Genomic DNA, 144179 nt, shown 5'->3' with positions numbered 1-144179 from the left:
GTATGTATTTTCCTTAAAACCTCACTCCCAGTCTCAAACAGATGGTCAAGTGGTCTGATGAGTTCACATTTACCCTATTCCAGAGGAAAAGGTACATCAAGTTAAGGAAAAAGGCACATGAAGTGATGGATCCATCATGCCTAGTGCCTGCCCTACAAGCCTGTGAGAGCAGTGCTTTGATCAAGGGTTGCTGGAGTTGGCCAGGATTAGGTTCAGTAACATAATTTTCAGTAACATAAGTATGAGGTCAGTTGATTACCTGAATAAACAGAATGAGCAAGTTATTTAACAGTGAGTTTCTTCTTCCCTGGTGGTATGGACATATTCTAAGATTAAACTTGTACAAGAGTGGCTCAAGGAGCATGCCACCTAACTTTTAAAAAAGAATTGGCCACCACAAATACCTTAACGCCACTGAGAATCCTTGGGATGTGCTGAACCAGAATCTTTGATTCAAAGTATCTCAAAGACCACTGTTGCTGTGGTGTATAGCAGTTTATTGCTCTCTGTTATGTATTGTATGGGAAGAGACTGCAGTTCTTAGGTTAGGTCCAGGCGCTACCGGCATTGACATTAGGAAGAAGTTAGGGACATCCGAAACTGAAGTAATAAGGTCCGCATCAGATGTAGGACACTGTGATGATAAGTGAGCTTCAGGAACAATATATATATACAGTGCCTTGCGAAAGTACTCGGCCCCCTTGAACTGGTCAACCTCTTGCCACATTTCAAGCTTCAAACATAAAGATATAAAATAAATTTATTTTGTGAAGAATCAACAAGTGGGACACAATCGTGAAGTGGAATGAAATTTATTGGATGTGTCAAACGTTTTTAACAAATAAAAACTGAAAAGTGGGGCGTGCAATATTATTCGGCCCCTTTACTTTCAGTGCAGCAAACTCACTCCAGAAGTTCAGTGAGGATCTCTGAATGATCCAATGTTGTCCCAAATGACTGATGATGATAAATAGAATCCACCTGTGTGTAATCAAGTCTCCGTATAAATGCACCTGCTCAGTGATAGTCTCAGGGTTCTGTTCAGAGAGCATCATGAAGACCAAGGAACACACCAGGCAGGTCCGAGATACTGTTGTGGAGAAGTTTAAAGCCGGATTTGGATACTAAAAGATTTCCCAAGCTTTAAACATCCCAAGGAGCACCGTGCAAGCAATCATATTGAAATGGAAGGAGTATCAGACCACTGCAAATCTACCAAGACCCGTCCCTCCCTCTAAACTTTCATCTCGATCAAGGAGAAGACTGATCAGAGATGCAGCCAAGAGGCCCATGATCACTCTGGATGAACTGCAGAGACCTACAGCTGAGGTGGGAGAGTCTGTCCATAGGACAACAATCAGTCGTACACTGCACAAATCTGGCCTTTATGGAAGTGTGGCAAGAAGAAAGCCATTTCTCAAAGATATCCATAAAAAGTCTCATTTAAAGTTTCCCACAAGCCACCTGGGAGACACACCAAACATGTGGAAGAAGATGCTCTGGTCAGATGAAACCAAAATCGAACTGTTTGGCCACAATGCAAAACGATATGTTGGGCGAAAAAGCAACACAGCTCATCACCCTGAACACGCCATCCACACTGTCAAACATGGTGGTGGCAGCATCATGGTTTGGGCCTGCTTTTCGTCAGCAGGGACAGGGAAGATTATCAAAATTGATGGGAAGATGGATGCTGCCAAATACAGGACCATTCTGGAAGAAAACCTGTTGGAGTCTGCAAGAGACCTGAGACTGGGACGGAGATTTATTTTCCAACAAGACAATGATCCAAAACATAAAGCCAAATCTACAATGGAATGGTTCACAAATAAATGTATCCAGGTGTTGGAATGGCCAAGTCAAAGTCCAGACCTGAATCCAATCGAGAATCTGTGGAAAGAGCTAAAGACTGCTGTTCACAAACGCTCTCCATCCAACCTCACTGAGCTCCAGCTGTTTTGCAAGGAAGAATGGGCAAGAATTTCAGTCTCTCGATGTGCAAAACTGATAGAGACATACTCCAAGCGACTTGCAGCTGTAATTGCAGCAAAGGGTGGCGCTACAAAGTTATACACAAGGGGGCCAAATATTATTGGACCCCCCACTTTTCAGTTTTTTATTTGTTAAAAACGTTTGACACATCCAATAAATTTCATTCCACTTCATGATTGTGTCCTTATTGTTGATTCTTCACAAAAAATTTGAATTTTATATCTTTATGTTTGAAGCCTGAAATGTGGCAAGAGGTTGACCAGTTCAAGGGGGCCCGAGTACTTTCGCAAGGCACTGTATATATATATATATATATATATATATATATATATATATATATATATATATATATATATATAATTAAAAGTAGGTACATAAAAAGGTAGGTACAAAAGTAGAAGTGTTGCTGTCTTAACAGATGGTGGAACACCTACACTGCAACATTGAACTGTTTTGTTTTTCTTTTTTGTTCTCTCCAGTATTTATAGCTTGCTCTCCCAACATTGCCAGCATTATTCCCCCTCTTTGTGCAGAGAAAACAGTTTAATTACTTGAAGTTGTGAACCAGTCCAAAACCAACAATATTTTCCTTATTACAAGTTAAGTTGTTCAGTCAATTTCTGACAAAAACTTTAACTTTTCCTTAATAAAATATGCTCTGGTTGGTAAATAAAAAAACTGAATTATGGATGATGATGTAGCTTTGATGTAATTAACATGTTAAAAGACAAATATATTTTCTGCTAAATATGGCAAATAAGTAAGTTCTGTATTATTTAATAACAATGTTCAAAAGACTAAAACTGCTTTTCAGTAAAAAACAAAATTTGCAAGTGAGATGTTTTCACTTGACTGCAATTTCTGATTTTATTGAACAGATGTTTTTACACACTGCAATTTTAGGCAACATGATACCCAATTGTAAGTGCTAAACTGACAGTGAGTGGGGTTTAAACATGCACATGTAAAGTTTTATTTTAAAACACAATGAACCCACAGTGCTTGGGCCAATTCCTTTTACTATATATATGCTTCTAATAGGTGAAATAATCAGGCAGCATGGAAACAATTTCCACTGTAATGCAGATGATACTTATTGTATAACTCCTGATTAATCCAACTAGTTAGATAGACTATAGGCATGTCTTGATGTTATGATTCTGGCACATCTGCTCTACCCTGTCTCCCTGGCTGCTATCAGCAGATTAGATGCACCTGGTGGCTGCTGCTGTGCAGTGCAATCTGTGGCATGCCATACACCTGTGTCTTCCCTGATATATACCGACTCTGACAAGCAGACGGTGCCAGATTTTTGAAAGCCAGCGTTCCTTCTTGTCTGATCATTGTTCTTGACCTTGCCTTGCTTTGCCTTGCCTTTTGAATTTATGCCTCTGCCTACTACCTGTCGGACTATTTGGATTTTGGTTGATGACCTTGTTTCCTGCATCTGGTTTATGCCTCTGCCTGCCCCTTGCCTGATGCCTCTTGTTCCGATTGTTGGATTATTGAGCCAGCCTAGTCCTTGGATTATTCAGCCTGCAGTCACTTCTTACCAGTGATGTGGAGATCACCGCCTGCCGCCCACTGAGGTTTCCCCTCTGGGTTTCAAGTTCCACTCAAGACAAAAGCAGGTTAGTGGCTTTCCTGATTCCTGCAAAATCTGGAGAGACTACAAGTCACTAATCCCTCTTTCTGCCTCAGTGATTCCTGGAAGCTCTGAGGAGTGTTACCTGTGTGACGTTTTCCTGTGGCTGAATAAACCTTTTAAACTTTCAGTACTGTGTCTGGCTGAATCTTGGGTATGCCTTTTTCTGATTCATAGCACTTGAAGATATAAAATCCTAGATGAATTGATTGAGAACATATTAATAACACAGCAGACACACACATAAGGAAAGCACTTTATTCAGTGTAATCATATAGTGTGGTTTCAAACTTGCTCAAATAATGGCTAAACCATGTCTCTTGTAAAATTTGCACATCTTAGTTAATTCTAACCGTAAGAAACTGTCCTCATCTATGTGAAGTAAAAGTGGTATTTGAAAAAAATAATTGGAATATATATTTTTTTACAAACTGTAGATCATCTGAGTTATAACTGAAGCGATGCATGGATTAATGAGATTAGTGTGTTTTACTCCAGAGGAAAAGGAGTGTTTTTTTAAATCACAGACCAAAATTAAGCAGCCAATTTTCACTTTGCCTCATGTTTATGTTGTCACAACATTTGACAGGCCATTGTCAAAAACAAGTTTTCAATATTTCCTTCAAAAATGACTGGTGCTTTTATCAAATAGCAAATTTAAGGTCAGGTGCTTAAACCAAATGAAACTAAATAAAAATGTTTGGATAAAAAAATTAAGATATTGACATATTTCTAGAAAACAACAATGGCACCACCTTCACATTAGTACAGGTCCTTCTCAAAATATTAGCATATTGTGATAAAGTTCATTATTTTCCATAATGTCATGATGAAAATTTAACATTCATATATTTTAGATTCATTGCACACTAACTGAAATATTTCAGGTCTTTTATTGTCTTAATACGGATGATTTTGGCATACAGCTCATGAAAATCCAAAATTCCTATCTCACAAAATTAGCATATCATTAAAAGGGTCTCTAAACGAGCTATGAACCTAATCATCTGAATCAACGAGTTAACTCTAAACACCTGCAAAAGATTCCTGAGGCCTTTAAAACTCCCAGCCTGGTTCATTACTCAAAACCCCAATCATGGGTAAGACTGCCGACCTGACTGCTGTCCAGGAGGCCACTATTGACACCCTCAAGCAAGAGGGTAAGACACAGAAATACATTTCTGAACGAATAGGCTGTTCCCAGAGTGCTGTATCAAGGCACCTCAGTGGGAAGTCTGTGGGAAGGAAAAAGTGTGGCAGAAAACGCTGCACAACGAGAAGAGGTGACCGGACCCTGAGGAAGATTGTGGAGAAGGGCCAATTCCAGACCTTGGGGGACCTGCGGAAGCAGTGGACTGAGTCTGGAGTAGAAACATCCAGAGCCACCGTGCACAGGCGTGTGCAGGAAATGGGCTACAGGTGCCGCATTCCCCAGGTCAAGCCACTTTTGAACCAGAAACAGCGGCAGAAGCGCCTGACCTGGGCTACAGAGAAGCAGCACTGGACTGTTGCTCAGTGGTCCAAAGTACTTTTTTCGGATGAAAGCAAATTCTGCATGTCATTCGGAAATCAAGGTGCCAGAGTCTGGAGGAAGACTGGGGAGAAGGAAATGCCAAAATGCCAGAAGTCCAGTGTCAAGTACCCACAGTCAGTGATGGTCTGGGGTGCCGTGTCAGCTGCTGGTGTTGGTCCACTGTGTTTTATCAAGGGCAGGGTCAATGCAGCTAGCTATCAGAAGATTTTGGAGCACTTCATGCTTCCATCTGCTGAAAAGCTTTATGGAGATGAAGATTTCATTTTTCAGCACGACCTGGCACCTGCTCACAGTGCCAAAACCACTGGTAAATGGTTTACTGACCATGGTATCACTGTGCTCAATTGGCCTGCCAACTCTCCTGACCTGAACCCCATAGAGAATCTGTGGGATATTGTGAAGAGAACGTTGAGAGACTCAAGACCCAACACTCTGGATGAGCTAAAGGCCGCTATCGAAGCATCCTGGGCCTCCATAAGACCTCAGCAGTGTCACAGGCTGATTGCCTCCATGCCACGCCGCATTGAAGCAGTCATTTCTGCCAAAGGACTCCCGACCAAGTATTGAGTGCATAACTGTACATGATTATTTGAAGGTTGACGTTTTTGTATTAAAAACACTTTTCTTTTATTGGTCGGATGAAATATGCTAATTTTGTGAGATAGGAATTTTGTGTTTGCATGAGCTGTATGCCAAAATCATCCGTATTAAGACAATAAAAGACCTGAAATATTTCAGTTAGTGTGCAATGAATCTAAAATATATGAATGTTAAATTTTCATCATGACATTATGGAAAATAATGACCTTTATCACAATATGCTAATATTTTGAGAAGGACCTGTATCTCATGCTTCCATTTAATTTTGTTGCTTCTGTACCATTTCTACCCATTTTAATGAATCCATACACACAAACACTTAAACCGCTACATCATATGAACTGTGTCAAAGTGCCACATGAGCCAATACATTTAAACCTACATGATATGTCGGATAATTTGAATATTGATCACTCTGCTTTATGTGTTTTCACCTTGTAGAGCACTTTGAATATCTTGTTGCTAAACTGTGCTGTACAAATAAACTTACCTTGCCTTCTCCTACTCTAATGAATGAGCATAACAGAAGAAATGTTACATTACAATCCAATAAATCAAATTTTTTCAGCATTTAGCTTTAAAGACGTTTTCAATTAAAGCCTAATGTCATGATGAGATGCCTTTGTAGCAATCCAAATCAATACCCATCCTTTATACAATATATCAGGTCCCCACGTTCACAGCACAATATCCATTATATGGTATATTATATTATATGGTATACTTAGAGTCTGACTTTTATATTTGCAGACTTTTTTTATTACATAGTAAATATTGGCAAATCAAGTCCTACATGACCTTAGATAATTACAAAGGAAAAGGTATCGACTGAAAAACATTTACCTCATTGATTTGAAATTCTGTGGAGATTTTTGTTAATTAAACACTAACAGCAGAAATCCATCACTCATAGGACATTCCTATTTTCAATGTAATAAGACATTGTAATTAGAAAATATATACCGTGCCATCCACATTTATCAGCACCCCTGATGACAAAGTGTCAAAAAACATGAAATTATTTTATTATTTATCGCAGTTGAATAATTCTACTTTTAATTTAAGTATATTTATTTAGTGTGGCGAAAACAATCTAATTTTAAGAAGACACCGCTAGGACATTTTGAATACTTGGTTATGCCTTTCGGACTATGCAATGCTCCAGCGGTGTTCCAAGCACTAGTGAAAGATGTGCTGAGAGACTATTTGAACATCTTCGTATTTGTGTATCTCGATGACATCTTAATCTATTCCAGAAGTCTCCCGGAGCACCGCCGCCACGTTCATCTAGTTCTTCAGCGCCTGCTCGAGAATAGACTGTTTGTGACTTTCATCAGTCATCCATCACCTTCCTTGGTTTCGTCCTGAAGGGTGGACAGGTTTGTGCGGATCCGGAGAAGGTTAAGGCTGTGGAGGACCTGCCATTCCCTAATTCTCGCAGGAAACTGCAGCAGTTCCTTGGATTTGCCAATTTCTACCAGATGTTAACGGCGGCACCCCTGACCGCGCTGACTTCCACCAGGGTGACATATACTTGGAGCACGGAGGCCGATTTTGAGGTTCGGTTCTCTTACCTGTTCTCTCTCTGTGCAGTATGTGGGGGTCCCAGTTCCAGAGTTGTTCTAGGCCAGTTTGCTCGCTTGCAATAAAACCAAATAAAACTGTTCTCTGTCGTCGAATGTCTCTGCATGTGGGTCAGATCGGCCCTTAAAACTATGACAGCCAGAAAGAATGAAAGGAAACTGGAGTCCAAGAAAGCTCAAGATTAAATAAAATAAATAGGAGTAATAGCTTAAACAGTGTTTAGTCCTGAGAAAAAAAGCAAAAGGAAAGAAAAACATAACCCAAATACATTATTTTTCACTCATGATAATAATATAAATGAGCCATATAATGTAGAAAATAATGAGTATTAATTATTATGGAAACCAATCTAGTCTTGAAAAGTAAAGCAGCCTCATTGCACTTAATAGCCCAAATACTTTAAACCTACCAAAAGGCACTTTCCACAATAACAGGAAGAATTACTTATTTTAAGAGTAAAAATATTTGGCATGCATGTTGTTTTTGTCTGTGTGTTTGTCTGTTTACATATACAGGTCCTTCTCAAAATATTAGCATATTGTGATAAAGTTAATTATTTTCCATAATGTCATGATGAAAATTTAACATTCATATATTTTAGATTCATTGCACACTAACTGAAATATTTCAGGTCTTTTATTGTCTTAATACGGATGATTTTGGCATACAGCTCATGAAAACCCAAAATTCCTATCTCACAAAATTAGCATATTTCATCCGACCAATAAAAGAAAAGTGTTTTTAATACAAAAATGTCAACCTTCAAATAATCATGTACAGTTATGCGCTCAATACTTGGTCGGGAATCCTTTTGCGGAAATGACTGCTTCAATGCGGCATGGCATGGAGGCAATCAGCCTGTGGCACTGCTGAGGTCTTATGGAGGCCCAGGATGCTACGATAGCGGCCCTTAGCTCATCCAGAGTATTGGGTCTTGAGTCTCTCAACGTTCTCTTCACAATATCCCACAGATTCTCTATGGGGTTCAGGTCAGGAGAGTTGGCAGGCCAATTGAGCACAGTGATACCATGGTCAGTAAACCATTTACCAGTGGTTTTGGCACTGTGAGCAGGTGCCAGGTCGTGCTGAAAAATGAAATCTTCATCTCCATAAAGCTTTTCAGCAGATGGAAGCATGAAGTGCTCCAAAATCTCCTGATAGCTAGCTGCATTGACCCTGCCCTTGATAAAACACAGTGGACCAACACCAGCAGCTGACACGGCACCCCAGACCATCACTGACTGTGGGTACTTGACACTGGACTTCTGGCATTTTGGCATTTCCTTCTCCCCAGTCTTCCTTCAGACTCTGGCACCTTGATTTCCGAATGACATGCAGAATTTGCTTTCATTCGAAAAAAGTACTTTGGACCACTGAGAAACAGTCCAGTGCTGCTTCTCTGTAGCCTAGGTCAGGCACTTCTGCTGCTGTTTCTGGTTCAAAAGTGGCTTGACCTGGGGAATGCAGCACCTGTAGCCCATTTCCTGCACATGCCTGTGCACGGTGGCTCTGGATGTTTCTACTCCAGACTCAGTCCACTGCTTCCGCAGGTCCCCCAAGGTCTGGAATCTTCCCTTCTCCACAATCTTCCTCAGGGTCCGGGTCACCTCTTCTCGTTGTGCAGCGTTTTCGGCCACACTTTTTCCTTCCCACAGATTTCCCACTGAGGTGCCTTGATACAGCACTTTGGGAACAGCCTATTCGTTCAGAAATTTCTTTCTGTGTCTTACCCTCTTGCTTGACGGTGTCAATAGTGGCCTTCTGGACAGCAGTCAGGTCGGCAGTCTTACCCATGATTGGGGTTTTGAGTAATGAACCAGGCTGGGAGTTTTAAAGGCCTCAGGAATCTTTTGCAGGTGTTTAGAGTTAACTCGTTGATTCAGATGATTAGGTTCATAGCTCGTTTAGAGACCCTTTTAATGATATGCTAATTTTGTGAGATAGGAATTTTGGGTTTTCATGAGCTGTATGCCACAATCATCCGTATTAAGACAATAAAAGACCTGAAATATTTCAGTTAGTGTGCAATGAATCTAAAATATATGAATGTTAAATTTTCATCATGACATTATGGAAAATAATGAACTTTATCACAATATGCTAATATTTTGAGAAGGACCTGTATATGGTAAGGGGTGACTAATGGAGGGTTAAATCACAAAGAGAACCCACACACAAAAGTGTTCAAAGGCCCTTTCATATGTTCGCTTTTGAAATTTGGTGAATATTCTGCCACCATGCTTTTGAAGTGATTGCTGAGCATACAGTTCAGGGAACTACTCAGTCGGAACAACGCCACCACAGTCTTTGTTGTCATCTTCATTGTGCTTTGCTGACCCCAGGCTTTTTCTAAAGAGCAGCATCCCACACCTCCGATTAATGCCTCATTAGGCCTGATACTGACTGTGAGCAGGGGCGGCAAACATGCCTCACGTCTATTTAGGCTCGACGCCCACACCCGAACTTTAACCACGCAGAGAGATATTATTAAGAAGCCCAAAGCTGGGAACTATTAAAATCCCTTTTTTTCTCACACCCATCATTTTGTAGCAGGGGCAGAGTGCACCTACAAGTCTTTTTATCAAGTGTGGCTTATTTGTGACCTGTTCATGCTGTTGTCTAACGCTTCTTTACAGCTTTCAATCACACCAGCCTACAAGAAAACAATAATTTCCCTCTCTTGTGGCAAGTTAATCGGAGGGTTAACTTTGCTTATTGTCCCATGTTCCATGAATTATAGTGTCAGACCTACTGAAAGGAAAAGCCTGTCATTGTGTTAAGTAACAATTTGTCAGCGCAAGATATCTAAGGCTTTGTGTTGGAATACATTATTATCTTTTTTTTTTTATCCATTACTATTACTATTGCAAAGATGAGCCATGTTAAAAAGTATGTTGCATAATCAGTCTCATAATCTATTAAAATATTAGTCTTTGGGATTAATTTGTTCAAATTAAATAATTTCTGTTACAAATTATGGAAGGAAATACAAGTTTGGTTTATTAATCATGATTGTGATTTATTTAGCATCAATAAAAACTAATTATACTTCAACTAAGGGTTATAAGAAAACCCTCTGGGAAATAATCAAGAATTAATTTTACTGTAAATCACACTAATGTCCACTGTTGATTTAATAAGGGAAAAGAGATAGACAACAAAGACAAAACAGAATAAACTCACTCTATCTCCTACAATCTACTTTTTACAGATGAAAAAGTAATGCTAATTATCAGACTCACTTACTTTTTTACTTTATTGGTCTCTAAAGAGTTTTAAGAATGGATTTTTATGGTGCAGAATTTGTGAGTTCTAATGCTTAACGTTAATCTGTAGGAGGGAAGAAAAAAGGGGGGAAGATTTCAAAGTTCCTAACCGTCTCTGGGACTTGATTCTGTTCATTCAGGCATGACATTTTTGGATGTATCGGTTGTTCCCCACTGTGGATGCAGCATTGAGTGACATGAATAAAGAATAGCAATAACAAAAGCCAATAAATGGGATTAAGGACTCACCTTTGGTGGGTGGGGAGGAAGAATGGGAATCTTGCAACCATTCAAAGTAAACAAAAATATGTATAGCAACTAAATCTTGTCAGGGTCATTAGTTTTGGCTAAGACAATGCATCTTTCCGGGTTCTCCGTTTCTTTTGCTCTAAGCAGCTGATCAAATGCCGAAGCTTGTGCATAAGTTGTTTTCACATTCAAGTTTTTAAACATGTACTTTATCTGTTTAATAAAAAAGAAATTTCATATTTCAGAGCTTAATGCAATCAACGTTTAACATTTTGAATATTTAGGGATTACTTTGGAGCTTTTCTGAAGGAGGTCCATTCAAATAAGAAAACTTTGACATACATATTGACAGGCTTTAAGACAAAAACTAATTTTGCAGAGCAGCATGTAGTGTGGTAGTAAAATGTGCGTCTCACATATGGAGGTTATTAGTCCTCAATGCAACTGTTCAAGGTGAAATTACATACCTTGAGTCCCTTGCTGCATGTCTTCTCCCTTTCTCTCTCTGCTCATTTCCTGTCTGATTACTTTAAATAAAGGTCACTAGTTCCACAAAAAACTAAAAATCTTTAGCAGAAAACCTCATGGTAATAAAAACATGAACACCCTGTAGATTAAGGGACACAAGTTGCATTGGATAATTGGTGCATTTGGTAAAAAAGAAAATCTGTATAGACATTTTGAAGTGACCTGGAAAGCAGTTCTTATCTGTAAACAATCATATCACAACATTACTTTTACTGAAAACCTTAGGCTGGGTAAATCTTTACTACAGACACTTTAAAATCTACAAAAGACATTTATGTCCTTCAAAGATGGTTAAATCATCTGTCTAGTTGACAACTGTACAAATAAAGTGCTGGCTCATACTTTCATCCTGTTTGTCATTTTTATGACAACCAGGCAATAATAACCTACTTACTCAGAATGTGCATAATGATGTCTTTCTTTGTGAGATGGTTATGTCACCTGAGAGCATAAATATAAACATAAGAGGCTTTTAAGAGCCGACTGACCTGCTGTCTGACGGCTGGATGTGAATAAGCCTCATGGGTCCAAGATGATGTGCTGAACCTGTCAGTCAGTATGGCTTTATGTTTGCAGTCTGTTTTTTAGAACATGAACCAAACCATGAATGCGTGGTGAAATTGTGAAATTCCACACATGGTCAACAAAATCAAACAAATCAAACATTGCTAATTAGCTAAGGCAAGTTGTTTTAAGTGTTAACACTTGGGTTGATTTGAACAAATGCAAATAGGTTTAATAAATCATAAACATCTGACTCCTGTATATAGGATGAGTGTACTTTACCCTTTTACTAGTATACATTTAAAATGTACAGTAGGGAAGCAAGTATAGATAACAGAAAACATCCAGTTAGTTGTAGAAAAAATGAAAATCACATAAACAAAATACAGTACTATTTTTTTTTGACTGAATATTGAGAGCCAGCAAAGCAAGATTATTTTAGGCAATAAAGTTTTTTCTCCAGAGTATTTTTGTCCAACTAATCATAGTCCATGGCTCAATCAACCTTTGTGTTTTGGCTTTTAGTTTTCTAAGAAGACATTATAACTCAAATGAAACTTAGTCTTACACATAGAAAAGAGGGGTGCCATATGTGGATGATTATTGAGTGTGGCAAGGTGAGACAGTAATTTACTCTGTAAATTGCTGTAGAATCATAATGGTCCAACCAGATGGCTATTTTTAAGTATTGTGCCTTTGTCCAGACTGAGATATGTTTAAAATGAGATATATAAAACCATTTTTGTTTCGGTTAACACTTCATTTTAACATCTGTTTTGTGTAAGTCATACTTTCACAAAAATCCAACAATAAATGACTAATTTATGACTAATTAATTGTTTTCCCACTTTACATATTTAACATTGGTAATAAAGAAGAAAGTATGGCAGAGCTTTAAATGATGAAGTAAACCTTGTGTTCTCTCAGCTGCAGGGGTTGAGCCTTTTGCAGAAATGAACTGGGAAAAGGTGGGTTACACCTAAGGCAAGGCAAGGGAAGGTCATTTGTATAGAACATTTTAGCAACAAGACAATTCAAGGTGCTTTAGATGATGAAAACACAAAACATTCCACAGCACTGACATAATAAAGGAAAGTATAGAAAATGTGGGTCAGTGTAACTACTCTAAAACCTGGGTTCATGGTTTTAGGACGTGGGCAGTAGTCCCTCTTCTAGTCCATTACACTGCGAAAAGAGAGATGAATAACCATGAATGTGCACCTAACAGCCCTGGACTGTAGAAGAAAGACAAACTACCTGGAGTAAACCTATTTAGGAAGGCCCCACATGGCAGGACCTGACTGAGATTCAAACCAGTAACATTTCAGCTCTGGGGCAACAGTGCTGCCTTCTGCAGTACTGTGCAGCCCAAAGGTCTTAAGTTGGAACCAGGTGCATTAATTTACAGCTTTTATATGATCCACAGTTCTACTGCATTACCATGGACTGAACTGCAGACAAATTTGTTTGCAGACTTCATTAAATATTTCTGAGTTTGAAGCTGTACGTGAACCCGGAATCAAAATAGAGACTTTTTGCTTCACTATATTAAAAATAATCTCATCAGCATTCATACTAGCTATAGTCTCATCCTTAAAGGCACTATAGCAACCTTCTAATTAATACATTTTCTTTCCAGTAATTGAATAACCTGAATAGTAAAAGGGGAGTAAACAAGTGTGGCATTTCTTTTTTCTAAACTGCCAAATGATTAAGTCAGATATATATCACTATTTATTAGGAGGACATGGGAGCTTTGAAAGAATATACTATTAAGGTAGATTTAAAACAAAAAAACCTATTCTGCAACTCAGTGCTTTTATGTAGCATCCTATTGTTCTTGGATGGTTCCTTTGCCTTGGTGTAACCAGAGCACAGACCAGACACATGAATTTCATCCCAAAAATAATCGGTGGGCTTGTGGTTTAAACACAACTGTAACTTAACTGTTTTAATGAAAATGTTTCTAGAATGATTTATTCTGTTGCAGTGTTTTCTAAACCTTGCACAGGTACTTAAACCCTTGAGCATTTCCAAGTTTCCATTTATCCACATATGTAAAGTGCTGTGGATATTTTCTTTATGAACAAAGATCTGACTGTGTATTGCACTCAGGCCCCATCACTCTAATACACATAAATAAAATTTAATGCCACTGATGCATTCAGAAGTACTGTCATTAATCAATAGAGTCCACCTTAGTGTAATGAATAATATATTATCTATAAATATAAATAATTTATAAAAATATAATTGCCGCTGTTCCTTGAAGGCCTCAGATGTTTGTTAGAGAACATGAGTGAGCAGATATCATGAAGACCAAGGAACACAGCAGACAGGACATAGATTATCTCAACATTTGAACATATCACAGAAGACTGTTCAATGCATTACCTGAAAATGAGAGATTTGGGCTTCCACCTAAACTTAAAGGCCTAGCAAGGAGAACATTTATCAGAAAATCAGTGGTAACTTGAAGGAGCTGCAGGGATCCACATCTCCTGTGGAAAAATGTGTTGTCAGGACAATTATTAGTCATGCCCTGCACAAATATTGCCCATATGCAGCAATGGCAAAACGAAAGCCATTGCTGATAGAAGCCCATATCAACTTTTGCACCTCAACCAAAATGTATCTTGGGTGGAAAACAATTCACATTACCCAGAACACACCATCCCCTTGGTAAAACATAGTGAAGGTAGCATCATGTTGTACGGAGAATTTTCTTTAGCAGCAATAAGGACTCTGGTCAGCGTTGATGAGAAGATGGATGAAACTAAACACAGGATAGTCCTGAGAAAGAAATCGGTTAGAGACTGCAAAGACTTGAGACTGGGGAGGTTCACCTTCCAGCAGGACAAAGGCCCTAAACATGCATCCAAAGCTACAACAGAATGGTTTAGATCAAATCATTTTCATGTGTTAGAGTGGTCAAGTCAAAGTCTAAGCTTAGGCATTTGAGGTAAGACTTGGAAATGTAAGTTTATGTATTCTATCTCTTGAGATTCACTGAGTGTGAGCTACTTTGTAAAGAAGAACTGGCAATAATACATTTCCTGATGTGCAAAGCTGGTAGAGACACACCCTAAAAGACTTGTGGATAGTGACTCTATAAAGTACTGACTAAGGGGGACTAAAGGCATGCCGCACTTTTCAGATTCTTATTTGTAAAAAATAAATAAATCAGAAAACCATGTAACATTTTCCTTCAACATCACAATTAATAACTACTTTCTGTTTTTTTATCACATAAGTCAGGTCTGTGGGTGTAATCCTGCATGTCAGACACACCACTAGCTTTCCTCATTTGTGTAGCTGGGACAACAGTTTTCCTCATCCAAGATTTTTTCAACATTGAATTGTTTAAAAACACCGAAAGAAATCAGCAACTGAACAAAATAAGTGTTTGCAAGATCAATCTGCTCTGATGCAAACACGGAAAAGAAGCAGTTTTACCTCACAGCCAACATCTACAAATTTGCAAGTCAAACCTCCATACTAAAGGTCAGGTTAGTTATTAACTAAAGGAGGAAGTAAGTGTTTAGAGCTCCTGGCAGAACAATTTTTTTCAAACTGTTGTAAAGTGCTGCAAGTTGTTCCTGCACAAAGACAAGAACAATAGGACTGGACACGCATTTCAAATCAGTATACAAGGCCCAACTTCTATCCAGCTTTAACATCCACAAAGCACAGTGCAGTTCACAAGGGGAAATGCTGTAGCAATGTCAATCTAGCAGAGTCTGGTGGAAAAGATTACAGAAGTCAAATGGCCTTTTCTCCCATTGTGACTGTTAAACTGATCTTGACAGCCAGTTATAGACATTAAGGCTCCACACAGCCTTCACCCCCACCAAATCTGTAAACTAAAGCACAAAAATCTTTGCGATGTTTGTCTGGGAATAGTTGGTCTGAATTTCCCCTAATCCCCACCCCGCCATCACCACCTATTCATGAGTATAATAAAAGCTATGCTTCAATACTGCACTGCATTATCCCCCCTGTTCTTTTTTTAAGCCACAGTGGTCATTTGTCGTGTGATTAGTGAGCAAAAGAACGGGCCGAACTGGAATTAAAGAGAAATAACAGTGTTGTAAATGACCTGGATGTCGGTCAGAACGAGGAAAAGGGGGGCGAGTCTCTTCCAGGCAGCCATGTTCACCAGTACTCAGACAATGGACCCCATCGGCCCTGATGCAGCTTGACAAGTGAATGACAGGCTGAATAGTTACCATGGGAACAAATGTGTTGAATTTTATGCATGCATATCTTGTCCCCCACCCAACCTCTTCTTTTTTTCACAACTGGGGAGATTTGACTAATGGTTTGCTGACTCTGAACAGTATACTAGATTGGAAGCTGCATGGGGAGTGCTCTTTCTTCCACAGCTCTATCGGACACTATGGCCCAGCTTAATGTTAACGGCTCCAAGAGTCTTAGCCTTGCACAGCTGGAGCTCAGGAGGGGTGATTGTGTGTGAATAGACAGCAGTGAATTAGCTACAAGAGGAAGGGGGTTTCCAAAGATAATGATCTAATAACAAATTCACCAGTTCACTTCACTGGACTTCAGCCCCTGCAGATTGCTTTGGATTTTAGACAAAGACAGCTGGAAAACCACATGTACCATAAACAGAACTGTTAGGATTTTTCTACATCTTATGTCTCTATTTACGAGTGTTTTAGCCCTCAGTGCATCTGGCAGTGCAGGTTAGCTTTTTCAGTAAATGCGAAACCAATAATCACCAGGCTTTAGCATTAACTTACCTCATTTCATCTAAACAATAAAGAAATGCAACTACATTTGCCTAATATGTTTTTTTTCTCTGAAATCTTTGTGCATAGTACTTTTTTAACAGCACAAAAACATGTCATTCCTTCGGATTTCTTATAACATAGTAAACTGAAAAACCTGGAAACATATGGTTGCTGTTTGTGTTACAAGCCTATAATGATGTTAATATTGTGCAAGTAAGGATAAAAAACCACTAGGGACAGGGTGATTAGGTAGTGTTAAGTTTTCGAGGATTATAAACCAACCAGTCTCTCAACATATCAAAAATCAATGTGTTTTATCAACTCATCATCAATCAGAAGGCTCTTTTGCTGACCTTTCCATAAAGCAATCTATATAACGTTGAAAGAAGCACAAATAGATTTCTGAATACTTCTCAGGATTAGGATTTAGTTTTTCAGTAATTTTTTAGCACTAAAATAATACCATTACAATTAGCAGAAGATCTACTTATTACCCATTAATTAAGTGAAAGCTACATAACAAAATAAAGATAAAATCAAGCTCCAAAACCATCATGACAGAACTGTAAATCAGGCTTTACTTGGTCCAGAATCCAGCATTTGTTTCACTCACAACCAACGTGGAACATTTCTTATGCAGTTCTTGGCTTGGCTGAAACATAAATCTCCTCACAAATAGCCTTTGTTCCGAACTTTCAGTTCCGGCCCAGATCTTTTAGATGTCTTGGTGGTTCCCTATTTTGAATCTGGGTGCTGGCTTGGTTTACCCTCTTACAGGAAATTACTAAGTAAATCTCGTACTCGTACTCATCGTCTTCTGCTTTATCCGGGACCGGGTTGCAGGGGCAGCAGACTCAGCAGAGACACCCAGACATCCCTCTCCCCAGACACCTCCTCCAGCTCCTCTAGAGATGGAGGACCCACCTCAACTGGCTCCTTTCTATGTGGAGAAGCAGTGGGTCTACTCCAAGCCCCTCCCGAATGGCCGAGCTCCTCACCCTATCTCTAAGGGAGTGCCCGGCCACCCTACGGAGGAAGCTCATTTCAGTCGTTTTTTTCCAGGATCTCATTCTTCCGGTCATGACCCATAGTTCATGGCTATAGGTGAGGGTAGGAACATAGACCAAATGGTAAATGGAGAGCTTCGCTTTTCGGCTCAGCCCTTTCTTCACCACAAAGGACCGGCACAGCGCCCCCATTTCTGCGGTGGATGCACCGATCTGTCTGTCGATCTCCCGCTCCATTCTTCCCTCACTCGTGAACAAGACCCCGAGATACTTGAACTCCTCCACTTGAGGCAGGAACTCCCCTCCAACCTGAAGAAGACAAGCCACCCATTTCCGTTCAAGAACCATGACCTCAGACTTGGAGGAGCTGATCTTCATCCCAGCTGCTTCACACTCGGCTGCGAACCGCCCTAGTGCATGCTGTAGGTCTTGGCTAGAGGGGGCCAGCAGGACCACATCATTTGCAAAAAGAAGAGACGAAATCCACTGGTCCCCAAACCAGACCCCCTCCGGCCCTTGGCTCCGCCTAGAAATCCTGTCCATAAAAGTTATGAACAGGACCAGTGACAAAGGGCAGCCCTGCCCGAGTCCAACATGCATCAGGAACAAGTCCGACTTAGTGCTGGCAATGCGGACCAAACTCCTGCTCTGCTTGCACAGAGACTGGATGGCCCCTAATAAAGGGCCCCCGATTCCATACTCCTGGAGCACCCCCCACAGGGCACCATGAGGAACACAGTTGAATGCCTTCTCCACGTCTACAAAACACATGTGGACCGGTTGGGCAAACTCCCATGAACCCTCGAGTACCCTGTAGAGGGTATAGAGCTGGTCCAGTGTTCCACGGCCGAAATGAAAACCCCAGTGGTCCTCCTGAAGCTGAGGTTCGACTATCGGCTGGACTCTCCTCTCCAATACCACGGTGTAGGCCTTACCAGGGAGGCTGAGGAGTGTGATCCCCCTGTAGTTGGAACACCCTCTGGTCACCCTTCTTATGAAGGCATCGAGCTCCTCCAGTACACGAACTGGGGGTAACTCATCCTTGAACTCCTCTTGAACAGGCACCAGGAGTGGAGGGAGCTCATCCTCGAGCTCCCCCGGGACAAGAACACGAAGTAGAGGAAGCTTATCTCCGAACTCCTCTGGAGCAGGAACAGGAAGTGGAGGCGGCCCGTCTTCGAACCCCTCCGGAACAGGAACCAGAAGTGGAGGCAGCTCACTCTCAAGCTCCTCCGGAGCAGGAACAGGATGTAAAGGCAGCTCCTTCTCGAGCTCCTCCGGGACAGAAACAGGAAGCAGTGCATCCTCGCACCCCTCCAGAACAGGAACAATAGCAGGCGGTTCGTCTCCCAACCCCTCCGGGACAAGAACAGGAAGTGGAGGCAGTTCGTCCCTGAACCCCACACGGACAGGAACAGGATGTGAGGGCGGTTCTCAACTGACCCCTCTGGAACAGGACCAGGAACATCCGACCTACCCTCAGCGGAGGCAGGAGCTGAAGTGCCGGCAGAACCCTCGGTGCAGCCAGGAGCTGGTGCCAAAACTGAGGCGTCTGGCCTACCTCCAGTGGGAGTGGGAGCTGAAGTGTCGCGCCGACCCTCAGTGGAGAGGTGAGCAGAGGAGGGAGCAGGAAGCCTCCGCATGACGCGACGTTCTCCTCCAGAGCTTTCTGACGCTCTCTCCCGATGTATTTGTGGGTCAGAGGATCCTGGGGGAGAAAACCACCCCATCCTTCCAGCCAGTCCATCAGGCGGTTTGCAGCCTCCAATCTTCTCCATGGTGAGCTAGGAGAAGTAGAAGTTATAAGGTCCAAAAACAGCTTTCCTCACTTGGTCCATTTTGGCTGGTTCCTTCTGTCAGGATACATATTTGAGGTAGGACCAAAATGCAGAGAAGGGACTCCAGGACACAGTGAATGAAGGTAAGATTGTTTTAATTCTTGCCCATACGGAATCCAGACAGCAGGTTTACACAACCAGGACACCAACAAACAATGAGACCAGGTAATTAGGAGAAACAAGGAACAGGTGGGGGTAAGCTGCGGTACACAGAGGTAAACAAAAGACCAGACCAGGTAAATAACAAAAACACAACACAGACACAGGCTAGGCATGACAATATAGCATAGCATTTGATGCTAAACGCTGTGCTAAAGTATTTATCACAACCAATCAGTCAGGTTTAGCAGGTATCTTTGACCTGGTCAGATGGGTCTTGTCCTCATGAGTTCCTTCTGAGTTCCCAGCTCATGTTCTTCCAGCGGAGGAGACATCCAGAGGAGCTGAGCAACGAATCAGAGGTGGTCTTAGGATAACGTAAGAACTAGGTTAACCAACAAATAAGAAAAACATTGAGTCCATTATTCTTTCTAAGACACTTTCTTTAAGATTGAGAGATACTAAAAATGTCATGTAATAATTTCACATAATAGACGGCAGTGTGACATATCATCAAACAATATTTAAAGTCATAACTAAAGATTTGCTTTAAAATTCTCTTAATGTCTAAATGAGCAAATAAATATCTCTCGTGTCAGAAGGACTTCGACAAGTAATGAAAAAAGCTTCTGACATTCAGACAAAGCTTTTTTGACCAAAATAACCTACAAGATCTATCTATCTATCTATCTATCTATCTATCTATCTATCTATCTATCTATCTATCTATCTATCTATCTATCTATCTATCTATCTATCTATCTATCTATCTATCTATCTATCTATCTATCTATCTATCTATCTATCTATCTATCTATCTATCTATCTATCTATCTATCTATCTATCTATCTATCTATCTATCTATCTATCTATCTATCTATCTATCTATCTATCTATCTATCTATCTATCTATCTATCTATCTATCTATCTATCTACAGGGGTTGGACAATGAAACTGAAACACCTGGTTTTAGACCACAATAATTTATTAGTATGGTGTAGGGCCTCCTTTTGCTGCCAATACAGCGTCAATTCGTCTTGGGAATGACATATACAAGTCCTGCACAGTGGTCAGAGGGATTTAAGCCATTCTTCTTGCAGGACAGTGGTCAGGTCATTACGTGATACTGGTGGAGGAAAACGTTTCCTGACTCGCTCCTCCAAAACACCCCAAAGTGGCTCAATAATATTTAGATCTGGTGACTGTGCAGGCCATGGGAGATGTTCAACTTCACTTTCATGTTCATCAAACCAATCTTTCACCAGTCTTGCTGTGTGTATTGGTGCATTGTCCTCCTGATACACGGCACCGCCTTCAGGATACAATGTTTGAACCATTGGATGCACATGGTCCTCAAGAATGGTTCGGTAGTTCTTGGCAGTGACGCGCCCATCTAGCACAAGTATTGGGCCAAGGGAATGCCATGATATGGCAGCACAAACCATCACTGATCCACCCCCATGCTTCACTCTGGGCATGCAACAGTCTGGGTGGTACGCTTCTTTGGGGCTTCTCCACACCGTAACTCTCCCGGATGTGGGGAAAACAGTAAAGGTGGACTCATCAGAGAACAATACATGTTTCACATTGTCCACAGCCCAAGATTTGCGCTCCTTGCGCCATTGAAACCGACGTTTGGCATTGGCATGAGTGACCAAAGGTTTGGCTATAGCAGCCCGGCCATGTATATTGACCCTGTGGAGCTCCCGACAGACAGTTCTGGTGGAAACAGGAGAGTTGAGGTGCACATTTAATTCTGCCGTGATTTGGGCAGCCGTGGTTTTATGTTTTTTGGATACAATCTGGGTTAGCACCTGAACATCCCTTTCAGACAGCTTCCTCTTGCGTCCACAGTTAATCCTGTTGGATGTGGTTCGTCCTTCTTGGTGGTATGCTGACATTACCCTGGATACCGTGGCTCTTGATACATCACAAGACTTGCTGTCTTGGTCACAGATGTGCCAGCAAGACGTGCACCAACAATTTGTCCTCTTTTGAACTCTGGTTCAGGTATGTCACCCATAATGTTGTGTGCATTTCAATATTTTGAGCAAAACTGTGCTCTTACCCTGCTAATTGAACCTTCACACTCTGCTCTTACTGGTACAATGTGCAATCAATGAAGACTGGCTACCACGCTGGTCCAATTTAGCCATGAAACCTCCCACACTAAAATGACAGGTGTTTCAGTTTCATTGTCCCACCCTTGTATCTATTAGCAGTTATCATTTATGGAACAGAGAGACTGTGCCACTGACACATTTTGATGATAGAATGCATCAGGAAAAAGCATTTGTGGTTGTTTGTGTGAATAGGACAATAGAGAATATTAATGACATTGTAGATTTGGTTAAACGGAACCTATAAAAGTGTTTGGTCTTCAACATGGCAAATTCTTGTGTTGGTAGAAACTTCTTCAGTTTTAATCAGCTTATGAAATGGATATGTTTGTTTTCTTTTATACGCTGCATGTTTAAAGTCAGTATCACTAAGATTTGTTTTATAAAACAATCATGATAATTTTGCTAGAGTGGTGTCAACCTGAAATTGTTGTATATACCTAATGGCGAAATTCTTTAATGTGTGACATCATTAAAGGCTTTCTATTAAGCAGGCATTCAGACTTTTGTGATTTGAAGTTTTTGTTCCTTTTTTATTCACTTATTTGGCTATAATGCATCATGTGTACTTTAAATTGACTCCTTGTACTCGTACTCATACTCGTCGTCTTCCGCTTTATCCAGGACCGGGTTGCGGGGGCAGCACACTCAGCAGAGACGCCCAGACGTTCCTCTCCCCAGACACCTCCTCCAGCTCCTCCGGAGGGAGCCCAAGGCGTTCCCAGGCCAGCCGAGAGACATAGTCCCTCCAGCGTGTCCTGGGCCGTACTCTGGGCCTCCTCCCGGTGGGACGTGCCTGGAACACCTCCCGAGGAAGGCGTCCAGGAGGCTTCCGGTATAGATGCCCGAGCCACCTCAACTGGCTCCTCTCGATGTGGAGGAGCATGGGCTCTACTCTAAGCCCCTTCCGGATGGCCGAGATCCTCACCCTATCTCTAAGGGAGTGCCCGGCTACCCTAAGGAGGAAGCTCATTTCAGCAGCCGCTTGTATCCGGGATCTCGTTCTTTCGGTCATGACCCAAAGTTCATGGCCATAGGTGAGGGTAGGAACGTAGACCGACCGGTAAATCGAGAGCTTCGCTTTTCGGCTCAGCTCTCTCTTCACCACAACGGACAGGCACAGCGCCCTCATTACTGCGGCAGCCGCACCAATCTGTCTGTCGATCTCCTGCTCCATTCTTCCCTCATTCGTGAACAAGACCCCGAGATACTTAAACTCCTCCACTTGAAGCGGGAACTCCCCCTCCAGGCTTATGCAGTTTGTATGTCGCTATTCCTTATATACACATGCACTACTTTTGGATTCACTTCTTTATAGTCCTTATGCTTGTTAGTCAAACTTTAAAGCAGTCCTATCCTTGTTTTGTTTTTTCCTCTTGTATTTCTTGGTTTCCAGACACTTACTTGTCCTTTTTTATGTTTTGAATATTGATATAGAACTAATTGTCTTCTGACTTTACATACTTTCACTATTTTGCTTGCACCTCACAATATCCTCCAATGCCAACAATATTTTTAACTCGCCCAGAGTCCTACAAGCAGGACTTTCTATCTAATAAAAAATTGATCAAATTGATCGTTATGTTCTTGCCTCCTTAAAAAAAAAAAGAATGTGTACCAACCTATTGTATTAGATTTAAACCTGCAACTACTTTAGCCTGAAGCATTAATCCAGTTGGACATTTATGCCTTAAAATACATGTTTATTGTGTGCGTCAGTTATTAAAATGAATGAATCCATTTGATCAATAACCTATTTTAAACTAAAACTGCATTCCTTTTTCTCTACGGGCAGAACTTTTAAAGGATTTATATTGGAATCACTGACCTAGTTGCAAGTTGGGAGCATAGTGGGTTAACTAATGTTTGTGTTTATTGACCAAAATAATCCTCCATGTGTTCAAACGCTTAAGGAACATGTTCAAATAAGGAATCCCACAGCATGGTGTGCCACTGTTGATGTGATAGAAACCATCTGAAGTGGTAAGGATAAGTTTCCACCACCTTCATTTCTTATCCCATGATGGAAATAGTGTTCGACCTATTCTTGTTTCTCTTAAAATCTACAATTGTCTCCTTTGTTTTATTCACATTCAAAATGAGATAATTGTTTCCACACCATGCCACAAAGCGGTCCACCAGCTCCCTGTACTCAGCTTCTTATCCATCTGAGATAAACCCCATGACAGCAGAATCATCCTAGTATTTCTGAAGATGACAAGAGTGTCTTGTACTGGAAGTTTGAGCTTCACAAGGTGAAAAGGAATGGTGAGAGTACAGTTCCCTCTGGTGCTCCTGTGCTCTGCTAACTACCCGGTTAGACACATAATCCTTCAGTGTCACAAACTGTGGTCTGTTTATCAGGTAGTCTTTGATCCAGAAGATTGTTGAGGCCTCCACCCAAGTCTTCTGGAATTTCTAAAAAGCTAATCAAAAGCAAATCAGGGTGATTTGTGTTAAATGCACATAATCATCACAGTGCTTCTGGCTTTGTCCAGATGACAGTGGGTTTGTTGAAGCATGTGTATGATGGCATCTTCAACTACAACTCCACAGCGATAGGCAAACTGAAGGGGGTCCTGATAGTTTATGGTTTGCTTATTCATGTGGGCCATCAGGACTTTCTCTAAGACCTTCATGATTTGGGATGTTAGGGCAACAGGGTATAGTCATTGAGGACTGATGGGTGAGTTTTCTTTGGTACCAGAACAAGACAGGAGTTCTTCCACAACACTGGAACCTTCTTCTGAGCCAGGCTAAGATTTAAGAGGTGCTGCAGAGTCCAAGACCTGCTCTGCACAGGTCTTCAGGACTCTAGGGCTGACACGATCTGGACCTGCAGCTTTATTCTGGTTCAGTCTCTCCAGTAGTTTCTTCACCTGACTTCTACAAACACACATGTGGAAGGGGCTGGCAAAGGGAGCATCAGCATCTTCTGATTTGGTTTAAGGCAAAGATGTAGAAGCAGAAGGGTCCATGGCCGACAATAAACATTTGAGGTGTGACAGGAAAGCTTTGGGTCAAAGGAGGGTGGGATGTCTGTTTGGCTGTGAGCAGAAGAGGAGGTTGGTGAGCTTATTTCTAAACTGAACCTATTGAAGAATGTATTTAGTTCATTGGCTCTGTCCAGACATCCATCGGCCCGATAGTCCTTCAGCTTGAACCCTTCTGCTTGAACCCTGCCTTCATCCCAGACCACACATCTTTGATATTGTTTCTTCTTGTATAATTCTCCTTGCTGTATCTTATCTTGACTTTAAGTTCCCTCGGTATACTCCTCAATAATTCCTTGTCTCCCTCTCTGAAGGCTCATTTTTCTTGTTAAGCAGGTCCTTCAGTTCACCGGTGATCCAGGGTTAGTTATTTGGTAAGCATCTCATGGCTCTGGTGGGGATGGTGTTATCCACACAGATGTTTATATAGTTTACATAGTTACGCAGTCAGTCATGGCATTGAGGTCGTCTCCATGTGGCTTGTATAGTGCATCCCAGTCTGTAGCCTCAAAGCGGTGACCATCTTCTCACAGTTCTCTTTATTACAGGTTGCCTCTGGACAAAAGGCCTGTATTTCAAGCAGAGAAAAATAAGATTGCGATCTGATTTGCCTAGAGGAGGTGTTGCTTTAGAGATGTATGAGTTTTTGACATTTGCATAAAACAAATCCAATGTTTTATTTTCTCTGGTAGAGCAGCTGACAAACTGTTGAAATGTTGAAAGTGTAGCAGAGAGTGAAGCATGGTTAAAATCATTAGATATTGCCACAAAGGCATTGGGAGCTTAGCAACAACTGAGCTGATGGCATCACATGCAGTGTCAGCAAGAACTGAAGGTGGAATGTAAATTGTTGCCAAAATAACACTGTTGAACTCTTTAATTAAATATTGATGGAAACATACTCCTAACAGTTCAATATCTGGACTGCAGAGACGGCACTTCACAGTAACACATCCTGGATAACACCATCTGTTGTTCACAAGTACTGCCAATCCACCTCCTTTGCTTTGCCGCTCCTCTTTAAATCTCTGACTACTCGTATAGTCAGAAAGCCTGGCAGAGAGACGCTGGAGTCAGGGATATGATCCTGCAGCCATGTCTCAGTAAAACACAAAATACTGCATTCCCAATACTCTGACTGGGTCCTTTGTAGGGCTTAGAGTTCCTCCATCTTGTTTCCCAACGATCTCACATTGTCCATCAGAATGGATTAAAGAGATGGTTGGGACTTCCTCCTTCTCTCTCTTCTCTTTGCTCCTGCTCTCCATTCACGGTGTCTCCTTTTCAATTCATGAAGGATTTGGGGTTGTAGTTGAAGCATTATTTTAGCTTTTGAGATACTAAGATACTTTCTAGAATTACGTCGCTTAAGGTGGCAGCAGGTTGGAGTAGCTCTGTTACTTTTGATTCTGATTTATTCTTTTTTGGGAACTATTCCTCTTGTGGTGGATACATTTGATTTTTTTTGTATGACTGTCCACTCCAGTGTCGGATGCTGTGCAGCTTGGAGGATTTTTCTTAATACTTTCTATTTTTGGACATTTGTTATGATGCATTGCCATGGCAACGGGGTTGTTTCTTACAACCGGGAGCAGCTGATTAATATCTCAAAAGCTCAAATAATACTTCAACTACAACCCCAAATCCCTGATGAGTTGAAAAGGAGACGCCGTGGATGCAAAGCAGGAGGTAAGAGAAGAGAGAGAAGGAGGAAGTTCAAACCATCTCTTCCGTCGATTTTGATGGGCAATGTGAGATCGTTGGGAAACAAGTTGGATGAACTCCAAGCCCTACAAAGGACCCAGCCAGAGTACCGGGCATGCAGTATCATGTGTTTTACTGAGACATGGCTGCAGGATCATATCCCCGACTCCAGCGTCTTTCTGCCGGGCTTTTTAACCATACGAGCAGACAGAGATTTAAAGAGGAGTGGCAAATGTAAAGGAGGTGGACTGGCAGTACTTGTGAACAACAGATGGTGTAATCCAGGACATGTTACTGTGAAGTGTCATCTCTGCAATCCAGATATTGAACTGTTGGCAGTACGTTTTCGTCCATATTATTTACCCAGAGAGTTCACCAGTGTTATTTTGGTAACAGTTTACGTTCCACCTTCCGCTGTTGCTGACACTGCATGTGATGCCATCAGCTCAGTTGTTGCTAAGCTACAGACACAAAACCCCAATGCTTTTGTGGCAATTTCTGGTGATTTTAACCATGCTTCACTCTCTGCTACACTTCCAACGTTTCAACAATTTCTCAGCTGCTCTACCAGAGAAAACAAAACATTGGATTTGTTTTATACAAATGTCAAGGACTCATACATCTCTACAGCACAACCTCCTCTAGGCAAATCAGATCACAATCTTGTTTTTCTCTGCTCAAAATATAAGCCCCTTGTTCAGAGACAACCTGTAATAAAGAGGACTGTGAGAAAATGGTCACAGGAAGCTGAAGAAGCTCTGCAAGGTTGCTTTGAGGCTACAGACTGGGACGCACTGTGCCAGCCACCTGGAGAGGACATCAATGCCATGACTTAGTGTGTAACCGACTATATAAACTTCTGTGTGGATAACATCATCCCCACCAGAACCGTGAGATGCTTCCCCAATAACAAACCTTGGATCACCAGTGACCTGAAGGACCTGCTTAACAAGAAACAAAGAGCCTTCAGAGAGGGAGACAGAGAATTATTGAGGATTATACAGAAGCAACTTAAAGTCAAGATAAGAGACAGCAAGGAGGTGTACAAGAAGAAGCTGGAGAGCAAGCTCCAGCAAAACAATATCAGAGATGTGTGGACAGGGATGAAGAAGATCAGAGGCTTCAAGCAGAAAGAAGATCAGACCGATGGAGGTCTGGAGAGAGCCAATGAACTGAACACATTCTTCAATAGGTTCAGTTCAGAAACCAGCTTCGCATCCTCCTCTCCTGCTCACAGCCAAACAGACATTCCATCTTCCTTTGACCCACAGGACCCACAGCTGTCCAGTAACACCTCACATGTTTTATCTTCCACTTCAGCCCTAGACCCTTCTGCTTCTACATATTTGCCTTCAACCATATCAGAAGATGCTGATGCTTCCTTTGCTTCCCCCTTCCACCTGTGTGTCTCAAGAAGTCAGGTGAAGAGACAACTGGAGAGACTGAATAGGAATAAGGCTGCAGGTCCAGATCATGTCAGCCCTAGAGTCCTGAAGGCCTGTGCAGAGCAGCTCTGTGGGATTCTGCAGCACCTCTTCAACCTTAGCCTGGCCCAGAAGAAGGTTCCGGTGTTGTGGAAGACCTCCTGTCTTGTTCCGGTATCAAAGAAAACTCACCCATCAGTCCTCAATGACATAGACCTGTTGCCCTGACATCTCACATCATGAAGGTCCTAGAGAGACTCCTGTTGGCCCACCTGAGTAAGCAAACAGTAAACCATCAGGACCCCCTTCAGTTTGCTTATCGCTGTGGAGTTGGAGTTGAAGATGCCATCATACACCTGCTTCAACAAACCCACTGTCATCTGGACAAAGCCAGCAGCACTGTGAGGATCATGTTCTTTGATTTCTCCAGTGCATTTAATACAATCCAACCTGATTTGCTTTGTCAGAAACTCCAGAAGACTCAGGTGGAGGCCTCAACAATCTCCTGGATCAAAGACTACCTGACAAACAGACCACAGTTTGTGAGACTGAAGGGTTGTGAGTCTAAGTCAGCAGCACAGGAGCACCACAGGGGACTGTACTCTCACCATTCCTTTTCACTCTGTACACCTCAGACTTCCAGTACAAGACAGACTCCTGTCATCTGCAGAAATAGTCGGATGATTCTGCAGTCGTGGGGTGGATCAGAGATGGACAAGAAGATGAGTACAGGAAGGTGGTGGACCGCTTTGTGGCATGGTGTGGAAACAATCATCTCATTTTGAACGCGATTAAAACAAAGGAGATGATTTTAGATTTTAAGAGAAACAGGAATAAGTCAAAAACTATTTCTATCATGGGAGAAGAAGTGGAGGTGGTGGAGGAGTATAAATACCTCGGTGTTCACCTGGACAACAGACTAGAGTGGAGATGCAACTGTGAAGCCATCTACAAGAAGGGACAGAGCAGACTGTACTTCTTGAGGAAGCTTAGGTCCTTTGGTATTTGCAGCAAGATGCTGCGTATCTTCTATAAGTCTGTTGTGGAAAGTGTGATCTCTTCTACCATCATCTGCTGGGGAAGCAGCATCAGAGCCAGGGACTTAAAAAAACTCAACAAGCTGATACAAAAGGCTGGCTCTGTTCTGGGGACTCCTCTGGAACCTCTGGAGATCATTGTGGAAAGAAGGATTCTTCATAAAATGAAGAACATTATGGAGAACCCTGAGCATCCTCTTCATGAGACTGTCCTACAACAACAGAGTGTCTTCAGTCAGAGGATTCTTCAGATCTGCTGTAAGACGGAGCGCCCACAGCCATCAGCATCTACAACGGCTCTTTGAGGAAACCTTCATAATATGAGCTATAACAACATTTAATTTCCCTTTGGGATTAATAAAGTATTTTTGAATTGAATTGAATTGAACTAAGTAGCTGCTCCTGGTCTAAAAAATAACCCCATTGCCATGGTGACGCATCATAACAAAGGTTCAAATGTAAAAAAGTATCAGCCAAAATCCTTCCAGCTGCACAGCATTCGATACCAGAGAGAATAATCATCCAAAAACATATTTTTTTATCCACGAGAGGAATTTCAGTTCTTAAAAATATTAATCAGAATAAAAAGTAACAACCAACCTCTAAGTACAAACTGAAAGCATCATTACTACTCTACTCTATAGCTCTCTGCTTTCAAATATATTGTCAAGGTAATATTAGGCAGAAACATTCTTTGCCTTGTAGACATGGTAAGATAGAAATTATGCTTTTTTGATTGCTTTGTAACACTGTATTAACATTGTTACAATGTTAGGTTTTTTAGGTTTTATGGCTCATTGCATTTCACAGCAATGTTATGCAAATATAACAACCAACAACAACAAATCAATGTAAATGTGACCTAAAAGTGAAAGGTCAACAGCTGTACACATGAAGACATCTGTCGATGTCTAAATGGGATTAAAATGGTATTTGGGTTGATCAAATGGGTAACTAAGTCAGAGTCATTTTTAAACTGAATTTTGACAAATGTAGATTTCAGTCAGTCAGTCAGTCAGTCATTGCCCTGTTGGCCTGGCGACCTGTCCAGGGTGTATCCCGCCTCTCGCCCATAGACCGCTGGAGATAGGCACCAGCTCCCCCGCGACCCACTATGGAATAAGCGGTAGAAAATGACTGACTGAAATGTAGATTTATGGGCTAAAAAACAATTATAATTTTTTCATGTTTTCTCAGATAAATAGGGACAATGAATGTCCATCCCTGTAGAAGGACATACAGGGGTTGGACAATGAAACTGAAACACCTGATTTTACACCCCAATAATTTATTAGTATGGTGTTGGGCCTCCTTTTGTGAACAATACAGCGTCAATTCGTCTTGGGAATGACATATACAAGTCCCGCACAGTGGTCAGATAGATTTTAAGCCATTCTTCTAACACGGCACCGCCTTCAGGATACAATGTTTGAACCATTGGATGCACATGGTCCTCAAGAATGGTTCGGTAGTCCTTGGCAGTGACGCGCCCATCTAGCACAAGTATTGGGCCAAGGGAATGCCATGATATGGCAGCCCAAACCATCACTGATCCACCCCCATGCTTCACTCTGGGCATGCAACAGTCTGGGTGGGACACTTCTTTGGGGCTTCTCCACACCGTAACTCTCCCAGATGTGGGGAAAACAGTAAAGGTGGACTCATCAGAGAACAATACATGTTTCAATTCAATTCAGTTTTATTTATATAGCGCCAATTCACAACACATGTTGTCTCAAGGCACTTCACAACAGTCAGGTACATACATTCCAATTAATCCTAACCATTGAACAGTGCAGTCGGAGTTAGCTTTTTATTCAAATTGGATAAAAAGTTTTTCTATCTAAGGAAACCCAGCAGATTGCATCCAGTCAGTGACGTGCAGCATTCCCTCCTCCCGGATGAGCATGTAGAGACAGTGGACAGTGACTGGCGTTGACTTTGCAGCAATCCCTCATATTGAGCAAGCATGTAGCGACAGCGGAGAGGAAAAACTCCCGTTTAACAGGAAGAAACCTCCAGCAGAACCAGGCTCAGTGTGCTATCTGCCACGACCGACTGGGGGTGTGAGAGAACAGAGCAGAGACACAAAAAGAACACAGAAGTACTGATCCTGGAGTACTTTCTATGGGAAGGAAAAGTAAATGTTGATGGATGTAGCTCATTTAATTGTTTCACCTAGAAAGAAAGAACAGATAAACTCTGAGCCAGTTTTCAAGGTTAGAGTCTGAAAGAGAGCACATAGAGTTTGTTACAGTTAAGCTCAGTCAATCGCCATGTCTAGGAGAGAGAAAGGGTTAAGCACTAAAAGACAGGGCTATGTGGATCATCGGTAGAGGGTGAGCATTAAGTTTTTGCCAGCAGAAGCTCGGACGATTCCCCTCTCCAGAAAGGTGTCACAGGTAGACACAGAGCCAGGCCAGGTGTAGCTTCTAGGAAGAGAAAAGAGAGAACAAAGTTAAAAGCTGAAATAACAGTAAATAATGCAAAATTGGAGATTAGTGTGAGAATGTAGCAAAGAGGGTGAAAGTTTCACATTGTCCACAGCCCAAGATTTGCGCTCCTTGCACCATTGGGATTGGCATGAGTGACCAAAGGTTTGGCTATAGCGGCCTGGCCGTGTATATTGACCCTGTGGAGCTCCCGATGGACAGTTCTGGTGGAAACAGGAGAGTTGAGGTGCACATTTAATTCTGCCGTGATTTGGGCAGCCGTGGTTTTATGTTTTTTGGATACAATCCGGGTTAGCACCCGAACATCCCTTTCAGACAGCTTCCTCTTGCGTCCACAGTTAATCCTGTTGGATGTGGTTCGTCCTTCTTGGTGGTATGCTGACATTACCCTGGATACCGTGGCTCTTGATACATCACAAAGACTTGCTGTCTTGGTCACAGATATGCCAGAAAGATGTGCACCAACAATTTGTCCTCTTTTGAACTCTGGTATGTCACCCATAATGTTGTGTGCATTTCAATATTTTGAGCAAAACTGTGCTCTTACCCTGCTAATTGAACCTTCACACTCTGCTCTTACTGGTACAATGTGCAATCAATGAAGACTGGCTACCAGGCTGGTCCAATTTAGCCATGAAACCTCCCACACTAAAATGACAGGTGTTTCAGTTTCTTTGTCCAACCCCTGTATGTGGGAAATAAACAAACAGAAACTTAAAAATAATATCCACTTTTTAAAAACATAAGGATTTAGGTAACCTGGGAATCTACTTTCTAACTAAGTTAGTCTCACCCAGAAAAATATGTTCCCATTTTTTTTCAAAATTTCAACTTTTGGATTTCAAAATTATGTGTTAGTTTTTAGATCGTCATTTAAAACTATTTAAAAACATACTAAAGGGGTAGGATGTAGGATAATTTTTATTGTAGCTTATTCCATTAGCTTTTTTGTTTTTAAGGGAGTTTTAATCATAATTATACATAATCTGACATATCTGTTCATGACTTGCAGGGGTTGTGTTTGATAGGTGAGTAATGGTGATTAAGTAATACTAACTTGTTGGCTTCATCATCTATTCCTTTTTTTATGGTTTTAAATTAAAATATTTTTAATGCATATAAAATATTTTCATAATAATACTAACTGTACTAAGCAATTACTTTATACTATTAGTATATTTCCTGTTTATCTCAAACACAACTTCAACCTTTCCAGAGCAGGAGTGTTGAACCCAGAGTGGGAATGTTGGTTAATATGTTACATATTGTTTGCCGGGTTATCAGGGACCAGATAACCTATCTGAATTCTGTGGTATATTTAGCCTCTGAGAGTTGTTTGTTTCCATTTTATATGTCAGCACAAGAACAGAAACCAGCATTCAGGAAGAAGGAGCTCATAGAAAAGCAGAAATTCTCTCTCTGCACTGACATCACGTTAACTCCTAATGGAAAAAAAACCCCCAAAAAACGACAAAACATTCTGGATTGTGTCGACCATCACAAAACCCTGCTGATGAGTGAAGAGAATTGCAATCTTCAACAATACTTTGATCAAACAGTTGACACAATGAAACTGAACACGTGAGCAAAATATAGCCCTGAGATTAAACTGATACCTGAAACATTTTCCTACCAGTTCCAATTTATTATTTTCACTCCTGGATGAAAGAAAGCAATCTTCCAACCCACGATTACACCTCTAAAGAAATCATATTTCAGGTAAGGTAAGATGTGTTTTGTGGACAGGATGAATATCTAAAGTGCCAATCATAGAGTGTATACACTCAAAAGCCAGTAATGTCACATGGCATTGCATCCTCTATCATCAGTGAAGAAAAAAATCAGCAACTAGATCAAAATCTCATACCACTGCAATGAGCTCAGAAAAATATAGCCTTTCTCTTGAAAAACATGCATCTTTATCACCACACCACTTTACAGATAAGGCTGCGAGATTATTTTGCATCTTTTTTATTCCACTATAGTCATTAACTTGCTTTTAATGCTACTTTAACTCAAGCTTAAATAATACAAAGAAACACCTGAGGTTCTGTAATTGTAAGCAAGAAATTGACTAGTATAATAGTACATTGATCATTTGACTTCAGGCGATAAGTATACGAGTTTTGTATCATTAATTGCTGTAGTGGATTTGTTAGGCTTCTTTAAATTATATTAATGTACATGAATAATCAGTATTACATTCCGTTCTGAAGGATGAATTCTTGACCAGTCAGATGGAGCCATTTTTCACACATTTAAAAACGAAGGAGAGTAGGTTGTCAATATTTAGTTAAAAAAGAAAATATAATCGATCAAATTATTTTTATATAATTGGGGAATATTTTTAGTGTTAATTGCACTAAGGTCTATTACATAAAGAATTACTGAAAATATTGAAAAGAAGCCGAAATAAAATAAAGACACAAACAGCATTTCCACAATCGATCACTATTTCAAGGACAGAAGAGTTTTCTGAATTACACATTAACATTAGAAATATTATCGTATTATCGAATCTGTATTGTTGTTCTCCTTCTTCTTCCCTTGATCTGACTAGCAGTTTTCTTTATCTGCTTTAAGTATAGAACCACCCTTTAAATGAGGCTCATATTTACATTGTCAACATGCACAATGTGAGTAAGGTTAGTGATCATTTGGGTCCACATTGTTCACAGCGAGTCCAATAATTCAAGTTATTCATACCTCTGGCAGTTTTAGGTTTGAAATAAGGTTTTGACTTAACCAAATTTATTTTTTTCTGACTGGAAGTAATTTTTGGAGTAGCCCAGGGAAAGCACTGACTTTAATATAACAGATAATCTATGGAGGGAGCTAAAGATTTTACTGATTGCAAAGAGGCCTTCTAGCATCAAAGACAAAGACAAATCATCAAAATAACCATGGAAACATCTCGAAAGGTGGTTAGCAATTATACAAAGGGTATAAATAATTCTTACATGCTTCTTTTAAATAAAATGCAAGAAAAAAAAAAAAAAAGATAAAACCTCAAATTTTGTAACTGTTACTCCTTTAAATGTCCTGTTACCTGTTGAGAGATGCCTGGGAAATTTTCTATTTTCAAGATATTTGAAGAAAATGAGAAAATGTGTCCGAAAGGTCAGATTTATTGAGTTTGTGGTTGCTACACTGTTGCTGAATGATTAGTAAACATAAAATGTCATTGCTATTCACAAAAAATAAGTATACCACTATTGTATGTCAGATTTACTTTTCAATGACGACTAAAGACTTTAGAAACACTGTATATACTACAAACTACTTTAGAATTTATACAACTGCTACTCAAATGTTGTAGCAATGACCCAATAGTATCATTAAATAATATCATGCTGTGCTATGCAGAGGCTCTGTCTGCACCAGTGTATATTCACTCACCTCAGCATGCCAAAAGCTTGCAATAACTGCCAAACGGGGTAGTCTGACAAACTTTTTGATGAATTTTTTTATATTATTTGAGTAAACTTAATAATTGTTTACTCGTACTCGTACTCGTACTCATTGTTTTCCGCCTATCCGGGACCGGGTCGCGGGGGCAGCAGACTCAGAAGAGATGCCCAGATGTCCCTCTCCCCAGACACCTCCTCCAGCTCCTCCGGGGGGAGCCCAAGGCGTTCCCAGGCCAGCCGAGAGACATAGTCCCTCCAGCGTGTCCTGGGCCGTACCCTGGTCCTCCTCCCGGTGGGACGTGCCTGGAACACCTCCCGAGGGAGGCGTCCAGGAGGCATCCAGTATAGATGCCCGAGCCACCTCAACTGGCTCCTCTCGATGTGGAGGAGCAGCAGCTCTACTCCGAGCCTCTCCCGGATTGTTTAATGATTGCCTAAGAATTATTTAACTACATTTTACACCCATTCCACCCATTACACACACACACTCAATATAAAACAGATTAGCATCACAGATGTAACAGGACTTGGTGTTTCACAAAATATGTTTAATTGTTTCATGTTTATACCCATGTAAAACACATTTTTAGAGACACCAACATATGTGGTAAGATAAGAAACAGTGTCATAGTAGCTTCGCATATAAGGAGCTGACTTTAAACAAAAAACTGGTTGTCTGCTTTTCATGATCCATGGAGTCAACCTATGCCTGAAACACTTACCAACAGCTGTCTGAATAAATTATTAAACAGTTGTTTGACAGGTTGTTCTAAACTTGTTGAACATAAAAAAGATGAGATGTCAGAAATGCCTGAAAGTCCCTCTTAAACTTTTGTTTTTCAGGTTTTTTTTCAGGTAATAGAGTCAAAAATGTTTCTGTATGGACACAGTTTGATCTTTGTGTTGTGCCATGCGTTGTCATGTCTAAAAACATAAACATAAAAACATTTTATACATGAAGTCTTGTCACATCTAAATATGTGTATTCCTTATTTTGCATCCTCATAATAACAATAATAATAATTTTTAGCTAAATAATTCAGAAAGTAGGTCAGACCCCCTCCTATGGGAGCCACTCCAAGGATCCATATCATCCAGATCAGTGAATCTTCATCAGAGCAGACAGAGCCTATGCATAGCATAATATGTGACAAGAAATTGTGCTGTCAGGTAATTGCTGCGATATTAAGATATAATGTATGTGACAGTGGGTGGGTGTGGTATATATGTATATTGTGCCTCTGAGCTGTGACACTTCTTTCACAGAATCTTCTGTCATTTCCAAAAACATATGTGGGAGCCTGGTTAAGCTGGTGATCATATTGCATATTTTACAGGTTACAGTGATGAAATGTTATTTACATAAAGTCTTTTATCTTCATACAACATGTAAGTGCAAGTCAGTGTGACAGGGTTATTGGTTGTTCAGGATTTCAATCAAACTGAATTTGTCCAGATTGATAACCAAGATCAAATTGAAATGTATGCAACAGAATTTGAATCTGTCTATACAGTTATTGGATTGATTTAATTATACATTTCTAAAAATTTGTTTGACGTTTTGCCTTGTAAAGTGCCTTAAGATGGCACTAGTTGTGAATTGGAACTTAATAATTGAAATTTAAGAATTGCATTTCTGATGTGGAGGCCGACAGGCAAACGGGCTTAACCTCCAATTTGCCTTGACTCTGGTCTTTGTGGAGAAAAAATGTTTTTTTCAGGTGAAATAAATCTGCTTTCATTTACAAGTTTTAAGCAACACAATATTTATATATTGCAGGGAAATTCAAGCTGATGAATATTTCCCTTTGATATTAATCATAGCAGTGATAGAATCAACATGACAGTGCTTGTACTGGTTAGCTACAACCCCACGGACATTTGAAGCCTTGTAACAGCCTAAAGCAACATTCTTATCTTTCACCTAAATAATCAAAGTGTAGCACCTATACCAACCTAGCACTGCATGATATGTTTTGCATTTAACAATTAGTATGCATAAGCAGGACAGGTTTTAGAGAGATATTTTACTTTGGAGCCAAAACCTGATGAATAGATTTAATGAATAGATTTTATGCCCATGTTTTCTTTGGAACGAGTCTATGGAAAACTAATCTACTACTCAGGTCCGTATTGATTTTGTATGTGATGTTTTTAAATAACTTGTTAACTTGCTGTCCAAGTTTAGCCGCTGCATGTGTAGTTACATCTCGAGCTATCAGGGCCTCTTTATGATGTTATTTGTTACAGATGTGAGTTGTGTTTGTACAGACAGGGAGGGGGAGATCGAATGGAAAGAGAGGTGGAGAGAAAAATGTGAGGATTGGAAGGGGGAGGGGAGGAGAGAACATGCTACTGAATGTCCCAAGCCATTAGAACAAGGGATATTTCTGGTTGACTGAGCAATTCATTCTCGACATGTCACATTGAATTTCTTCCATTATAAAACACTGCTGCCTTCTCCACTCTAAAGGCAGATTGCCTGCACCTATTTCACCCAGTGAAATATTGCTTCTCTGTTCAAACAATCTTTTTCATCCCAAAGTTGTGAAAAAGATTTTCAAGTAGTAATTAGTCTCTGCTTACAGTGCACAGGGATTTTGTGTGATGATTATTTTCTCAAATATAAACAGCATAAGCTCATGCTGACTTGATCAAATGTGCTCTCCCAGAAAATGATTCCATAGATGCAATTATTGATATTAAATGTCATACCATTCTATTATAGGTATTACTGATGTGAGACTAGACATGGCAAGAAAAACAAGAATCTATTTGTTACTGTCAGCCTATATGTGCCTTTGGTGCTGAAGTCAGAGTTTTACACGGAATTTATGTGGTGACACATGATGTTAAGAGGAGGACAAAGTTTTTTGGCCGAGGCAGTTGTGTGATCTTTCATCCTCAGCTCCAGCACTTCACAAAGCCTTGATATGGGAAGCCTGACTTTGCTCTGAGCTGCCGACAGTTCTGACAGACCAGCAACTGAGATTGATGTTGCCCAGATAGAAAACAGAGGAAGAATGGCAATTATGTCAAGCCAGGAGAAACATGTGTCTGCGTACTGCAATACAATAGGCCCTTGCCGGATTGTTATCGTTCTCAATAACCCAAGGTGTGTTTGGGAGTAAATGGATTGTCTGAAGAGAACGATTCTTCTTTGGTTCTCCACTTCTATCCCTTCTTTCTGTTCTCTTTGTTTCTATTTATTTTTCTCAATCTTGTATGTAATTCACCATGACATTTGGTTCACTTACCAATGATTTACATTTTCTGTGTAAGCAAAAACACTAGCCATTATTCCCATAAGTACATTTCTCTAATCCAATTTGTGTCAGATAGCATGCTCTTTCTTTCCTTTTTATTTAAATGGGGGAGATGAGTGTGATGGACACCATGTGGGAACTTCAGGCATGAATTATAAAAGCACATTTAAAGCTCTTTTACAATCAGCTGCACATGCAAACACTACACATCCCACTTACAGAAAATTGTCTTAGTGCTATCATTATCACAAATATACATTCTGCCACTCAAAATGGATCAGTTCCAAGTTGTAACTCATAACCTCTTCCTCTGAGTCACCATCTAATGAAAGATACACCATTATCAAAACGTTGTACAAATTGTTGTATCGGCCTTTTTCTTTGCTTAAATAAGGCAAGGTCCTTATTGTAGAAGTTCCGAAACTTTCTTTCAGTAATTGCAGAATTGGCCCAAGGCATGAGCGAACTATGTTCATGCTTGGGGTCAAGAATCCAAACTTTGAGGTATAAAATCTTATATTTAAGTTTGCTTCGAAGTTTTATACATAGCACATACAATTATTTAAATTTCTTTAAAGTGTACATTTTTATATTATTTGGAGGAAATTTATAAAGGAATATTAAATTTGAAAAAAAGATTTTTGCTCTGTTTTTATGTATTTATATATAAAAAAATTGCAGATTCTCAATGAGATTCAAGTCAGGACTATGGCAGGGCCACTCCAAAAGGTTAATCTTATTTCCATTCTGATAAAAAAAAAAAAACATGTTGGTAAAGTTAAAAGGCTACTTTACTGCTAAATCTGCCAGAGGATACAAATAACTTTGGGCTTAACTCTGTTTTGACAATCATGATTAACCTAATTTATCATTTGTTATTAATTTCTATTCCTTGTTTTTGTGCTGGAGTCTAATTTTATGCAATGCAATACCATAATATTTAATTAATCAAGCCTGGACAGTTTAAATAACATATTCTTGGTGTTGCAGTGGCTGATGGGACCCAAATCTTATTCTGCTTATTCCCCCATGTAGTTTTGGGCCAGCTCTGGGTGTTGCTGTTTAAGTGCCATTATTTTGTACAGAGAAGCTAGCCACGCAACTCAGCTTACAGTTTAATGTAGGAATGTATCTTGCTACTTTAAATTGTTTTTGAGGTTCATATAACTCATTTTCACAATATCTAAATCTTAAATTTTTTAACTTTCTACTTAGTGATCTTTATCACATAAGAAGGACATTTCTATACATTTTACAGGATTGGAATGAATTTAGAATCAACATTAACACTAAGATAATAAGAAGAATCAACAAGAGCTAACAATGCAATCAAGAATTTATTATTTAACTAGTCAATAATGATTAATAGAGCTAAACAAACACAAACAAATACTGCCCTAATTCTGCTTTACACATTTAGTACTAAAGGGAAAAATACATGACATGGAAATGAATAATCAAAATATTATTACATAAGTTGATTAACTAACATTTACCAGAAGTTTATTAGTCTCTCAGATGTCTAAAGAAAGGGATTTTGTGGCTTTATTTTTCCGGCTTTTTTCCCTACCTAAATAAAAAGAGAGGTGAAACCAATATTTCAAGGATAAAAGAACCTTGCTGAGCCGAGCTGTGTATCTTCTACCAGCTTGTGCTTCTGCTTGTACGATTCTGCCAGATTTATCAGGCCTTTGTCTGACTCAGCCAGGCAAAATTTTCTTCATGGTTTGAGGTTTTATCTCACTCTTCAAACTCAGCTCATCAGCAGCATGCCCTCGTGGAGAAGGAGTCTTCAGCATGCATTCATTTACCAATTGAAAGCAGACTTAGGGTAACGTCAGAGCTATGTAATATTAGTCAGCCAATAAAAAGGGATTTTACTGTTTCTGTTTTCGGAGACATCTTCTTTAGACATCAGGAAGATAACTCTTAAGTTTCAAAAATGGGAACAAGCTTCACATTAGACTTAGCGATTTCATAACTCAGGCTGTTTTAGCGTTCAGCTTTATAAAAATGTAATTGTTCAACAAAATAAATATTAATCAATAATGAAATTTAATTGTGGTTATTTTAAAGCTTTCTGGATCGCTAAATAAAATCAAATAGGACTATTAACTAGAGCTGCACAAGGTATTAAATTGCAAATATCACTGCAATGTCAAGGGGTGCAATATAGTAATCGCAAAGAACTGCTTGGATGCAGTATTTAGAAGGATATTATATTTAATCTTCCATACATGCAAAATGTACATGTCAACAGGATATTTGCCCTGTTGGACATTCTCTCACTGCTCTCAATGTCCACACTTAACATAGTTAGTTTTAGTTGCCAAGATACTAAAAGTCAAAATGAGTTGTTGGGACTTGACGAAAAGTAAGAGAAGAGTCAGATAATGTGAGTTAATCAAAATTGATATTGACATCTCAGTATTTAGCAACAACATTGCATTTACATGTCCTGATATTGTGCAGCCGTCCTGTGATTTGTGTTGTGGCAACTTTTCACCTCTGTTGGAAGCTTTCATACATGCCAAACAGACAGAACAATAAAAATGTGCAAGCTCATGATGACATTTGTTCCCTAACTGTGCAAATGAGAGTTTGGTTTGACTAAAACTCAATCCTGGTGATGCCAAACTAAAGTGATCAATGAAAGAGAAAATGGTAAATAACAGGTATATATGTGCACTACTCATGAAATTTCAACACTTTAACTGCACTGTGGCTATTTTGGGATAATTTGGGATTTTGAACAAAAGCTATTGAGTGTGAAAAGGGAGTATGTAGCACATGAAAGTTGTTTTTATCATTAATTTATTGTTGTTTGTTTTAGGGTGTTTGTAACTTGTGAAGGTGAACCAAAGATAAATTTCCCCTGATGTTGGACAATAAAACTAATCAATGAATCAATTTAGAAGTTTTTCCCTTGATGACAGATCACAAGCTTCAAATGCGTTCTGTTTGTCAGAGGACAAAAATATCCAGAACTTTTTATCTTCCTGAGGTTATTTTACTTTGCTTTCACTGAACAACAAAAGGTCTTGCAATGTAATCGTACTTTCACTAAGGTACAATTGTACAGTTACAAATTTGGGCATTATGGACATGCACTGGTTGAAGAATAAATTCAGAAACTTTAAAAGGCTTTCCATTTAACAGCACTGAAAACATTACCGTTTATGAAGAATTTAACAACGTACTATAATAGGTGTCCAAGTGGATAGAGTTGGGTAGAAGGAAAGAGTTTATCAGGACTCTGGAGAGAATATACTGATGGAAATGAAAGTTTTAGAAGGGAGACAGTGGATGCTTCATGGCTCAGATCCAGCCTGTCCACTATTTTTTTTCTCTTGTTTAAACTTGCTGTCCTACTGAGCCTCATGTCTTACAACTTAGTTCAGAGCTTCACCGAAAACATTGTCTTTGTCCTTGTATAATTAAACATTAGGAATCAATTAAACAGCAAAAATATCAGCGGTGAAATTTGTTTTCAGGCAGCACCATCTGTAAATCATTTAGACAAGTTAACCAACTCGCTGGTCGCATTTATTTAAATAAAGGTGTGAAGTTGTAAAATGTTTGCTGTGGCCTACATTAACAGAAGGGTTGCCTTTAAAGGTCACACGAGATCTCATTTATCTGATGGTGGTGTGTTTTTCTCCTCAGCCGGACTATCTGGGGAAGCAAAGTGCCGTGAGAGATTACAGCCTGCCGGATTTGGATTGAAATTAACTGCTTGCAACAAATCAAAGATATGTCACTCAACCACGGACAGGCCCGAGTTAATTTATGAGCAATAAGATGAGCCTCTTTCTCTTCCAGATTCATCTATATCAGTAAATGGCACATTTATATTCAGCAGAATATGAGATTACATTTTGTTTTACACCTGTGTTGACATTTAATTCAAAAGACAATGGCCAAGAGGGCAAGCCTATTCCCAGGCCCATTTTAATATATTTCAACATCCAGCCATCATAAAATGAGCCGTGATTTTATTGTGATAATGGAAAAGTAGACTGGAAAAGTGGATTATGTGGAATTGGTTTGCACATAATATTTTGTGCTATAAAAATTAGATTTCCAGCCATAAGGAAAAACAAATCAAGTTCATTTTTTCAGTTATTGAACCATGGAAGAGAAAAATGTTTTTTTTGTGATCCTGGAAACTGATGTTGTGTTCATAGTGTCCATCTTGGCACTACGAGCACTGCTGGGCAACAGACATGTTTCTGTAAAAAGCCAGTTTATGGAAGAATTACGCAAAAAAGAAAGGTCTTTTCTCATTTCCCCCAGTATGTTTATCATTCACTATAAATGTAACTTGAAAGAACGTGGCGAGAAATAATTTCCTCAGTTTATTTGGCAAAGAACCCAAATAACCCATTATCTTAAAAATGAAACACATTTGTGGGTTACAGCCAAAGGCGTGCTGCTGGTTTGGCTGCAGTATTATTTGTATGCAGTGGGCAATATGTAGATTTAGATTTGTGTCTCAGGGCAAAAACCCTCAAGCAGCATAGTATTTCATTTCATGCTGAGCATTGAGTTGCATTGGCAGCATAAATATTCATGATTCTCCAGACTCATGATATAAACATAAGAATATGGCCAGTGACAAGCACAACAGAATGGTCACACTGGATCAAACAGAATTACCTGTCTTTGATGCTGTGAAAGTAGCAGTATTATCACTGTGATTAGAGGACATAGTGGGAATAACTGTGATGAGACGAATAAAAGGCTTGTTAAAATATTTCTCTGTGTGGCTCAGTTTTACAATAAGTAGAGTTCTGACATTATTTGAGTCTACATTTATACCTACAAAGGATTATCCAGTGATAGTATCAGATTCCTGGGCTGGAGAAGTGTTTATTTTATTTTGAGAGATTCGTTTTGTATTTTAAGTAAAAGATTGACACAAAGTAGCACATATTTGTAAGTGAAAAGAAATACGTTGCTGTTTTTGTTGTTCTTTTTTACAAATAAAAATCAGAGAATTGTGGTGTGAATACCGATTCATCTATTTTTGCTCTGATACCCCCCCAAAAAAATATTAATTGCATTATTAATGACAGATTCCACCTGTGTTTGATTTAATCTCAGTCCTATTTTGGCCAAACATCTTATCTGTTCAAAAGGACATTTTTCCAAAAGTCTTGTACTCCAGCATTGCACACCTACAGTAAGTTGCTCTGCCTAATTGCTTTTGGAAAGTAGTTTTTTCTTCACAGTTGTTCCAAGGGAACATGAAAGGGCCCTAACTGCAACCTGTAGTGTTTGAGTTGTAGGTCTTGGGTTTTTTGCAATTTCTCACAGTGTATTTTGACATGGACATTAACCTACAAGGACGCCTACTTCTAGGAAGATGGTCAGTTGTTCTAAAAGTTAGTAACTGGCTAATAATGTTTTTCACTGTTGAATGTTAGACTTCAGATTGTTTTGATACGGCTTTATAACTCTTCACAGATTGATGGGCAGCTTGAATTTCCTCCAATGTTGTTGCTAGTGTATTTCCTGCTTGACAATATGTTTACATACACCTCTAAGCTTCAACCCAACAAACTGTTTAAACCCCAGTCCTGCTTTTAAAGAGACGGTCATGTTTACAGATGATTTGTCAATCAACTGCATATGATTAGCAGCACCTGGCTGCTACTTTCCCTCATATATTCTATAGAAGTAGCGAGAATGTACTTAGTTTTTATGGTTGTTGTTTTACCCTATAAAACAAAAACAATGCTTATTTACTCTAAATTTAAACTACCAGTTGAAATACATCCCAGTTAATGAGGGGTATGTTTATCCATTACTTTGCCCTAAATTTTTCCATCTACCCTCTCTTCACACAAGTGCACGAACACACATAAAAGAAACAATAAAATATATAATCCCCACATTTAAACTGATATTTTAAAAACTTGCAAACACACTGACAACAAACCTTCATAGCCTTACTCGTTGTAATTTTTATAAAGACTTTTGAAACCCTGAGAATGGTTCTGATAGTGAGGTTCATAAAAGTTCTGTGAATTAATTTGTCTGCCTTACTGGCACAGCATATGGACCTATTTTGATCTTTTTGAACGACCAAGTAAAACACACAGTTAGCTCTGTAAAAAGTTCTTCTACTGCATACAAATTACTCACATTTTACACAATAATGCTGATAGCGGGATATGTGTAAATATGGTAACTGCAAATATTTGTGGTTGGGTTTCAATTAAGTTACACTTTAAAGGTTAGTTTGATGTTCAAAGATTTTTCTCCAAAATGAAGTTTCTCTGTCATATTTTCTTTCCTATGTCTCAGTAAATAAAAGAAGTGTATTAAATGTAAAATCTGAAAATCTTGAATAAAATGGCACATAATATAATTAAATACTGGGTTAAAGGAAATGTCAGTCACTTAATGGGATATAAAAATATCCTCTTTCGGTTTGTGGCTAAGAAGGCAAGTGCTAATTAGTATGAATGACAAGTGCTAAAATGACTCATGCAGCTGATGACATTTTATTATAAAGAGTAATGCAATCATGTGATCTGTAATTTTTTTTCAGTATATGCACACTGCTCTTTTGTAATACTTACACGTCTAAAATGTATAATACAATATCCAAAACTGAGTCCATCAAAAACTGATTTTTTCTGCCTGATTTAATTGATGCATGCAAAACACAGAAGGTATTACTTGACTTTAAGTGAAACTGAATAAACTTGGTCTGTCAAGCATTTGTGGGCTAAACATGCTTTAATACAAAGAAACTGTAATTTCAGACTTGAACCACAAGGATGTTTTTTAAGTTACATACAGAGTCCGATATGTAAAAAATCCAATTGAGATGTAATTATAAAGTTTTTTTGTTTGTTTATGTTTGCTATCAAATAATCTGTATGGTTGCCTTATTGTCATTATTGTTTCTAATGCAAAATTGGTAAACCAACACATTGACTGTTCTATCTGTGTAGATGGATGTTGTTAGATCAAAACCAACAACATATGGTTTAAATGTGCACACTCATAAAACAACATCTAATTTGGTGGATACACACAATTTAATAAGCCTTTACATCTCTCCCAAACTCACAGATCCTCATTAAATCCCTCTTTTGCCCCAGGTTCTTTCATAGCGGTATTACCCCACCGAGTCCAGGAGCACTCCTCCAAAATCTGCTAGTGATGAGAGAGAACCGCGACCTGCACAGACACAACATCTGGGAACAGAGCGTACTAAGAACGGCAAAGATTCAGCGGGTTACAAAGGTGTTTATTTCAATATAAATACAGCTGTTCTGTGAATACCTCAGAGGTTTACTGAAGAACATTAGTGGACCAACAGCATCATGATAACCAAGGAAAGCAGCAGACAGGTCAGGGCTAAAGCTGTGGCTGGAAACCCACCAAGGCATGGAAGTCTACAGCTTAGGTGGGACAAACAGCTGATGGGCACTTATTAGTTGTTCACCACACTAATCTGAACTTTATAGAAGGCTAATAAGAAGAAAATTATTGTTGAAAGAGAAATGTGTAAAATCTTATTTACAATTGCCACAAGCCATGTACCTGTCTCAGCAAACATGTGGAAGAAGGTATTCTATTCAGATCAATTGAACCATGTGGCTACAAGCAATGTGTGGTGAAAAACATCTGCATATTACTCTAAAAACCCTACTCCCATGGTGACACGGGGTGGTGGCAGCATCATGTTGTGGTGATGCTTTTCTTTAACAAGGACACTGAAAATGGTTAGAGCTGATGGGAAGATAAAATGTGCTTAATATTGTGTTATCTTGTGGTTGTCCTGTTAAGACTTATTTTGTTAGCTTATCTGTCAGTTGTAAAATTAAATTAAATACATTAAATACGATTAAATACAAATTTTAACAGTTTCTATTAATGCTATGATAGCTGGGTTTTTGATTTAGGTTGTTGAGCTGTTTTGTAAGCAGATGTGGTATTAAAGCAAAAAATATTAATTTTTCCATGTTTAAATACTTTTCAGTGCTTTCATGAAAGACGAATTAAACATTTGAATGTGCTGTGGATGGTTGTATGACACTGAAGTTCATCATAAATATTACAAAACTGTAGTTTTGTTTTGTTCTATTAAAATCTCTAAAGGTGAGATTACCTGCTTTATATGGCAGTTACAATAAATACATTATTTTCTTTATAATTTAATTCTGTCAACTGCATTAAACATTATTTAAGAGAACAAAGAAGATAGTAAATTACATTTTTGTAAAATAAAAATAAAAAACCTGAGATGGTAGAAAATTGTGAAGGTGTCTTGCTGACCTGAATGGTGGTGATGGTGGTGGTGGTGGAGGGGGTGCACAGTAAATAAAGATTATTAAGTTAATTAATTATTTTTGCAATATTACTCTTTTGTATCACCATATAATTACTCTGTACTGCTTTAATTGAATCTGAGCAGAAGCCAGGAGGAGATAATTTGTTTTCTTGTAACCAAATGGCTCCAGTGTTTGCAGGGCTGAAAGGAAATGACATATAGCTGAAAAGCATGATTCATCTGGCTGAGACACTGACAGCTAAGTATCAGAAAGGAAATTAATTCTGCTCTCTGGCTGCAGTGCAAAAAAGCATTAAGAACAGGAATAAATAACAGAAGCAAGCGGCCCTATTTGGGAACATGGTGAAGCTTACTTATCTCATGTGTGATGTGTGGGAGTTGTTTGGGGGATCTTTTTATGTCTGTATATGCACGAGTGAATGAAATTTGATTGGTGGGTGTATCAGTGTGCAGTATGTAAAGACATTGCCTCGTTATGCACGCAAGAGCCCCTATCAAACAGGAACATGACGAAAAATGGTTTGCATATGCATCAATATGTCCATAATTACAGAGCAGATTTCCTGACAACTCTCATGGATTGTTGACCATCTTTAAGCAAGCACTGGAGAGCATTCAAAGGATTATCTCCTGCAGCGCAGCAAAGCAGAGTTTATCACTCTATGTCATTGATAAAACTTGCATATATTACATGCCAACATTCTTACCCACTTGCAAAGGGGTTTCTTTTTCTCATAAACACCACTTACACACATCCACTTCCAGGCAAACATTTGAATTATCTGATTATCTGCACATATTTAAAATCATCAAAAAAAAGCAAAACAGAGCTGAGTTGCTGTGTAATAGTTCCTCAATGTAAATGTTGATCTAAACATGATCGTAAAAAAGAAATAAATCATATTTAGATGTCTTAAGTGCTGGAGGTAAATAAAGAAAATCTGACGTTTGCAGGAAGTGAATGGAGGAAACATGTCTGTGTTAGCTCATGGCCTCAGCATTGATTTTTATGTTTAATTTGGCCTTTATTATTCCCTTTCAAGTCAAAATGGGATAGGTTAAAAAAGAAACATTTTGTGTAATGATTTGAGGAACAGTAAACATCCAAATTTTCCTTTAACTCCTGTCTTCATATATTGCGTTCTTGCTGCATAGTATTGTGTGGCTTTTTCATATTTTTTACTATCTATATGGCATCCAAGGAAAACGCAATTGGCTCTGATTTTTCACAAACCATTTGTTATTTAACACAGAAAAATACACATTCTTTATACGCTGAAGCACTTTCAGGTGCAGGGTGAGAGTTAAATGGGTTTTTTAGACCCATTGCTGGAATCTGTGGTTCACAGTCATGGATACTATCAACTTTATAGAGAAAAGCAAACTGCACTGTATCGTATTTACTGCAGCATTTACAAGATTATAAGTTGCATCTTAATGGTTAAACGGAGCAAAATAAATGCTGTCTCCTCAATACTCATTTATCAAGCACATTATCAAAGAGACTTTAATGCAGAAGTTTGCAGCAGCACAGAACATGCGTAGTTTTATTGAATGTAAAACCGGGTACACTAAGCTAAGTTAAAAATGTTTACCATGATGGTATTGTTTCCAGAATTATTACTACTAAGCAAAACACACCAGATTGGTAGAACTAACCCAGGCAAACAAGTCTGTATGTTCAGAGCAAAGCACTAGGTTCAAAAGAAATAAGCTAAAAGTGCATCATCTCACACAGCAATAATCTCTGGGTTTCCCTGCTTTATCTGCAAGAAATACAAGCATACCTTGTGAATGAGGAGAAACAGGTGTACTCACGGACCATGGTATTTTTTAGATTGTTTGGCTCTTTAACTGCTCCGAAACATGTGAATACCTGTTCTGCGGAATGTGTTAGACACCCACATTCTTTTGTTACAAATACCAACTTGTATGTAAGAAAATATTATGCATGCCTTCTTTGCAAACGAATAATTTTTTACATTTGTGACAAGGATTCAATAATTCAAATGCACACAAAAAAAACCGATTTGTTTCACGCAATGGTTTCACTGTTGCCACAATGAGAAACTAAATGCAATCGGAAGGTTGGTGAATAAATTAGGCCTCATCAACTGATAAACTTGAACCGGTCTGATAAAAAAAGAATTCACCGGATTTAATCAGAAGTGTTTTTGCTGTTTGTTGTCATAAGTAAGCCTTGAGAAGTATACCACAAAGCAAGTTTAGCAAAGTTGGATTTCTTTGTTTTACCTCAATTCAGAGATAACAGTCTGTTACAATATTTTGTTAGCTCAGGCTTTCTGCTTGAGGCTATACGCACGTTCACTGATGTTTCATGCTTCATTTCACACTTTTTCCATACAAAATACACTGATCATCTAAATCATGTTCTGGAAAAAAGGATCACCTTGACACTTCAGTCACATAAATAGTACGCAATAAAATAGTGAATATAATAGGGTGTGAGGAGTGTATTAATGCTGCAGTTAAATTTGGCACAAGAAAGCTGCTGCAGAAATAGGTAGTTGTGCAAATACTTAAGCAACATAGCAGCCGTTTAGGTATGAACATAAAGATGTTAACTTTGATCATTAGTAGAAATGTAAATCTGCATGTAATGTAAAAAAGAAAAAAAAACAAAAAACAATGCAACATGATCAACTTGATTTATGGTTAAAATGGTGATGTGATGAGCCAAACAGAAACATCTTGCTTGGCACTGGGAAGGGAATGAAGCTTATCACTGAGTGAGATTTCTGTGTACTTGTCACAGTTCTTCTACTGAGAATCATCCAAGTGAAGGGATGTTCATTAGTTAAGGTTGAAAAACAGTCAACTAAAGCTGACAGAGTATTTTGTGCATAAATGTGGTGACTGAAATGGCCAAAGTTCTAAACTAAAACATGTTATTTGCAATCTGACCTGTATCTGACCATAATCTAAAGCTTGTAAGCGCTTTCATCAGACACCAATAGAAGAACAAAAATATATAATACCCTGTAGTTCATAGTTTGATGAGTTCAGATGAATTACCCTAGTGAAATATTGTATCTAATTATAGAGCTATGTTACTTACAGCATTAGTATATTTGCTGACAGACTAGTCATTAGTGTACTCTTGGTACATTTAACATTGTTTAATTATTAAACTGCTATTTTGGAAAAACTATATTATATTATATATATATGTTAGTATATTGGCAGAACAGTAAAAAAAACCAGAATACATTAAATTAAATTTATTTGTCAATATGGTACACTTGGCATTACATTTTTGTTCTCCCTTAAAACACATAAAAATAGGGTGTGCTCTAGGGTTGAGAACTGCTTACACAACGCATATGAGTAGATTAAGTTAAAGTGTTTGTGTCATAGAAATTAGTGAGAACTGGTTGTTGAAGGAGGGTCCCATTTCTCAGTAGAATATTTTACTGGTTCTCCAATTAGGAGGAAAGGGAATTCTCTGCCAAGGAAATGGGACTCAGCCTAAATATTTAAATCTTAAGTGATAATGATAATTGTATATTGAATATGTAAAACCTGTAATCAAACACAACTTTGAAAGTGGACAGAGGGACGATATAAACCGTAATAGTACTATGAACAGATGGAAAAAAGATACCTTAATTGTGATTAATTTCCATGCCAATATGTCACATGGATTTAAGCGCAGTGTTTTCGTTGGGAGTGGCTTGGTGTGTTTGGGGAGTGGCTGGCTTGTTCGCACTTTTGCCTTGTTCATCAGCAGGACAGTCCGGTCAGGCAGAGCGGAGGCTTGAACTTGGATATCCACTGTACTACATCGCGCTCGCTAATTTCCCTGTCTGTGGGGAGTTGTTCGGCTTGTTTTCCGAACCCAGTGCTCAGCAGAGGAGTCCGGGCGGACAGCAGGCTCCTGTTTCCTTTTCACCAACTAGTTTTCTAAGTTGTTGGAGCGATAAACTTCTAAGAGGAAAATGAGCCACATCCGAGGGCGCATCCAGTTTTAACTCAACTTTGCGCGTCTTGTTGCCACTTTGTTGCTGTTTGTGTTTATTTATTTATTTTTCCCTAGTCCGTTTGTTGCTGTTTGTGTTTATTTATTTATTTTTCCCTAGTCCGAAGGGGAGGGAGGAGGAGGTGGACTCGCGCTCAGCCGCCAGTCTCGTGGCTTCTTTGTATACAGCGGCAGCAGCAGCTGTGTGTAAATGCATGTTGGTGCACAGTGTCCGCCGCGCTTCTCTGTGAGGGACAGCTTTCTGGGCTCCGTCCAACCTTCACGCAGGTTTCCTCAGAAATGAAGCGACTGTACTAGGTCGTAGAAGAGGAATACGGAAACTTTACCTGCTCCCCCCTCCCCCCCCACACTGCCGTGATTACCTTCTGTCTCTCTATCGCGCTTTCTCTCCATCCATCCATCCATCTCTCTCGCTCGCTCTCTCTCCCTCTCTCTGTCTGAGCGCTTGGATTGTAAAAACGGCAGAAACAAGCAGGCTACAACTGCGCGCAGCTGCCTCACACGACATGGATGTAAGATTTTATCCGAGTGCCGGAGGGAATTCTATCCCCGGAGATCCATCAAACCTGGATTATGCCCATTGTTTGGGCTACTACAACTTCAACAAGGTGAGAAATCCAATTTTTTTTTGTGTGCGCGGTGTGACCACGTTGGTACTGAAACCATGAGTGCACCGGGTCTAAGTGCAGTTAGATAGATCTGCCACTTCTGTTAGAAGTTGCTAATTGATCACTTCCCTACCTCTTCAGAAACTTTGGTGAATGTGTATTGGCTAAGGAAGCAGCAGGACAAGTGTAATGACGCAGTGTTACTTTTTTTTTTGTTTGGCCTCATTGCACTACTAAACTCTGACCACAGGATCCACAGTCATGGGCGCTGTTGCTTTTACGGTTTCATGTTCCTCAACATCAGTGAAGGATCATTGCATCAGCACCCTACATTAGAGTTACAATGTGATGAAAAGAAGATACTCTGTATCAGGTGTCAAATGAACTGCTCTCTTTCATGACCCCCAGCATGATGCAACTAAATTGCATGGTATAGAAATATCTTTTTGCCCTTTAGCTATTTGGAGGGTGTTTAACTTGAAGTTAGGTGTTTAACTGAGTTGCTGTTGATGGCTTTTTGCAGACAATGGTTTAAATTAACTATCTTTAATGAATTAATTGTTTGCAAAATGCAGTGTTATGCTTTTATCTTACATATATTATCAGCTATAACTGGCTATAATATCCGCTATAGCACTCAGTGGAGTGGCTAAAACCGTGTTTTATTTATAAGTTAAGTCATTGATATCCCTATATACACAGTTTTCAGATTCATTCTTCTCTTTATTGTGGTTTCATTTTTGGAAGAGATTGATAAATTCAGTTTTGAGATGATGTTCATGTAACCTGCTAATAATAAATACATATATATCACACTAAGTCCAAAGGTATTCATACCCTTGATGGATTTAGGTTTAAAGTAATATTTCAATTTGAAGTGACCCAGCCAGATTCCTGACTTGAATGTCATAGAGAATCTCTGGTGGGAGCATAAAAGCTAATGATGATGGTGATGGTATGGAGGCCTTCCAGCCTCCAAGACCTGGAACTCAGCTTCAAAGACAAACTTTCAAAATACCTGTGGAAACATAAAAAAAAAAAAAAAAAAGTTGGTCATCATAAATAGGAAGGTTTTATTGTTGTAATGCCAAAAATGTAAATAAAAACATGTTATTGTTTTCTGTTTCAAAATATATGCTCCTTTTTGCAATGTTATATATATATATATATTGAGCAATGCCTGTCTCATTCCAAGCAAACAATAATAATTTTGCAGCCAAGTTTACCAGGGGATGGATGGATAGATAGATAGATAGATAGATAGATAGATAGATAGATAGATAGCACTATGACAAACAAAACTCACACACCTGCTGTATTTGATTTTTATAAACATTAAACAATAGTACCACCTACATCCACCAACACTCACATAGGCATACAAACACACACACTTACACCCACCCACCCACACAAACAAACACTTCTATGCACCACCCCCCACCCCAATTATTCAGCCCCTTTAGTGCTGCTCTGTTTGCTGCTCAAAACAGTTACCAGGTTTGTCTCACAGTTTCATCAGCTTTTTGTTGTGTGGCCAAGTTGTCATATGTGCCCAGTTTCATCATGTCTTCATCACCCTTTAAAAACTTTTAACCACATTTCTTTGAATTGGGATGCCATTTTTTTTTTTTTTTTTCATCTGTATCAGTAATTGTCCACAATGCAAGGGGAGGAAGGGTGGTGGGAAGGTCCTTATCCAGAATCTCTACCCAGTTACGCTGGAGAGAGAGGGAGGGAGGGAGAGTACAAAGCATGCGTTCATGGTAATGTACAACGCCATGGTAATGTTACATCAACTTGCTGAAAGGTAGCACAATGCAAAGCGGTTAGTCATCTAGAACCAAAGCATTACTTCTTTAATCTATTTATATGCTGTCACAGCACATTTTCTTTGCAAACAACAGAACTTTAAACTATTTTTCACAGTTTTGATTTGAAAACAGGCACAACTCTCTTAAAATTCAGGCTTGCGAAGTGTTCAGTTTTAATGGCAGCGGAGACAGAAGGGCCCAGAGGCACTTTGAAACATCAGAGATTCTTTTAAATTTACAGAAAAATCCAGCCCAAATGGCAGAAACTTAATTAGGTGCTACAGTCATGACTAATGAAGCTGCTGATTTTTTTTTTTTTTTTGGCATGGAGATGAAGGTGAAACAGCGGTACTAGAGGGAAACATGTCACATCTTTGCTAGGCTTATTAATGCTCATATAATAAATTAAAAAGGCAAAATATTGTTGAATTAAATCTAGTATTTAAATGCAAAACTCAGGTTGCAGATATGAACTGGGTTTGGTTGGATAGCAGGGTTTTCATAAGAAGGTCCATTTCTCTTAAACCACCTTAACTTTATATAAAACATGAAAGAGCATCTGCTCTCACCTGTTAAACAGGAAGTTATGTCGTTTCCAATTTATCAGATTATGACCTGTTGTTTTTCTTACTACTCAGTTTATGATCCTATTTGTCAAAAAGATTTTATGTGCATCCTTTTACAGTTTATTGAATACAGGAATGTGTACATATCTTTTTAACCTTTGATTCTGCTTTGTCTTAGTTGTATTTCTAAAGACGTTGTTTAAACCAAGCTGCTGAAGTTTTGTGGTTTTTCCAGCGAGCCTCTCTGTCACTCAGAGACAGAGTTGGTTGGGGTCGGTTGGTTGTTTTTTCTTTAGAGTAAAACGGGGCTCACTTTACTGCTTCCATGAAAGAGACTCGGTGTTATTCTCATTTTTATGGCCATCTGGTTGTTTTTTCAAGGTTTTAATAATGTTTCAAATACAGTATCCATTTATTGCTGAGCTTTCATTAGCTCCAGGCGCCAAGAAATTACCAACAGATGTTTATACAAACTTTTCACCTGGACTGGTCCTCACTTTTCAGGTTTATTTGCAAGATGAATGCCAGCACTACTGAGACAAAATAATTACTTTTTCTACTGAACTGACCATTCATTATTTTAATGGCTTCATTGCAGAAGGATATAGATGAAAACCTTGACAAACAGCTTAATAGCTCTAATGTAGCAACAAATGTATTCACACCCATTGAACTTCTTCACATTTTGTCAGTTCAGTGAACTTAATTATGATTTTATGTGAAAGACTAAAATGACTAAATCACATAAATGTGATGTGGATGAAATAAAAATAAATATTTTTAAAGCTTTTTACAAATAAGAAATATTGAAATTGTACAGCTCATTTGTATTTGACCCCCACTCCAAAACCCAGAAATTAAAATCCAGTGCAACCAATTGTTTTAAGAAAACCCCTAATTATTAAATAATCCAGCTATGTGCAATTTATCTCTGTAAAATGCAGCTGTTTTGTGAAGGCTTCAGAGGTGTGTTAGAGAATAGCAGGGTGGTTTGCCTCAAGCCATGTAGGAGACTCAGCAAGCATGTAAAGGAAGGCGCTATGGTTGGATGGGAACTGGAGCTAAATAGAAGCCATTATTGAAAGAAATCTTGTTAGAAGCTCAGTCTTGGGCAGAGATTCATATTGCAATACAAAACATACAGCCAAAGCTATAATGGAATGGTCTAGATGAAGGCATACTCAAGAGTAAGAGTGGCCCAGTCAAAGTCCAGACTCAACATGACGTTTTTCGTAAAGAAGAACGAGAAAACAATTCAGTTCCAAAATGTGCAAAGCTGGTAGAGACATGTCTCAAAAAACCAGATATACTTACAATAAAACATGTTTCTAACTATTTACCTAGGGAGCTTGCTTTTACAAGATTTTATTTAGGGTTATTAGAGAAAGGGCAGGTGAATACAAATACATGCAACACTTCTAATAATTTGTAATAATACATTTTCTTCTAGGTCACAGTTATGGTCTTTGTGTTGGTCAATAGCATTAAATCATAAGTACGCAGATGTTTGTGGTTGTAACATCACAAATGTGGAAAACTTAAAAGGTCATATATACTTTTGCAAGGCACCTTATATCCATCTTTTGGAGTTCTACAATAATATTATTGGTGCCCAGTGCTGTAAAGAACCATGCAACAAGAATCAAAAAGTACTTTCCATGTAATATTCCTGGCGAATTGCCTATAACTGTAGATTATATCCTGAAAAATTTTACCCAACTCCATCTTTGAATTAAGTCCTGCCTTCTAGCCCTTTGCAACTTCATATTTAAACAAATCCATTTAATTTTATAGCCTTTTGTAGCAGTATTAGTGTTTGCCATTCCCCCTTAGGATTAAGCAATGCATTACAAATGCATATGATTCTGTATAATTAACAGTAGTTGGAAAGAAGGTGTAATTTCAACTAATAAGAAATAAAACCTTTGAGGTACTCCAAGTTATCATAGCTGTGTTGGAGACAAAGAGAAAAAAAAGGAGTTACTTATTTTAACTGAATATCTGCTGCAAGGTGTAAAAATGATTGCTCAGTAATATGAGTTAATTTCTGACTACATCTTGCTTTTTCAGTTATTTTTTCAATTTGAAAAAAAAAAAAAAAAAAATTCTTCTTCCAAACCAAACAATCAACATTTTTAACATTTTGCACATTCTTTGTGGACTGGTTGTTTTTGTAACTTTGCTTCTTCAAACTGAATTGAATGCTTGTGCTGCAAACAGATGCAGCAGTTGCTCTTTTGACATTGTAGCAGGTCAAGTTGTGTTTGCTGTTGTGTTAAACTACACAAGCTGTTACCTTTAGTAACCACAGGCATTAACCAAGGTAAATAAATAAAGAAAAAATGTACTTTGGCTTGATAATAAGAGGTCTTTTCCCAAAAATGTACCTGGTAGCAGTCCTCTTTTGCTATACTTGTTCAACTTCATTTTTAACCGAATGTAGATAATGTTCTGGGGTTAATTTATTCGTGATGTACTTCGCTTTTTTTTCTCTACTCACATGTGCTATGACAAATGAGTTGAAAATAACGTGATGCATTGTTCTAAGGAAGTTGCTTAGTCTGTAACATATACTGTCTTTGGAACACTGGGCCTTTTTACAATTTAAGGACACAGGTTGGGGGGAGGGGTTAGTGAGTTGAGTTACTGTACTTTCAGGACAGCAAACCTTTTGCCAGCAGCTAAAACTTTTAAGGTTTCTTTTGTCTTTTCTGTTCCTTCTGCTTCTGGAAGAGGAACGGGTTAATGCTCTGCTATGTTGGACCAGGGGGCCATGTGCATCCTTCCAGTGTACACAGCTGGTGCCATTTCATCACACACATTCTAAACATATCTAAACACAATGTTAAAATGTATGTGTGTGTGTTAAGGAGTGGTGTAACCTTAGAGGTTGTCCAGTTTGTCCAACTTAACAGTTGATGGATATGACTCCAAGGTGCTTATTAAATGTTTAAATGTCCTACAAAGGAAAAGCTAATGTGTTTTGCTGACTCTTCTAATTGCAACTTGTCAGGAGTGTACATCAGCATATTTATTAAACACCTAATTTTCCCACTGAGACAAAAGAGTGTTATTTTTAGTTAAGTGTGTGCTCATAGAAACACACTCTACTCTGAGATCCCTGCCTGTAAGAAGGACCTCTCTGTGTGGGAGACTAAACTACATCCATGTGTACATTCATTACATGTTCACATTCTGATTACTGTGAGGATCCTGCAGGCCTGCAACTTTGCTAGTCATATATAAGGTGTACTCATTTTCACTTTGGTGATACTCGTTAAATACTACATAAATGCATGCATAACGTATTTCAGTTAATTTAAAATTCTTACAAAAAATAGTCATACTTTTAATTAAAAGTATGGAGAACTACAGAAGATAAAACCATACTGCCTGCTTTGTTTTTTAAGGTGAATGTGACAAAGGCTGCGGAATCTTAGCCTGACATTGGGCATTACCCAGATCAGCACCCATAAAGACCCTGTGTAATCATACCATCACTGCTCATAAATCCCCTTCATTACATTTCCTCATGCATTACTCACTGTGGTTCATTTAAGCAAACCTCAAACATAATCTGGAGACCTAGAGAGTTACCACATGGCTGAATCAGTTTACAGTTCATTTAGTTAAGTCCAATGATCTTAACTGGTAACCTCATGACTGGAAAATCGACCATCATTTCATCTTTTGATTCTTATAAGGAATAACCCGGTGCATTTCTCTATTTGTCCCTCCTTCAGTTCTTTGAAGAAGAGTTAGTATCATATGCTTTACTGTTGGTATGCTATATGTCTGGTGATGTGCAGTGCCATTCATTCTCCAAACATGGTTTGTGCAGTGACATCCAAAGAGTTCGAGTTTGGTCTCATGTGGCCTATATTCTCTGAGCATATCACTGACTTGTGCAAAATGTCTATAGCAAACTTTAAACAAGCTTTAACATGCCTTTTTTCTTTAACAGTTGAGTCTTGTGCAGTCAGAGTGCATAAAGTCATTTGCTGTTGGGTTAATTACTTATTGTTTTCATGCAGAAAAACTGTATCTGCTAATTCCAGGTCACTTCTACTTGCAGATTATGGCCACAACAGTGTTCAATGGAAAATTCAGAACTTTCAAAATAGACCTGTAACCAATACTATCAGTCTATTTTACAACAATATGGTCTTTAGAGAGCTATGTGGTTTTAGCCATCATGCAACGATACTTATGTCATGCCTTAGCTTTAAACCAGCTGATATTAAGCTGCACCGATATGGCTCAGGATTTTCTTCTAAATTCTGACAGATATCAAATGGTTTGTTTGCTTTTCATGCCATTTTGGAATTTCTGTTCTTGATGTGTTTAATGCTTATTCTACTTTTTTATACATGTTTTGTTTTATGGACTAATTTGTTTTGACTTTGATTGTTACTGACATATATGAATTTCATATCAGTAGCCCTGTTAGAAATATATTTACAGAGCAAACCGTTGACGTTGTCCATACATATTTCCTCTGCTGTACTTTCTCAAATTTTCACAGAAATATAAAAGCTACCTCTACTCCACAAGCTGTAATAAGTCACATTGAGATGCTGTTCTCATCTACAAGGCTGTAGCTAAACTAAACCAGAAAACACTGTTTAGGTCAGTAAGGAGGGGCTTAGTTTTAGTATTTTATTATCTTTAAATGAGACTAAGATTCTACTTAGCAAAAATAACAAAGGCATTTGGCTTATGAGAGTTCTTCTAAGCCATCTGCATGTCACACAAATGAAAAAAATAAATCTGCTGCTCTGGTTTATTTATCTGGTAAGGTTCAGCAAATAATCTCCAGAAGTAATTTTCAAGTAGTCATACATCTTATACTGTGTCTAGTTGAATCAAAGCAAAACACAGGATAGATTTATGTTTTTAGTATGACCTGCTATTATGGTTCTCTATTTCACTGACGGCCTAAATCTTTCTGACTTATAATACAAAGTCCTCATGGCCCCCAGAAAAAAAAAAAAAACAGATTTTTCTCTGAATTAAGCAGTTTTCTAAAGGAGCACTCAATCACTTCTGGTTGGCTGATTCAATAAGTGTTGTGTCCCTTTAGTGGTTAGCCTTGCTGTTAAAACCCATTCATTTTTAAAGCTTTTCAGTGTGGCAGCCATCCCATGTTTCATAGATCTAATGTCCAATTCTCTTAATGGGCTCACAAACTGTATCAAAACACTTTGCTGTTTTCCTTTTAACGCGACTTAATCTTGTGGCTCTTTTCAAGCAATGCTCACCACAGACAGATGCCATCCTTTTCACACTGTAATATTTTCTTGCCATGACAACTTAAATTCATTGCTTCTGTTTTTATAATAGGTTATTTTACTTTTGCTCTTTTAGCTCTTTACAGATTGATTTTGCCATGGTATTTTTTGGCCATTTAAATCCAGAGGGCTTTTTTAATTTATTTTTTTTAGCAATTTACGGTATTAAATATGTCTACATTTTTCATAATTTCTTTCTATACCCAAACTCAGTTGGGATCAAACCAAAACAGCCAATTCACAGCAATCTTGCTCACTGCATCAACCCTTATACTTGTTAATGTTCCTCTCAGAAGAATAGCACTGGCTGCAGGTGTGTAGTATTACATTTTACGTAGTGTGATTAATCCTGTCCCTTTCTTTCTTCCTCACCCGCCCCCTCCTGAATCACACATTCCCATAATGCAGCTTGTTACCAGGTTGCACTAAAAGGGCCAACAATAGCAGCAGGTGTGCAAATATCCCTCAGACCCTTTGGACAAAGAGCTTAAATGATGCGGGTAAACAAAACTTTTATTTGAATGCTTAAATGGATGACATGTTGGAACAACTAGCCTCAGGGTTCAAGAAAGATTACCTTCAAACAGAGCCTGTTTATGATATATACTGGTGTTTATGCAACTGGAATAAGCAACTTTGTTCCTCTTTTTTCTGTGTAATTCTTTATTAGTGTATGCAAGTTATGTTTTAAAATATTATTGCTAGCCAACCCCCAGAGATAGGGACTCAAGTCACACTTAAATAGAAGCAAAGATTCCTGGCTTGACGTAGACCTACAATCTAAAGAATTGAGATTTGCTTGGACTCAATGTCTGAGTTGTGAGGCAATGAACAATCTGCATCTCCTGTAATCAGACGGGAAAGCGAGCTGGTAAGTGTAGCTCATTTGAGTAAATGATCCATGGTGTGGCAGGAAAAGTGTTTAGCTAACACGTTTGTCTGTTTAAATTTAACGCTACCATCAAGTAAGCATTTAGAGTAAGTAAGCAACAGACCACAGCTCTGATAGAGATGTGCATATTACCCAGTCAAATAGTGTTTGATTTATAAACCAGTAACGTTTGCAGACCATAGACTATTATTAGCTCATAACAACCTGTTCGTGCTTGCTGTTACATTATAATTATGGTCACAGTGAGGTGTGATTTCTGTATTAAATGTAGGAGAGTTTTTTTCATAACAAAATAATCTCAATTTACTACCGATACTTAAGCTAGCATCACTTTGGTTCTTCAAAATAAAAGCACTCACCATAAGGGTTTTCTAAATATTATATCTTATTAATTTTTCAGATAATTCCCTGACTTTGATAACGGCTTTAAGTCGTAATTTTAAGTATTTGAAAAAAGATAAAGTTAAATGTTCATGTGACCAGAGTTTTTTTCCAATGTAGTGGTGCTGCCTCTCCCCTACCTATTGCAGTTTGCATAACAGTTTAGCTTTTTGGAAACTAAAATCAGAGTCAGCCATTGCTCTTATTAAGATAGCACTTAGTCGATAACTTTGAGTCTGTCCTGTAGTGGAAGAGAAACAGCTGTTCCTAGAAGAATGTGTAGTTAAGTCTTGCTTTAATATTGCAGTTTGTCAGAAATATACTGTTTGTGTAGAACAAGAACAAAATAATTTAATAACAATAACTAATTTGTCTTCTCTGTAATTTAGTATCTCCTCTTCTTTCCTGCTTAGTCAGGAATTTATCAATTGTTTTTACAGCCTCTTGGCCCAGTTCACTGCCTGAAAAGGCTGGTGTTTGTGCAGACTGTGTAAACCTGACCACGAGGTACAACACGCTAAACTTTTTCAATATTGATCTAAGATGGCAATCTTTTCCTAATCCCTAACCAAGAGCTTTTTATGAGTCCCTCAGCTCAGCCACAAAGATGTTAAACATATTTGATTTGTCAGGACCGCGTCCTTTAGAAGGAAGACAAATTAAAGATGTTCTGGATTAAAAAAAACACCACAGGTGACTCATTGTTCTTACATCATTCTTTTAGTTATAATTGGCTATCAGTTGCCCTTGGTTAGATGAACACCGCTCTTAACATGTTACTGAAATAACACTGCTTTGAGATTTTTAATTTGATAAAAATCATCCAGTATTCATGAGGCTGTCTAGCTTTTATTCAGTTGCACAATCAAAAGGAGCAATGCACATGGCCTCAGTGACATGTCTTGCCAGATAATAAAGGTGCATTCTCTGAAACCTCGGCTTGGAGTATGAGTGAGGTTCATGAAATTCTTGAGCCAACCTCTAATATTTTTTTCGAGAGTTGCGGTTGGGGCTCATTCACAGTGCGTCCTTGTTTGCAGTGTGTGTGTGTTCCTGCTGGCTTATAAACTCTCACATGTGGTCATACTGTGGGGTGGGCAGAAGTAGAAACGAGATCAAGGTCTGTGAAGTCTCAGCTTTGGCATAGTTTCCTTGCCTGGACAGCCGCACGTGGTTCTTTCAAATGACATTCTTTCCAGGGAAACCGATTTACCGTTTCAACACTGGAGGCACTGAATAGTGGTTTTAGTATCTCTACAACCTTGGGAAAACATTTTTCTGCCCCCCTACTGGTAAACAAGAGGAGGAGAAGCTGAATGATCACTCTGTTTTGAAGGCATTATAGCTAGCTGATTAAAGTGTAGGGAGTGTTAGAGTTAACCAAGGTTAACTGTCTGTAATGAAACACTTTGAAAATAATGAAACAGTGCATGATTTTATGAAGGCTTTTGGCTGTTCAGCTCAGCAGTGCTGACCTTCAGCAGTTCCACAAGCTAATCAAGAGCGATCCTTCTGCACCCACATGGTTTTTAGACTCCATTAGGTTTTGATATGCTTCCAAGAGAGCAGAACTCTCTGCTTTTTAAACTATGGTTTTGTCACTAGGGGGTCATCTCATATTCAACAGATGTATGTACAAATGGGTTTTTTGATGTCTTAAGATATTATGCAAAGGCCAGTTACCAGTATCAAGCTTTACCAAGATTTTTAAAAAGTGACAACTGTTAGATACTGTTCCCACGGTGTTACTGTTCCAAGTGTTTGTAATTAGATGCCAGAGAAAGTGCTGGATTTACTAGAGATCTCTCTAGCTGTATAGAGCGGCAATACCCCTTCCTTCACTTCACAATGCTGTGCACTGCTGGTCAGCTGGCTAAAAGATTGCTTATTTGTTTTTCTCATACTTGCAGAAAACAAAGGAAATTTGGTTTCATTACAATACTTCTGCTTGCAAAAACACAGACTGTCCTTATGTGGAAACTACAGCAATGCCACCCATTAGGTAATGCTGTTTTTAAAACTACAGTTGGCAAGCTGCTAGCTGGTTTGCCAGCTGTTTTATATCAAGGCAATTAGATCATGCACCATATTCTCTCTCTTGGCTCAGCAAGAGACTACTATACTGGGTTTCTATTAAAATTATGTAAAGAATGTTCGACCAATACTTATTTCTAATGCCGGGCAAATGGACAGTTATGGAAATGGCAGTGTATTGTGTGGTGAGATATATATATATATATATATATATATATATATATATATATATATATATATATATATATATATATATATATATATATATATATATATATATATATATTACACACACATACACACATATATGTATACAGTGCCTTGTGAAAGTACTCGGCCCCCTTGAACTGGTCAACCTCTTGCCACATTTCAGGCTTCAAACATAAAGATATAAAATTCAAATTTCTTGTGAAAAATTAACAAGTGGGACACAATGGTGAAGTGGAATGAAATTTATTGGATGTATCAAACTTTTTTAACAAATAAAAAACTGAAAAGTAGGCGTGCAATATTATTCGGCCCCCTTGCGTTAATACTTTGTAGCGCCACCCTTTGCTGCAATTACAGCTGCAGGTCGCTTGGGGTATGTCTCTATCAGTTTTGCACATCGAGAGACTGAAATTCTTGTCCATTCTTCCTTGCAAAACAGCTGGAGCTCAGTGAGGTTGGATGGAGAGCGTTTGTGAACAGCAGTCTTTAGCTCTTTCCACAGATTCTCGATTGGATTCAGGTCTGGACTTTGACTTGGCCATTCCAACATCTGGATACGATTATTTGTGAACCATTTCATTGTAGATTTGGCTTTATGTTTTGGATCATTGTCTTGGTGGAAGATAAATCTCTGTCCCAGTCTCAGGTCTCTTGCAGACTCCAACAAGTTTTCTTCCAGAATGGTCCTGTATTTGGGCCCATCCATCATCATTGTTTCTGCTGATGAAAAGCAGGCCCAAACCATGATTCTGCCACCACCATGTTTGACAGTGGGTATGGTGTGTTCAGGGTGATGAGCTGTGTTGCTTTTATACCAAACATATTGTTTTGCATTGTGGCCAAACTGTTCGATTTTGGCTTCATCTGACCAGAGCACCTTCTTCCGCATGTTTGGTGTGTCTCCCAGGTGGCTTGTGGCAAACTTTAAACGAGACTTTTAATGGATATCTTTGAGAAATGGCTTTCTTCTTGCCACTCTTCCGTAAAGGCAAGATTTGTGCAGTGTACGACTCTGATTGTTGTCCTATGGACAGACTCTCCCACCTCAGCTGTAGATCTCTGCAGTTCATCCAGAGTGATCATGGGCCTCTTGGCTGCATCTCTGATCAGTCTTCTCCTTGTTCGAGATGAAAGTTTAGAGGGACGGCCGGGTCTTGGTAGATTTGCAGTGGTCTGATACTCCTTCCATTTCAATATGATTGCTTGCACAGTGGGGAGAGGGATGTCTGGGCATCTCCGCTGAGTCTGCTGCCCCCGCGACCCAGTCCCGGATAAAGCGGAAGACTCGTACGAGTACGAGTGTTTGCACAGTGCTCCTTGGGATGTTTAAAGCTTGGGAAATCTTTTAATATCTAAATCCGGCTTTAAACTTCTCCACGACAGTATCTCGGACCTGCCTGGTGTGTTCCTTGGTCTTCATGATGCTCTCTGTGGTTTGAACAGAACCCTGAGACTATCACAGAGTAGGTACATTTATACGGAGACTTGATTACACACAGGTGGATTCTATTTATCATCATCAGTCATTTGGGACAACATTGGATCATTCAGAGATCCTCACTGAACTTCTGGAGTGAGTTTGCTGCACTGAAAGTAAAGGGGCCGAATAATATTGCACGCCCCACTTTTCAGTTTTTTATTTGTTAAAAACGTTTGACAAATCCAATAAATTTCATTCCACTTCACGATTTTGTCCCACTTGTTGATTCTTCACAAAAAAATAGAATTTTATATTTTTATGTTTGATGTGGCAAGAGGTCGAGGTCGATCAGTTCAAGGGGGCCGAGTACTTTCGCAAGGCACTTTATATATGAGCTGTTTATTTGTATCAAACTAACTAAGGAGTGAGGGGGGCTACATTCATAAAATGTTTACATTTACATCGGCAACACCGTAGCAGGTTTGGACCACTTTAGGTTCCTAGGAACCACCATCTCTGAGGACCTGAGATGGTCCTCATACATAGACAATGTTCGGAAGAAGGCCCAGCAGAGACTGTACTTCCTGAGGCAACTCAAGAAATTCAACCTTCCACAGGAGCTGCTGGTCATCTACACTGCCATCATTCAGTCTGTCCTGTCTTCATCCATCTCAGTGTGGTTTGGTTCATCCACCAAACAGGACAGGTCCAGACTGCAGCGAATAATCAGGTCTGCAGAGAGAATAATCAGGGTTGACCTTCCCTCCATCCAGAACTTTACAGGTCAAGGGTCAGAAAAAGAGCTGAAAAAATCTTTGCAGACCCCACACACCCTGCACATAAACTGTTTAGAGTACTACCCTCAGGCGGTCGTTACAGAGCAAGACAGTTTCTTCCCCCAGGCTGTTTCTCTGATGAACATTTAATAGAGTACCAAACAATCTCATGCTGAAGTTGCAAATCCATTTTTGTATATGTGTATATTGTATATATGTATTTATGGACATAAGGATATATGCAGAATATATCTTATAAGACAAAAAAAACAAAAAAGAAATCCAGAGAGCAAAGAGTACCAGAGTCAAATTTCTTGTTTGTTGTATGTACGAACTTGGCAATAAAGCTGATTCTGATTCTGATTTAATTATCAGTTTAAGTGCCTGGAGCTTCTATTTGAAAACTGCTGATACTGAAATAGCTGTTTACAACGGGGTCCGCAAGGATTTCGCTAATCAGTGCTATTTTTTGTGCTGTGTAGGTGGGCTTGGCTCTAAGCACAGGTTAATGCATAGAATAGGTTTTACGATCCAGTCATTATCTGACACACAGAGGAAAGCTCCAAAAGGCTTAGTTTTATTAGCCCTGTATTTCTATTTAATTTTAATGAACATGAATGAGCATAAGGTTATAGTGAGATAGGGCGTTTCCATGGTCCTGATACAGTTATTGACATAGCTGACAAGCAAAGAGACAGGTCAATGTACAACATCACTGCTGAAGTTTGCCTACATTTTCAGAAGAGTGCATCCTCAACAGGAACTAATTACCTAATAAAAATAATTGCCAGCTTTTTTCATTCATCACTACAGCTTCTCATAACAGGCAAGCTTCAAGCAAAAAGAACAAAGACGTACATAAATCAAAGTAGTTTCCTTTGCCAAGCCAAAACCCTCTGGGAGGCACCTTGGTGCTTAATTAAAATCCAGAAGGATCATGTTTTAAGTGTAGGTGAGCAAGCACTGAATAACAATGACAAACAATGCTCCAGAGCATTAGTTGTGTAGATGGAAGAGAATAGCTGTATCTTTGTTTTTTTATGTCCCCTTTACAAAACAAATGAGATTTTATGTGAAAGAAGAAAGTTGTTTTTAGAGCAACGTGGCATAAGGAAGGGTGGCATTTTGTAAATATAGTCTTCACTGGCTTCAAAAGCTCTGAAAACCATCACTGACATAATCTTATAATTACACATTCACGATTAGAATGAAAAAGCTCATTGTTAGACATTATTTGATGGCTTACCCTTTCAGCTCACCATTTATTAACCAGGCTTTAAGCCTTTCAGTTCCTTGTACATAGAACATGCTGTTTTATTTACCTTGATGTCTGTGAAAATGTCACCTACAGACCAACAGGACTTGCAAAGGGAATTACAACAAATTGAGAAAGATAAAAATATGACTATGTGGGAAAAAAAAGTTGAATGAGTCACAGAATAAAGCCAATATGAGCTAAATTAGAGCTTCGAAATGTTCATTTGCAGTCTCAGTGTTTGCAATAGCATAACTGCAGAGAACTGATTGGATACAACAATTAGTGGAATTTTAATAGATTTTAAGCATTGTATACTCACATTATGTATAATAATAATAATATGTGAAATATTGTATATATTTTAACTTTGCTCCATGCCCACACCTGATATAGTGACCAACCAACGTGAACAATAAAGTTGCAGTCGCATGTTTTCCCAGTAATGCCAACCTTAATCCAAATGTTATAATAATATAACACCTGAGCCAATACAGTTCATAAGAAACAAAGCAAGGCTGTTTCAGTATAGCTCTTAAGGGTATTAGATTGTATTGTGATGCAGTTAATTGCCAGTTTCTTTAAATACAGCTAACAAGAGAACAAGCTGTGGTATTTATAATGCAAGGTATAGAATATTCCCTTTAAATGCTAATGTTGCTTTGATAATGTTGTTTTCATTGGAATCTTCACTAAAGATGCACCAAAAAATTGATAAAAACAGACTGGTGATAAAAAGGAAGATAACGAAAACTCGATTTTCTTTCTTTATTCATTTGATAAATCAAAACTAAAGCATTTTAAGATGAGCTGCACTTTTTTCCAAAAACATCTGTACATCTTTAAAAATCTGGATTTTTGTATCAGGATTAATCTTTGAAACTCATAGAATAAATGAAAATGCCTGTGGATTTTTAAATAGATTTTCCAAAATATCTTTGGCTTTATGTCCACTTTTCTGTTTTTAACTTCTTTGAAGCGCTTTGTGTTACACATGGCTGCATGAAAAGTGCTCTATAAATAAAGTTTAATTGATTATTTATTTTACCGATTGCAATATATAACATATTTTATTGCGTGTCAACAGTCGAAGTGATATTTGAGTTGCCAGTGCTGACATTTCTGCACCGACTGCTTCCTGGATTTCTGCCAGAGATGTACTCTGAAACTATAAGATAAAATATGATAAGTTGCATTTCTAGGGAAGACAGTTGGAATAAAACTTTCCTACATAAATGTGTTTCTGTAGGCATCATAATTCTGATCTGCTCTGGCTCTTTGCTGAAGCTAATAAAAAGAGAAGCACATTTAAAAAGGAGAATGGGTGTAGTTGTCAGGAGGAAAAAAAACCCTCTCCCAAGTCAAACCTGCTCAATTACAAAGCTCCAGAGTGCTATCCCCAAGCAACCCTTCCATGGGCTAATCAGTCACAGCAAATTGCAGAGGTGAATATTTCAGACTCTGCAGATTTGAATAAAGACGTCATAATTATTTCACCATTGTATTGTACCCTTGAATAACTTTCCGAGGTCAATTCCTGATCTAAGAAGAATGTGGGGATTGCAGGCAAGGGAGTAAAGCAAACAAGTGCTGTCAGTCAGTGTGGCGAGCTAATTGGGTCGATCTCTTTAGTGGAGATGAATGAAGAGATTAACTCTCCCTATGTGTCCAGTGAATCTCCCCCTCTGGCTCCAGGTAAATTAGCCGATGACAAGTTGACTGTGGGAATTCTGTTCCCCACTCTGATTTAAGGCAGCAATCAGTATCTTACAGTAACTCTGCCTGTTAAAGCAAAATATTTTCTCATCCTACATTTTGTTCATTTGTTGTGTTCTTTTATTACTAATAGTTGTTTACATTTTTCTTCACAAAGTCTGACAAAAATTTTTTTCGTTATCTTGCATGCATTAAAATATTTTTTATCTATGCATGCAAGATATGGCAGTTCCTTGTTCTCTTTGCAGACTAAGTGAACCAGCAGAGAATTGGTAAAGCAGGTCAAACCAGACTAATGAAGACAGATGAAGACTGATGACAGAACATGTGCCCAGGAAGGTACAGCAGCACAGCGAACCAGGCTCGACTCTCATTTATTTTAGTGGAGAAACTCACAGCATGGTCCTAAAATAGTGGTCAAGGCTCAAATACAGAAAATGTCACTGACCCCCTTTTTCAACTGCTCGCACCAGAGAAATTGGATAAAAGTGCTCAGAAGGAGCCTCGTCCAAGGAGCAAATTAATACAACGGAAAGGGGGATGTTCACAATCATGTATACAGAAAATTGATCATTGATTGATTGTGAACACTTACAGCATTTTGGCCATATATTATTTTACAAGACTTGTATAGTTATTAGGAAACCGATAATTGAATACCTGCTTTTGACTCTATTCACACTTACTTGTGCTCTCCACATGTAAAGTTTTTTGGTACCCCCACTTTTTTCCTTAACAAAGACCTATTTCCACACACAGTGGGCCTCCAGATTTGTCTTGTACTTTGATCTCCAACCTGTCGTTTTACACAGAGTAAAGGCCCAGTTGTGAATTGTGACAAAAATATGTCTATTGTTTCTTTGTTCCAAATCTCCATAACTGTCAGCACAATGATATGGAATCAAAGCTGAAGTGTCGTGTTCCCTGCTATTCAAATCTGGTGTCTTAATCTGAAGAGTTAAAGTAACATTTAGAGTTTAAATACTGTTAAAAACACCAAAGAAGCACTAAGCCGGATGGCTGCTGTCACAAGAAAAACAATGACTGTAACTCAACAGCTGTCAGGTTTGCTAATGATGTCCTGGTGTGCTGTCAATCTAGCAGATGAACGGACAATAGTATGCCAAGGAGAAAATACTTGAAACAGCTAATTGCTTCTAAGAGCTCACTCAAGCATTCTGTAACTACTCTGTGTTCACAGATGTCTTTTCCAGCTGCTGTTTCATTATGGACCCTAAAGACATTACAGACAAATGCATAGTTTTTTTTATGATCTTGAACGTCTAGTATTTGTGATCATAGGTGCATTACCACAGCCACAGCTGACAGAAAAAAGAAAACTAAGGAAATAGCACAAAGCATAGCATCTATATTTATGCATTTTCAGTATGTAGCCTAATTTGCCCCTGTCATTCCATTAATCTTTGCCAACTTGTTGATTGTCAGTTTGGAGACACATTTCTGGAGATGGGCCCGAGAGTATTTGCAGCCGGACCTCTGTCAGTAGCGCCAAGCAACACAGCCACAAATTGGAATGTGGTACAGTTCTGGGAAAGTGGCCAAGATTTAAATTAGACAATAACCTCTGCTCTCTCTATATTGCCTCTCTTTTCCAGCTGCAGGCCCAGCTATTTGTTTAATACAGTCAGCCCTGTAGTATATAATAGACTGATATATGAGTCACTGCTCAGCAGTTTGTGCTTTTCAGATTTATAGAGATTGAACAACGGGCCAGTTTGTGCTTACTGTGGTGCTCTGTGAGCAATAACAGGAAAGAGAAAGTTGCACAGCAGCTTGGAAAGTATGGTCATGGTACAAAGAGGAAGGCCTGGAAGTCTGTTACAGGATTCAATAATTTGGGTTACAAGGTAAAAGAAGTTGATCGACTTCCAGCTGGCTGCACACATAACTAGAAATATGTTTCATAATTTAAAATCCTTTCTTACTGTTGTCCGATTCCAACATCTGGTTGATTGTTTAGTACATCTGTACTCTCCAGGATACAACATATAGAAAGATCCTTTTGGCTTTTTGTCTGCTCTAAAAGTACATAACATAACATTTTTATTCATAAAATCACATATAGTCTTCCTCTGACTTCACAGGATAAGAAATAGATGACTGCTTTAAATTAATCACTGAAAGCTCTTGACAGTGCACATTCCCAAAGCCATTTATGAGTGCATTATCCAGTAGTGGCACACAGGGAATGTGAATCTGCATCCCAGGCCCTAATAGCAACCTGACAAGAGAAAAACATTATGGCCACTAAAAACAAACCTGCTGTTTGTGTCTGATATTTAGGCATATGATTTTTACTTATTAGCTTCACTGAATGCACAACAACCTCTTACATATTCATAGAAAAACAGCAGGAAGAGTGTTAGATGCTTTAAAATCCACACCTGATGTCATCTAGGGCTACAGTTGAATCGAAGCTGCTGAGAGTAAACGGCCCTGAGACATGGCTTGTAAAAGGAAGACAGCATCGGCAAGCTGAGCCTTTTAGATGTTGCTTCATTAAGAGCTGTTTGTCCATGCACCATAGCATTTGTGAGGAAGCTGCACCAAGTTTCTGAAGCTCTCTCCATCGCCAGAGCTCCTTTGTGGCTGTGGGCCAATAGCTTTGCACCCTGCTAGATCAAAGCTGGAACCCTATTTAGCTTGTGCTTTCTTTTAGGATTTGATCTTAAGAGTGCAGAACAATTTTAACTGCTAGAGAAAAAAGGCCGGATGTTGGATACTGACATGCATAGTAGTGAGACTGCTGTGCTTGTTCTACTTGTCCCTTATGAAAAATACTGAAACTATCTTTGTTTGGGCTGCACTTGCAAGGCTTAAGCTTCACATAAAAGAACGAAACTCTGGTGAAGGTGACTTGTTTTAGTATGTTGAAATACAAGAATATATATTTTTATTTTGGCCTTATCCAGATATACAGGGGTTGTACAATGAAACTGAAACACCTGGTTTTAGACCACAAAATAATTTATTAGTATGGTGTAGGGCCTCCTTTTGCGGCTAACACAGCGTCAATTCGTCTTGGGAATGACATATACAAGTCCTGCACAGTGGTCAGAAGGATTTTAAGCCATTCTGACGTGATACTGGTGGAGGAAAACGTTTCCTGACTCGCTCCTCCAAAACACCCCAAAGTGGCTCAATAATATTTAGATCTGGTGACTGTGCAGGCCATGGGAGATGTTCAAGTTCACTTTCATGTTCATCAAACCAATCTTTCACCAGTCTTGCTGTGTGTATTGGTGCATTGTCATCCTGATACACGGCACCGCCTTCAGGATACAATGTTTGAACCATTGGATGCACATGGTCCTCAAGAATGGTTCGGTAGTCCTTGGCAGTGACGCGCCCATCTAGCACAAGTATTGGGCCAAGGGAATGCCATGATATGGCAGCCCAAACCATCAATGATCCACCCCCATGCTTCACTCTGGGCATGCAACAGTCTGGGTGGTACGCTTCTTTGGGGCTTCTCCACACCGTAACTCTCCCGGATGTGGGGAAAACAGTAAAGGTGGACTCATCAGAGAACAATACATGTTTCACATTGTCCACAGCCCAAGATTTGCGCTCCTTGCACCATTGAAACCGACGTTTGGCATTGGCGTGAGTGACCAAAGGTTTGGTTATAGCAGCCCGGCCGTGTATATTGACCCTGTGGAGCTCCCGACGGACAGTTCTGGTGGAAACAGGAGAGTTGAGGTGCACATTTAATTCTGCCGTGATTTGGGCAGCCCTGGTTTTATGTTTTTTGGATACAATCCGGGTTAGCACCCGAACATCCCTTTCAGACAGCTTCCTCTTGCATCCACGGTTAATCCTGTTGGATGTGGTTCGTCCTTCTTGGTGGTATGCTGACATTACCCTGGATACCGTGGCTCTTGATACATCACAAAGACTTGCTGTCTTGGTCACAGATGACCCAGCAAGACGTGCACCAACAATTTGTCCTCTTTTGAACTCTGGTATGTCACCCATAATGTTGTGTGCATTTCAATATTTTGAGCAAAACTGTGCTCTTACCCTGCTAATTGAACCTTCACACTCTGCTCTTACTGGTGCAATGTGCAACCAATGAAGACTGGCTACCAGACTGGTCCAATTTAGCCATGAAACCTCCCACACTAAAATGACAGGTGTTTCAGTTTCATTGCCCAATCCCTGTAGTCTCATTGGAATTAAACTTTGTCACAAGGACAGTAAACCATCATTTGCAAAGTATTTGTAGAGTGCAAACCACACTGGGTGTGATATTTACACACATAAATACATATATAAAAAGGTAACAGCCCAGTAAGAGAAATCATCAGATGCGAAAATCTGCAGATATACAAGGATAGGAATTCAGCAGCATCATACAATGGGCAATAATGTACATGATTTCAACATTCAAAAAGGTTAAATATATATATATATATATATATATATATATATATATAAATAAATCTTTGCCATGATTTCTAAAAAACAAAACACATATTTTCTTTTATAAATGTTTTCTTTCTCATTCCATGTGTTTTTGTGCACTTTTTATAAAGATCATTTAAGTAGAGACTGAAGAGCAGGGGTTCTAATATGGAGCCCTGATGAACTTCTATTTACACTGCTTAAAAAAGGAAGGCCCAGCATAGTGAGCACACAGTGTTTCAGCTGACAAGTTATTTGAAAACCACCTGTTTATGATTTAGTCTGTTTACCAACATAGTATGTTCAATTGTGCTGAAAAGGGAAAAGAGCATGATTTTGTTGTGACCCCAACAAAACCCCAAAAAACAAGTACCAGTGGTTTGACTTCGAATTTAAGCAGCTTAGCACACAATGGGCCATTACCGGATTAACATTAGCATGTATTGTCATCGAGTTATTCATAATTTACCAATATTAGCACCTTGGTGCCTGAATTTTACCTTACAGAGCAAGTAGGAAGGCTGTAATCAGTTAATTCTGATGAAAAGAAAACATAATAAATCTTTAGAACTGTTATTAGATTTCAGTGTAAATGCTATTGAGTCAGTGGTTCTCTATGGCCAAAAATGTTTTTGCAGAAACTACACAAAATTGAGTTTGTGCTAAAGTTTACTTTCTTGTGATTGAAAGCCTTTCTGCCTAAACCAATGTGTCAACCGATTCAGGAAACCTTATTCACAAGCAAATCTTATTCAGAAATACTTAAAGTGACACACAGATTTCAGCAGTGCTTTTCTCACTCTGGTTTGTTTACAGCTTTTATCACTCTTTTACACCATGTCTTTGCAGGATATATTTTTAGCGCCTTGGAACATGCAGAACACTCAAACTAAAGTTTGCTTTTTTTGCCGTCTTTCATCTGTGCCATAATGACTTGGGAGCCTGAAAAAACATAATGCATATTTGCTGAGCTGTGAAATGGCTAGTAGGTTTCTTTTCTTTATTTTGTCAGTTAGGCTTGTTGCATGCAGAGCAATTTGAGACACATGCTTAATGTGTCGAATTAGAGGAAATCAATGATTGTATCTTACAGATCTTACTTGAATTACATTTAAGTTTGTCAGTTCAAAAACTTCATAGCCATTGCACATTTCTGGAGGCAATTTTTGAGGGTTGGTGACCAGGAGGCATACAGATTTTGTTAAGGGGAAGATCTCTTCTGGTTTCTCCAGGTTGGATTTATTCAAGGAAAGCAAGCTGTGATGACACTATTTGAAGCCACAGTGGTCTGTGTGGTGTGAGAGGAAGATAATCGGTGCACAGCTTGAACAACACTGTCATCAGTTTGATTCAGATCCCACAAAAGACTTTCTGCTCTGCCATGGTTGTATTAACACTGAGAGGCAAACAAAAAGCAAGATGCTTTCAGTGAACTTCCCCTCAGTGGCACCTTTCATTGTTGATGACCAGCAATCTTAATAGTGGAAGACAGTGCTGGGCTAGGGGAGTAATGATTTTAGCTTAAAACTGAATTACCAATCGATCGGCCTGCAGATCAGAACCCACCTTATGAGCTGACTGTAGAAGCTGCGATGTAGAGTCGCTTTACAAACTGATTCCTGCACACATTGAAGGGAATATATCTATATCTCAGTTTGGCGCTGCATGTGCAATGGCCTGCTGAGTGTAAAAGACCTGTTAGTTATCATAGACGTGGCTGCTGCGTGTTTGTGCTGCATTGGATTGTTAATATTAAGGGAAGATGAATTAGGATTGAACTTTTTCAGTGGCTTGAACAAAGGCTTTGTGATGGACTCCAACAACTAACTGAAAACTAGCAGCAGGCCAAGCTTTGAAGGAAATTGCATAAAATAATACAAAGCATACAGCAGTGGGTTTCTCAGTATAGAAGGCTGGGTTTTAACTGTAGTGTTTTCACAGTCTTTTACTGAGGCCACTGGAGATCGTATTAGCACAAGTGTCATGTTCCAGAGAACACATGCTAGGCTGTGATTACTTGGCTCAAGCTGAACTGTAAAATCACTTGTCAGCAGTTGATTTGTTTCTGGAAAAAGCCTGGCCTCTTGATTGAATTAGTTTGGTGGTTTTCAGTGGGGAGCAAAAATGTGTCCAACTGAGTTACTCTCTGACAGACGGCACTGATATTGTGACGTTTTGATCGCACTTTAAAACCAAGGAGAGGGTTGTTGAAGCTTATTTAAAAATTGGTATTGAAAGAAACCAGCAGAGGGTTTTTTTGGTCGGTGTTAAATAAAGTGCACTTTTTTAATCTTGCATTGTTTGAAACGTCAAATTCAAAGACATAGATGAGAATTTGTATGCATGGAATAATGGTGCGAGCTACAGGAGGCTCTTCAGGCATGGATTGTACTGCTCTTTGTTGTCCAGTTCATGTTTACTGATAGGATCTGTGTGGTTACTCCATCATATTGAGGGTGAGATGGGGTCGTGTTGGTGCAATATTGCGTTCGCCCTGAGGTTGAAATAATTTTGTTTGCTGTAATAGCTGTAAAACACCTTATTTCCCACTGGACGTGCTTTCATACAAATATTTCTGTGCAGCAACTGAAAAAATACCAAGCATCGAGACCACTCCAGTTATAGTCAGAAACAAAAAAGTAATAAATGTGTAACTTTACATTGAACATGCTCTGTCTGATAATGAATACCTGATGAATTTGCATTGATTTAACAATTGTGCATGACATATTTTGAGTAGACAGAAGAGCTTTTCTAGGGATTTAAAGAAAAAAACCTAGAAATGTATATCCATGCCATTCAATGCTCGGCTGCTTGTTTTTTTAAAGTTTTTTTTACTATGTATGTGAGTGTTCATGCAGACTCTGGAGTCTTTTCAAATCAGGATCAGCGCCCATGTAAGCTCTTAATTCTCTCGTCTTAAACAGTTGTAGAAGAAATGTGCTGCTGGTGCAGAAAGAGAAAGAAAAACACAGAGTGCCCGGCATTTGCTCTGCCATGTAGCCAGTTCTGACTCTCAGGGCGGCTCATTTTACAAAGAGCTTTTAGTTGTGATTATATTCTGTTAATGAAAGCCTTAAAGCACCACTTTTCTATGGCTTCACAGTGATTCTCTTTTGCCAGAACAAGCAAATCAAAGTAAGAATTTGATATTTTGTTTTGTTTTTGGAGTATTTTTCTCTCAGTGCAAATCCTAGGATTTGCTCAAAACGTCCATTTGTAAAGCTTCTACCAAGTTGGCGTACACTCCGTTGTTTGGCCCCTTACATGGCAGCCGCTGCTCTCATCTAGCTCGTCACATCATTTTAATTACAGAGCCTTCATTGTCTGCGCTGACCCATTTTAGCGTCAGCTGCATGGACCCTCCAATCACACTTAATTTCTTCTGGCATTTGACTCAATTGGCAGTGCTGCAAACATGAGCCCTGAGTGCTCCTCTCTCCGCCCCACCCCTCATAAGCAAGGAACTGAGAATAACAACAACAATCTCCACTGCCTGCTCTCGTTGTGGCAGTTGGACCAACGTGGGATGAGCTTTTAAGATTGATAACAGTGGCAGGGGATGTTTCTTAGGATGTTAGTCACAGTTCTCCAAGGAGATTAGGAGCTGCTCTTAAATGACCTTTGAAACACAGTAAAATATGACTCACAGAAAAAGAGCCAAGGGAGATTCACATCGCTAATTGGCATTTGGACTTAACTTGATTGTGTTTCCTCTAATGTAGCTAATGAGATTTGGATCAATGTCCATGCTTGCGATGTGTAAATTAGCCATATCTCCTAGTATGATTTTTGTTGATAATGACTCATCACTTTCTGATTTAGACACATGCATATTTGTAAGGTTGTCATCTGCAGAATCCAGTGGTGTGTAGCGTGGTAAGTAATTTAGTAGATAATTTGTGGCAGTTAATGTTAGCATCGGATGTGAGGGTAAAGCTTCAGCATAAAAAAAAAAAGCCTTGACAGCAAATACCAGGGAAAAAGGGAACTGAACAAATCAATGTTTTTCTTAGTAAATATATTTCTAATTAGGCTACTGACATGTAATTCACACCAGATGTCTGTAACAACTCATGTGATCAACACATACAAAGGAATCAGCACAAATTAGGGCATAAGTTATTTATAATTTAGTACATTGATGTAGAGTATTGAACATATTTACTTTTTTCTGAAACCAAAAGTTTCCTTATTGCCTTGTTGAAAATGCACCATGTTTCACCCTCAGATCCTCATCAAGAAGGCCTCAATATATTTCTCCTTCAAGTATATGAAGTCTCTTAGTTTTAAAAGCTAAAACGTATTCCCACACAATGGTGTTTCCACCTCTAAGCCCCACTGTTGGGATGCCATTTTTCAGGTCTTATGAGGTGCCGCTGCCCCTCCAAACATGATATTTGCAGGGAAATCTTCCTGGCCAGGTGATGTTCTCAGTATTTTATTGACTGGTCCAAATGTTCTCAGCAAAAATTTTAATGAGCTTCAGCATTCTTTTTTTTCATCATTGTTGTCTTGTCCACTGAGCTCGCATAAATGTCATTACTCATTGTTTTTGTGTAAAAACGGTTTCTGCTAATTCCAGGTCTCTCTGAATCTCTTTGCAAGTGGTCTTCATCTCTTGGTCAACTCATCTGGTTATTATTTTTGCTTCTCTGTGAGAGAGCTTGCCAGGAGCACCTGGTCGTGCAGACATTTAGAAGGGTGCTTATTTGTTTTGTTTTCTTTGTATGTGTAGCTTACTTGTGCTGTTACTGGCACCTGGTCTGAGTCTCTTGTCTGTAGCCTCTTTAAAAAAATGTTTATGGAGAAAATGTTGACATATTCCAAATTTTACTTCTTCTCCATATATCAAGAAAACATAGGAGGATTACAGTTAGCTAATTTCTGCTTTGTTGTGAGGAATGTCTTCAACTTACCTGAAAAGTATTTAAAATGAGAAATTGTCAGCTCACTTTTGGAAACTGTACTCACAGGACCTGAAGAAGCAGGGCCTGCCCTGCATGTAGCCTTATCTTGTTCTAAATCAGAACAATTTTCTTAGTGCTCGAAGAGAGAGGGATATCTCTGGGACTTTAATTTATTATCTAAAAGAAGACGAGGGATAGAAGAGCAGTTCCAAGATAAGGCCATGGTAAGGTTAATTACCGGCCAAGTGGTTGACGTAACCCAGCCACGTCATGCCTCCAAGTTACATACAGCTGGGCATGTGAAGGAGTTCTAGCTGTTAACATATGTTTCTGATAGGAGCTATGTAGCGCTTAACTTTTTAGAACACTTTGATATAAACTATGTAAACCCCAGTTCTTAAGTCAGGTATAGTACAGTGGGGCAGCTTCAGTCTAACATGGCACCAGAGGCTCAGGCAAGCTCGAACCATCTTCTTCAGTAAATGCTATTAGAGCTCATGGCACTTCTAGTTGTTACATAGCACAGTTAACACTGCTGCTGACTTCCCACTTTCTCTCCAGGGCATGGACTAATTAATGGATACCATTCGCAGTTGATTAGTAGCACTTCTTTCTGTAATTACATTTTCATACTAATCACTCATAAGAAAGGAAGTGTAGAAGAAAACACAGTGCTAAAAAACATTCTTATTTAGATCCAAGTTTGTTAGCATTACTGTTTGGCATCTGTCCTCTTAAGGAGTGTGTGTGTGTATGTATGTATGTATGTGTATATATATATATATATATATATATATATATATATATATATATATATATATACTGGGTTCTCAGTTAAATCTCATGAAGATGTAACCTCACCATGATTCTTTCTGCCCTATGTTGTGCAGGCTGTTTTCTCTCCTCACTCTTACAGAGGTGCATTGTGCTCCTGGGCCCAGCTGCTAGCCCATAATTCTTCATTCTATGTCCCATTGTTCCTACCTGTCAGCACAGTTGTGTCTCAGAAGAAACAAAGTGGCTGCCATTTTGCCAGCAGGCCATGTGTGGGTTGGGAGGGGTGGGGACATGTTGTGGAAACATGTTATTTCTTTCCAAACTACAGGGTTTTAATATCTTATCAGTTGCCTTAAATACTACTCAATTTTTACAGTGTGGGATGAACTAACTCCCCATTGTTTCCCACACGTTAATCTGATGCATGTAGGCACTGGAGCTTAAAATAATTTATATTGCAGAAATTCAACTTGAGAATGATATAAGTTTAATAAAATGGTAAACCCATCTATTACTGACCAACAATGCACCCCCACCTACAATAAAAACACCCTCCACCTCTTCATTTCCCTCCAGTATCCCTCCTCCCATCAGTTATTTGAAGTTAATAACCTGCCACTGCATCCTGATACTTGGCTTTGTGATGCAAACATATCCTTAATTGCCATCCCATAAGGGCTGAATAGCCAGAGCAGATTCTCATTACGCTGGCTTGAATTGGCCAGGGCCTCTCACATGCCTCTCAACATGTAACAATAACAGCAAAGTGCTGCTTCGCAGGTGGAGAAAAGGGTAAACTATATTTGAAGTGTAACAGTTTGAATGACAGATGTCTGTTGAGAAAATGGGGTTCCCCACTAACCCACTGTACGTCATCTACTGATGGTCTTTTTTTCCCATCTTTATTCGCAGTTCCAGAATAACAACAATTACATGAACATGGCCGAAGCAAATGGCACCCTTGCTGCTGGGGATGTGAGTACCCTTTACTTTTCCTTTGTTCTAATGTCCTTTGAGCTAGGGCTGTATGACACAAATTATGTTATTGACATCGGTTGTCCTCATTCCAATTCCACAACGTAAATGAAGAACTTCACTGTAAAAGTTGTGAATTTTGTTTAGATAATTGATCAGAGATTTATGCCAATTTACAATAATTGACTTTATAAAGCCTGTGATGGACTGGCGATCTTGTCCAGGGTTTACCCCGCCTCTCAGCCGTAGACCCTGGAGGTAGGCACCATCTCCCATGTAGGGGGACACTGTACGGAAGAAGCAGGTATAGAAAATCCATGGATAGATGGACTTTATAAAGCTCCGACCTGCCAATACCAGTTTAAACTGATTTCTCTTTGGGAACAACGGACTTGAACTGTTTTAACAATAACATTTTTATAGAAAATAAAACAATGGTTTCAAAGTTGTAGAGCTGTCTCTCTCTCCTCATCAGTCGACCATCTACAAATACAGTAAAATCCTCCACTTATCGTAAAGAGGTATTTATAAATGAAACACTTCTAAAAGGAATAACAGTAAATCTCATTCACTCTTTTACCACATAGACTATAGCTCACTAACTTGTTTCTTTTTTTGTGTGTGTGTGTGTGTGTGTGTGTGTGTGTGTGTGTGTGTGTGTGTGTGTGTGTGAGAGAGAGAGAGCAGTCACAGTTAAACAGCTCTGCAGTCCAACAAGATTTGACCAATATTTAAAAAAAAGACAAAATGAGTACATAATTAATGTTTTGAATAGTTTTAAGCATTCTAAATTGCTAAACGATTAGCATCATAGTTTGGGTGTTCCTTGTAGTGCCTTAACTGAACTGTGAGTTTCAAAAGAGGAGCAACATTGCCTGATCCAGCATATCCCATAACATACAGATGAGAAAAATATTGGATTTTTTTGTTTCTGACTGGCCAATCCAATGATTTGGGCCTGTCAGTCATTTTCTACCGCTTATTCCATAGTGGGTCATGGGGGAGCTGGTGCCTATCTCCAGCAGTCTATGGGCAAGAGGCAGGGTACACCCTGGACAGGTCGCCAGTCCATCGCTGGGCAACACACATACAACCATGCACACACTCATTCATACACCTAAGGGAAATTTAGAGTTACCAATTAACCTAACAGGCATGTCTTTGGACTGTGGGAGGAAGCCGGAGTACCCGGTGAGAACCCACGCATGCACGGGGAGAACATGCAAACTCCATGCAGAAAGACCCCAGGCCGGGAATTGAACCCAGGACCTTCTTGCTGCAAGGCAACAGTGCTACCAACTGCGCCACCGTGCAGCCTGTCAAACCTAAAATCATCTGATTTCAGCTTGTTTCTCGATGCACCTCAAGTTCATGGGTTGATGTGATCAAATCTTTACAATGACGTTGGCAGAGAAGCACAGTGGCAGACAGAGACTGTATCTGTCATTATTTGCAGCTTCATAATTTCAAGCATAACTTTGGACAGCTCCTTAAAAACCACAACAATTTTCTCTATGTTTACTTTGCACATAATTAAATCCAAAAAACATTATGAGCCAAATGATCAAACTCATATAATAAAGAGGGAGGCAAGCCTTAATTGCCTTACTACTTCAGCAAACTTCTCTCCTATAAAGGTCATCAGTGGAAGTGTGATGTGAGTTTACTGAGGGCCTTTTGCAGCTGTATGTCGACTCTAACCATCTGTTTGAAATAAAAAATAAAGTTACGTGTGTTCTAAATTAAGTATAGTTAGAACATTATAGCAACTCTCTCAGAAAACTTTGGTCATTGATGAGGATGCAATCACACTTATGTCAAACCCATTTGGGCTTAAAAAAAACATGAGACGCTGTTTTGTACAAAGATATTTGAAGAAAATTAGAAAAACACAAACAGAATCGGAGGAATGTGAAAAAAAAGTTCTCTACGTGCAATAAATGTAATGTTTCCTAACTCTGTGAGTGATCATGATTTTAAATTGAGCAAAACAAATAATATTTATTCTTTCCATAATTGAGTAGTTCTATATCAAGCATATTCAACTCAAGAAACACAGATAAGCAAATGTAAAGAAAGAATTACGGGCTTTTATAGGTTAGCTTCATAGTTTGTCTCATACATACTGTTGCACAGTTATAAATGTAGGAAGAGTCAAAGTAGAATTTAGACGAATGAACTCCTTATGTGATCACCAATACTCGCACATCATTGGTCACCACATCCTTGTTTGTTCTTAAACCCAAACTGGAGTTTACAACAATAAAAAGATGAGCTAGGCTCATTCTACATTTTCATGCGGATGGGTGAATTTTCTGTGATCTGACTACCTTGACTACACTCTGTATCCCCAGCTTTCTGAGATAATGCTGTATCTTCCAAACACCTGTTTCCTTCTATTTTGTTAAGCTATAATAAAGGAGCAAAAGACATTCCAGATTTTGCTTTGGGGCTGCAGGAATAACACTGATGTTCTTCTGCATTAAAAAAAAGACTGGAGTTGTGATTCCTGTGGAAGTCTATAGTTGCCTCTGTGAGCCGTAGTCATCCTAACAGTAAGCTAAATTTACCCATTTTTCCCCCCTCCACCCACTCTGGTGCCCTGTCATTAGAGACAAGAGTACCAAAAATACCCATCATCCTCTGTGGTTCAAATGGTTCAATCTCATTCAGAGATTGATCTGGCTTCAAAACCCACAGCAAAGCACTATTGCACTGCTCCAAAATACAGAGATAGATGTCATTGTTAACCTCATTGTTTTCATTCATGTCAGCTGGGCAGCAGGGATGCAACTGTGACACACACGATCAGGCAGCTACACACAAGTGTGTGGAGCGTGTGACCTTGTGTTCATAAAGTGGCTGACTCACAAAGCCACAGTGCATTATTGAAGAAGTCTAATTTTCCCCCACATTTACGCTGACTGGGCACATCCTCTGAATCCACGTGCTCCATAGGCCCAATGCAGCAGGAAACACATCGACACAGTCTGCTTGGAGAGCGTTCAGTCCCCAGCTGTGAGGAACCACTGTGGCAGTGAGGAGAAGGGGGGTTCGGGGGATACAGATACAAACAGTCCAGCTCATTTGCATTTAATCAAAAGAAACAACTGTTTCCAGTGTTAGGGCACAGATGGTATTGTGCTTTTAAAGGAAAGAAAGAGGGAGAGAAAGTCATAAACATGGATGGTTCTTTCAGACATTGAAGTTTTCAGGCTATTGTGTGCTGCAGCCTGAGCTGAAGGAAGAATAAAGATACTTCCTCCTTTCTCTTATGAGAAGATGTTTTTGCCTAATGTGACTGGCTCATATTATGTTTACTGGGGAGGAACGGTCTTGATTACTGTTCTGATGTACAGACTTTCAAGATGTTTGTTGAACATAGTTAAGTTGTTCTTGAAAAGCTCCTATATTGAAGAAAAGGTTGTATGTCCAAAAAGGTGACATAGCACTATGTTTGGCAATAAAGTAACACTGCACATAAACCTGAACACACAATGGTGAAACATCGTGGTGACAGCATCATGCTTTGGGGATGCTTTCATTAGTGGGGACAGAGAAACGAGGCACCATTGATGGTTAGATGGATTGAGCTAAAAACAGGGCGATCCTGAAAGAAAACCTATTAAAGGCTGCAAAAGATTTAATACCAGAGCAATAACCCTGTTGCTTCCAATAATATAATAATGGCTAATAACTAAATAGATGCTAATAATGTAATAATTGTAGCAATTTTAGCTGTAATAAAGCCAATAATTACTGTTTGAGCCAATAACATATTAACATTTCCGAGTGATGCAAAATGTTATTACATTATTGCCTGGTTATCATGTTGTTGTTGCAAAATTAATAATAAAAAAGTTAGTAACTGTAGACAATTATATATTGATGCTTAAGGAATGCATTTCTTAGAAATAATAAATGTATGCAGTTTTTATGCAGTTTGCTAATTAAAAATAGGAGTATTGGACAGTATAGTTTTCATACTCTTTAATTCAGGAGTGTGTCCTATAAAACGGTTTCTCTCCCTAATTATGGTTATAAAATAAATTGATAATTATTTGTTGCACAAAATCTTTGCTTAGAATATTCTTCACTACCTTAGAATTGTAAATTTATAATTTGATGTATGGATAAATATGATTGATTAATTACTTTGAAGTGCAGTTGGTAGTAACATAGCTTAGAGGAGTATGGCCATGTGACCTACATGTGTTACACTGGTATTGCATTTTCAGATAATTTGTTTAAGGCTATACCAATAATATAATACCAGCCAGAATGTAATTTATTACACTACTGGCAATATTTTGTTATTGACTGAAAAATTACAGGCAGGTTATTGCTGTTTTGGATTTTATTTAATTTAAAATTGCCAAAATTATTACATTATTGGCTGTTATTATATTATTGCTCGCTAGAGACCCTGAACATCCAGCCAGACGTATTATGAGTCAGTTAAGATCAATGCACATTCATGTGTTACAATGGCTCAGTCCAAGTCCAAATCAAATTGAAAATCTGTGGTGAGATATAAAAATTGATGTTCGCATATAGTCTTTATCCAGCCTGATTACGCTTCAGCTATACTAACCAACCGGATACCAACCAAGATGGCGGCGACGATGGCAGCCTCGGAGCTTCGCTCTCTCTTTCTTTGTGTATTTTGTGTGTTTTTATTTTTTTCAAGCCACAGTACTGTGGTCTCGGGCCACAATTCTGTTGGCTCATACAGCAGAGAGGAACTACTCAACATCAGAGAGTCTCTCTCGGGATTTTTCACCATCTTTCATCCATCCGAGCTTCACCGAATTCCTGGCGAGCGGAGCCGTGGCACTCTGCAAGATACTCCGCCGAAAGCGTGCTGGCGCGCTGGTAAAGCTCCGCCAAAGAGGACTACGAACACCACTGCCTTCAATCCATCTGGGCAAATGTCCGCTCTCTAAGTAACTAGATGGACGAGCTGTTTCTTCTCACCTGTAAAAACACGGACCTCCATGGATCAACGGTTATTTGCTTTACCGAGACATGGCTGAGTGAAAACATCCCGGACCGCGCATTGCTGTTGCCTGACTTCCAGCTGTTCAGAGCGGATCGCAGCGCGGAGCTATCAGGGAAGAGGCGAGGAGGTAAAATCTGCTTTTATATAAACAAAGGTTGGTGCAGAGACATAAGTGCTGGGGAAAACATGCAGTCCTGATCTGGAGACATTTTCCATAAACTGCAAATCGTTTTATTCACCAAGAGAGTTTTCCTCGTTTATAATAATTGACTCATATTTTCCACCGCATGGCTGCACTTCTGCCGCGGAAAAACATCTCGCTGAGCTGATCACAGACGTGGAGAAAAAATACACGGACTCTTTCATCATAATACTGGGAGATTTTAACAGAGCAAACCTCTCCAATGAACTCCCCAAATACAGACAGCATATTAAGTGTCCCACCAGACAAAAACACACTGGACCATTGTTACGTAGCTTTAAAGGACTCATATTATGCTGTTATCAGGGCAGCCTACAGGCAGAAACTAAGAGCTTCCAAACCCGTGGTTGACACTGTTAAGAAGTGGACTGAGGAATCAAAGCAGGCGCTACAGGCCTGCTTTGAATGCACAGACTGGACTGTTTTTGAAACTTCAGCAACTGACTTAAACCAACTAACTGATGTGGTGACATCATACATCAGTTTCTGTGAGGACATGTGTGTGCAGACCAAGACCTTCTGCACCTTTGGGAACAACAAGCCATGGTTTACTCCACATCTCAGGAACCTGCGCAGGGACAAGGAAGAAGCTCACAGCAGTGGAGATTGGGCGCGGTACAGGCAGGCCAGGAACAAACTAACAAAGGAGATCAAAGCAGCCAAGAGAAGTTACACTGAAAAGCTTAAGAACAGCCTTTCTACTGGCGATGCTTCGGCTGTATGGACTGGTCCGAGAAACCTGACTGTCTACAGAAGCCCCCCCACCCATCCTGAACAGAATCCTCGCCTGTCTAATCGTCTGAATGGCTTCTACTGCAGACATGACAGGAAGTCGTTCACACCTCAAACCATTTCCTCCACATCCCATTCAGGAACAAATTCCTCCCATAAAGTAACCAACCCCCTACCTTCAGATCCTCTTCCTGCAATAAAGATCTCCGAGGATGATGTAAACAGGCTCTTTCAGCGCATGAAAACAAAGAAAGCTGGAGGACCTGATAACGTCTCCCCATCATGTCTGAAAGCCTTTGCACATCAACTGTCAACTTAGGTCTACACTTCATCCTGCAACACCTCAACCATCCAGGGACATACGCCAGGATCCTGTTTGTAGACTTCAGCTAGGCCTTCAACACCATCATACCAGACATCCTCCACCAGAAGCTCACCCAGCTCAACGTTCCGGCCTCCACTTGTCAGTGGATCAACAGCTTCCTGATGGACAGACAGCAGCAGGTGAGACTGGGGAGCATCTTCTCCCGCAGCAGATCAATAAGTACTGGTGCCCCCCAGGGGTGTGTTCTATCCCCTCTCCTCTTCTCCCTGTACACAAATGACTGCACCTCAGCGGACTTGTCCGTGAAACTCTGGAAGTTTGCAGACTACACCACTGTCACTGGTCTGATCCAGGACGGTGATGAGTCTGCATACAGACAGGAGGTGGATCGGCTGGTACACTGGTGTGGTCAGAACTACCTGGAACTCAGCCCACTCAAGACTGTGGAAATGGTGGTGGACGTTCGGAGAACACCACCCCATACACCCCCTCACCATCCTCAACAACACCGTGTCAGCTGTGAACCACTTCAGGTTCCTAGGGACCACCATCTCTGAGGACCTAAAATGGTCCTCATGCATAGACAATGTTCAGAAGAAGGCCCAGCAGAGACTGTACTTCCTGAGGCAACTCAAGAAGTTCAACCTTCCACAGGAGCCACTGGTCATCTTCTACACTGCCATCATTCAGTCTGTCCTGTCTTCATCCATCTCAGTGTGGTTTGGTTCATCCACCAAACAGGACAGGTCCAGACTGCAACGAATAATCAGGTCTGCAGAGAGAATAATCAGAGCTGACCTTCCCTCCATCCAGGACTTTACAGGTCAAGGGTCAGGAAAAGAGCTGGAAAAATTTGCAGACCCCACACACCCTGCACATAAACTGTTTAGAGTACTACCCTCAGGCCATCGTTACAGAGCACTGTTTATAAAAACCAGCTGCCACAGAGAGAGTTTCTTCCCCCAGGCTGTTTCTCTGATGAACATTTAATAGAGTACCAAAAAACCTCATATTGAAGTTACAAATCCATCTTTGTATATGTGTATATTGTATATTGTATATATGTATTTATGGACATAAGGATATATGCAGAATATATATTATAACACAAAAAAACAAAAAAGAAACCCAGAGAGCAAAGTGTACCAGAGTCAAATTCTTTGTTTGTTGTATGTACGAACTTGGCAATAAAGCTGATTCTGATTCTGATTATTTTGCACAGACTAATGGGCAAAATTCTCTCTTTGATGTAAAAGCTGGTAGAGACAGACCCCAAAAGACCTTTCACAGCTATAATTGCAGTGAAAGGTAGTTCTGCAAAGTACCGCCTCTGAGGGGCTGAATACAAATGCTGCACACTGAGTTAAATAGAAACCTGTTTATTCTCAGCTGCTGTTTGCACACTGTTTATAGTAAATCTCATACTGTATATATTGCCCTGACAAGAAGCTTCAACTTGAGAACTGCAGCGTTGTATTTGCTGCATTTGGATGGCCAGTGTATCATTTACCTTATGCACTTAAAGGATGAGATAAGATGACCTTGGTGTGCCTGGTAAAGCTCACATCCTAGCAGTGAAAGGTTGACTGCCTCCCTCAGGGAAAAGGGATACTGTACACTGAGAATGTTTTCCACTCAGATGTATCACTTTACTCTTGCAATCAAATTAGAGTCATGTAATGAGCTATAAATATGTAGAAATGGACTACAAATGATCCAAATTTGAAATAATGCTGATTAGGGGTGCCATGCCTGATGTTGTCATTTGAGTAGTTGCACTCTGCCTGTCTATATATTCGAAACTGGATATTCAACCAAGCCTCTATTGATTCTGAGGCCTATTATACGCAGTAATTGCATGCTGCTGCCTTTAACAAGTCTTGGTTATTGCATCTGTGAATTGGATTACTACATTTATTGAGGGACTGGGGCTATTGTCTGAAAAGCCTTTTCTTGCTCTTTCTCCTGTTATTGAAAAAGGCATCATTGCATACCAAAGATAAAACACTGGAAAGTGCTTATTAACTGTTTCATCCAACTGTTTTGTTTGTTTCAAACACAGTTGAATGCTTAATTATATATATACTGTAACTAGTAATATTGATTATGTGTGGACGCTTCACCATTAGTTATGTTCCCATATTTTTTGTAGAAATTGCTTCCAGATATACAGTACCTGTGAAATATTTTCAAAAATGGTCCACAGCATATTTTAAGCCACCTGTTCAGTTTCACAAATCAGTTGACAAATGATTATGAATAATGCCAAAGAAAGTGCCAAATTCAGTTTTCTTTCGCTATTTAGAGCATAAAATAACAAAGCCCGCCCCTCTCCCACCTGTTGCTGTACACTACCAGTTAGCTAGCTATAAGGAAGCTCCTATACCTTTTTCTCGCTTAAAAGAAAGACAAATTGTTGTGTTTAAAAATATTTTAATTAGGAAAGAGATAGTCATTCATCACAAAATGAGTGCTAGCCATCACTGTTCGTATCAATGTTTTAAAAGTTTTATATGAGCAGCTGGTTACCTGACTACCAAAGTATCACTTTAAAACATGTGATTCTTGGATGAGTACTTATAATCAAGGTAATCATACAATCAAAATCTTACACTCAGAATTGCGTACTGACGTATGCATACTTCTGTATATGCAAGCGATGCAGTCATCAACTGACCTTTATGTTAGAAAACAACAACTTTACACACTAACTGCTTTCAAAGATACTGATTAGTTCAGTGGTTAATGAACTAATCTAAAACTATAATGATTGATTTAGGTGAAACAGTGTCACCAAAACAAAATGATGTCGGACAGTCTATGTAATGAGGATAACACGGTAAACTCCAACAAGGAAGATTTTGAAAGGCTTCAGTTTATGAGGTGAAATGCTTAGTTCATTCTAAGTGTGGTTGGACTTGTCCTCTATATTTGTTTTTTCCTAACATCTTTCCTGTACCTTTTCATACTTAAATAAGGTCAGTAATCTTCAAAACAGACCTGGAGCTACTGAGCTGCTGCTGCTTTGGCAATTTAAAAAAAAGGATCAACATATTTGCTCAAATACACTCACTCATCTTTTGAGATGGACTGGCACAGTCCAACTCAAAAATCTGAGCATCAAAAAGTTTATTTTAGTAATTTGTTTGAAAAAGTGAAACTCATGTTTTGATTCAATATACAGTGTTTATTTCTTTTCATTTTAAGAATTCTTGCTTACAGCTTATTAAATAAAACCCAGAATTTAGTTTTTCAGAAAATATGAATATTATAAAAAAAATAAAGAAATTTAAATACAGAACTGCATGCCCGCTGAACGGTATATCAGTGTACTGTAAAGTGAAAGCAACTCAGTACCTGATCAGGGCTCCATTTGTTTTCTCCTGTTGAGGCAGCACATGTTTTCTTTCGACTTTAATTTCCATGAAGATTATTATGATCTTCATTTAACCAGGCAAAGCCTGCTTGAGATTAGAAATCTCTTTTCCAAAAGGGAACTGGCAAGAGAGGTTAGATAAAGCACCTTATGAACAGCCAGCGTCTCTAGCAATGGCTGTTTTTGTTTCTTACCATTAGTGACTAACAGCCTACACGTTTATGTGGGCCACTCACAAACTTTGAACCATTCCACATCCCAGATTTTGACTTTTTAAATTAAATTACTGAAATAAATGCTTTTTTAAATGATATATATTTTACTGAGGTGTTTCAGTTTCATTGTCCAACAATGAAACTGAAACACCTGGTTTTAGACCACAATAATTTATTAGTATGGTGTAGGGCCTCCTTTTGCGGCCAATACAGCGTCAATTCGTCTTGGGAATGACATATACAAGTCCTGCACAGTGGTCAGAGGGATTTTAAGCCATTCTTCTTGCAGGATAATGGCCAGGTCACTATGTGATACTGGTGGAGGATAACGTTTCCTGACTCGCTCCTCCAAAACACCCCAAAGTGGCTCAGTAATATTTAGATCTGGTGACTGTGCAGGCCATGGGAGATGTTCAACTTAACTTTCATGTTCATCAAACCAATCTTTCACCAGTCTTGCTGTGTGTATTGGTGCATTGTCATCCTGATACATGGCACCGCCTTCAGGATACAATGTTTGAACCATTGGATGCACATGGTCCTCAAGAATGGTTCGGTAGTCCTTGGCAGTGACGCGCCCATCTAGCATAAGTATTGGGCCAAGGGAATGCCATGATATGGCAGCCCAAACCATCACTGATCCACCCCCATGCTTCACTCTGGGCATGCAACAGTCTGGGTGGTACGCTTCTTTGGGGCTTCTCCACACCGTAACTCTCCCGGATGTGGGGAAAACAGTAAAGGTGGACTCATCAGCGAACAATACATGTTTCACATTGTCCACAGCCCAAGATTTGTGCTCCTTACACCATTGAAACCGACGTTTGGCATTGGCATGAGTGACCAAAGGTTTGTCTATAGCAGCCCGGCCGTGTATGTTGACCCTGTGGAGCTCCCGACGGGCACATTTAATTCTGCCGTGATTTGGGCAGCCGTGGTTTTATGTTTTTTTGGATACAATCCAGGTTAGCACCCGAACATCCCTTTCAGACAGCTTCCTCTTGCGTCCACAGTTAATCCTGTTGGATGTGGTTTGTCCTTCTTGCTGGTATGCTGACATTACCCTGGATACCGTGGCTCTTGATGCACCACAAAGACTTGCTGTCTTGGTCACAGATGCGCCAGCAAGACGTGCACCAACAATTTGTCATCTTTTGAACTCTGGTATGTCACCCATAATGTTGTGTGCATTTCAATATTTTGAGCAAAAATGTGCTCTTACCCTGCTAATTGAACCTTCACACTCTGCTCTTACTGGTGCAATGTGCAATCAATGAAGACTGGCTACCATGCTGGTCCAATTTCGCCATGAAACCTCCCACACTAAAATGACAGGTGTTTCAGTTTCATTGTCCAACCCCTGTACGTAATCCTTCAGACAGATTTATACAGTGTTAAAACATTTTCAAACATTTTCAGACAGGTCATTTAAGCTAGCATGCTATCTTTGTAATTATGTTAGCAAGCAAACATTAGCATTTACCTTAAAGTACCCTTATTAGCTTAATAGAGTGAAATATTCACAGTAAATCAATACACAGCAGAGACCTAAATCTAATTTTTACCAAAGGTCTTGCATATTTTCTCAAACAGAATCAATTTGGTAATGCTGACTAAGGAACTTTTACCACCTAGAATAGGCAATTGGTATTTCCCACACAACTGTTCAGGATGCTCCCACAGGGGTAAATCAGGCCTCTCTGTTACATGCCCTGCTCTGCCCTCATGCGACTGAACTCTGTGGCTGGTGGTAGAAAGACACACACACATGCACATACACACTGGCACTCTCCTGTGTTGTTCCCTCTTGCCCATCCCTTAACGTGTACATGCCTGCACATCCAAAAGCCAGCATCTGACTTGGCACTTAGCTGGGCTGAGCCTTTCAGAACAATTTAAATGGATAATCAGGCTGGTGATGCAAAGAAAGTGGATTGTGCATCTCTTAATCTCCAAACAGAGCTCGCTAAGCTGCTCCTGGTGCAGAATTAGACTGGCTTTATGTAAAATGACACCAGACAGTGTGTGACACTCTAACACTCTGTGGGTTCCAGTAAAATCTGGCACCTCTACCCCGGGGAGAAGGCCCTTCTCAACACAGACAGCTGACATCTTCCATAACCCCCTATATGAGACACAAAGCCCATGTCTCTATTATCAGTGCCCCTGGTGTAGATGTTAATTTGTATCATCATTAACAATGAGAAGAGATGCACACAAGAATGGTTTTGATACTGATATTGCTCTATCCACCCTCCCCACTGTAATATTTTGTTTCTCTCTGTATTTTTCCATCCTCTTCCACTGTTTTAATAGATGGTAAACACTAGCATTCTTCTGCACTGGGTAAGTATCTGTGTTACACTTAAAAGGTCACTGCCATGCTTGTGTTGTTCTCTTTCAAAGGTAGCTCTGACCTCAGCCAACTTTAATCTTTGAGTCCAAATTGTTATAGCACAGCTCTCAATAAACAATCCAGTATCATAAAGTGAGCCCTCCTAATTTATCTTATGTAATATAACTCTACAGGAAATCTACATGCATCAGCAGGTAGCAATCCTTTCAGTTAATACCACATCATATGTTTATTAACTGTGCTTATGTTGGCTTTCTTAACCAAGAATTACAGTTTTAGCTGAATATTTGACCGTAGACACACACTTTTCCCAAAGTAACACATGGTGGTGGCAGCATCATGCTGTGGGGATGTTTTTTTTTCAGAGTTGAAGAGAAGTTAGATTAAGCTAAATATGGGGCAGTTCTGGAAGAAAACCTGTTAGACGCTGCCGATGCTTGAGACTGGGCTAGAGGTTCACCTACCACAACGAAAACATTTATCATACAGTGAGGGCTACAATGTAATGGTTACATCCAAGCATAGTCGAGTGTTCAAATGGTTCAGTTAAAGTCCAGACCTAAAACCACCTAAGAATATTTGTCAAAACTCAAAAATTGATGTTCACAAATGCAATAAATGGGTACACGATTTAGTCTATGGATGTTAGAATAGACATACACCAAAAGACTCACAGTTAACATTGTGGGCAGAATAAGAACGCATGCCATGCTTTTCTGATTTTTATTTGTAATTTGTTTTTGAACCATGCCTTATGTTAGATTACAGTCATAGCATTGTATCTAACTGTGGATGACACAGCAAGACCTGAAGCAAAGCATGCTTCAAAATGCTACATGATATGATCCAGATGAGACTACGAACAGATTTAAAGGCTGACCCTGAATGTGGCAAGCTGAAAATGCAGAATGAAGACTAAAGAAGAGCGATCTGATTTTTTTCCATTTGCTACTGAAAATTTCTTCAATGATTGAAGACATTTTGGTTTAGCTCTATGCACGTCATCTGTGTTCTGATGAGCATGCTGCTGAACTGCTGCTGTAAACTACAATACGTATTCCCTCTTTTTGTAGTTGACTAAAGCATAATGAAAGAACAAAGCACTGACAGTAATAACTTCCTGTTTACAATGTTATATAAGGACTTAACATTCTCTTTGCTAGCCAGAGTTGCTGTGAATTTGAAGAGAACTGAAATACATAGTGAGTCACGGAGCAGGGGGAGACATTGAAATGGAAAGCATTAAACTCTGATTAGCTCTCCCTTCATCAGTGCTTGTAAAGACAGCTGCCCTGAGTAGACAATGAATTAGTTTCAAGTGTCTATGTGCAAAAACAAGCCCGGGGACCGTTAATACTCCCTAATCAAGGTCTGTGTTATTCCACTCCTTACCAAACACAGAAAGGCAAAGCATAGAAAGACCAGATTGCTTGAGTCATATCTGCTGACTAATGTGAAACATTTAATATAGCTCATATTTTTGAGTGAAATGCCTTTTATATATGCAGGGTTTATGAGCTTTATTTGCATTTACATATTTGCTAAAGCTGCAATGCGATATAAAATACTTAGATTTAAACACCACCAAGGCTTAGAAAAATGTAATAAAATCTTGTGAGAGTTACATGCAGGTGTGTATAAAGGTTAGTCAACATGCGGGAGGCTCTGCAAATAGTTATAATCCAGGATTATTTTTTGGCCAAATAGTTTCACGGCTGAATTCCTATGAAATTTCAAATGACTGATGAGTAGTGGAGACAGCTTACCTCTCAATGAGGAGATAAGTGGCCAAGAGCCAAGAACCCTATGGCACATTCTTGGAAGTTTACAATAGTTTTTTTTTCGTTATCAAGTCTCAAATGGAGAAATATGAAAAAAAGTTCCTAAAAAGCAAGACAGCACAATGGACCCGAGCACAATGCACAATATGTCTGGAATGCTGAAGTTGGGCATCAATGCGTAAACCATTTGCCACCCAAGACAAAAATAGAGACTGGAAAGTATCCAGCTTAATTTAAGTTAATAAAGTATAAAGCTGATATGGTAAAGAGTTAATTTATCCAAAGAGGAGGAGGAAGTCAAGAAAAATGTTGCCTGACTGCAGTAGCTTGGAGACTTAACAAACCCGGACCCAGCTGAGGGATTTAGAAGTATCCTGGGGTGAGCCTAGTCTGCCTATAATTCAGTGCAGGGGCAAATGACTGTTGTGACAAGAACCATAATTTGAAATTAATGGCAGCATTTAAATAGATGTATTTTTTTATTTAGTTTATTAATTTCGAATTCAGCAAAATCGCATTGTTAAATATTATTTTATTACAATAATACCTAATTTACCCTTCTGGTTTGCATAGTGAAATCGTTGCTAGAACACATACAAAGTGTTGTTCTCAATTAGTTTTAAAACTAATTTGACCTCATTCCAAATTCCTCAAGACAAATCTTGGTTCATAAACCACTATATTCACAATGAATTGATATATCATTGCGTCATTATTTCGGTTATTTGTTTCAGTTTTTTCAGTTTTTGTTTATTAAATTTCTTTATTCTCTTCATTTTTGTTTGGTAGTTTTAGTTGAGTGTTACTAACCTAGATTGAGCCTATTAAGAGTTTGCTGACTGAAATATTTGAACTTGAAGTTGGATTATTCTGTAAATAAATTCTTATATTTTGGAGATTTTGGAGTTGTGTGTTTATTTTGTATATATGCTCATGGCTTGCTGTTTTAAATGTCAGTGCTTGAATTCCCTTATTTTTAATCTTTTTTTTTTCTATAATACCACACCAAATTGGGCTGGGATTCACAGGACAAGACCTGAAGTTGTTTGTCTAATGATTCTTGATCAGGTGGTGCCATGATTTGTTAGTCTGACTTTATATTCTTACTGTATTAGTAATTCTGTTAATAATTATTTGTTAATTGAAATTACTGTTGCCCAACAATGGTGCTCTGATTTGTTGGTGTGACTGAAAATGTAATATTATAACTTTATTTATAATTTTGTTAATAATTAATTATTATACATCACTAACCTATACAATAATAGCTGCTTGTAGCCAAACAGCTGATTGTCAGTAAAAGAAAGCATTCTCATAACAAACACTTACTGAGTGGTCTGGCTGTTGACTCTAAAGCTGATCAGTCTTAGATATATATATCTTTCATACTATCATGATTCTGAGGTTTTCTGGCTCTATAAGCCATTTGATGGAAAGATTCTGAGCTTTTGTTTAAGTATATTCTACAATATACAGGGGTTGGACAATGAAACTGAAACACCTGTCATTTTAATGTGGGAGGTTTCAAGGCTAAATTGGACCAGCCTGGTAGCCAGTCTTCATTGATTGCACATTGCACCAGTAAGAGCAGAGTGTGAAGGTTCAATTAGCAGGGTAAGAGCACAGTTTGCTCAAAATATTGAAATGCACACATTATGGGTGACATACCAGAGTTCAAAAGAGGACAAATTGTTGGTGCACGTCTTGCTAGCGGATCTGTGACCAAGACAGCAAGTCTTTGTGATGTATCAAGAGCCACGGTATCCAGGGTTATGTCAGCATACCACCAAGAAGGACGAACCACATCCAACAGGATTAACTGTGGACGCAAGAGGAAGCTGTCTGAAAGGGATGTTCGGGTGTTAACCCGGATTGTATCCAAAAAACATAAAACCATGGCTGCCCAAATCACGGCAGAATTAAATGTGCCCCTCAACTCTCCTGTTTCCACCAGAACTGTCCATCGGGAGCTCCACAGGGTCAATATACACGGCCGGGCTGCTATAGCCAAACCTTTGGTCACTCATGCCAATGCCAAACGTTGGTTTCAATGGTGCAAGGAGCGCAAATCTTGGGCTGTGGACAATGTGAAACATGTATTGTTCTCTGATGAGTCCACCTTTACTGTTTTCCCCACATCCGGGAAAGTTACGGTGTGGAGAAGCCCTAAAGAAGCGTACCACCCAGACTGTTGCATGCCCAGAGTGAAGCATGGGGGTAGATCAGTGATGGTTTGGGCTGCCATATCATGGCATTCCCTTGGCCCATTACTTGTGCTAGATGGGCACGTCACTGCCAAGGACTACCGAACCACTCTTGAGGACCATGTGCATCCAATGGTTAAAACATTGTATCCTGAAGGCGGTGCTGTGTATCAGGATGACAATGCACCAATACACACAGCAAGACTGGTGAAAGATTGGTTTGATGAACATGAAAGTGAACTAGAACATCCCCCATGGCCTGCACAGACACCAGATCCAAATATTGAGCCACTTTGGGGTGTTTTGGAGGAGCGAGTCAGGAAACGTTTTCCTCCACCAGTATCACGTAGTGACCTGGCCACTATCCTGCAAGAAGAATGGCTTAAAATCCCTCTGACCACTGTGCAGGACTTGTATATGTCATTCCCAAGACGAATTGATGCTGTATTGGCCGCAAAAGGAGGCCCTACACCATACTAATAAATTATTGTGGTCTAAAACCAGGTGTTTCCGTTTCATTGTCCAACGCCTGTATATCGTTACGTTTTTTTAATGTTGGGATTGTACATTGATTTTAGCACAATGTCACGTAACGTTTCAAATATTAGGATCGAAAACCAAGCTACTTTTAATAGGTGATGTGTGTGACTTGACAGCAGCAAAAATGCATAGAACCTCAGATCGCATGCCGCGCAATATTGTGGTCCCACACTGTGGTCATTGTGAGAAGATGATTATTTTGGCCTTCCAAAGAGTAGCTTATTTCAATGTGCAGATGAAAACAAGACCCAAGTTTGTGAACAGCCCCATCTCCAAGAAGGCACATAAGCAAATTAAGTGTGACCAAAAGCTTTAATTCAAAAGGCAGAAGGATTAGGCTGTTTGATGAGCAGATTCAAGGGTGCAGGCAAGGGGGAACAAAAAGAAACACTTCTGGCCAGGCGTAATAATCTTTGAAAATGTTCTTTAAACCCATCTCCCTGTGACGTGCATTTTCCCTGCACTTCAACCCAACATCTTCCATCCCCAAGATTAAGGGCTTTTATCATGTATCCTCTCTTTTCTCCATGATTGCTGCTTGATATTTCTGCTTTTGACGTCCTCCTCTGCACTTGCTTTTTACATCTTTTTTTCTCCTTCAAAGTGGACTTCAGTAGGTTTAGGAAATGTTAAATCTAACCACACTTAGAGTGTAAGTGTATTACCACTCTCCTAAAACACTGTCTGCTTAAGCAGAGTTGTTTGATTTAATCCCTGATGGTGTACTTCCGGTGAATTTGATAAGATCCACCACAGGAAAAAGGTCCACTGCTATTTTATGTTTCATGATTTTCTCCTGTTTCTTCTTTCCTGCAGACTTTTCATACTCCCAGCTTGGGGGATGAAGAATTCGAGATCCCACCCATCACACCTCCACCTGAGACTGAGTCCAGTCTCGGACCTGAAGTGAACTCGCCCTTTCCAGCAATGCCCGAGCCCCCAGCTCAGCATAGGGGTCCAATAATTCCTCAGTTCCCCCCACAGAGTCTGGAACTACCCTCAATTACCATCTCACGCAACATGATGGATCAAGAAGGGGTGTCTGTCAGCAATGGCCAGCATATGGTGAGTACTACTATGCATAAAATTTTAAATTTTTACAAAAAAATGAGGCATGCATATACTACTTTAGTCTGATTACCCCAAATAAAATCCAGATAAATTAATTTCCTACAGAGGTCGCTTAATTAGTCAGTCTTACCTGTGTGTAATTAATTTTCAGTATAAATACAGCTCTTTTGTGAAGGGATCAACGGTTTGTTTGAGAACATTAGTGAACATCATGAAAACTAAGGAACACACCAGTGATGAAGTTGTGAAGAAGTTAAGAGTAAAAGAAAGTCCTAAGAATTGTTGTTGCTCTATACGATAAAACAAAATCAAACATTTGATCTACATGCAACACGCAGTATTTGAAGGAAAGCTAACACTGCACATCACCCCAAACATACCAACCCCAAAATAACACATGGTGGTGGCAGCATATATTCTGTGGGATGCTTGTCTTAAGCAGGGAAAGGGAATCTGGTTAGCATTTAGGATGCTAAACAGGGCAAATCTTGAAAGAAAACCCCCGTAAAGTTTGTTAAATCCTTCAGACTGGTACAGAGGTTGATGTCACAGCAGGGCAGCAAACCTAAGCGTACAGCAAGAGCTATATAATGGTTTAGATTAAGATGTTTGTGTTGGGCTAGTCCAGTCAAAGTCCAGACCTAATCCCAAGAGCTGCTAAACATGTCTGTCTCAGAGTTGACAATGCTGGTAGAGACACTATAAAACTTGCAACTGTAGTTGTAGAGAAATGTGGCTCTGCAAAGTATTGACTCAGGGTAGCTAAAAATGTAAGCAAGCCACACATTTCAGATATTTATTGGCAAAAAAAACAAAAAACTTTTAACATTAGCTATCGTTTTCTTTCGACTTCACAATTCTGCTGTACTTTGTCTTTGTCTATCACGTAAAATCTCAAATAAATACATTGATGTTTGTGGTTGTAATGTGACAAAACACAAAAAGGTTTAAGGGGTATATATATCTTTGCAAGACACCTACAAACATTAGAAAGTCAGTTTGTAATGTCTGTAGTTTGTCAGAGAGAAATCCTGTATTTGCAGCTTCTGCTCCAGATGAGATTTGTGATGACATATGTAAAACAAAAGATATGCTTTAGTTTGGCATAAACCACTGATTTCAGTAATATAATGTCACCTTCATAGCTTTTGTACACCTCCTGTTGTCAGCACATCTGGCACCGCATCTGCCCTTGTTTACAGCATCGGATCTATGTAATCAGTCTGAGTAAATGTCATGATATTATGTTACTGCAAGGATTCAAAACACAAAACAAAAACAAGAAAATTACAAAGAGCATGGATGACCCCTCTCTCCCTCTTTAAGGTGAACAGATGTGAAGAGATCACATTCATCTCTGCGAGGACAGTGGAAATGGCACCCAAAACTGCCACAGTTCCACATGATCATACTTAATTCAATTTTGCCAAAGTAAAAGCTGATGCATGCTTAAGGCCACACAGACCATTAGTGGTTTAGAGTTAGCTTTGTTTCTGTGATGTAAAGACTTTAACTTGAAGGTTTTAACTTACCTCCAGTTTAGTTAAATCCCTTTTTTCAAACTGTATTAAAGTTAAAGCTCAGTAGATTCTATTAATGTTCATAAATAATCATTTTAACTTCTCAAAATGAATCAGAACTGAAAATATTTGTAAAGGACAAATATATATTTTTCCACTAATAGTGAAACAAAACAGATCTATGATAATCTCTTGGGTATTAACATCAGGATTCAGAATTTATTTAAGCTTGACAAGAACACAATATTTGCTAAAATTATCTTAAGTTCAATTTATTAGTAATCAGCTGATATATACTCACTGCTGATTAACTAAAACAAACAAACAAAAAAAAACACAATCAACTAACACCTACAACAAAACAAAAGTACTCCTAGTGTACAAACCAGGAATTTCTTTTAAATAATAACTGAGAAACAAACACTTAAGCAACATTATGTGGAATAATAACCTAAGAATTACCAGGAGTTTATCGGTTTCTGGTCGACCGATCAGAGACAGACTTGGGGGAAATTGCAAAACTAGCTTCATAGAGACTCTTCTGTAGTCTGCGAATATATAAAAAATACCACCAATATTTCACTTTAGCCATAATGACTATTAGCAATGTCACACTTGAGCTAAATGTGTTCAAATTGCGAGTTGCAAAACCAGTGGGACTTGCTAATTGTTGAGGTGCTAACTTCTTACTAGACAATAATAATGTGTTCTCCATTTTATGCTTTCAGTCACAAATTGAACATTTTCATAAATAGATATTTTACAGTCCTATGTAAGTCACTGATTTACTGGGAAACTAAATGATTTAAACCTGCAGCTTTCATTACATTCTGTATGCATGGAGGTCATATCGGAAACTGAACATAGGACTGTTCATGGAGCTCCTGCTGTACCACTCAGAATTCCGATTTCAAAAGGTGTTACTGTAATTTAAACTGGAAACTCGGTAAATCTTATAATCCAAAGCATGTAATAATTTTGTAAAATAAAATTCACCTTTTTGATACATTTAGTAGCCAATATTTAAAATTAAAGGTAATAATGAATTATTCCAAAGCTTTCTGGTTTTCTAAATCAAACAAAATAAGATTATTCACCTTATGGAAACTTTCACATTGAACATTTAGATAAACAACCTTGACTGTAACAACCTTGAATACCACTTGCTTTGACTAAATTTGTCATCCTACAAGGCCAGTTTAAGTGACCTGCAAAGATACAGTTTTGTAGGTTAAAGCGCACATCCAAGCTGTGTTCTTCATTAGAACATAATACAGAAGATCAAATGTAGAACTGTAGATTAATACAGTCCTGTTGTTAATATAGATATCATGCTGCAGATTGTGAGATCGTCATCTGAGGGTAGAAATGCATTTTCAAATGCTACAATCATAGAAGCACTGAGGAGGAAAAATGGAAATGTCACTGGCTGACTAGTTGTCTTACAGACCTATTACAGAAATGGAAAATTCATTTAGAACAGGAGAAATAAAAGAACAAAAGCGTGAACGAAGACACAATGATATCGGTACCACATTTACTTTGTGAGCCACAAATCACATTGCATCAAACCAACCAGTCATTATCATTAGAACTGTATGAATAAGTGAAATGTGTGTTGAAAGTGCCTCTCTCACCCTCCATGCTCTCAGATATTTATTTACATTCCATAAGGGAAGGGGTTATAAAATTTTTACCACTCTTTTTCTTGCTTCTATTCATCTGGCATATAAAATAATTGCAGCTTTTAAAATGTCTGTGCTGCATATAGTAAGTTAGCCCCAGAAGGCTTTTTGCCTAAAGAATTTTCATTTCATGGTCAGTTAAGCTTTCTGCATCTGGAAGAAACGGAACCTTGACACAATTACATTCCTGACTGTTCTCCCCACTTGCTGGAGGATTAGATTTGATTCTCAAACATTATTCCTCTTTAACACCATTTGCATGGCTCATGTCTCTGATTGTGCTGAGACTCTATTAAAATCTGAGGGGAGAATATGGGTCTGTGCTCCCTGCCTACCGGCATTGTCGCCATTACACTGTTCACTTGTTATCAGTCATTGCACATTGTAGTGCAGGAAGGCTTGTGGTGGCCCTTCATTTTTCCTGCAAATGGGATTGATCCCCAAAAGTCTTATAACAGTGTCTATATAAACTCTTTTCATCTGTGGTTTTATCTCAGCTTTGAAAGAAGAGCACAACTTCTAAATGAGATAAGTAACAATGTTGTTTGCAGTGGCTTCTATATACAGAGACAATGATTTACGCAGGCCCTAGGAGAGGTGTTTTGTCATTTTGTCAGCACACTGATAAAGAAATGACAACCTTATATACATGATTACATTCTGTGTTATTTGTTGTGGCTGCAGGGGCAAACAAATAAACCGTGCACTATTCCAATTACATTTTTCATCAAGCCACCATGCTCATATTTCCCAACACTTATTTTGCTTTCTCTGTGCTGGCTTTCTGGTGCAGAATACTTTCTCTGTGTGAAAGTCTCATTCTTATCACAACTTAATGAGAAACCCATCCAGTGAATATACCTGGGCTGTTTTCAAAAGCTTCTTCCATGCCATTGCACTGCCAAGTGTTCTGTTAATTCCTCTCTCCTAATGTTCAGCGTATGTCTTGTAAATTGGCCACAGATGCTGGGCCCTTACAAAAAAGAAATACATTTTCTCAGCTGCAGTTTGCCTAGCAAGCCCTGAATCTGAAGTCATTATTTATTTAATCTGCTCTCCTAACAAGCTTCTGGCTCTCATTTTTGTCTCACAGCATGTGTCCTCCTGATTTGTGATTGAGTCTCAATAGTGCCAAATAGTACTGGAGTTAGAGCTGCCAGTACTGCTTTATTCACAATTTCGTCTCGATTTTTTTTTCTCCCCTCTGCACAGCGAGGGTCTGTGGGTTCCATTTCAAAAAACACCTGGTGCCTTCACCACATTTTAGGGTTTTCTTGACACGTGGAAGCGTACTCTGAAATGGCCTGCGTGTCCTCCCTGATTGGATCCGAAGCCTATAGTAGTCAACTGGTTGGATTGGATGTTAAAATCATTATTCAGGGGATCTGAGCCCCGCTGTCTCATCACATTTACCACTATGGGGTGACGCATTATGTATTTTTTATTTCATTCATAACTAGCTGTTTCACATGCCATTAGCTTTACAGCCGCAAATATGATAATATTTAATAGCACTGAGTTTTAGTCATACACACCATGTAAGATAACAGGAAGGCTGAAAGAGATGTTTTTTGTTGAGAGAATGTCACGATGTAAAAAGGTTTGTGTCATGTTTTTTGTGCAAATTAATCAAGGTTATCAATATTTTTTTAGCTGTCAAAAATATGCAAAAAAAGTATTTATTACAAGCTGAAGTTACAGCTAGCAGCATGGATAAAATGTTTTTTGTGGTTGAAATATCAGAGTTATGCTAAGGTTCTGATTGTTTTTTTTTCTACCAAATTAGTTCAAATTAATTAACCAAGACTGGTCCTGCAGCCAGTTTGGTTTTCTACAACCTGCGAGTCTACTCAGAGCCATGTCATTGATTTACTAAAAATATCTCATGCTTTGAATGTTTTTAGATCTTAGTACTTTTGATAAACTATATAAAACTCTTAATGTACTTTATCCCTGCAAATAGATGCCCTAAAATCTCCATCCTAATTTCTTAAAGCCATCTTAACCAACAAGGGGTGTTTCAGAATCTCTTTCAGCTCTTCTCTGATTCTTAACAAAACTGAAGCTAACCCTGTTTAGAACAAGGTTTATTAACACCATCTGGTGATATTAAAAGAGCTACCGCACTTAACAAGTCATTCGTAAATGGTGATAATATCAGCTTTACCTGCTACTTCATACAATGCACCGACTTAAACTCTCGACAGGTCCTATCAAAATGGACAACAGGGATGCCAGGGACATTGAGCTCATGTTAATTCAATGTTAATCTGACTATTTGTTCATGTGACTATTTGTTCATGTTTAATCATGGTTTTACAGATTTTTTTTATTTTAAATTAGGCAGGTCAAAACCAGAAACTAACTCCACACTTTTAACAATATCAGTCACTAAAATGTCATTGGTTACTGGACTCTCCCATGTTCTGAAGAAAACCATTCTTTCCACTGGCACGTCTCAAATTTGGTGCTAAGAAAGAAGCGGAGCCATAGCCAGAGTTTGTAGCAGTGGAAAAAGAAGGAACTGGTGCTAAACAATCACTGGCACCAGTTTAGCACTGGAAATGATTTGCTGACAAAACCCATGTAACAATGTTTTTGATAGATAATGAATTGTTTAAGGTTTTACTACCTCTGATATTGTGTGTCATTTTAATGGTGATTTCATTTCAAGATGGTAAAACTTACCTCTGGAAATTTTATTGTGTTACTTATTGAAATCATTTCATCCCAAGTTTGTTGTTTACATTTGATATCCTACCAGATTTCCAGTGAGTACAATACATTCACTTCTGACTGGCCAAAGCCCACTATATCCTGAATGAAATGGAAAATGTGAGCACTGTTGCAGAAAGCCTGTTTTTCTACACATCCCTCTTATCTCCCTTCCAAGCCATGAAGCACTGACATGAGTTGTACATCAATTTAAGAGAGTGGATTTTTTTTTTCTTCTTTTCTCGCCCCCTTTTTTTTTCCTTGACAGCAATTGTGACATATTGGGTCAGTCAGAAATGAAAAATATTCATGCGGGCATGCAGTACTTGTAATGAAGTCTCAGCTTGACCTTCTGCATGATTGATTTTGTAATTTACTTTTTTGTAAGGTTCTCAAACTGAAATGATGTCATGTTGGACAGGTTTTAAATACACATAATCTATAAAGAGGAATGGTAGAGAGGGGCATGGGTCAGTGGCTGTACCAAACCGTGGGGAGAAGAGGGAGCCTATCGGCTTCAGAGTCTGAGAGCAGAGGTGAGCAGAATGAGGGAGATGCGCTTTTAAGTGTGGGTTAGAGATGTACAAGACATATAGACTGAGTTTTCTCCCAATCAGACATTAAGACAGTGAAGTGTGTTTGACTGAGATGGCACAGAAGGAGAAAAAAATATGTATCTTTGTGCTGTTATAGCTTTTCTGGCATTCAGAATACCATATTTTTCATTTGGCTTAAGCACAGACATCAGCAGGTTGCAGAAAATGGAGGTAAAAAAAAACTGATGTACTTGTTTAGAAGCAGCGTAAAGGAATATGTGCAGAGCGCTGATAAACTATCTTTAATAGGACTGACCTTTAATGCTGGCGAAAGTTACTGGGGGATTCATCCTTATAATTACCATATAGATGATTTTACCCTTCTCCTGCCATGGAACATTTCCAAGAGCTCTGGCATTGATTGAATGGAAATTGAACTTGTTAACATTCTTTTCAGCCTGTTACAGCTTGGTGCTACTGTTAATAAATTCTGCCCAAATTCAGATTTCCAGTATCTTAAAAAAAAAGACTGGAGGCTGTTTTCATTGACATCGGTGCTGAGATTTTTATCACTCAGTGAATGCATAATGTTGCATTGGAGTCCCACTGCAGTGTTTACTGTGGAAAATGTTTCACCTTGTTTCCTTGTTTATAGTTTAAGTGGCTCAGACCAAGAGTAATGTGGGAAACCAGCTTTTACTTCCTTTATATGAAGCATAGGACTGGCAGAATCATGTTCTTATTGTTTACTGTTTTGTCTTTGACTTTAAAAACAGCACAGTGAGGAATATGACAAATGGCATTTACATTTAGCAACCCTTTAATGATTAGACAGAACATTTCAGCTTCAAAGTGTCACACACAAAAAAGGAAACATACCCACACAAACACGTAAATCTAAATAAGGCGGGCACATCTGGCCGCTGTGTTCTCAAGATAAAGACTTATTTGCAGATTCATGATGACTATCAAAATATCTCACTGCTGTGACTGCTGGTGATACTGCAATCAAAATGCTAATGAGCAGGCTCAGGGACAGAAGTAAACATGACTTTGTCAGATTTATATTCACAATCAAGACATCTGTTACTTAATATCACTAATTTGTCAGGCTTTCCTTTAAATCAGGCATCATAGCCCTGGCATTTATTAAAGATGGCTGATATTGAGATGCACTGATCAGGGGTTTTTCTTGACTATTTTGATTTCTTTTTTCTTCCCCTATTTATGCCTTAAAGGATATGTTCCAAACCAGACAAGCACGGAATTTGGAAATAAACATTTGCGATATTATCTTTTTTTCTTTTCCATATTTTTTTCAAGTCCTCAAAACACCCAAGAGTGGGAATTGAGTGCAGTGAAAGTTCCTTCAACTGGCCAAATGTTTTATTTGCTTGCAGATAATCAATGCATGGGCTATGAAACATTATGACCCCACAAACATTGCATCCAAGCAGTCCTATGTGATTGCAATATTGGACACTGATGATGGTTTCGATTTCATTTATAGTGCAACTCTATCCCTAAGCTTGATCTGATTTTTACTAAACCAAGCAAAACGTATGTTTATTGAAAGAGTAAAAATGATGGTAGTTCTTAGGCGTGATGTGATTACACAATAGGGGAAAAAATTTGATTCTTCACATATCAGAGCTGATCCAAGGAAAACTGTCCAATTTTGCTCCCTTGTGCATTTTTATTGTTTTTAGTCAAAAATAACACATTTTTAATGGTACTAAATGTAACGCAGTAACAAGTGTTAAACTATGATCAGCAATGCTTATTTCGCTAAATGTGCTGCAATTAATTTGGAGCAAAGTAAAAAACAAACTCACCAAATTACAAACAAACATCAGAATGGTCGATTGCTTAAAGTCAAAACTGCTCCTTAAGGATTGTGCAAAAACTTTATTACTGTATACAGATGGCCACAACTAATGAGTTCAATGTGTGCCTTTGATGTTCACAGGAAGCAAAGAGCAAATTCACTTTATTTATTTAGCGCCAATTCACAACACATGTTGTCTCAAAGCACTTAACAATAGTCAGGTACATACATTCCAATTAATCTTAACCATTGAACAATGCAGTCAGATTCAGTTATTTATTCAAATTGGATGACAAGTTTTTCTATCTAAGGAAACCCAGCAGATTTCATCCAGTCAGAGACTTGTAGCATTCACTCCTCCTGGATGAGCATGTAGAGACAGTGGACAGTCACTGGCGTTGACTTTGCAGCAATCCCTCATACTGAGCATGCATGTAGCGACAGTGGAGAGGAAAAACTCCCTTTTAACTGGAAGAAACCTCCAGCAGAACCAGGCTCAGTGTGAGTGGCCATCTGCCACGACAGACTGGGGCTTTGAGAGAACAGAGCAGAGACACAAAAAGAACACAGAAGCACTGATCCAGGAGTACTTTCTATGGGAAGGAAAAGTAAATGTTAATGGATGTAGCTCCTTTAGTCGTTTCACCTAGAAAGAAAGAACAGATAAACTGTGAGCCAGTTTTCAAGGTTAGAGTCTGAAAGAGAGCACATAGTTTGTTACAGTAAAAGCTCAGTCAATTTCCATGTCTAGGAGAGAGAAAGGGTTAATCACTGAAAGACAGGGCTATGTGGATCATCAGTAGAGGGTAAACATTAAGTTGTTGCCAGCAGAAGCTTGGACAATGCCCCTCCTCCAGAAAGGTGTCACAGGTAGACACAGAGTCAGGCCAGGTGTAGCTTTTAGGAAGAGAAAAGAGAGAGAACATAAAGTTAAAAGCTGAAATAACAGCAAATAATGCAAAATTAGAGAGTAGTTTGAGAATGTAGCGAAGAGGGTGAAAGTGGTCATTATGTCCTCCAGCAGCCTAAGCCTATAGCAGCATAAAGACAGAGATAGCTTAGGATAACCTAAGCCACTCTATTAGCTTTATCAAAAAGGAAAGTTTTAAGCCTAGCCTTAAAAGTAGACAGGGTGTCTGCCTCACGGACTAAAACTGGGAGCTGGTTCCACGGGAGAGGAGCCTAGTAATCAGAATCAGCTTTATTGCCAAGTTCATACATACAAACAAGGAATTTGACTCCGGTACACTTTGCTCTTTGGTTTTGTTTTTGTATTACAGAATATACATATTTATAATGTACAATATACACATATACAATAAAAAAGTGCATTTGCAACATCTGTATGCTGTTGTTTTGTACTCTATTAAATGTTCAACAGAGAAACAGCCTGGGGGAAGAAACTGTCTCTTTGGTGGCTGGTTTTAGTGAACAGTGCTCTGTTACGGCGGCCTGAGGGTAAAACTCTTAAAACTCTAAACAGTTTATGTGCAGGGTGTGATTTTAGCAGCTCTTTTCCTGACCCTAGACCTGTATAAGTCCTGGATGGAGGGATGGTCAGCCCTGATTATTCTCTCTGCAGTCCTCATTATTTGTTGCAGTCTGGACCTGTCCTGTTTTGTGGATGAGCCAAACCACACTGAGATGGATGAAGACAGGACAGATTGAATGATGGCAGTGTAGAAGATGACCAGCAGCTCCTGTGGAAGGTTGAACTTCTTGAGTTGCCTCAGGAAGTACAGTCTCTGCTGGACCTTCTTTCGAACAGTGTCTGTGTGTGAAGACCATCTCAGGTCCACAGAGATGGTGGTTCCTAAGAACCTGAAGTGGTCCATGGCCAATACAGTGTTGTTGAGGATGGTGAGGCGGGTGTGTTGCTGAGCGGGGAAAATCTGTTAGAAACCCAGGTTGGTGGTGACCTGTGGGCTGGGATCTAGGACTATGCTTTCTACGTACCGTCACCCAGCCGGCCAGAGGCCCCAGCTGCACGGGCTCTGCTGAAGGACTGCTATGGGGAGCTACCCTCGGTGGCTCTGCGCCGGCTAAGGGGCCTCGGCTGTCTGCTGGTTTTTCCACAGCGCGGGTCAGGCTCCAATTCCAACACCCTCGCCTCCAAAGCTACAAATATGTTACATTTTTTACATGTACCATTATCACTAAAGGAGGCAGAGGAGTAACTGAACATCTGACACAGAGAGAAGGAGAGAGGAGAGACTCATGGTAGAGTTAAAGCTAACGCTAAGCTAGCGACCCCTTACCACTACTTGAAAGACACGGAGAGTCCCTAAACCTTAAATGCAGCATCAGAAAGTATGTGTTTTAACGTGCTTATGTATCAGAACAAGTAAGAGATATCACAGTAGAGAGAAATCATATCAAACGAGAGAGCCTTTACACACCAAACAATCCACCGAGTGCAACAGTGAAGACAGGAAGTGACGAATACGCCTTACCACGCCTTCAAAACCGTTGTAAGCTATTGAGTTTTCATTAATCACAATGGCCTTGCTGAAATGTAAATCACAGTTATTTGGTTGCAGGTTTGTTTATGGCGGCTTTTATTTGCAAGATTTTCAAATGTGAGAGATCACAATCGTATTGCTTGGATTTCTTTCACTGGCTTTGTCCCACCCTTGGCAGAAACCTGCTTGCACATGTAAATATAAATCTGTTCTCACTTGGTATATTGTATTTATGATAAGCAGGAGACATGCCATATGTGAAAGAAATGGATTGTAGATCCAATATGTGCCTGTCTGCAATAGTGTTACAGTATTGTTTTTCAAGACAGGCATTCATAAGGTTCTTTCAATAAAGCCAGGTGCATGGGTTTATGAGGTGTTGATGTTAGGAGAGATTGAGTTTGCGCTGCTGAATACCAGATGGATGCACCCAGAGAGAACAAATCACCTTTTCTGTTTTGTTCATGTCTCCTTCCATGTTTCATGTCAGCTCTTCTGGCTCTCTGATCAGTCTTCCCTTCGTAGAGCTAGCGGAACTTGTAATTTTATCCTTGACATAATCAATGTAAATATGTTGTTTGTAACTTTAAGAGTCTTTAAAGAGCTCAATGTTTTATTTAAAAAATAATAAAAAAACAGACTTGTAAAAAGTATTTTGCCTGATGCTTTTCAGCGTATTGATTTATGAAAGTGCTTTTCTTTTTTCTTCTCTCTTCTCAGTAAAGCACGTTGCATGAAAAGTTACTCTTCTGCAGTGTTACACCCTAAAAAAGGATTTATATTTGCGGTTACTAGGCTAACATTGTGGTATGTACAAAGACTGTTCCTAATGTGCCATTTAAAGTTTTGTTGTCCTTCAAGAATGGCAGATGTAAGCTGTGAGCTGTGATTTACCTGATAATTGAGCCTAGTGGCCATCCACTACTTATTTATCAAGATAATTTATTATTTTTTTGTAATTTCTTTGTATTTTTTGGTGGATATTTAAGAGTCAGAACATGTTGACATGAGATCTTGGACATAACAATACACAGAATCCAATTACCAAATTTTTGTTATGGCAAAGGGAAACGGGTTGTTGGGTTTGGGCAGTAGGGTGTTACACTGAGGACAGCCTGTCCTCAGAAGTGAGCCTTGTACAGCTAGATTGAGATCCATCAGGAACATAAGTAATAAAGGTATAATGGCAATTAAACAAAATACATTAGGATACTATTAGCAAAACCTGCATATCCAAATAAAGTGTTTCTTTATGCAGATTATTTAAAAAAAAAATTTAAATCCCCATCTTTTTTAAATATGCACAACAGTTACCTCTTTCTTTAAATGAAGACCCTTCTATGATTCAAAATGACAAGAAAGTACAAACAAAATCCATTTTTTGTAGATACCTAATCTTCAAGCCCATCTCTCAAACCTTCCAAAGGTCCTGGCGACCACCCTAGATGAAGAGTTTCTAAGTTCCCAACCATCAGCAAAAGGTCTAATTGTTCTTATTTATATTAAACTTAACTGCCCTCCTCACTAAAAAAACTTGCAATGTAGAAATACATCTTATTTTTTGGGGATTTTATTTTGGTGCTAGTCCTTGCTTTTTCTAAATTCAGAATCATTCTGTGCCCGCTACTATTTATTACAACTGAAGGTGGTTCACAGAGGCCATGTGTCCAAATGCAAGTGAGCAAGAACCCTTGTTTTGATCTTCACTGTGACAGGTCTGACAGTGAGGATACCACTTTAATCAATAGGATATGCCCTGCTTTTTTATACCTTAAAAACGTTCACAGACCTAAAACTGACAAACATTTGCTTGTTCTCTTTGCTGTGGGTTGGCTAGATAAACGTTTTACCTATGCAAAGCCTCTTGTTCTGTCCTTTGGTTTCCTTCTGGCAAGCTTTGCCATATTGCTGAGATAGAAAACTGCTGCCTCACTCATCCACATTTGTCTTTCAGACATCATGCCTTTTTTCAGTTTTGAAAAGATTAATTGTTTTGCTCCAAATCACAATGTGAATTTTGATAAGAACTGTGGTCCTTTCCTTAGTTGTTATTCAGAACTTAGTAATGTTCCCATTGCAAAAAACTAGATCTGTTTCATATTGGTTTGGTTATTGGCTGTGTTTTTAAGTTTTTATTTATTTGTCTTTAGTCTAAAATGTTTTGAGTCTTATCTTACTCTCTGTGTTCTTTTTTTATTTTGTTTTTCTAGAATGTTGGGCCTGGTCATTTACGTCAGTACCCATCCAACCCATCTATGGTCATGAAATCCATCATCAGCATGAACAGCCCTAATGGCATGATGTCACGAAATCAGCTGTCCACCATCAACCAATCACAGCTCAACGGACAGTTGAGTTTGAGCATGGCTGGAGCCAACATCAACCATACATCACCATCGCCCCCTGCCAGCAAGTCAGCCACACCTTCTCCATCCAGCTCCATCAATGAAGACGACCAGGAGGACAGCAACAGGGTGAGTAAATCAATAGGCAGGCGTTATTTTAGATAATTTTAGATAAAGCCGGCTTTACACTTTTTCCTGTCTTCCAATGTGTGCTTGCTTATTGAAAAGTGTTTCTTGGTTTTAAATGTAAGGTAATCATTACACAACAGTGCCATGGAGGGGATAAGTATTGTAAGAGCCTATTTTATCAATGTTAAAATTTTTAACAAACCTTTCTTTCATTTTAGGTCATTGGAGAAAAGCGACCAGCGCCAATTGATCCTACAAAGAAGCCCAAGACTCCCAAGAAGAAAAAGAAGAAGGATCCCAATGAGCCCCAGAAGCCAGTTTCTGCCTATGCCCTGTTCTTCAGAGATACCCAGGCTGCAATCAAAGGTCAGAACCCAAATGCGACCTTTGGAGAGGTGTCTAAGATTGTGGCCTCAATGTGGGATGGCCTTGGAGAGGAACAGAAGCAGGTACTTCTAAATTCTGTTTTCAGGCTGGGCATCACTCTGAAAATATTTGCAATTGATGCTCATTTTACTGGATTCTGTCTCTTCAAAGGTTTATAAAAGCAAAACAGAAGCTGCCAAGAAGGAATACTTAAAGGCCCTCGCTGCTTACCGTGCAAGCCTGGTCTCAAAGGTGAGAACTCCTTTTTACCTCAAAAATTTGTTAAAGACATATTTTACTATATTACATATAAAACATTATGATGTTGGAAATAACATGTTATGTTTCTTCACTCCATTCAGGCTGCAGCAGAATCAGCTGAAGCTCAGACCATTCGAACTGTTCAACAGACCCTGGCCTCCACCAGCCTGTCCCCTGGCCTGGTGTTGCCTACACCCCACAGCCAGCACCCTGCCATGCCATCAGCTTCCCAGGCCCTCCAACAAGCACTGCCACGGGCCATTGCTCCAAAGCCTCTACAGATGAGACTAGGGGGCAGCCATGTCGTGACTTCAGTTACGGTTTCCCACCAGAACATGTCCTCTGGGATGTCTCCGCAGCTGCTGGGCCAGATGGGTGCCGGCGGGCCCATGGTGGCGGGTGCTCAGTCCACAGCGGTGTCTCAGATGAGCCCGCCCATGCAATCAGTGCAACAGCACGCCATGCAGCAGCTCCAGCAGCAGCAACAGCAGCAACAGATGCAGCAGCACCTCCAGCACCATCAAATGCAGCAGCAGCAAATGCATCACCAACAGATCCAGCAGCAGATGCAGCATCAGCATTTCCAGCACCACCTCCAGCAACAGCTGCAGCAGCACCACATGCAGCAGCAGCAGCAACAACAGCAACAGCAGCAGCACATGCAAATGCAGCACATGCAAATGCAGCATCAACTGCATCAGCAGCAGATTCAACATCTCCAGCAGCATCAGCAGCAACAACAGCAGCAGCACCAGTCGCAATGTTCCCCACCCCAGCACTCCCCTGGTACTCCACATTCAGTGGGAGGCTCTGCATCCCTCGGCAGTCCCCAACCAGCCTCACAGCAACAACCACACCCCTCCCAAATCCAGGCCCATGCACAGGTCCTGTCACAGGTCAGTATTTACTGAGCCAAATGAAAATCATATCTCAAAGAACAGGAATAGAATAAAAGCATCGCTCCATGTTGCTTTTCGAAGTTGCACTTAAGAAGTGTGTAAAGTTTAGAATGTTATATAAATAACCTGTTTATTGTTGTAGACAGATATGCACATACATGTACAGAGGGTCAACATGTTAGGTGGGGTTTTATCTATGTAATAGACTGAGAACTGACAGCAGCCTGTTAAGCTGAGCATCCAGTGGTTGTTTCTGATGTCATTCAGTTGTTAATTTGAACTTACTGGTTACACAAAATGCAAAAAGACATTTATCACCCACTCTTTTATTTAACAATAAAGCTTTATTTATGAGGCCAGAGATGTGAGCTCACCTCAGCACAGTGCAAGGACATTTGGAAAACATTTTTATCACTCCTTGCCTGGGTTGAGTGACTCACTAGATCTTCACTGGAAACCAGGAACCTACGCATCAAGTCTTTGTTCCCACACTGGCCAGTATATACAAGACTTTCTTTCCTACATCTTTCCTGCAGATCTAACTGCTCAAATCATCACACGGAGGGTGGCTCTGTGATATTTAAAGACACTTTCAAGCTATGTCACAAAAGCAGACAATGTCTTTGAAGAATGAAGAGAACTGGAAATAAAAGGTCTTTGGAAGCAGTTATTTGGATGAATGACTGAACTGACAAAGACAGAAACTGCCATAAATCATTTATGTCATCACACCATCAAACTGTAGCTGTAATCTGCTGTACATGTTTTGTAGAAAGGGGAGAGACAAGATCTCCTGTTTGCAGCAATTCACCCTCCAGACAATTTGCCTAAAAGTGTGTAACTGGCTGTACCTGCCCCCTTCCTATCCAAAAAATAACTTCTTTAATTAATCTCAATGTTTTTATGTCAAAATGTATAACAATTAAATTATGTTTTCTATTGTGCATCAGAAAGGGGATATTTTATGGTAAATACAGATTTCTGGATTAAGGCAGATGATTTGGGGGATACTTGTATTTTTACTCTGCTTACCAATACGGACACTGACAAAAAAATACAGCAGAGACGGTTTGTTGCACTGCCAAAGCCAACTTAAAAGGGTATTGGGGATTGTTTTTGTGTTTTTCTGTTTTGTTTTCAAGTTGTACAGAAGTCCCCGGAAGAAAAAAGAAAATGTACATGTTTTCATATCACTTCTTGTAAAGTTTTAATATGTGAGGCTTTAATTAAAACATTGTTTTAATGACCTGTGGATTGCTGTATCACATAGTGCATTTCTGCTCTTTTATACTTTTTTATGAGTTCCAATAGCAGCAATTAAGTTTGTTTGTATTTCGCTTACAAACCAAGTACAGATGAAAACTGTCCCTAGGATAAATGCATATTGGTTTAGAATTCTTGCAAAAAGATGTTTGCAGCTTACAGTAGGAAACGTAATTTAATGTTGGAGTTTTTGCGCAGGCATGAAGACAATTCCAGAGACATTCCATCACTAATATGATCGTAGCCATAATTTTGTATGAAGTATTATATATTTCTTTGTGTCTCTGTTTAAAATTAAACTATCAATCAAATATTTACTTGGAGGAATCAGTTTCTTTTCAGGCCATGATTTCGATGAAGTTCTTTCACATCTCCTTGTTAGCTTTAAAAAACAGATTACAGTGCTTAAAGGAGGTGGAAGGGAATGATGCATGGTTTTCAAAATTCAATACAAATAAAAATCTAAAGAAAATGGCAAGCATATTTATTCAGTCCCCTTTAATCACATCCCCCTAAATAAAATCAAGTGCAGCCAACTGCTTTCAGAAGTCACATAGTAAACATCTGTATGTACATTCATCTTAGTATAAGTACAGATGTTCTGCAAAGATCTCAGAGCTTTCTTGAACATTTGTGAGAAGATCAGTGCGAGTGCTGTGGGGTTTTTTCTTTCCAGCAGGGACAGAGAAGCTGATCACAGATCCAATAACAGGAGATAACCTGGTAAAGGCTGTAAAAAAACTTGAGATTGAGCCAGCCAGAGTTATAGTGGTTTTATTGTAAGACTACTTATGTGTTAGAATGGCCCAGTCAAGGTCAGGACATAAATCCAATCAAGAATGTATGGCAAGATTGAGCCTGAGCTATTTTGCAAAGAACAGGCAAGAATTTCAGTGTGTAGATGTGCAAAAGTGGTAAAGACTACATTAAAAGACTTGCAGCTGTAGTTGCAGTAAAAGGTGGTTCTACGTAGCATTGACTCAGAGGAGCTGAATACACATGCAGCCCACCCTTTTCAGATATTTATGTAGAAAAACTTAACACTTGATAATTACACACTTATTTATCGTGGTCTCAAAATAAAATACATTGAAGTCAGCGAAATCTTGCAATGTGACAAAAATGTGAAAAAAAAACAAAAACATTCAGTGGGCATGAATACATTTACATTGCACACATTTACAGTTCCCAGTTTATTGAAAGCTATATAAGAATATTGTTTTCTATCAGAGTTTATAAAACAAGATATTTTTGGGATGTACAAGCATTAATGCTGTTTTTTTCATAGTGTCTTCTGTCCCTCTGTGTTTTGAATAGGATGAGGTCAGCATGTAAACAGGCACTTGTCTCAATAACAGTTCCCCTTCTCACACACCAGTGCATTGGATTCTGCCTCTTTCTTACTCCCTTCAAAAATCGCTTCATTTCCAAGACATCCCCAGGGGTTTGCTGAGCTCCCCTGAATAATATGGTGAGCGGGGGAGGGAAGGCAGGCAAACAATAATTATCATATCTGCACAATAGCCTGCAAATCCATTGGCCAAGAGAAGACCCTTCTTTTTTTTCTCCCTCACAGCAGTGGAGAGATTTTAAACGTGGGCTAATGGTAGTTCAAATTAGATCAAGAATTTACTCCTGAGCTTCTGTGACAGCAGCTTGAGAAGAACATTAACATTTTCTGTTGTTTTCCATTAGTAAGCTTTTGGAAAGTATTTGGAACCTGGATCCGAGGCCTGACCCTGCCGCTGCAGCGATTGGCTCGGGATGGAAATGATGCCCGTTTCACTGCCGTGATTAATTGCGGCATCTGTCCTGTCAGAAGCCCGAGTGAAGAGGTCTGCAGGAAAACAGCAAATAAGCATTGGCAACAGTCTTAAAGTGCTTATGATGAAATGAAAATTAAAAACAGCAAGTGCTTTCCATGACCTGAATCCTAATAGAGAGAGAGAGAAAGAGAGAGGAGGGTGGAAGAGGAGGAGAATGTGAGAGCGGGTGTCCATGGATACCAAACACGCTTTAAAAACACACAGTAATGAGGCTCTGGGAAATCGCTGTTATTATTCTGAACAGATTCACAGCAGAGCCCATTAATAATGCATGCTGCTCCTTGTTATTCCATAACCCCTCAGTACTGCGGTCACTGTGTGTACAAATATCTCACAGCCAGGGTTGGAGTTATGGAACTCTGCAATAAAAAGGTTACATATATTTTCAAAACACTCTTATCCACACACATCATTTACAAGAATAATACACTGCTCCTCCTGTAATGGAACCTGTGATAATTTGAATTGGCGAATAAATAAATTCTCGCTGTTGTATGTGATACACTTTTTTCTTTGAAGCAATCAATATCCTCTGCTCATCTTTCTTCCTGTCCTCATCATTACCCAGTGCTGATGAAAGGCATGAAGGGTGTCGTGACAGTAATGTGTCATTTGAGTAATGCAATCATGAAGTGACCTAATTGTCCCCCTCTCTCCCGCTGAGGTCAGTTGTTCGGCACCGTGCCGAGGATGACTAAGGAGTCAGATGTGGAAGCTGAGGGATTTAGTATTTTAATGATTTATTTGGCTCCTTTGTTGTTTTCTGGTTCACTGCACAGATACAATGCAAGTGGAACAAAAGCCTGGATGACACTGACCATCTGACCATCGCACCCACGCTGTAGCCCCTCTCACGTGTCTGGCCACAGATGCAGAGCTGGACACTAGGATTTGACAGCATCTACTTTGTCCTCTTAAGAGAAGCGTAACAAAAACCATGGCTCTTCATGCTCCTACTCCAGCTTGATGCCGAGACATCCGACCCTGAAAGCCCAAAGTCAGACCCACTTAACAAGAAGGAATTAAAGCTGCAGTCAAATGCTTGACTACATTTAAGGAATTCTTGACCTTGTGGTGATGATCTTTACAGAGAAAGCTCCTGACCTCCAAGATGAATAGTAAACAGTGTTTATGGGGTGTGGGGAGTTGGACTGCTGACATGCCTAATGTGTAGAAGTTTGTTTAGAGAACTTTTGACCTGTCAGACTGAAGGAGCATCAGGACATGGTTACCAACAAACTGAGAAATTTAGTGCGTAAATGTAAACTGCAATTTCTTTCTTTTTTCAGAAAGAAATTACCAATGTAATCTTTAAACCAATTTACTCTTTAAACCCCAATGATCACACACCTAAAATCATTCAACCACCATTGCAAATTAGGTTTACTGGCAAAACTAGAAATTGTTCAGGTGTTTGTAATTGAGCAAATTGTACAATAACAGTTTAAATGTATAAATAAAACTAATGCTAGAAGACTTTATTTTAAATAAAAAGCTAAATCATCTTCTACTACTCTACTACATCTTGACTACTGCAGTGTCAAGATGATTAAACAGAATTCTTCATAAGGGGAACATATACATATTTTGCAAAACAGGTATGGTCACAGGTACACCTGATGCAATTAATGAAGCCCTTGATCGGTTGCATCAGTTTTGCCTGTGACAAAACGCCTCAAATATGTGGACTGCTGACAATAAGGTTTCATTACATGATTGAAATTGTCTGAAAAGATCAGAGTTAAGATCCTTGCCTTGCAGAAACAAGGGAAAGGGTACTAAAACAAAGCAAAGGCTCTGAATGTTTACCTAACTCTTACCAGATACAGTTGTAATAATGACGTACAGTTTAAAATTAAACAAACAGTGGAACAGAAGCTAAAAAAAGGCTGATACATTACACCTGATTCCTGATGGTCAAAAACCCTCGACCAACCGTAAAAGACCTGCAGCAAGACTTGGTGGTAACGGCCACTAAGGTTTAAGTTTCCACAGCATGCCAATTACTAAATCCTGAAGGACTACATGCCTGGATTCCAAGATTTGCATCCCTACTGCCTCAAAAGAAAAAGAAAAGTTGGTTCCAATTTTCTCACAACTATATGGATAGGTCAAATAGGTTTAGGGATTCTGTTCTGTGGAATGATTAATCAAATCTGAACAGAACGTTTTGGTTCTATAGAACCAAAAATATCCCATAATATTATCTTTGCACCCATCACAATAACCGGGGCATCTTTAAGATTTTCGGAACGAGAAGAAAAATTGGCATAATCTTTTTGCTGTGTTAACCAGGCTTAAAATTCCACAAAAATTCTGCCAGTAGCTGGTGTCTAGCTATAAATCATGCTTGCAGGTCAGTACTAAAGATGCTGGTCGTGAAGGGGTTGAATAATTTTTTTGACTGCATTTGTCATTAAAAGTGACATTTTGTGTTTAATTTTTTATTTTGATAGTTTTTACTGCAAACATAAACTTATTGTAGTAAGGGCTGAATGAACTGAAGTGCAACTGCCTGCACCCATTTGTTATTTATTATTTATTTGAATCTCATGTTTTAAAAATGCTGCATGGATGTGCACAGCCTTCTATGTCACTCAGAAACACTTTGGATGCATGCCCACTGATCTGCTGCACATGCTGCACTGGTCCGTGCTTGTTAGTCGCTGCTACTGTTAATGACTAATCCTCTCTTCTAACAGGAGTAAATGATTTAACAGAATGTAATCATCAGTATGGCATGGAAACAGATGCTAGTCTGTGTTTATGTCATGCAAAGAAATATACAGAACATTCCATAAATATTTATGCCACTTGGACTTTTTTACAATTTTTCAAGTTACAACTCCAAACCCCAAATAATTTATTTTGGGACTTTAAGTGACAGGCTAACACAACATAGCATAATACCATAATTGTGAATTATGGTATTGATGTGCATTCACATACAGTACAGACCAAAGGTTTGGACACACCTTCTCATTCAAAGAGATTTCTTTATTTTCATGACTATGAATATTGTAGCTTCACACTGAAGGCATCAAAACTATGAATTAACACGTGTGGAATTATATACTGAACAAAAAAGTATGAAACAACTGAAAATATGTCTTATAGTCTAGGTTCTTCAAAGTAGCCACCATTTGCTTTGATTACTGCTCCACACACTCTTGGCATTCTGTTGATGAGCTTCAAGAGGTAGTCACCTGAAATAGTTTTCCAACAGTCTTGAATGAGTCCCAGAGATGCTTAGCACTTGTTGGCCCTTTTGCCTTCACTCTGCGGTCCAGCTCACCCCAAACCATCTCAATTAGGTTCAGGTCCGGTGACTGTGGAGGCCAGGTCATCTGGCGCAGCACATCATCACTCTCCTTCTTGGTCAAATAGCCCTTACACAGCCTGGAGGTATGTTTGGGGTCATTGTCCTGTTGAAAAATAAATGATGGTCCAACTAAACGCAAACATGGAATAGCATGCCGCTGCAAGATGCTGTGGTAGCCATGCTGGTTCAGTATGCCTTCAATTTTGAATAAATCTCCAACAGTGTCACCAGCTAAGCACCCCCACACCATCACACCTCCTCCTCCATGCTTCACGGTGGGAACCAGGCATGTAGAGTCCATCCGTTCACTTCTTCTGTGCCGCACAAAGACATGGTGATTGGAACCAAAGATCTCAAACTTAAACTCATCAGACCAAAGCACATCTTTAGCCCAAACAAGTCTCTTCTGCTTGTTGCCTGTCCTCAGCAGTGGTTTCCTAGCAGCTATTTTACCATGAAGGCCTGATTCACACAGTCTCCTCTTAACAGTTGTTCTAGAGATGTGTCTGCTGCTAGAACTCTGTGTGGCATTGACCTGTTCTCTAATCTGAGCTGCTGTTAACCTGCGATTTCTGAGGCTGGTGACTCGGATGAACTTATTGTCCGCAGCAGAGGTGACTCTTGGTCTTCCTTTCCTGGGGCGGTCCTCATGTTAGCCAGTTTCTTTGTAGCGCTTGATGGTTTTTGCGACTGCACTTGGAGACACTTTCAAAGTTTTCCCAATTGTTCGGACTGACTGACCTTCATGTCTTATAATGATGGCCACTCGTTTTTCTTTACTTAGCTGCTTTTTTCTTGCCATAATACAAATTCTAACAGTCTATTCAGTAGGACTATCAGCTGTGTACTGTATCCACCTACTGCACAACACAAGTGATGGTCCCAACCCCATTTATAAGGCTTGAAATCCCACTTGACAGGGCACACCTGTGAAATGAAAACCATTTCAGGTGACTACCTCTTGAAGCTCATCAACTCAGTACTTCAAGTCAGTACTTCAAAGACCCGCCATTCCCTGCGGCTACAGCTACAATTCTTTTAGGGTTTATCATATTAAGTGTCTGGTTTATTTTACCAGCTTTACCACTTTTTCTGTGCAAATTAATTCTAGCTCAGTCAGATTGGATGGAGAGTATCACTGAACATCAATTTCCTATTAATTATTCTGTCGACGTATTCCCACACCAGATCTATGGATGTCAACAGCTCCTCCAGAGTTACCATGGGCCTCTTGACTGCTTCTCTGATTAATTCTATAATTTGTTTGTCCTGTCAATTAAGGAGGAAAGCCTTGGTAGCATTGCAGCTGTGATTTACTCTTCTGGTTTTTGGTTGATGGATTGAACTGTGTAAAACTGTTGAAAGGTTAAGAATTTTTTTATGACCTAACCCCATTTTTAAACATTATCCTTGACCTGTCTGCTCTGCTGTGCTCCTTAATCTACATGGTTTCATTTGGTCAGCAACATTCCCTAGCAAACCCAGACACCTTCCCAAAACAACTAGATTTATCCTCTGATTAAATTACACACAGAGGGACTTTAATTTTAAATATAAGAGACTTAGAGTAATCAAAAACATGGGGCTAAATAGAAATTTTAGGCCCACTTGGCACACCATCGTCCATTTTCATCCGAATTTAGCATTATGCAATACTTTTTGTTGGTCTATTTCATGAAATTCTTATAAAATGCATTGAAGTTTAAGGTTGTAACACAACAAAATGTGAAAAGGTTTGAGAGGTATAAATACTTTTCAAGGCACTAAAATTAGACTTTTTTCAGCTCTTTTATTTGAGAAGCTTTATGCTGTCATAAAAGCACAAGCCAGGCATAAGGATGATAAACAAATCTCTATTATGCTGCTGTCAGTCATAAAGGTCATGAAATAAACATCCACAGCATAAGAAAAACTGTTTATACTTACTTGTCTCTATAACAATAACAGCAGTAAAATCATTGAGTAATGAGCTGGTTTGTTTCAAATTATTTTCCTGAGGTTGTCTTTTTTATTGCACATTCTGGAGTTTTTGCAGACCAAATACATCTGGAGTATTTTATTCTCTGTTGCATTATATAGTCACTTAAAAAAATACTGAGCAAGCTGTCAGCGATCTGAAAATGCATTCTTTATTGTGACAGATCATCATCCCCCGGAGGTTGACAGATGTCCCTGTGTTGCATAGAATTATTGCAGTTTCTTTTTATTTGGAGTTTGTTCAGTTAAAGGATGCAAAAGCCTGCAAAAGCCCCCCCTCTCTGCCACTCGCCTATTTATTTCAGTAGTGTTTTATGGGCTTTGTGTTCGGCAGAGGTTCCCTACTCTGAAATTGCCTTTTATTGCAACTTACTTAGCTTGTTAATATAGGTTATTACTGAGCCGACATGTTTCTATGGCAACAAAACTGATAAAGTGTACCAGGAGAGTGGAGTGATAGATTACATGTACATGCTGTGTCACATCCAATTAACTCAAACTGACTGTACACCACATTATGCCACGACTTTGCGAGAAAATCAATAAATGTGGATGGTACCCAACAAGGTTCTCCCCCTGCCTCTGCTTCTTTCTTTTCATCCCTTACTATGGCAGCGAAGCCAAGACAGATCATGCCACTAGGATGTCCCTGCTGCTACAAGAGGCAGGTGCTGTGTAGACACCATTCAAAACTTAGTCTATTCAGTCCAACTCCTCTAACGCTCCATTCATGCATAGCAAAACACCATCTGCTCCTGTTTTGCCCGGAGCAATCACAGCTGACCAGAAAAAAAAGAAAGAAAGACAAAAAGAAATCCATGATAACAGCTGTTGCAAAACAAAAGCCAAACAAAAGGGAGAAGGAAAAGGTTAGAGACAAGTTCAACACCAGAAATGACTCAGTGGAGAGGACGAAGGAAAACATTTACTCTTGCTAAGAGTCTAGAAGGGGGATGCCATCCTGCAGAGAAACGAGGAAAGGGGGTTAAACGTCAGGCGTTTTAATCAGCGAAGCCGTTAGAGTTGCAACAGCACATGAAGGATCAGGTGATAAAAGATTCAAGTTGAGGATGATTCTTTTACACAGCAGATTCTCAGGGTGTAGGCGCAGAGGCAAATGAGCCGCCGCAGTCCCCCCTCAGAGTGTAAGAATTAGCTATCTTTAGCAGATGTGGGCAAACACAAGGTACCCAGGAGGGGCACAAAACTAACACTTCACATTCTGAATGGATCTGTTGGCATTAAAATTATATTTTAGCCCTGTAACTAAAATAAACCTTTATCACAAGAAATCTGTAGATTATTCTCTAAACTGAAAGTAATTCAGTAACACAAATGGAGAATATTGTGCAAAATAGACATCACGTTTTTAGCCTAACTTAAATATATGTTCAGAATCAGAATCAGAATCAGCTTTATTGCCAAGTTCGTACATACAAATAATTTGACTCCGGTACACTTTGGTCTTTTGTTCTGTTTTTGCATTACAGAATATACAAATTTACAATTTACAATGTATAATATACACATATCTAATAGAAAAGGTGCATTTGCAACATCTGTATGCTGTTGTTCTGTACTCTATTAAATGTTCATCAGAGAAACAGCCTGGGGGAAGAAACTGTCTTTGTGGCGGCTGGTTTTAGTAAACAGTGCTCTGTAGCGGCGGCCTGAAGGTAAAACTCTAAACAGTTTATGTGCAGGATGTGTGGGGTCTGCAGAGATTTTGGCTCTTTTCTTGACCCTAGACCTGTATAAGTCCTGGATGGAGGGAAGGTCAGCTCTGATTATTCTCTCTGCAGACCTGATTATTCGTTGCAGTCTGGACCTGTCCTGTTTTGTGGATGAGCCAAACCACACTGAGATGGATGAAGACAGGACAGACTGAATGATGGCAGTGTAGAAGATGACCAACAGCTCCTGTGGAAGGTTGAACTTCTTGAGTTGCCTCAGGAAGTACCAGAGAGAAGAGGAGTGGGTACAGAACACACCCCTGGGGGGCACCAGTACTTATTGATCTGGATCGGGAGAAGATGCTCCCCAGTCTCACCTGCTGCTGTCGGTCTGTCAGGAAGCTGTTGATCCACTGACAGGTGGAGGCTGGGACGTTGAGCTGTGTGAGCTTCTGGTGGAGGATGTTCGGTATGATAGTGTTGAAGGCCGAGCTGAAGTCTACAAACAGGATCCTGGCGTACGTCCCTGGGTGGTCGAGGTGTCGCAGGATGAAGTGTAGACCTACGTTAACAGCATCATCTGCTGACCTGTTTGCTCGGTAAGCAAATTGCAGGGGTTCCAGCATGGGGCCTGTGATGTCTTTCAGGTGCTTCAACACCAGCCGCTCAAAGGATTTCATGACCACAGACATCATGGCTACAGGCCTGTAGTCATTTAATCCTACGATGGTGGGTTTCTTGGGAACCGGGATAATGGTGGATCGTTTGAGGCAGGAGGGGACCTCACATTTCCCCAGTGACTATGTTGTGATACATCTTATTAGGACACTCATTTACTTTAAGTAAACACACTTACGTGTAAGAATAGTGTAAAGATTGCATCATATTTGAAAGACATACAATTGTGTTTGTTTAATGTAGCGCATGCCAACACCTAAATTTGTACACATGTAATTACTTTCACCAAGACTTTTTGAATGCCTTCTTCATGACTTTAGATCCGGTCACATTAACCTCTTTCGGGGCACCCCACGGTTCAGTGGTAGAGCAAGCCCTCCATATGCAGAGGTTACAGTCCTCAACACAGTTGTCCCTGGTCGATTCCCGGCACTGGGCCATTTGCTGTCTTCTCCTTCTCTCTGCCCTTCTTCCTGTCTGGCTACTGACAAATAAAAGCCACTAGTGCCACGAAAACCTGAAAAAACGACACTATTATCCAGCAAGTGATGTTCCATTATCTTCTTTATATGTGTTTTTAAAACCTAATTGTGGTGTTACAATAAGTTGTTTTTTAAATAAAAGCTCTTAAATTAAAATGGTCTTAAAATGGGCTGCACAGTGGTGCAGTTGGTAGCGTTGTTGCCCTGCAGCAAGAAGGTCCTGGGTTTGACTCCCAGCTGGGGGTCTTTCTGCATGTTCTCCCCATACATGCATAGGTTCTCACCGGGTACTCTGGCTTCCTCCCACAGTCCAAAAACATGGCTGTTAGGTAAATTGGTCTCTCTAAATTGTTCTTAGGTGTGGATGGTTGTTTGTCCTGTGTTGCTCTGCGATGGATTGGCGATCAGTCCAGGGTGTACCCTGCCTCTTGCCTGTAGACTCCTGGAGATAGGCACCAGATCCCTTGTGACCCACTATAGAGCAAGTGGTATATGCTTATGAAATAGTACATTTAATTCATGATTTATCATAGTGTTTAAGTGTAATTAATGTGATAAACAATGAGACTTGAGTGTGTGAGGCTACTTTCAGTCTAACAGTAGTTGCTAGGCATATTTCTGCTCACTCTGGGATTCATACATGGTGGGAGGACATAACCACATGCTCCGAAATCCTCTCCTGATTTGTGATCAGCCCTGGTGGCTTGTTCTCTCCTAGCAGCTTCTGTGTGTATGCTGAATCAGACTGAGCAAGAGTCCAAGAGGAAACATACAGAACACAGAAGTTCTAAACAATTGATTGAAGGCTAATCATCTTGCCAAATCTCAATTGTGCTTTTTTGCATCACATGCTTTTAATTATTTTGCCTAAATTTTCTTTTTTTTTTGACAAATTTTGTCTTATTTTTCCACAAAGCCTCAGCATGCTCAACATTCTTAAGTGACTTTCCATAGGAATTTGGCTTTGGAGTGATATGAAGTGGTAAACCATCCAATAACCTGAGCCAGATTAGCCAGACACTACTTACCCCATAAACACCGAACAGCCATCAGATCAACCACATTAGTCTTTAAATAGTAGATATGTTTAATATTTGTTGTTTTATGTGTTGTTTAATTAAGCATTAGAGTAGACCTTGAAAACACTAAACATAAATATATTTCTTGAGTAGGTGTGGTTAAATTAATTTATTTAAATTGATTAAATATTTGAAAAGTTTCCATTGATGAACATTAATTTAAGGAAAACCAAACTATACAAAGTGCATGTTTCTGTGGGACCTAAACCCCACATAAACATGCATTGTGGGCTGATTGGCACTGGTTCTTTGACCCCGAGAGGCCCCCAGCTTGATCTGATGCATGTCCACTGACCTGGGGGAGGGGCCATAATAATAGGTGAAAGACTGAACAGCTTGCATGCCTCCAGACCTCAGCTGGCCATGCAGACAAGGAGCTGGGAAACCACTGTTTGAGCACAGACATTTCACAGTAGCCACATGCAAATCTGATAGGACCTCAGTGTGCAACTCAGAGGGAACAGAGCCGTTAGGTAGCAGTTTGGAAAGGAGCAAAGTTAAAATGGGAGAACAGGAAACAACACGATCAGCTTAGGCTTGTGGAGATAACCAAGTTTCACCTTATCATGCTTTATGCTGACTATGAACAGACCTGGGTCTAATTGCATTTTCACCTTACTGAGGACATTAAAATAATTTATTTATGCCACAGAGCCAGATGTTTGGGCGTGTTTAGTGCCTACAAAGTCAAAAAGTGCAGGAAGGTTAAAGCAGTTGCAACTAACTCCATGTTCTGTTATGTAATTTACAGCCTGTCAGATGGCATGAACCTACAGGGAGAAAGACTACAATAAATTCAGCAGATGATTTGCAAACGTATTTTTCTTCCAATTTGACTATGAAACATGCAAATGTCTGGATGGCAGCCTGTTGCAGTGAGACTTGTCATAGGTGGAGCTTTTATTTATAAACAGAAACTCGAGTGGCAGTTGAGAAGTAGATTTGCTTAACAAAATATCTCCTCAACATCTTTCCAGACGACTACTCAAGTTAGCTTCTTTGTTTGCAACTGCAAAGATAAAACTAAATGCATATAAAATAACCAATACAAGGAGGAAATGTGAACATCTGCTCTGTAAGGTCACGTCCCGTGCAGTGAACTCTGCAGAGCAGCTGAATGTGGCAGCATAGATGCCTGGAGAGTGTACAGTATAGACAGGAAAGAGGATAGGCTCCAGCCTTTCACCATTAGAGGTGATTTGTCTGCCAAAATGATTCCAGTCCCATAGTTTTATCAGTTTAATGCCCAGGCAGCGTTCATTATTTCTTTGCCGTCAGGGTCAGCCTCTCTTCAACAGAACAAGTGTGGGCTGTGTTTCTGTCAAAGAGGGAGGTTGGGGGGGTGCTTGACCCGCAAAGCCATTCAGCTTTCAGAGTGATCCATTGTTTGGGTCCTCTCTTTGTTACGTTCCTGCAGAGAGCAAAGGGGCCAACTAAAGGGGAATGAAGGTGCAGAGATGGGGTTTTGCTGTGTGCCAGGGGTCTACACTTACCCGTGGCACATCATCACCTACAGTTCTTGCGGTCCTAAAGGGATGTGCTGACAAACGCTTGTCATGTGTGTTGTGTGGGTGTGTTTGGGTCCCAATCAGACACTTAGGAATACTACTTTGTGTACTTAAAAAAACATCTATATATTTTGTTATGGAAGTAAAAATTTTTATGGCTGCTTGTGTTACACATGAAATTGTAAGGGTTTTAATTTACACTACATGATTGGTGCTCAAACGTTATATAGCAACTACTTCCTCAGTAAATACTAGCTTTCCAAAGTACCGTCATACTGACAGACATTTTAAAACAGTAATAGAAAAGGACTTGGACTTTTTCAGTTTGTTGTGTCATTACATAAAATAAAAACAAAAATGCAATAATTATTGCTCAATTTTTATTTAGAACAGTGGTTCTTAAACTTCTTATTACAAGTCTCACCCCAGTAAATAGCAGGTTTTTGAGGTAGTGTCTTCTGCACAGACATTTTAACACAGTTTCACAACTAGAGTTTTACTTCTCCAGTTTGTTATGTTATCATAAAAAATGAACAAAATAGTTGAAATAGTGTTTCATTTTACTCAATTGAAGGTTCTGATTTGTAGTTCGAAATATTTACAGAACATTTCTCAGAAGTTGAAATTATTTGTGGGAAAATTGAAGTTCACCTGCCAGTACAGATCGTGAAATCCAATATGGCTCTCTTGCATGTGATGGTTTAATTTTTATAAAAGGCATAACAGCATAGAACTCATCTTAGGGAATGTTGGTACATTCGTTTGCATTGGTAATAGCAGTTAGCAAGGTCACCAGGCCGAAAAGATTTAGTACTGCTTTCTGAACTCGAAATTGAAACATGGTTAAATTGGATTAGAACTATTCTTCCATTTGTATTTACCAAATACCAAACTTTCATCTGTGCAGCACCCAAAGAAGCCCAAGTTTCACTTGTAGTTCAAGTACCACAAGCGGATCTGTCATTGTTTTAAGATTACGACATGCTAATAAACAACCCCAATTTCCTAAATTCAACCCAGAAAAACTTAAAACACAGAAACCACATTAAAATCATTGTTAATGGAGCCTGTATGGGTGCACCTCAAATTAGAGTTGGAATATCTTCAAAGAGTTCATTTAATTTTCATTAACTAAAATTAGTAAGTGAAACACATAATACATAGAGAAAAATGCAGAGAGAGAAAACATTTTAAAAGTTCTGGTCATTTTGTGTTTACAGCTTACAGTCAATCAAAACTGAACATTAAGTTTCCCTGAAAATATTATATAAGAACAACATAAAAGGCTGATCGCATCTATGCTATGTCACAATGATGGTGTGGTTAATGCAAAATATCCCCTCCCAAACATTGAGTGTATATGCTTAGTGTGTAGACAAACTTCAGTAATTTCTGTATAAAAACTTTTTTTTATTGGTCTAATGTAATATTAAGTAGGTAAAATGTGGGGCTTTTATTGGTAGTAAGCCTTGATTAGAAGAAGTAACAGAAATAAATGCTAGATACAGATGCTCTATGTGCAATCTTTATCTACATGAATTCAACCTTTTGAATAAAATTTTTGTCTGAGCTTTTACTGCTTTTCCAGTTCAAACTTACTCAGACAAGGAAAATATTTGAGAAATGTACAAGATATTCAACATAACAAAAGTTTTTCGAACAGTTGGCTGAGTGTTAGTATGAACTCAGTCTGCTGGCTGTGCTGCTGTGTATTTCTAGCTCTCTTCAGGGACTATGATAATGTGTGTATAATCTATTTAGTCCAAAAACAAAACAGAACTAACATAAAACAAACACACAATTTCTACAGAGCAGAGGTTAGAAGTCATATCAAAATCTCTCACTTTACCCCTAAAATCAGCCATAAAGAAACTACCTCAAAGGACTAGTTATGCAGGAGTACTTTGATGCTATATTCCTGTGTCACAGAGGTCTCAGGAAAAGGTTTTAAAAATTGGCATATGCTTAAATATAAGCAGGCCTTTAATGTGGAAAAATAAAGCTCCATTGTGATCCTCTGCTTTTTTTCTCAGGTAACCATAGGAAGCTGAGTAACTATAAATCTGGTGAAGCTTTGGATGCAATTGGTTTGTGTAACCAGTCTTTGAGGAGCTGGAAGATTGGTTGCTGGTTGTTCTATTTATCATATGAGTCCTAATGTGCTAATTCTGTGTTCATAATCTGAGGCAGCATCATCTATCAACTTTGGGTTGACAGGCTCCGCCCCCGCCTCTCCTTAAAAGGCTGTTCACATGTGTAAAGGGGTCATTTCTTCACAATGTCCTAAATCCAGTTTGCACCCGGGAACAATACAAATGAGCTTGCTCTGCCATTGTTGATTAATGGAAAATCACATCCCCTCAGTCTTTTTTTGGTTATTAAACTAAGGTCTGCATTTTGGATGAATGGGGTTGGAATAAAAGATGTTCCACTCTACAGTTGTTGGTGGAGAGGGATGAAGAATGATTATTTTGCTGCCTACTTGCAGGAATTGCTGTGGTGCTTTATTTTTGTTAGTTTCAGCATTAGACAAAATTCTTTTAACAGCATAAATCTAGTTGAAAGAATCCTCTCTACAGTTAGATGTGGGAATGTATGCAGTATTTAGCATTTTCCAGGCTTATTACATTTCTATGATAAACATGTGCCATCAAATGAAAACTGGGAAAAAATCTTAAAAATTAAAGGTGACAGCTAATTCAGTAGGCAGACATCAGACATGAGTGTTTGCTTTGACCTTTACTATGACTATAGAACAGAGTTACTCACAAGTGGAACTATATTAGAAAATAAATGAAAGGTCTCGGTGGAAAGGTCAGGACACATGTTTCTGTGAAGTGGAATAAAGTCTGTTTATAGAAAGGTATGGCTGGCTGCATTTAATACAAATAATCCACAACACACCAGGTTTTGTATCAGTAAAAAGCACCCTTCGCATATACTGATCATGCTGGAATTTTTATGATGTGATCTATTTTATAGAGTAAGGCTTTAACTGCTGACCTTCATAAAGAAATCTCTTTAAGAACAGGCTCCTAAGTTTCTTTTACAAGTCAGCTAATATGACTAAGATCAACGGTTTTGTACTTATCAAAGTTGGCAGAAAGGCTGTGTTTATCCCAGAACAGTTTACATTTCACTGGAGAGAGAAAAAGAAGCATCCCCAAAGATGGCTATTACAGACCACAGTTGCAAAGACCAGATGTTTCCCAAAAGTAGACAAAGATGCGCTCTAGAATATCTAAAACAGCATTGGGAAAATAATTCTACATAATGTAGACTGGTGAATATAAAATAAATAGTTAATATGATAATAACATTATCATATTTTATAACCAGAAAACAGTAATATGTGCTATTCGTAAATCTCTCATGTTAATCACAGGGCTGTTTTGAGACAAAACCTTTTAACAGGAATATGTCAAGTATATGGTGAGCACTTTTGCTACAAAGATCATCTATGCATGAAACTTAGATTCACACATGGGAGTGAACAGGTGAAGATGTCTGATTTCTCCTTACTCATGAACAAGTCGCTCTGTTTGAAACACTTTTTGCCTCAATACTGTGGAACAATTAGAATCTTGAATTTACATGAAGAAAAAACCCAAACTTGAGTCAGGAATCAATACAGTTCAGGCCACAACTAAGACAGATACTGTAGCTTGGGCATTGAATAAACAGCCAAACCACTCAGGCGAAGAAGGAAGGAAAGAATATTTGACTGCAGATGCAGTCTGACTGTACATGGGGATTTTAACTTCCCTTCCATCCACCAAATGTGTAACATTGGCTTGAAGTAAGATTGTAGGACTGTTGTGCAATAACATGATGAAGTTATTTAATATTTAATGAAATAACTTTCTGTCTGTTAAGTATTTTCCTGTGAATACCAGCCCAATATGGTGTTCGTATCAGAACATATGATGATGAAAGGTTGATTTGAGCACTAGCATTCACAAAACTGCACACATATAGAATAAATTTACAACAACTTTTCTTCAAAATATAAGAATTTATTAACAAAGACATATGTATGTTTAAGAACAAAGGTTTCTCTTAAAAAATTTGGAAATTAGGTCCTTCTTTCCTTCTTTATTTATTTGATCGGGACAGTGCACATTAATAAACAATCATATACAAATTGTACACAAATTGTAAATGTGCTGGATTGTAGCAAAACTGCTAATTTACATCTATAGTCCTGAGACAGACACAACACATACGACAAATACATAGATGAAGCATAAATATATAAAACCTACACAAATACAGTCATAGTTAAAAATGAGAACAGGACTGATTTACTTTAAGAAAGATTTTAAGTTGTTTTTTAAAATTAGGTAAGATGGGCATTCTCTTATATTTGTTGGCAGACTGTTTAAAAACTGACCTCCTCTCACTGTCAGTACCGTTAATAAGATTTAACAAAATATTATTTGCCGAATTATAAACCAATGATCGTTTGGATAATTGATTCTTAATGTTTTAATTAGCCATCATTATTTTAGCAAACATAATATTTAAGACAATTTTATTTGCTGAATTACAAACCAATAATCTTTTTGATAATGGATTTTTGACAACAATTCTGACTAAAAGACTCACCCTCACCACCTGCTCCATCCAATGACTCCTCCATGCGTCTCCCCTCCATCCAATCAGTGTCAAGTCCGCATGCCTCTTCAGCCAATCACCCTCTGACACTTCGCTTTCAAGGACCGCCAGTCATGGATTCCTCCTGCTCTCCAACTGAGCTCGACCCTCCTCCACTCCACCTCCACCATCTTCCTTCCAATCTCCTCCCCATCTCCTCACCTCCTCTGGCCTTCACCCCACCACCAGTTGGATCCCGGGGGGAATACATCTCTAATCCTAAGCCTAAAATGTCCATTCAAGCTGATGATATTCTCAGCATTAAAGTCTGCCTCTGGGGACCGAGCGCCAAAGAAATAATCATTTGCCAATAAACTTCTCTAATCGCCATCTTCGTGTTTCTTATTGGGAGTCTTTCAGGTTGAAATTGATTCTTAATGTTATTTTAGGCCTGTTCGCATAAGCTTTAAGAGGGCCCATTTTCAGAAACTGGGGTTGGTGAAAGCTCAAAGTAAGTTCTGGTGTTGGTTTTTGCATACCCCGGATTTTCAGTTTAAAAAAGCCAGTTAGCTGTTACCCTGTTTCAAGTTATCCCTGCAGCACACTCCATGAACCAACCTTCTCAGTAGAAGGATTTATAACTAACCCTGGATATAGTCTACTTTTTAGTTGAGACCCAGCACAAGGAAAATGTCAGAAATGGTGTGATCTTTTCTGGAGGAGCCCGTAGATGTTGGAGCGATTAGATATTTTTGTCATGACGGATAATTTCCTGACCCACACGCAGAACCAACAGCAAGGCTCAGATCAAAAGTAGTAAAGACTTATTTACAATAAGTAAACTCTCAGCCTATACAAATGCAGGTGACCACACATCAAAAAAGAGGACAAAACCCCCACACACTGCAACCCCTCCACGCCACCCTCCAGCCTGCGGCCCTGCCTGAGCAGGCTAGCCATACCGTCCACCAAAGCAAAGCCTCACCCCCCTGCTGAAACCCAGCCACCCCCACCAAAGCCAGATACCAAGATCCAAAAAAATCCTAATAATCCCAAGAGAGCTGAAACGCCAGCCCCGGCACCAATTGACCCCTATGACCTGACTCCTAACCTCAGCCCAGACCCCTATCAGAAGGCCCGCTCCTTTTCCCGGCCTCCAACCCCAAACAGCAAACAATGAATGGGGGTGTAGCAAGCCCCAAGCCTACCTTGGGCCACTCAGATATGGTGTTGATGTGTGTTGTTGTGGAGTGCATTTAAAAAGAAAAACAGGTGGGGGATGAGGGTCCGCCACAAACCTCGATCCCCATCCTCGACACCCAGTCCCCCGACCAAAGAAGACACTGGTCCCCAACAGGCCCACCCAAATTCATACCCCCAACCAACATAGGCAAATGCCCCCCTCCATAGACAAATGAACCAAAACTGCCAGTGCCAGCCAAGGGCCAAGCAAACCCCACAATGCACAACCCTGCCCACCACTGTGCCCAAGGAAAAGACACTAGTCCAGCAAGCCAAAGAGCTTAAGAGGTTGTCAAAGTTAGACACACTGATAAACTCAGAAAAGGTATGAAATGAAGACACAAGCAAGTCAAAGTTATCTTTGGCTGGCCAGGGAGAGACAGTCCATTGCTAATCAGTGACTTCCTTCTCTCAAAGGGGCTGCCCTCTGTACAGAGCCTTTTATTGAAGAAAGGAAAAAAACATGTTACAGCATCGTGGGTGTGACCATACACAGTTTAACAAATACAAGTTTTACTGATTAAAATCTGAATATATATCAGAATATATATCTGAATGCTGCCAGAATTTTTTTGTTATAATTCCCTGTGGTGAATTACAGTAAGTCTGGACTTTTAAATCTCTCTAGTGGGTACTGGCTTGTAAGGTGTTCCAGCTCCTGCTCTCCTGCATTTCTCCTGACTTTCTCCTCCTCCCCACTACACAATTCATCATTTAAATCTTCACTTTATGGACTCAAATCAGACACTGGACACTTAAGTATCAAGATGTTTGCCTTGGGTGGCTACTGTGTTATTCGTTGATGTCCAAGTTCACATCACTCTTCTACAACTTTTAGCTGCTTTCTCAGCTGCCTTGTGCTCACATTTTTTTCATGCTTTTTTATATATTGCTCGATTCAATTCGTGGAAATGAATAAATATTGCAAGCTACAAGTCTGAATACATTTGATAAATAAAAATGTATAAAAAAAACTATGATATATGCCTTTTAATATGCAGCAGCAAAGTTTATATTGAACAATAAAATTAATAAAAAACTGAATCTTCCTATAGCTGCTTTTAAAATAGTGTTAAAATATGAATATGTTAAGCTTTAAATGTGTTTTAAAAAATTGTGGCTATTTATACATCACATTCCACTTGTCAAACATTTAAAATGCTGACATGTTAGGTCGGAGTCATTAGCATAACAGTTTGTAGTTTGCTGCTTTTCTATGATTAATTCTGTCACTTTTTACCTTCAAGCTGAAGCAGGCTAATCCCTGAAATTGATGTTTAATTTAATTCCTAATAATAGAAGTAGTGTTGGCAGCAATAACATGATCTATGAAAAAAATGCTGTGGTTGGGCAGCATGTCACTAACTATAGCCTCTTTTTTTTAAACTACTGTATCTCAATTGAAATGACAATTTTGCTGATAACCAGCTCAATGACAACCACAGCTAAAACACAAGTGAGTGAGAAAAAATATATTTCAAAACCAAGGAATGTTTTGAATGGCATAAAGTTAATATTACCCACATAATTTACTTGTAACATTTATTAATAAAAATGTAAATTATGATTAAAATATGAGATTAAGGTAATAGAAAGGTAAAAATTAAGTAAATGCCTGTGTTTAATTGACCCCTGGGAGACAATTCTGGTTTGAACTATATTTAAATATATAATGTCCTGCATAAATGAAACTAGTATTGCAGTGAAATCATACACTGACTAGAGAAAATCTGAAGAACAATAGTTTAGGCTTGTTTAATGCCTAAAAACTGTTACATTTAATACCATTATGGCATCCATAGAATTTAAATGTATGCAAAGAAAAAAGACCAAAACAACATTTAAGGCTGTTAGCTTTATACATCTATAAAGAGCCATGGGTGAAAAAATTATATTCACTGTTTTTTTAGTGATCAACTTCAGCCTAACATGTTTCAGCTGCTTAATGCTCCACTATCTAGTAGCTAAATGTCATGTGTGTTGTGCTTGACAAATATCATGCAGAGTTTTATAATCTTTCACACTGAAATGGAAGCCTGCTGCATCCACATCCCGTGAGAGCAGTGGGAGGAATCCAAGACAGGGAAGCCATTAGTCCTAAAACCAAACATGAAAGCTAAATGATGCTAAAAAAATCTTCTAAAGAAATTAAAGGATTCAAGAAATGTTTTTGTGCCATCATTTTTGCATGTTTGTGTGTGCTTCAGTTTAACATTTTTGGGCCAAATATATCTATAAAAATATACTCAATGGGTGATACAGAGAGTCCACCAAAAGGAAGTGGCTGGTCCGGATGGTGGTTCCAGGTTGGATTCTAGGTACTGCACCTTGCGGAGGTTTTTACAGCTATTTTAAACTTCTCTCAGTCTCTGATAACAGTCCCTAAGTTTCTGAAATCCTCCATGATTGTTCTAGTGCGAAGAAAAACAACAAATCCTCCTTAAATGACTTTCGACCTGTGACGCTTACACCAACAATAATGAATCTATATCTGTCACACTAGAACCCCACCAGTTTGCAAACAAGAAAAACTGATCTGCAGAGGATGCCATCTCCCTAGCTCTTCACTCTGCATTCACTTACGTAGAGGGGCAGAGCACTGATGTGAGGATGCTCTTTGTGGACTACAGCTCAGCTTTCAACCCTGCAAACTGACCTCAAGACTCCACCAGTTGGGACTGAGTCCATCACTCTGCAATAGGATCCAGGATTTCCTGATGGAGTGCCCTCAGGTAATGAGACTCAACCAGCACACATCCTCAACCATAACCCTCAGTACATACACCACAGGGATGTATACTTAGCCCCATTCTGTGTTCCCTCTTCACTCATGACCTCATCCCCACATTCAACTCCAATATTGTAGTGAAGTTTGCAGACAACATCAACATCATCAGGCTGATCAACAACAGCAACAAATCAGCGTACCAAGTGGAGATACAAAACCTGGTCAGCTGGTGCTCTGAGAACAACCTGTCTCTCAACAGGTCATTAACCTTAGAAAACTATGAGCTGCAGATGGCACTCCAATCTACATAAATGGACAGAGGGTGGAAAGGGTGTCCTACATCAAGTTCCTGGGAGTGCACATCTTTGAGAACCTCAAATGAACCATCAACACTACTGCTCAGGTGAAGAAGGCACGAAAGCAACTATTCTTTATGAGGATGCTCAAAAAAACCAAACTGTCACAGGAGAGTTGCTGATAACTGCCTACAGCTGCTCTATTGAGAGCATTTGAACATACTTCAACACACGGGTTCTCAGCTGATCTGCTGCTGACAGAAAGGCCCATCAGTACATTGTCTCCAGAGCACAGAGAGTTGTAGGATCTCAACTCCCAAAGCTGGACAAGAATATCTGCAAGAACCATCTCTTCCATGCCACAAATTATTTGAACTGCTACCATTTGGCAGTAGGTACAAAGCCCTATGCACACACACACATATCTGTGTTTTACTATCTTTATGAGGACTTTTCAGTTACTTCCATTGACTTCCATTCATTTTCCTTGATTTTTAGTGCCTAACCCTGACCCTAACACTAACCCTAACCAGTTAATCCCTAACCCTAACAATAACTCAATTCATACACTAGTCCTAAACCTAACCCCTGTCCCAAGAACGGAATTTGGAAAAGTGAGGACCAGGAAAATTTCCTCACTTTGTCAACATGTCCTCACTTTGCGATAAAAATACAAAAAATGGTTCTCACTCAGCAACAAGTACAAGTACACACACACACACACACAGGCTGAAAAATATTTTTTTCCAAGAGCTGTGGCTGTTCTGAACAAACACTGCGCAATAAACTTAAAAGACATAAGGACCTGGCCTGCGCCTGCTTTGCACATGTACAATGTTTTTGATCTTTTATTTATTTATTTTCTGCACAACAAATTGTACAATCCTGCTCCCCATGCACCATAGTTACTGCTGTTTTTATACTGCAACAGACAGCAAATTATGTATTTTCCATTGTCCTTTCAACAGTTTTAATTTACTGTTTTATTGCTGCTAAAACTGTTTAATGTTCTACTGTTTTTAAACTGTTACATTGTTAAATTAAGCAGATGACTAAACAAATGTTGTTGTACTGTATGTTTCCACAATGCAACGACAATAAAAAAGTATTCTATTTTTTTGTCTTAAAACCTACAAATATTGAAAGTGTGATACATACTTACATTATATTCTGCTTTTCCATTGTTTTTCAAAGCAGATAAGTACAATTTAAAAAACCTAGGTTTAGTAGACTCACCAGTCTATAAAACAGGAAGTGACTACAATATATGGATGGGGATATACATTCATACCCATTATCTGGATCCACAGTGTCTGCTGGCCAATTTTTGTACATAGTACTAGGACTATTTTCTAAAAAAACTTTTTAAACCAAATGTAACAAATACATGTGTGACAACAAGTGTCATGATGTAGTGTTGTTTGGTTTTTGGTTTCGGGTTTCTTATGTTTTTCACAGTTAAGGTTTTGACTCGTTCTTTTGTTATTATTCTTCTTAGATTTTGAATCATGCTTTTGTTATTTTTCCTGGTCATGCTTTAGTTTTGTCGTCTTGTTCATGTTTTGTCAAGTTTGGTTTTCGGATCTGGTTATGCTTTAGCTTCATGTTTTTCTAGTTTGTTTATTAGAGTATCTGTTTTTGCCGCAGCCACGTTTTGTTCTGTCTGTCAATTAAGTTTATTTGGCTCACCTGTCCAAGTTAATCTGTCCCCTTGCTCCACCTGGTTTTCACTCGATATATTCACACCTGCTCTGTTTGTCTTCGCGGAAACAACTTTCACTCTCATGCTCATGGCTAGCTTTGATACTCATGTCTTGTTCTCCTGCTCATGTCAAGTTTTGATGCTCAAGTCTTGTTCTCCTGCTCATGTCAAGTTTTGATGCTCAAGTCTTGTTTTCGGATCATGCCATGCCTGTCTTGCCTGCCCGTCCGTTGTTTTGTTCCTGCCTCCTGTTGTGAGTGAGTTTTTGTTTTTTCGTCATTAAAACCTTTTCACTTACCATCACGCTGCCTGCTCGTCTGCATTGTGGGGTCCAATTCCAAGTAAACGGTGACAGAACCATGACAGTATGTTTCCGCCAAACATGGACCTCGCGGACAGTAGGCAGGAGAATGCCAGGGATCGCTGGGTTAAGCAGCAAATGAAGGAGGCGATGAGACTTCTGCCGATGGATTTGGAGGTTCTGCCGTCTCCTCTGCTGCTGGAACAGATGGAGCATGAGGCGGCCCAGCGCCAGAGAGTTCAGGAGGGCTGTTCTGTCCCTCCGCCTCAGCTCCGACGTTGCCCACCTGCTTCCGTACCGGCAACAAAGCCGTCATCTTCCTCCCACTGCAAGAATCACCGTCATGCAGGGATTCCCAGCCGGTCGCCTGGCGAGGAGGTGGTTTCCCTGCTAGCTGACATGAGGGCTGCAGCAAGTAAGCCCGCATCTTCATCTGCCACAGCTCTGTCTGCCAGGCTCGCTGCACCTCCGCCCATGCCGTCTGCGCTCGCTCCAGCCTGGAGTTCTGGGGCAACACCTGCCGAGCTGGAGCAGCGCTTGAGGTTCACGGCACGCCAAATCAAGATCCTCAAGACGACAGGTCTCCTGTATTCCTCTCCTGAGCTGATGGAGAGGATAAAGCAGATCGAGATGGAGTATGAAGCTTCAGTAAGGCTGTTTTACTGCCATCCTCCATCATCCAGGTCAAGTCTCCAGGGCGCTGCTGCAGAGCAGCCCACGTCAGGTCCACAGCCTGACACACCACAGCCTGACAAACCACAGCCTGACACACCACAGCCTGGGATGACGCCTGACCCTAAGTCAGCCTCAACCCCCTCCACACGGCGCAGAGGACGTCGTAAGAGGGACGCCCCGGCTCAAGTCATTGGGGGGCCCGGCAACGCCTCTGCTCACGTGACTGAGGGTCTCGGCGACGCCTCATCTCCTGCTCACGTCACTGAGGGTCCTGCCGACACCTCTGCTCCTGCTCACGCCACTGAGGGTCCGGCCGACGCCTCAGCTCCTGCTCACGCCACTGAGGGTCTGGCCGACGCCTCAGCTCCTGCTCACGTCACGGAGGATCCCGTCGACGCCTCAGCTCCTGTTCCTAGTCTGCAGGAGTTTAAGGAACGTTTTGTCCGCGTTCTGGCTTTTGAACCCAGAGCTGAGGGTTTGCCAGGCTCTGCTTCAGCCTCTGAGGGTTCGCCAGGCTCTGCTTCAGCCTCTGAGGGTTCGCCAGGCTCCACGCCTCTGGAGTTCCACAGAGTGTCTGGGAAGTCCTCTACTCTGCTCAGTCGGCCTCCACGTCTTTGGTGCAGGCCTGGTCGCCCGCCTGAACTCTGTGCCTACTCGGGACGACCTCCTGGTCGCTCGCCTGAACTCTGTGCCTGCTCGGCACGACCTCCTGGTCACCCTCCTGAACTCTGTTTTTGTTTTTGTTTTTGCGACAAAGGCAAAATCTATTTTCCACAACTCCTCCCACATTTTGAGCTCAATCAAGATAAAACTCTGTACATACCATTTACAGAGTTAGCGGGACACAATGGTATGAAATCTTTGTCAAATGTTCGAAAGTTGTTAAAGCTGCATGCGGACAAACTTTATTCGCGAACTAGCACAAACGTTAATTGACTCTATCTCTGCCATATTTCATGATTTCCAAACAAGATTGGAGAACCTGATAGAGAATGAGCTATTGTGCCTATACATTTAGTTCGATACACATTTAATAATAGGGGGCGCTATAGGCACCAGAAGGTTATATCTGCATAATGGATTGATGGATTGACACACAACTTGATCTTTATGCTCAAGACCTTGACCTCAGGACATACTTTTAATATGATTAAAAAGTGGGCATGGCTTATATGCTATCTCACATTTGACCTTTGAACTGAGTGAATTTGAAAGATTTTGTCGGAGAAATTACAGATCATATGCAGAATTGTGCTACCTAGGTACATGAAAAATGTTTTTACGTTTTACCACTAGATGGCAGTGTTATAACGTAAAATGCGTTTCTGTGATTATCTCTGAAACTGTTGCTTGCAGAGACTAAATCTCAATTCCTGGACGTTCTTTGAGTCATTCTTAATGATGTGAGTTCTGGAAAAAAAAATAATAGAGTTATGCTAATTAGCAACAATGTTGCGTAATATGCAAAACCTATTTTCATTTACTCCTCCTTAGGGGCAAAGCCAATCAAAGAGAAACCGGGCCTAGTAAGACTGCAGACTTAGCCGACAACACGATATGAAACGGACTTCAAAATAATTTTTCGGTTTGCGTATTATATGCAATCAAACTTTTTTGAAGCAAAAATAAAAGTTTTTTTGGCCCAACTTGAAAATAGATTAAGATGTACAAATAATTTTCATACCAGTAGTGCATAAGGTCAAACTGTAGGTATGTACTCATTTTTAGAGGGATCTAAGCCTAGGGGGCGCTATAAGCAAGATAAATTTACATAGCCAAAATGGCTGAGTGGATTTTTATAAAATTTGGTACATTTCTTCAGGATACCACCTAGATAATATGTTATCAATATGGTAAGGATTGTGCAAATCATTAAACCTTCAGGATATGTTCTCTGCATAATCCTGAAAAGTACCTATGCTAGCTAAAGCTCTATCTCAAATCGCGTCACTACAGTGTACAATGTTAGCTAGCAGTTTTATCTCAAGTTCTGTTGGGCCAAACGCCGTGGAATTTTTCACACTACTTAAGTAGACAATGCCTATAATCCCTAATAAACATTGTTCAATTTGGACTGCCCACTTGTGTACAATTAATTCATAAAGATATATGCCGATCAATAATGGCGCTTATAAATTAATTTTGATGAACTCATTAAAGTGTGGTGGCTGAAGAAAATCAGGCCTATTCGACATATCAACAAGGTTCTTGGTGAATATTTTGAGATTTTCCTGACAATGTATGGATTTTACGTGAATTTTTCAATTTTGATCATTATTACTAACATCATTGAAATGATAGTTAACAATTTATTTTAAAACAATCATTAAAATCAGAGACATGACAAACAATGTATATCATTCCACATATAGATATGGTTTTCTGAGAATATTTAGGGAATTTTATGAAATACTATATATTTTATATAAATTTAAAAATTTGGCTAAGTACTATGGATATGAGAGTTTTGGTTGAAAAGGTAATTAATTTAGGTACTTGAATAAACAGTTATATTGTTTCTTCTATAGTCATGGAGATCTTAGAATATTTTGGGAATGTTTTGATGAAATATGGATTTTTAATGAATATTTAAATTTAGTTCATTATAGGTTGTTGATGTATAAACAAAGCCTTTTAATTTTTTTGTTCAAGGACTATTACATTTAGGGACGTTATAAACAATATATATTATTGTAGATATACACAGGATTAAATGAGAATATTTTGGTAATTTTTATGACAAACTGTATTTGTAAGGAATTTCAGTACTGTCAAAATACTGTCAAAGGGAATCATGAACTCAGTAAATGTATCAACATTTCCGCCTGTTTTAACAGGCCGTGTTTATCGTAGTGGATTAACTGTCTGCCTCCCAACCTTCAGATTCAGGGTTTATCCCAGATGTATCTACCCTTGTTATTGGTGTTTTTTTTTCTGACACAAGTATCAGAACCCTAACCCTAAACTAAACCAGAATAACCTTGTGCATTCATTTCATCTGACCTGACCCTTTGGAAAATGTGGTCATGTGGGCGTGTGACATGGTAGTCTGGAAGGGGCGGGGCAGGGGGCGGAGTTGCTGGGAGGGGCTTGGAACCTGATCATAACTGCTTGCAGTTCTAGTACTTTTTTTTAAAACTATCAAGCAATAAATAAGTATTAAAAATAATAAACACATTTTAGTTTGGCGAAATTTGTGATAGGGGGTGGTTTTTTTTTAAGTAATATATATTTTTCTCCTATATTTATTTCCTTTTTTACAACATCATCGAGTTCCTACTTTAATAATGTTTTTTTGGCAAATTATAATTTATTTTGTCCTTTGTATGCAAAAGTGTTTCTCAAATGTATGATGTTTATTACAGCTATGAAAAGGATACATAAGGGGCTGATCTGCCATCATTTTACCTCTCTAACCAATTCATTAACTTGCTGACATCCACTCACTAATCCAATGGATACTATATACTGACTGGCTGTGGCTCCTGCTGTATTGGAAACATAATATATGGCCGCATAGCAACAACTATCCAGAGAAGGAAAGGTCAGTCTGACCATAAATCTCCTGCTTCAGTAAAATGAGATGACATGCCACAATTGTTGTTCAGTCTTTAACATTTTTGTCTCCCTCTCCTTCTTTTTGTGAGTTGTAAACAGTGATTCATGGCTCTGGCTCTGACTGAGCTGATGATTTTAATTTTCTGTTTTCAGTGTAATAAACATTGACATGAGAATGAGCCTCAGGCAGAGACTTCTAATGAGAAAATGAAATTAGTTTTTCAGCTGACTGATCAGAAGCATTTCATACATTATAATCAAGCATTTATTTGATGTGATTTGTAATGTGTGCGTGTCACACGTGTAAATGGCAGTTTGGGTGTGTTTGTGTGTGCATGTAAATACATTATTCATACTTGTGTTCGTGTTTGCTGCTGCTTGTTATTGCAGCACCGAAAAACAGTTTATGACATTCTCCCACCTTTTGTAGCAGAACTAGCTTGCTGTCTTGGTCTGTGTGATTTTGTACCTTATCCGTCATTGTTGTAGCTATCGGTCCACCTCGGGTAAAATTTGCTGGTTAAATGACCTATTACATCTGGTTCTCCTGTTTTAGTGAAAAGGATGTGAGGCAAAGAAGCTCAGTTGATCATAATGATGGATTGAACTCTGACACTTTATATTACATCAGAAAGAAGATGGATAAATAGGAGCAAGTTCTCCCATAACATAAATATTTCTTTTCACATCTACAACTGAATTGCTGACCTCAAAAACAGACCGCTGCAACAGAACTAAAGAATAACAAATCAGTTAGGTCTGTGCAAAATTAAAATAGTACAAGTTTTCATCAGAACAGTTATTAGCAGTAATTGTGTTCTTGGCAATATCACTCAGGCACAATATGAGTCATCCTCGCTTCAGTATTTTCATGTTATGCTCATGAAAACGTCTTCTCTTTACTTCCATTTAAATCATTGTATTCCACCCTGTTGCATAGTGGCCTAAATTAGAACATCATCTTCATTCGTATGTTCGTTTTGTTGTTACTGAAGGGTTTGAAGTGTTTCCCGCTTCTCTCTTTATGTTTGGATGGAAGCTTGTGCTACTACAAATGTAGATCAAGTCTTTGTTAGAACGATCTGACAAAAATGGGGCAGCATGAGAAAAACGGTGGCCAACACCTGTGTTGTCATGTTACATCACTCATTTGATTCACAGCAAGAGTACTTTTTTTCATTCTGATCTGGTTGTTTTTCTAGAAAGCTGTTTTATATTTAGTTAGAAAGACAATTAATTAGAGTAGATGTGGCAGAAATGTGTCCATCACCGTATAAAACTTAATTCGTTGTATTTATATCATGTCATTATTGCTAAAATAGTGTTCATTGATCCTGAAAGGCTTATTTGTGTTCACAATATCAATTTCTATCTTAACTACAGCAGGGGTCCCCAACCCCTGCTGTAGTTAAGATAGAAATTGATATTGTGAACACAAATATCAATTTCTATCTTAACTACAGCAGGGGTCCCCAACCCCTGGCAAAGATATCCAACATGGTGCTCCCATTAATGTGTTGAACAAATCTCAAATAAGATAAGTGTCTCCTCTGCTTGCATGCAGGTCAGGTAAATTGAGGAGGTCTTTCTCGAGCAGGAATTGGCCAGTAAGGTGAAGCATGATGCAACACAGAGAAGGAATTCCAAGCAGTTTTGCTTCCACTAGAGAATCCAAGGACCTGGTTTTTATTCATTGAATGATTGAAATAACAGGATGTAATGATGATCAACTCTGCATTTCAAACAAGCAGCATTTGGTTTGCAAAACCTGAGATGACAAGGTCTCAGATTTGTGCATGAGGTGAATGCAGTGATTTTTCTCACGGCTGTTAGTTCAGTTTTCCTGTGCATTTTGTTGATGTTGATGAATGTTTATTTTTTGAATTAGAGAATCCACTCCAACCTAGAGTTGGAAGCAGTAAAAATTAGTTGTTTTTTTTGGAGGAGGAAGGAAGAAGTGGGCTGTCTGCTGAACAGCAAACAGAACGTTAACAGATCTACTGATCGTTAGCCTTACATCATAATTGCTTAAGTCATATGTAACTTAGGCAATTATGCTTTGAGGCTAACTTGATATGTCTGTACCATCACAGACAGATTAAGTCACTTCAATTACAGTATTAGTAAGAAATTAACTTAGTCAGGTTCAATACCAAGATCGGTAATTTTTGTGTGGGTCTTCACTGAGTACTTTGGCTTCCTCCCACCACCCAACATCTCTAAATTATGGGTGCCTAACTGTCGAGAGCTGATATCCTACAACTTTTGGATAGGTACCTTTTCCAGTCCACCTGAATCAAATGGCTGAATTCCTTAATCAACGTGTGATTCAGCTCTGCCTGGTAATGAGCCATCCTTTTCATACAGGTGGGTTTGAGAAGGTATGCATTTTAAAGGTTGCAGGATGGTAGCTCTTGAGGACTGGAGTTGGGCACCCATGCTCTAAATTGTCCTTTGATGTGGGTTTGTCCAGCTTCTTGACAGGCACCAGCTTCCTCACAACTTGGTAATGGTTAGGTAGGTATAGAAAAACATTTTAACATTTAAACTTTATTATTTTAACTTTAAAGAAACTTTTGTTTGGCGTATTATAGAGGATCTGTTTGAACCATCTATTTAGAAGTACTGTATGTCTATAACTAAACCCATGCTTCTACTAGCAGTAGTTGGAGTTACTTTAAGGGGCCTGAATAAAGCATAATAGTTTGCAGCTGACCCACTTTTCTGGTTGAAATTTCTGGTACTATTAATAGGTATGTATCCAGTCATATTCACTATATGCATTTTTACTTCACACTAAGAAATGTCATATTTCAAATAACGGGAAACTTAAGGAAATAGAAACGTAAGGAATTGGGAATTGTCCCAGTTTAATTTAGTTATATTCAATACAGTGACATTTCAAAGAAGCACACATATCAAATTTTTATCACCCTTGTTGTCATTATGAATATGAATATATTATTTAATATTTAATAATGGAGTGATAACGAAAATTCATACTGGGAGACTCACCCACACCTCCAGCTTCATCCAATGGCTCATCCGTGTGTCTCCATGCCAACCAATCAGCATCAAGTCTGCAGTAAATCCTCAGCCAATGATCCTTCAATGCTCCGCATTTAAAGTCTCCCTTTCATGGATCTCCCAGCTGTCGGCCGAACTTCGACCCTCCTCCACCCCATCGCCTCCAGCGGATTCTCAGCTTCTCCAGTTCTCTTATCATCAGGCCTTCTCTCCATCACCAGTATCGGATCCCGGGGGAAAGACAATTCTAATTCTTACTCTAAGACATTCATTCAAGTTCATGTCATTCTCAGCATTCATGTCTTCCTCTGGGGTCTGAGCGCCAAACTAATATACATCCGTTGTGTAACTTCTCTAATTGCATTTCGTGTCTCTTATTGTGAGTCTCTACAGGATTGAATTAATACTTTAATATTTTATTAAATAATATTTCGGTCTGTTAAGGGTTGTCCTGTGAATACCAGCCCAATAAGGCGATGGTCAGTCAGTCAGTCATTTTCTACTGCTTATTCCATAGTGGGTCACGGGGGAGCTGGTGCCTATCTCCAGCAGTCTATGGGCAAGAGGCAGGGTACACCCTGGACAGGTCGCCAGTCCATCGCAGGGCAACACACAAACAACCATGCACACACTCATTCATACCCCTAAGGGCAATTTATAGTGACCAATTAACCTAACAGGCATGTCTTTGGACTGTGGGAGGAAGCCGGAGTACCCGGTGAGAACCCACGCATGCACGGGGAGAACATGCAAACTCCATGCAGAAAGACCCCCGGTCACGAATCGAACCCAGGACCTTCTTGCTGCAAGGCAACAGGTGATGGTATTAGGACAAAATTGAAAGGGATGAGCCAAGCTCTGACATTATTGAACAACAAAACTCTGTACATACACGGAATGAATTCACACAATTTCTTAAAATACAATAATTTATTAACAAAAATAAGTCAACTCAAAGTCAAACATATTTCAGTTAACAAACTCTTTGCTATGCTAAAACAATCCAACTAAACTACCAAGCAGAATTAAATAATACGGAAGACTAATGGACTATGGACAATATAAACAATTTGATCAAAGATGGTTGAAAACCATGACCGAGAGAGTGATGTAACATTACCATGGAATGTTATTTATGTTTGAGAACCAAGGATTATCTTGAAGAATCTGGAAGTGAAGTTAAGTTAGTCTTGGAACTAACTTAAGCAATAATTGGTATACCTTTAAACTACCATTCACAATGCAAGATCAGATAAAAACATTATTTTAATAAAATAATATCTTAAAGAATGACTTGCTGAATAAAACCAACCCTCTGGA

At 39.3% G+C, this 144179-nt stretch overlaps 1 protein-coding gene across 1 annotated transcript; it reads left to right on the top strand.

Annotated features, from left to right (window-relative positions):
* The first annotated feature begins 50032 nt into the window (after positions 1-50032).
* Positions 50033-112178, top strand: tox3 (TOX high mobility group box family member 3). Its single transcript, XM_047364107.1, has 7 exons — positions 50033-50931; positions 78314-78376; positions 95926-96174; positions 109137-109400; positions 109619-109849; positions 109938-110018; positions 110129-112178. The coding sequence occupies exons 1-7, from the start codon at positions 50830-50832 to the stop codon at positions 110936-110938; spliced, it is 1800 nt and encodes a 599-aa protein (XP_047220063.1). The 5' UTR covers positions 50033-50829; the 3' UTR covers positions 110939-112178.
* The last annotated feature ends 32001 nt before the right edge of the window (positions 112179-144179 follow it).

The sequence above is a fragment of the Girardinichthys multiradiatus genome, chromosome 4, assembly GCF_021462225.1.
Source record: "Girardinichthys multiradiatus isolate DD_20200921_A chromosome 4, DD_fGirMul_XY1, whole genome shotgun sequence".
Classification (NCBI taxonomy): domain Eukaryota; kingdom Metazoa; phylum Chordata; class Actinopteri; order Cyprinodontiformes; family Goodeidae; genus Girardinichthys; species Girardinichthys multiradiatus.
The sequence above is the reverse complement of the archived record's forward strand: the minus strand, read 5'-3'. Positions and strand labels throughout refer to the sequence as shown.

Bases quoted from the DNA above. Each gene is read 5' to 3' on its own strand.
- tox3 (XM_047364107.1), top strand. From the start codon at position 50,830: ATGGATGTAAGATTTTATCCGAGTGCCGGAGGGAATTCTATCCCCGGA. The intron at 96,175-109,136 runs GTGAGTACTACT...TTGTTTTTCTAG, and splicing joins TCAGCAATGGCCAGCATATG to AATGTTGGGCCTGGTCATTT. The intron at 109,401-109,618 runs GTGAGTAAATCA...CTTTCATTTTAG, and splicing joins ACCAGGAGGACAGCAACAGG to GTCATTGGAGAAAAGCGACC.